This window comes from Anas platyrhynchos, chromosome 14 (genome assembly GCF_047663525.1).
Source record: "Anas platyrhynchos isolate ZD024472 breed Pekin duck chromosome 14, IASCAAS_PekinDuck_T2T, whole genome shotgun sequence".
Classification (NCBI taxonomy): domain Eukaryota; kingdom Metazoa; phylum Chordata; class Aves; order Anseriformes; family Anatidae; genus Anas; species Anas platyrhynchos.
In genome coordinates, this window is record NC_092600.1 from 10,794,633 (window position 1) to 10,916,528 (window position 121,896).

At 43.9% G+C, this 121,896-nt stretch overlaps 5 protein-coding genes and 1 long non-coding RNA gene across 11 annotated transcripts; 1 reads left to right on the forward strand and 5 right to left on the reverse strand.

Annotated features, from left to right (window-relative positions):
- Positions 1-12,554: 12,554 nt before the first annotated feature.
- On the reverse strand, positions 12,555-17,675 carry BNIP1 (BCL2 interacting protein 1). The gene is made up of 6 exons (XM_027468293.3): positions 17,541-17,675; positions 17,320-17,412; positions 17,051-17,142; positions 16,485-16,586; positions 15,678-15,796; positions 12,555-13,577 (listed from the first exon to the last, which is right to left on the reverse strand). The coding sequence occupies exons 1-6, from the start codon at positions 17,622-17,624 to the stop codon at positions 13,381-13,383; spliced, it is 687 nt and encodes a 228-aa protein (XP_027324094.1). The 5' UTR covers positions 17,625-17,675; the 3' UTR covers positions 12,555-13,380.
- Positions 17,676-17,726: 51 nt separating this feature from the next.
- Positions 17,727-27,267, forward strand: LOC119718356 (uncharacterized). Its single transcript, XR_005269372.2, has 3 exons — positions 17,727-17,877; positions 17,968-18,117; positions 26,769-27,267. It is a non-coding gene; the product is annotated as an uncharacterized lncRNA (long non-coding RNA).
- Positions 23,169-41,852, reverse strand: CREBRF (CREB3 regulatory factor). 5 transcript variants are annotated; one of them, XM_027468288.3, is made up of 11 exons: positions 41,696-41,830; positions 39,696-39,813; positions 38,774-38,970; positions 34,571-34,748; positions 33,403-33,528; positions 31,702-32,779; positions 27,265-27,459; positions 25,320-25,509; positions 24,811-24,884; positions 24,551-24,673; positions 23,169-24,309 (listed from the first exon to the last, which is right to left on the reverse strand). In XM_027468288.3, the coding sequence occupies exons 4-11, from the start codon at positions 34,577-34,579 to the stop codon at positions 24,194-24,196; spliced, it is 1,911 nt and encodes a 636-aa protein (XP_027324089.1). In that variant the 5' UTR covers positions 34,580-34,748; positions 38,774-38,970; positions 39,696-39,813; positions 41,696-41,830; the 3' UTR covers positions 23,169-24,193. The 5 variants fall into 5 exon arrangements, 4 of the variants coding, with proteins under 4 accessions (XP_027324089.1, XP_038042449.1, XP_027324088.1 ...); XM_038186521.2 differs by lacking the exon at positions 38,774-38,970; XR_011803368.1 differs by lacking the exons at positions 38,774-38,970; positions 39,696-39,813 and having other exon boundaries at positions 24,767-24,884; positions 41,696-41,852.
- Positions 41,853-43,456: 1,604 nt separating this feature from the next.
- ATP6V0E1 (ATPase H+ transporting V0 subunit e1) lies at positions 43,457-52,916 on the reverse strand. Its single transcript, XM_027468295.3, has 4 exons — positions 52,746-52,916; positions 51,205-51,252; positions 46,736-46,863; positions 43,457-43,958 (listed from the first exon to the last, which is right to left on the reverse strand). The coding sequence occupies exons 1-3, from the start codon at positions 52,847-52,849 to the stop codon at positions 46,770-46,772; spliced, it is 246 nt and encodes an 81-aa protein (XP_027324096.1). The 5' UTR covers positions 52,850-52,916; the 3' UTR covers positions 43,457-43,958; positions 46,736-46,769.
- A 670-nt stretch (positions 52,917-53,586) lies between these two features.
- On the reverse strand, positions 53,587-57,976 carry RPL26L1 (ribosomal protein L26 like 1). The gene is made up of 4 exons (XM_027468292.3): positions 57,819-57,976; positions 56,805-56,977; positions 55,971-56,111; positions 53,587-53,758 (listed from the first exon to the last, which is right to left on the reverse strand). Exons 2-4 carry the CDS (start codon positions 56,970-56,972, stop codon positions 53,630-53,632), a joined length of 438 nt encoding a protein of 145 aa, XP_027324093.1. The 5' UTR covers positions 56,973-56,977; positions 57,819-57,976; the 3' UTR covers positions 53,587-53,629.
- Positions 57,977-60,524: 2,548 nt separating this feature from the next.
- ERGIC1 (endoplasmic reticulum-golgi intermediate compartment 1) lies at positions 60,525-119,311 on the reverse strand. 2 transcript variants are annotated; one of them, XM_027468291.3, is made up of 10 exons: positions 119,155-119,311; positions 96,652-96,713; positions 90,288-90,360; positions 79,958-80,052; positions 79,206-79,330; positions 76,436-76,540; positions 72,374-72,434; positions 71,238-71,338; positions 68,385-68,507; positions 60,525-62,628 (listed from the first exon to the last, which is right to left on the reverse strand). In XM_027468291.3, the coding sequence occupies exons 1-10, from the start codon at positions 119,172-119,174 to the stop codon at positions 62,521-62,523; spliced, it is 873 nt and encodes a 290-aa protein (XP_027324092.1). In that variant the 5' UTR covers positions 119,175-119,311; the 3' UTR covers positions 60,525-62,520. The 2 variants fall into 2 exon arrangements, with proteins under 2 accessions (XP_027324092.1, XP_071879439.1); XM_072023338.1 differs by lacking the exon at positions 96,652-96,713 and adding an exon at positions 117,771-117,918 and having other exon boundaries at positions 119,155-119,305.
- Positions 119,312-121,896: the final 2,585 nt, after the last annotated feature.

Here is a 121,896-nt window from a genome sequence, read left to right on the forward strand (position 1 = left end):
CACAGAAAAGCCACAGAGTTGTAGTGACACAAGATGTTCTTCTGGTGAGGGTCAATACCATTACGCTCAACTTGTCTCAGGTAGAAAGGCAACTAAGGGGTAAATCCATTAAAATCTCAGCATATAATCAAAATAGAAAAGAAGTTTATTTTGCTAAGAATCAGATGATTATTTGCTCCCAGTAGTTAAACTCACCCTTACTACGAATGCAAAATTAACGTATTTAAAGATTCTTTCTTCTGCAGGAAAGCCAAGCTGGCCCTCCAAGATTTGTCCTGAAAGGCAGAGAGCCTGACTAACTGCAGAGCAGAAGGAAATGCCTCCTATCTCCTCCTCCCCCTGCCTCCCAGATGGCCATTCCTTTCATTTGCTGGGCAGGTTCCTTCCCCACGCACAGCTGTTCCCAACTGCAGCCAAAAATCAAGACGTTGGCACTCATTAGCTCTACTCAGTCCTTTCATCCCGAAGTCAACGGGACACACTTAAAGAGCATAAATGACAGGAGTCGAGTTTAGGCTGAGGTACAGGTGGCTGGGACTGGAGAGGCCATTCAAGCAATTAGTTCCCCACTTACAGTCTTTTTTTTTTTTTCCCTCTGGTGAAATACCATTTAGGAGAAATAAATTTTGCAGATTATTGTGTGTCAGTTGAAGAGCGTCACCCTCTACAAATGTCTTGAGGCCATTCCTGTTGTATCAAGCAGGATACCAGCACGACACCCACCTTCCGAGGGAAAATAAAACTATTTAGAGGAGATCCAGAATCAGTTAAGAAAACAGCGTGGGCTACAGGAATTTTATATTATTTTTGCTTAAGAAAGGAACCAATAACTTCAGAATTTTTGAGTCACGGATGTGTTGTGGAAAACTTTTGGGGATAAAGCATAACCACTCTGAAAATAGTTTTGCAGTCATTAGCTGTTCTGCAGGGTGCTCCTTATTTGTTTCCTGTGTAGTATGCACTTCTTGCAGTCTTTTTTTTTTTTTTTTTTTTTAAGGTAAGCTCAAACGAAATTGGGAAGACCCTATTTAAATTCTAGCCACAGAATCTCGCAGGGGTCATCTAACCTCACATACAGTGCTGCAAACAGCAGCAGATGGCTCAGGTGAGGAACGAGGTCCTCCATTGCCTACTGAACACAGGCAGCCTGAAAAGGCACGGAGAGAAATCCCTGCTTCGCAGCAGGGATTAGCTCGCATGCTAAATGGATGGAAAAATGGATGGGGGCGAGCGGAGGGAAGCCTCGCAGAAAGAGGAACTGACTTTTCAAAGAGAGAAAACCCTTTCTGGTGACCTGAGCTAAAGATAGGATGCGTACAACCAGCAGCTTTTTAAAGCAGCACATCCCATCTTATCAGCAAGAGCCCTAGAAGGGGAAATAGCTTTCACCAAACGCAGAGTTTTACAGAGCTCTTCCTCCAGCCACCGGTCAGCTCTAACAGTGCCACAGGAAAACACACCTGCGAGCACACACAGGGCTCAGAGCTGGCTTTCCCCAGGTTACAGGATGCCCCGCAGAGCCAGCGTCTCGCCAAGCCCCACCAAGGGGCTGGCTGCACCCCACAAGCCCAGAGGAGCCCTCCCTGAAGGCTCCCCCATGGCTGTGCCCGGGTACCACAGACCCACAAATCCTTTATCATTTTGACTTCTGACCTTGAGACGGGTGTGTGGCTGCCCTGCCACCATCATCGCTTCCATCCAGCTCCCAGCAATGGGGATGCTTAAAAAAAAGAAAAAGGGCATTGTGGTGATAGATTTGTCAAGACCAAGGGTCAAGTTTATGTTGATCTACAGGTGTCAGAAGGGTACTGATCCAGTGATTAAGGTCCCTGAGGGGTCACCATAAATCCTCAGGGGGATGAGAATACCACATAACTTATTTGCAGATGTTGCAGACGTAACCAGATAAGGCAGAGCAACTGCCCAGCAAGCACTCCCAGACACAGCCAGAGCAACAGGTGATGCCAAAATGTCTGTTTCCTGTAAGCCTCGGTGGCCAAACATATAAAAAGGTGAAAACATCAACCCATTCAGAATAAGGGCATTTGTTTCAGCTTAAATTAGTATATCTTTGGCTTACACAAGATGAAAGACTCTGTAAACACAGTCCTTGGTCACATTACTTCCCTAGCAGTCCTGGGTTATGCCCAATTCAAGAAATACTTTTGGGAACGTAATTACTTCGCAGATGGAAAAGCTGTTACACGACATGCGGCAGATACCGGATAATAATTTCCTGCTCCTCATTTCCAGCTCCGCAGTGCAGGCCGATGCTAAAGTTTTCCAAAGCCTTTGACACCAAGCGGGGTGTGATCACAAGCCCTGCAGCCAAGGAGCAGGCAAGCTTTTCCAGCGGCGGTGGCTCGGTATTTCTGCAGCTCAAGCATCCAAGGCCGGCAGTTCCCGCAGAGCTCGATGCTCAGGCCCTTTATCACGGCTCCTCTCCCTGTGGCCATCAGAGCAGGTTCTAATTTTAAAAAGCAGCGATATGGCCCCGCTGCAGTCCCGCAGAAATACCCAGCGGCTAACTGTAATGCAAGCGTGCACGAGCCATTATGCAGTTGCAGAGCTGCACTGAACAGAATGCAGAAAGTGAGCTCCCCAACTTGAAGCTCAAAGGGTTTTTTTTGCCAATTTTATTTTTAGAATAGTGCTGGGATTAATGTATCAGATAAATAATTGGGATTAACTGAAGTAATTTTAATAAAAACAAGTCAGTAACTAAAAACCAAGCTTTACCTAACTCTGCTCCTTCAGAAGAATAGCCTTTAACATAACAAAATCAATACATTTTCCCTTGTGATATATTCCAAAGGAAATTAGAAATATATAGGAATTAAGAAATCTCATTGGGATAGAAGAAACTCAGTTTAACTTAAAATAGTTTTGAGCACCGAACTGCACACTAGTTTTTCATAAATTCTACATAGGAAAATTGGAAGTTATATTCCAGTAGAGCAAAAAAGCTTTTTATGAGAATAATAAGACATATATTTGGGTGCAGCACATCTCAGTTAAAACATGCTGCTGTCGCCACCAAAGCCCAAAGATTTATCATTTTGGAAATGCCTGTAGCATCTGCCTTGTAGTTTATTGTGCTTCTGAGTGACTGTCAGCACTGAAAGCAGAACACCTCGCTGGGTCCAAACGGGGGCTTTCCTCTGGTGGAGCAGGGCAGAGGCTCACACAACACAAGCAGGCAGCTCGCTCACATACCCAGTGGGTGCACAATGACATATTGCTGAATAGTGCCCCAAAATGTCTAGGAGCACATACAGCAGCAAGTATCACAGCTGGTTTCTCCCTGCCTGAAGCCAGAGAGTTTCAAAACCGCCCTTAACTCTGTTATATTGAGCTTCAGCTCTATTATATTGAAATTCAACCTCATGGAATTGGTCTTCGCTTTGTGCCGAGGAGGCGCAGCTGGAAGGTGAGTGCTGAGGCGGTGCAGGGCTCAGCAGAACTTTATTTCACAGTGCGACCTAGTGGCTTCTGGGATGAACGATCACCGAGTCAGGAGGAGCCCTTGGTGCAGCAGCTCAGTACGAGGCAAACCCAGACCCGTGTAAATGCAAACCTACCTCCACACCTGCCTGAGCAGAGCAGGAGCTAGCTATTGACACTGCAGGAGAGGGAAAAAAAGAGAGAGAGGGGAGAGCTGCCTAAGATCACTAACCCAAGCACTTCCAATTGGATATTTGTATATAAATTCACATCAGCAATCCACACTCCAGCAGCTGCATCCGATGCCAGGCAGGTAGCCCCTTTATTCAACAATTCCAATTTTTCCTTCCTTGCTGCTGCTGGAGATTAGCATGGGAAAACTGAGCTAGTGCCACTGGAGGCCTTTCAGAGACTGTCCCTCCCTTTTTCACCCTCTCTCAGTATCAAGATGTCAACACCAGGCTCTGATGAGGCTTTCAGACAAGCCTCTTTGTGCTTCCCCACATTTCCTGCCAGCACAGGGACACTCTGGAAACAGCCACCCAGCCTTCTCCCCATCAGAAACCTTTCCAACCTTTTTTCAAACCTCCCTCTGCTCCAGAACAGGTCAGCAACTGCCACCACTGCCTTTTGCACAGCACAGCACCGCCTCGTTCCTTCATCTGCATCCATCCGTCTTCTTTCCTTGGGGGGCCCTTGCTGCAGGAGCCACACCATTGCCCCATGTTCATGCAGAGAGCAATGAGCAGTGCCCAGGTGCTACACCAGTACAAGGAGATGTTAAAACTCATCAGGGTAGACAGGGAGCCAAGTCTGGCAACATTCGGTGGGAGAAGTCAAACCCTGGTATGAGACAGCCACCAGACACGATGGTTTTCCCATATTTAGAAAGGGGAAAAGGATCCCGGCCTCCCCGGGCAATGCCTCCTGATCGCCAGATGAAAGGAGTCGTGTAAGTACTAAGTAGTATTAATAGTCAGAGGCGCAGTACGTATATATGGGACTAATAGAGTCAAACAAAACTTCAGTGATTTCCAATAGCAACATTTGTATAATGCCATCGACACTCAGCTGCTGATAAGTGGGACACACTTAAGGAATTTTAATAAGCCTTTGAAAAGGTTTAACTGATGTGAATTAAGCCCCGAGATAATTTAGACACAGGGCTATCATTCTCCAGTTAAAAATAATTGATCGTGAATTGAAACACCCCATCTAATGCCCTAGTGTACAAAGGCAAAGAAAATGTTATTTGTCAGCAGCAGCACCTGGGGCTGATGAGCACATTTCTGGAGCAAGCTGCAGCGAGGCGGAGGTGTGCACGGGCTGCAAGAGATACAGAGCAGCTCCACTTACCTGGGGGAGCTTTTTCATTCACTGGGTCGTGGGCAAGGTACTTCATAACGTTTGGATATGTTAATTAACAATAAGGGTCTGGTTTCTACTCCAACACTAAATCCCGTGCCTTATGCATCATAGGTCAGTGTGGAAAGGGCTGTTAACGTCAGCTTCAATCCCCCAAAATAGCTCTGCCAAAGCAAAGACTTAAAGTTTATAAATAAACACAGGAGGGTTGGGGGTTTTTTGCCCCCTTCCCGAAAGGAGCAGTCTATATTTACTGTTTGTTATTTTAGGTATTATACGCTGCTGCCATTTTCTCTCTTAAAGCTCACTAACATTTGCAGGCTCCTCTAACAGCAGTAATTCAATGTGCTTTTCACAAGGCAGTAACACCAGAAGCTCTCGTTGCGGTATGTAAACCTGAATATCCACATACATCTTCACAGAAATTAATCGACTTGCAGTAACAACCAGAAGTGAATCCCCATTTGCTGTCTTTCATTGCGAATATTCTCCTATTGCCTACAAAGCTATTTAGAGTTCGGTCTGTGGGAGATCAGGAGCTAACTCTGGGTCAACGTCTGCTATTTAGCAATAGCAGATACCAGTACAAAGACAAAAACTTAAAAAAAAATAAAAATCATCACATAAAGAAATCCCTTCCCCTCCTTTTTTGGCTGGTTCTGAAGAAGCAGACCGCCTACTAGCACAAAGCAGCCGCTACCTGAGAGCTGGGAGTCGCTGGCACCAAACTACGCGCATTGAGCTCCCTGCATTTGTGCTTCAGCTATTTGCAAATACACTCTGACACTTAAACTAACGTGAGCAACATTATGATCTTTAGCAACCCACACAATATTATATCCAAATGATAAGAGGCAAAGGAAGAATGCTTTGTCGAACACGGCTCAGAAATGGACTCATTTGTTTAATCCCAAACACACAGCATTGTATCGGAGCACAGACTCAGCTGAAGGGAAGGCTCCCTTCTCTTGGATGCATTAAGCATTTGCTATTATCAGCCACGGGATAGGAGGCCAACTGGATCAATAGCCTTACTCAATATAGAAAATCTTATCTCCCTTTCAGACTAGCTAGCAATAATGTCAGCACCTAGATGCCACTGACAGAGTTATCTCAGATCAGCAGCAGCACCAACTGCCGGGGAGTTGGGTGACACCTCCGAAAAGCCAATAATCCAAACAGAAATTTTTTCCTTGCTGTCCTTTTTGAAGATAAAGGGAAACCAATCCACCTCTCCGCTCTTGGCGTTTATCAGGACTACAAACCAACACCCTGCAGGGGCCGCGGGTTTCAGTTTCAGATCTGTGTTCCCGTTGGGATGAGGCAGAGCGAGGACCTGGCGGGCACAGCCAGAGCAGACCCCTGCAGGGGTCAGGTCCGAAAGCGTCCCTGCACGCGATACGTAGCTGGCCCGCTGTTGAAAAGAAGCAAGCAAAAAGCTTTCATGTCGTTCTATATATATGTGGTTCTATCTATAGGGCCTGGTGTGCGCTGATCCCCGCGGAGACGTTCTCCCTGCCTGCCCTTTGGGCGCTTATCGCGGGAGCGGAGGGACGCACGCAGCATTATCACCAGGCCAGGCTCAGAGCAGCCGAGTGGCATTTTCCTTTCATGCAGAAACCGACACCAAACGCAGGGCAAAGCGGCTCGTGGGACGGCGGCACAGCCCGCGACCCTGCCTGGCAGCCTCGGAGCAGGGAGATAAGCGGGACGTGCGTGGCAGCTCCGCCGCTGCGGCAGGAGACAAAGGTCGGCAGCGATAGCATCTCATCGGTCTCACGCTGCCCGTTTAAAAATAAAATGACTTAAAAATTTCAATGACTTTGCAAGGCTGCAGAAGCCTCGCGATTCACCCAGCGCTGTGGCATCCAATACTCATCGTTTCGTGAGAAGTGAGACCGGTATTTATTGCACCTCTTCTTCGCAATACTACCTGAAGTCTGTGCTGGAAGCGTGCCATTCCCCTCGGCTGCCAGTTGCATGAAACCCACTTACATGCAGCACCAGAACTGACATGTTAAGGAAGGAGCCTGTCAAGAGCTGCAGCATCACTGAACTTGTACTAGAGGCGTAGGAATACGCATCCTTTAAAAACCTCAGTAAGTCACCTAACAAGAAGAAATAGATCAGAAAAACTGGTCACCTCTGATGATAAAGAGAAATAATTAGCTTTATTAAAGCTTGTATTTCTTTCTTTCTTCTTTTTTTTTTTTTTTTAAAAAAAGAAATTGTGAGCAAAAAAAAGCACATAAATCCAAGACTTCCTACCTATCCAGGTGGGATAGCAATGGCTACAACATCCCACGGAAACACTCCAAGCTAAGTGAAACTGGACTAAGAAATCTTTCTAAAAACTAGGTCCTTACAGATGTGCCCTTATTAATCAGTGTGTCTGCAGGTTTAGCTTTACTCAGAACAGAAGGAGGAAAGCAGACGTTTGTTACTCAGACCCTCGCTACCCCTTTAGATAGCAGTGAAGTGACGCACGAGCCCCTGGATGCACTCATTCAACCAAAAACCTGACGGCACAGCGGGACCAATGCAGAGAAAGACGGAGCAAGAGCTGGTTCTGCACCTCCCAGCTGCAATTAGTCCACGAGTCGAAGACACTCACAGTGTGAAACGCAACTGGAAAGATGACAGCGCTCCAGATACTGCAGTATAACTGGAAAGGAGCATGAGAAGTCTGTCTTCACTACCTGTGAGCATTTTAGGTTCAGTTAACTTTCCTGTTTCTCTATAGATCATGACAAATCCTACAGCCATCAAGTCTAAGCAAGATTACATTGTCATCAACTAATCCCATTATTCCTTAAAAAGTATGCCTACAAATGTACATGATTGAGAAGTGCTTGGTGATACCATTAACAGTGGCATTAGAAAGGTGAACGTTACACTAAAATTCAAAACACAACACAGGTTCTTTCCACCTCTTCAGCTGAACTTGTTTTTCAGCTACTGTAAAAAATACCCTACGTCAAGGTACAAATAAGGATGGAACGTGGGCTGAAAGAGCTGTGACTCTTCAGCCTGGAAAACAGAGGGGTCAGGGAGACCTTATCAACATATATGAATATCTGAAGGAAGGGTGCGTAGAGGACAGAGCCCAGTGCCAGGACAAGAGGCCAGGGGCACAGACTAGAACACAAGAGGATCCATCAGAACACGAGGAAGCACTTCTTTACCGTGCAGGTGACTGAGCACTGGAGCAGTTTGCCCAGAGAACTTGTGGGGTCTCCCTCCTTGGAGGGCTTCAAAAGCCACATGGACACGGCCCTGGGCAGTGACTCCTCCACTGGAGGTGCATCCAGACATCACCTCCAGAGGCACTTCCAACCTCTGCTGCCCTGTGACCCTCAAACACAGATAACCAGGGAAACTGGTCAACACCAGAGCAAACTTCCAGCCCTACAAAATGCATTGCGTTTTGGAGCTTTGGTCATGTCAGCAGCTGGAAGAAACCCATTGAAGATACCTGGCACTGGCACCACGGGGCATCAGGAGCAGCCACGCTGCTTTGGTAGAGCTGGGTGCCTTCGGCAGGCTGCACCTGCTGCTGGTTTGGGGAACTGTCACCCACCTGGAGGGGCAGCACACAACAAACGCTCCGGCACCAATTACACGAAGGGCTTGGCACACTCTGCAGCAATACAGAATCCAAAAAGGCACCACATCTCATTGAAATATCTCACTTTTGGTGGGATCACACCGTTACAAACACATTTGGATAATTCCCCCCCCCCTTCAAAAGAAGGGCGCAGCATATTTGCAGACAAGCACGCACATGCCCCCTGGATATTCTCAGCCCCCAGAGATTCCAGCCTGGCTCGCTCTGGACCACTTGGCATGCGATAGCAGCCGCACGCATTTGGCAGAGACATTTTTAGAAACTTCCAAGCTATGAATTCACCCTTCCATTTCGGTAAAGCCAGTTATGTGGAAAGCATTTCAAAAGGAGAAGTTCAAATACGCGCTTAGTTTTGCCTCAATTCTTAGAAGGCAGAAAAAAATTACATACTTCTTTTTTTTTTCTCCCCACAGAGAATTATCCTGCAGTATTCCTGTATTTGCTGACACCATGACCAACGTCAAAGAATTACAAATCAAGCAAGTCTTTACAGCACAATTACACAGTGTGTTAGGACTATTCCCATTTCTCTCCCTCAGGTTCATGTTGAACTGCAGCCACTGCCTGTGCAGCAACCACCTCATTTATTATTCGTTAAATTCTGTAAATAAGCATATATGTATGTGTGTCAAGACTGAGCATCAACTCCCATTCCTCTTCCCCTTTTCCACAGATGTTCAGAAATCACAACCTTATCTCAGTCGGTTGGACCCCACAGACAAGAACTGAAGCGGACTTCCACAAACCAGCAATTTTTTTTAAGTAAAGAATTTACAAATCCACCAAACCACCTGAATTGCCCCCACCCTCATCCCTAAGAGCTCCAGCACCACCACAAGACACCAACATCCTTCAAATGGCTTCTGCCAGGGCTGGGCTGGAGGCTGCACAGGTACTTAATGAGGAGCTCATTAACTCAAAGCTCTTTGATTGCTGCCAGCTGCCTGTCCCAGCCCCCAAACTCCAGGGCAGGGAGATTTCAGTACTTCTTAAAGCTCACAGCAGTTATATACTCTTTGTTTTAAGGGGCAGTAGTCTTTGAAGGAACAAGCTTTTAAAGTGGAATTGTTTCTCAGCAATGGATCCTGCTACCAGCTTACAGCCACCACATTTATTTAGTTATTCCACCACTGGTATCTGCTGCCTGGGATCAAATACACATGGTATTTTGCAAAGAAAGTGCCATCCTTTGGCACAGCCCCAAACTCTCTTCTTTTCCTACTCCAAAGCTCCCCAAACACCTTTTGTCTCGGGAGTCTTGGAGCTCCTGCTCTCAGCACAGCTCTGACCCATGCTCCCCGAATGATATCCAAGCCAAAACACGTGGTAGGAAGGGGAATTGTCTTCTCAGCACCCCAGTGGCTCTGCTGCACTCCTCAGGGCAAACTCACAGGGTGTGACATGCCTTAGGAAACACTACTTACTTTCAAATAAACTGCTGTGATGCCAGCTTTTACCCTTCACAACACAACCTCAGACACGCAACAGCAGCAGAACCTTGAGACCTACCACCCTGGGCAATTCTTCCCATTCAGGAGATGGCCACCAAGCCCACCCAGAAGGCAGAAGATACAAACAAAACCCCTCTCCAGAGACAGGGGAACCAGACAAACCTAATTTTCCACAGTTACAGGACAAATATTGCAAATATGAGACAACAAAAGCCAGGAACAATCACCTCCTCTCCCCCCAGTACTGCTCCTGCTCAGTTATTCAAAAAGCTTAGATGTAGGCACGTACCTTGAGGGCAGGAGGGAGGTCTGGAGGGCAGGAGCAAGCCAGATGCCACGCTGCAGCATGCAGGGCTGATGTCTGAGCCCACCCCTCAGCTGGGGGCAATATGGGCTGATTTCAGCATCCTGCCAAGCCCTGGAGAGCTCCAGCACCCAACCACCAAGCAGACAGGTCCATTAAGGCACCTTAAATCACCTTGGGGTGGTTGGCCCCACCTGCTGGAGATGGTGCTTCATCAGATCACCTGTCTTACCCCAAAGAGGAAACAGCATTCATCTCACTACCTCCACTGATTATTTATTGCAGTCTGTGGCCTGTTAGGAGGCTGGATGCTTTCTGCCTTCCCATGGAGGGAAATGGTTCAAGTACCAAGTGCTGTCAAATGGCCCCATGGGTTCTAGGCAAAGTTTCTACTCCTCCTTTCTCCCAAAAGGTCCAGTTGCCTTTGATCTTTTTTTCCTTTTTTTTTTTTCTTTCTTATTTTGCTTGTCTCCAAGGGCTGTAAATTTGAAGTCTGTTTATACAGAGAAGGTAGTTATGTATACAAAAGGGCTAGAATTTTTTTTTTAATGAAATCCGGATGTGACAGAGAACAAATGTCACACAGAAGATCCTTAACAGTTATTTTTTGCTCTCAGTGCATGCCAGCGGGTCAAGGTCTGAGAGCTACAATTTCAGTATCACTGCAAAAACAGAGCAAATGACGTTTGGTAATACGTCCATTTCCCCTCACTCCGCTACTTTACAATGCCCATACATAAAGATCACCTCTTTGAAACAAAATGTACTGAAACTCGCAGTACCGTGAGAAGGCTGCTTGGTTTTTAAGGCTTGTGTCTGTTCTGAGGGGAACACGTAGCGAAGATAAACCAAGTGAAACTTCCTGCAGACGGTCGCACTGCATCGCTGCTTACAGCACAGCTCTATCATCTGCTTAGCGTCCCAGTATCTCAGAGATTAGCAGCAACCTATTTTTGTATTGTGTCCACACGAGGGAGGAAATACTGAGGCAGCTAGTGTCTGACCACCTGCAGGTGCTGCGTTTCAGAAAGACAAGAGTGGTTTGCTCAGGGAAAAAATAAAGCACTGCTGCAGTCAGCCTAGAAGAAAATCATCTAGAAAGGAGAAACCTGCCTGCTCTGCGTGAAACAGCACTGGTCCAGAAAATAGGAACTGCTGCACAGCAACTTATTTGAGATGTATTTGTAAACTAAATAATCTGCATGCTTTAAATATTATTTGGATTTAGACTTTCCAAGACTGGGGGGACAGAGGTCCATGCTCTGCACACAGACATCAGTGCACAGACACTTCTACGCATCAGTGCGGAGGGGGACAGGTTAAGAATGTTCTAACCTGCTGCTGGAGGCACTACACATACGCTGAACAGCCAGCCAGAGGAAACATTCTTTGTTGTGACCCCAATCCATGGACTGCACAGTGCTTTCCTTAGTTAGAAGTCTGCTCCTTTAAAGACTTGTTCCAAAGCAAGGCTTTTATTTATTATTAAGAAGTCCAAACGTGTGGATTTTCTGTAACGCGTCTTTTCTTAAACAAAGTAATTCCCCTCTTAGTTAAAACTGGAACATGCACAGTTTCAACTTACTTCAATCTTTGTGTAATTCTGCATCTCAGGAGAAGCTAGTAGGAAGGTGCACTGAAATATGATGAGCACACAGAATGGATGTGGCTTTTTTTCATATTATCTAGCCTGGGAATTACAGGACTGCCAGAGCAAGAAAACGCTCACGACAGATACGCAGCACTGCCCTCTGTGGGATGGATCAGTCCTAGTGGAAAGGCTTCCAAATTCCTGTTACTGCACCAAGAAGAAAGGCTCAAGTATTTTAACTCTTCAAACAGAGGCTTTTATCGTTTATGCACATAGTCACATAATCACCACTGCCACTGTCCTGTACAGGGGTTTGGATTATCATGGTCTACCGCTACTCACTTATTTAACTAAGCTTGTAGCAGCTGCCGTTGGAAAGGTAAATTGTGCCCACTAAAAACATCTAGAAAACAACTATCACTGTGATAAGATAATCCACTAGTCACCTGTTCTCTCTAAACTTTGAGGACCTCATGCAGAATTTCTTAAGATACACGTAGCACTGCCTTTTAAAAAAGTTTACTTCCATCAGTGAAATTAAGACAGTATTTAACCATTCTGTGAGAACTTCCTAAACAGAACATCAACTTTACCAGTCAGCTCTGAAGAAGCGATGAAACAATTTCATTAGGGGAAGGTGACACCACTTTGAAGAACATTGCAGTGCATTTCTGGTACTTCAATGTGATGTGAAGAGTGTGGCATGTTGGTACCTACATTATTAAAGCAAATCAACTCCCGTTATGAGAGCACAAGAGATGGGAAAGGCAGTCATTGTAAAAGATTTTACTAACAAAGACCAACTGTATGAATAAGAAACATGTTCAAATGTAGAACTTGTCACTATTTTGCAAATATAAAATTTTATGTGGAATTCCATAAAGTAAAGCAAAAAAAAAGTATTTTGATTTCAACAGATTGACTGTACAAATCTCAAACACTGCATGAGTTAATCATAACAAACGAGACTTCCATTTTTCTTTGGTGAGAGTCCTTTGATGCCAGAAGAACAGAGCAAATGTGCTACTTTCTTGCAAAAAAACATTCCAGAAGCACCTACTACTGCAAGCATTAAGCAGAATTTTTACATTGAAAGTTATTCAGGCTCTTTCAGTCCATTAGACTTTGTTTTTAAACAAAACCCAGTTTATATAGATACAATAAATAGTTTATTAACGGAATGTATGTGACTTTCTCTCTTCGATCTTTCCTCTTATTCTCAGCACTTCGCACACAGATATCAACGCAGCTTCCAGTTCAAGCCAAAGACAAAAGTTAATTTCATGGCAAAATGAAGAGAGGATAAAAGATAAGACTGGCACCTCTGAGTGCCTAGTTCCTCAAGTGTTTGTCTGCTTCCCCAAACCTACAGGCAGATTGGTGTTTCTTCTCTCCACACTTTGATCTAACCGCTTCTTCCCAATTTGTCTTCATTTAAGCTCTTCTTAGTCAGGTTGTGTACTCCATGGGGACAGTATGAAGTCATGCCTGCTCTAACACTCTTGCAGCTATTGCAATATCCCTTTTATAATAAGCCTAACATTATTTTGACACCCCTTTCTGATCTTTCATAATAGTTCAGTTTAGCTTTGGAATTTTACAAGAAGGGGAAGAGTCTTTTTTTCAAAATATAAAGCACAGTGGCCAGGAATAAGGCAAGGGCAAGAAAGATTAGCAGCTTGTCTGTCAGTTCCCTGCGATTGTACTTTGTTATTAGCTTTCTCCCCAACTGAATTGTCCCAGACATGGACTTAAATTCTTCATTTGCTTCCAGGATGGTTCGTGAAGAATTGGCTGCAATGAACAAAAAAGAAAAAGATTCAGCTGGTTGCGCTTCAAAAACACCTGACAACGGATGTAAGCATGCAATACGGGTAGTGACTGTGAGATCCTCCTGGGTCAGACTTATGGCTAAGACAAAAGCAGGCTGTGTTCTTGCAGAATTTTTTACAACTAAATAGTCTCAATGTGATAAGGAAAAATGGAAAGCAAAATAAAAGTACTGAATGACTTAAAGGCCCTACGTCCCATTACTGAATTCTTTAATTTTTAGGTTAACAGATCAAATCTAGTTTTATGAACAAAGTCAGTTCTACCTGAGAGCTCTCTGAAGTAGAGTGAAGTAAGAATGGCGCTAGAACTACCAATTTAAGAGAGAACACCATCACTATCAGCATCAGTTCTAGCAGCAGCAGGAGTCATGTCATTATTTGAATATATCCAATGGACAACTGAAACTGTTCCCCGAAGTCACAGCTGTGTATCATTATGATTCAGATGGGGCTAGAGAGAGTGCAAAAGCAGCATGGAACAGCATGAGCTCCTTAATTCTTCTCTTCAAACAATTAAAAATTTGTTTTATGGTTACCATTTTTGACAAACACAATTCTTTTTGACAAATGAATTCTTGTTGTTTTTCTTCTACTCAAAAAGACAACATCAACTACAGAAAAAGCATATTAATAAACCTCAATTAAAGACAGAATTTGAGAATATGCCAAAACTGAAAGATGGAACATTGATCGTTTTCAGCTTCATTTTCCCTGTGAAAACCGCCAATCAAACAACCAAATCCCTGAGACCCACCAGTCTTCCTTCTTTCAAATTATTAATGGACAGAAAGCAAATGCCCTGGAGTCTCCTTCTTCCAGTACAGGATGCATACTTTGTACTACAGTGAACGCTGGTATATCACTCTGTACTGATCTGAGTGATTAAAGAAAGTACTCTAAATGTGTTGTCTGGTTCACAAAAGCAAGCATAGTGGAAGTACTTCTGCAATACTTTGCAAATCATTTTGTTCCATCTTAAGGAAGTATTCTGATCTAAGTGAAAAAAGAAAACCTGTTGCTTTCCATTACTGAGGACAAAGCAGAGCTTCCTAGCTGCATATATTCACCATGTACTAGGATAAGACTTGCCCAGAAAAAAAAGGAAATTCTAACTGCCAATTCAAAATTTGCAGCTGGGTTTTGTAAATGACCTTTTATAGCTTTTCCCTTGATGAACTCCAAGTGTTGTTCAGTCAGAAACAGGGTGACAAAGTGTCTGCCAAACTGTCTTTTTAATGGGAGAAGAAACATGCTACTTTTGCATGAACAAACTGTGCCCAGCTGCCATCCTCGGATGGGGATAGAAAGGCCCCGAAGGAGGGCAAAAGTTGCATTATTTATCCTAGTCATTAAACTGTACTCTCTTCTGCACAAAAGCACAGCTAGTAAGAGGCCCAGGCAATGCAGATCCAACTTCTAAATGGTTCATGAATCACCAATTTTGACAGGTCACTTGATTTATTGTCTTAGGAGTCTAAGCCAAAGAACAGAGTGAAATCTTGGTTTCACAGTCCCTGATGCACTGCTGACAGAGCAAGTGACCTTGGGTTCAAGTCACTCGATCGCCTCATCTCTTAGTCATCCCAGCTGGAAAAGGGATGAAAACAGTCTTCTTACTCATACCAAGTTTCCTCTAAGTATGGACTTGTACCTATGCTTTTATTTTCTCTGTTACCAAATGTATGTCAGGACAGTAGCACAGAGTAACACCAAACACACTTTCAACACTGTGTGAGCGCACACTGCTTTTACAACTGCTTTTATATGAAACTAGAACAAGAGCTCCTCATCCTATCCCCTACTCCTTGTTTATTCACACTCATGAAACAAAAACTCCAGCAAACAGCTTCATGCAATGTACGTTAGTATTTTCTGTTTACGCTCAAATGTTAGAGGAGTTCTGTCTGTCTTTACTTATCATCACAGCAAGTTCTCCTACAGCACTACAGATGCAACCACTGTGCTCCACATCACGACAGTTTACCACCCCTCATCCTGACAGAACCAGTGAAAGGACCATCAGTCATCCAACCCCCACCCATTCACCCCGTTACATCTGTACCTAGGGTCTGCACAGTCTCCTCGCTCTGCTGGACTTGCTGTGACATCATCCTGCTAATGCCCATCAGACTCTCCGTGATGTTACTTGCACTCTCTGCCAAACTTTCCTTCGTAGTCTTCCTGAAAAAAGAAGAGAAAAAAAAACACTAAAGCATGAAGGGATAAAATTGTGTCTTTGGGTACTGCAAGAAAGTACGGCTGTACTTTGTGTACAAAAGACGCAAACAGGTTTTACTGCATAAGAACTAGAGATTATCTTCACTAAACCACCACAGAAAAATTGCAAAATATTAAAGCCATGAGCCAAAATAACTGTGGCTCAGTCTCACACAGGCCTACGTTTTACCAGTTATTCATCCATGATGGTACAACTTCAAGAGGTGGCATGGAATCACTGATACAAACTACCACTTCATTATCCTAGGTATTGCATTTGCTGCTTCATGATACCAAGTAAGAAAATTTCTCAGTACACTATTTATAGAAGCTTATATCAAGTTTTACATGTGGAAACAGCTTGCACAATGATCTGTTACACGTTTATCGCCTCGATTGGAATATAAAGGATTGTCAGGAAAACTGTGAAGTCTACCACAACCCCTTCTCTGATTTGAGATGCCAACACCTTGAAATTATCACAATTCTTAACAGTTTAAACCTCCACAGAAAACAGCCACCCTCCTTAAAAGAAAAGTTATGTTCAAGATGCAACCAAATAACTTCGAAATATTACATCATTTCCACTTATACTAGTGAATACAGCATATGCTGTTTAAGTTTCACATCATTCAAGTGGACACCTTAATACCTTTGTCTCAAGGAGTCTCTTCCCTGCAGCAGTTGATCTTTCTCAGCATTGTCAATAGCAATTTTGCAAGCCAGGTTTGCCTTTCTCCAAGCCGCCTGGTTGCTGAAATCACAAGAGCACAAAGTTGTGGTATGATGGTAGCACCCTGCAGGCTGAAACAATTTTCACAGTCATCTTAACTGAGCATATGATATGTATGATACGTACACAGGCTTTCTCTGTATCATACCATAGAATAACAATACACAGTTCTTTCATTTCTTCTTCTAAGTGTATCATTTATGGAGCAAAGGGAAGAATACTGGGCTAGGAGTCAAAAAATACTCTTAAGCCACCTGCTTACAGGTTCAGCTGTTCAAAGGAAGAGTGTCTGGCCAGAAAACCAGAACAGGAGAGACAGAGGAGAAGTGAGCCCTATCTTTTTTGTCCCTGATCCACTCTTGATCTTGGGCAAAACAGCACCACGCCACTGGCTGTGTTTGCAAACCAGGATCTGAAATTCCGTGTGGAAATCAGGTACCTGAAGGCACAGGGGACCCATAAATAGCATCAGCCACCCAGCCTACCTGAGCATTTGCTTCTTGTGGTTTTCCACCTCCTGCAGCAAGGCCTGTTTCTCGGACTCTTTATCTTGCTCCCTCGCCATCTGCTCCAGCTCCTTGGGCAGAAAAAGACGAAAACTCAGCCCAACCGCTGCCACCTGCAGCCTGGACCCCCCCTCACACGCACACACACCCCTCCCCTCCGCGAGGGGGCGAATTAGCAGCCATTAATTCGGGGAATTAACACCCTCACGGCCTCAAGCCCTCCCTCAGCTCATCCCCTCCAGCCTCACCTGGATGCGGCCCCGGAGGTGCCGGAATTTCTCCTTCACGGCCGCGTTGAGCTCCGTGAGGGCGCTCAGCGGCCCCGGGCAGTCCCGGATATCCTGAAAAACAACAGCCCGGTCAGCGGGGGCCAGCCTGAGGAGACCGAGGGCGCCCTCGCAGCCGGGCGGGGAGAGAGAGGGGGAGAACCGCGGCCTCGGTGGGGTGAGGGAGCCCCGGGCGGCGCTACCTGCACGGCCGCCTTGATCTCCAGGTCGAACCTGACGATCTCCTGGTGGCAGACCCGCACCGGCACGCAGGCGGCCGCCGCCATCTTGCGAGCAGAGGCCCCAGCGCCCGCGCCTCCAGCGCCGCCTGCGGGCGCCGCTGAGGGCACGACCCGGCCGCCGAGCTCCCCCTGAGGCAGCCGGCGGGGCTGTGGGGGCTCCCCCGGCCCCGGCCGAGCCCCTGAGGAAGCGAGGAGGCGTCCTGAGGGTGGATGAGGGGAAGGCGGCTCGGCCCTAAAGCGGCTGCTGCCGGGGGAAGCGATGCTCGCTGGGTTTGGGGTGTGGGGCTGGAGCTGTAAGGTCTGTGAGGGGCAGGGGCTGGGGTCACAGAACTGTGTCCCTGAACGAAACGGGAGGCAGCGCGGTGACCCTTTTGCTTCTTTTCTACAGGCTGCTGTTGGTCTTCCCCCCCCGCCTGCAGAGGATGCTGTGAAAGAAAGATTTGGACACAGCGAGCTGCTGGTGGAAGATGAGACCACCTTGAAGGGCATTCTGGAATGGCAGGGAAGCACCGTGTGGGAGCGCTGACAGGAGAGCAAGGTACCTTGTATGATCCCTCCCAAAGAAATGCTGTCAGTGCTGGGGTACCCAAGGCATGTCCTCCATCACGTTACTGTACCTGTTCTACCAAGGGAGGCCTTCAAGGCTATGCTAAGTGTTAAGCCAGCGTTTTTCATGAGGAAACCCAAATCAAGAATCACAGTAACTCTTAAGAAAAGTTGTGCCCCATACCACAGTGCTGGGAGAGAGCACACACCATTCGCTATCACTCCACACACACACAATGATTTGAGACAGTATTTCCTCCACAATTTTTATTTTAAATTACAAAGGATGTTGCATACATTGATGAATTTGTATCTGAATAGAAGTGCTAGGGATCAAGGGTGACAGAGTAAACAAAGTCAATAGTTTAATTGTGCCTCTTTTCAAAGAAAAGAAAAAGAAAAACTGCACAACTATTAACCAACATTAAACATTGCAACTCTTAACAAATCATGCTTTTAACAAGGTAAATTTTTCTCTAACAGAGACAAGACTTTCATTAAGTTTTTCTGAGCTCCAGTTGGAAGTAGATTATAGAGTATCTAGGCAGAACAGGATGCCATGTTTTGCTTAAAATGCTTTTTTTTTTTCCTGTCAATCACCTACATCCCCATGTGCCATCAGCCTTAGAATTCACCAAACCACAAATACTGAACAATGACAAGTTTCACGTCAACATTTTGGAAGGATAGAAGATTCAGATAAGAATGTATGAATACCCATTATTGTAAGAAAATGGGTAAAATTAAATACTACTACTAGGTTCTGTTCTTAATCAAAAGAGTTTAATAGGGTGGAGTGTGCCAAATTCAATCCAGTTTTCCTTACTGTAGCTAGATAACTCATTCAAGTTCAACATTCAGATACATAACAAATATTCTTTAAAAAAAATATTCTGAAAAACAACTCAGAACACTGATGTTATCTAAAATGACTAGAATTTTATTTTATTTATGAAAAACGTGTGGCTTAAAATAGCTCTCCTTCCACATTTAGCTCCACTACTCATTAGAAAGACAAGGAATGCATAGTCAGTATTTGTTCTTGTGGAAGTTCATGAATGTCTAAGAGGCTGAGGATTGTAATTCAGTGTGCACACGCACCTTCTTATCATGCTAAAAGCATTGAGGGAAAAACATGGCATATTGAGAAATGTAAATTGTATGAAGACAAAGATATTTTTGTACACTGCAAAGAAGTTAGAGCCTAAAAGTGCCATCTGTCATTAATGATATTTAAGAATCCCAATTTGTATTGGGATATATTAAAGAGTGGTGTTTTCTCAACATACTAATGCCCTTAATACAGTTACAAGAAGAATAGTCATTGAAGCAGCAACTGTTTGAAATGTACTTCACACGATCCCTGGGGTAAACATAAACTTCAGCTCTGCGCAAGGCTGTGTCAATAAGCCAAGATGCCAGCCACGTCTAGCAGCACACTTAACTAGGTGATTCCAACTGAAGCCTCCAACTTAAAAATAAAACATCATCATGATTAGACGCATTATTGAAATTCAGGTCTCAAGGCCAATACAGATCCTAACATTCACGGTACATAATTGGGTTATGCCTCAACAGAATTTCAGGAAGACTAGCAAGCAAGTTTGAGGAACAGAATTGCATTTGCTATTTCTGTTAAAGGCAACTTATATACAACCCTTTGAAATTCTCCTGACAAAGCCTTCTAGAGCTTTAAAAAATAGCTATGTTTAAATGATTTATGTCAAAGAAAAGCACACTCATTCTTTACAGTTTGTGAAGAAGCTGTTTTATTAATGAAGGCAAATACCAGATAAATACTGGGGGGGAGGGATGGGATCTTTTTCAGATAAAATAAAAAATGACACCACTGTATTTCAGAAGCGTCTGGTTGCTTTTAGGTTAGTTAAAAGACCCTTCATCCATTTGAGATGTGTGTTTTGTTTTTTTTTTAAAACTTTTTCCTAGCCTTCTTTTCTAAGTACGGAAAAAGTCTACCATCTAAAAAGGATTAGGAACTGAACACAGCTGAGCCTGACTCTCACATCAACTTTGCAGCAATGCAACTTCATTAAATCACAATGATTTCAACTGGTATGGTAAGAAAATCCAGCCAGTCCACACCTAAACACAGTTTTAGTAATAAGTCTCTCTCATCCAAGAAAAGAACTCACCAAATATCAGTAAATGTGTTCAATAAACCCTAAAAGAAAGTGTTAGCAAAAAGGGGTTTAGGGCTAAAAATGCCCTTCGTGAGCACCCCCACATTTTGCAAGGCCATTCAAAAACTGTTCTTCCATATAAATAGAAAATGACTGCTATTGAGAGAAACTAAAATAGATCTATCCAAACTCTTCTTTTATAGTTTTGATTCACTTTAGGAAGGGTTAGGTTTGAAGTGTTCAGGGGGAATGAAAAACATTTAGTTCTAGATGTACAAGTAAGGCACAATATAAAGCCACATCATAATCTGTAATGAAGGAAGTAGGAAAGGACAAGAATCATACATGGTACAGTAGAACAAGCAGTCCATCAATTCAAGAAGTGTGGCACCTAGTTCAGACCGACGAGATTTTAACAAGAGCAGTTATAACAGCATGCTTTTAATATGGAAACAAATTCTAGAGAATCCAGTGTATCAGAAAAAGGAAGAGCTTTTGTTTGTCTTAAATCAAAAGTATGTAATTGTTTTTGGATATAGGATTAAAAGTGAATATTCACAATGCCTACACTCAAAAACAAACAAAAAGAACCCAGGACTTCATTAAGATCCACATACCATGTATGAACACTGAAAATCTTTAGAAAATGTCCTTCTCTAAAGATCACCCAAAAATGCATGCCACAATTGCCAAAAAACAGAACATGTACATTTGTTGTTTTTTATACCCTTATAAGATTTTTTTTTTGTGATAAGTATACACTAAATGTATATATTTTAATGACACTAGAGGAAGCAGATTGTTACTGGCATTAAAGTACAACCATTTCTAGACGGTTTAAATGCCACAGAGTCCCCTGGTTAAAATGTAAAGCTGCACAGCTTGCCTATGTCACCTTTATGATAAAGTTAAACCAGCAAAAGGTCTTATCTTTACTCTACATTTTACTGCCAGGTTTTATTTATATCAAGTATCGCTGCAGCATTCTGACCAGCCCAGAGTTAGCAGCAAGTGGCAGGAATCATATAAAACGCTTTTTTTTTTTTTTCCTTTTTAAACAAAGTGCTTTTCTAAGATATACATACATATAAATAGGTACAAAATAAAGTGTCAACATTAAAAAGCTCAACTATTCAAAAGCTTTAACTTAAAATAATACATAGAAAACACTGAAATGCAAAGGTATGGAATTCACTAAAGATTCAAAGTCTACTTTGAAATGCTAGACCAAAATCATATTCTGGTTTTCAGACAAAAATTAAGAGCTATAAAGTTATATTTGCCCAGTATTTCTGAGCAGTAAAAAAGGGACTTTTTAATACCTTGTCAGTTTAATTTGTCATAAAAAGTTTTTACCTGATTGCAAGACTGCTCTCTTAATATTTAGAACTGCTGCCTTGTCTACACAGTTTTGATATAGCATAAAGGACCTCTCTTATCTGAGCAGTGTGTTAACACCATTCATCAGAGAGAAGCAACAGTATTTAAATCTTTGTACAGACATGGCCTTAACTTCACAAGAGACATTCTTTGTTGAGGTTTAATGGGCAGTATGCATCTCTGGAATAACTGTAACATTGGCAATGCTTATAATAAGAATGCATCTGACCCACTGTGTAAAGCAGCAGCCAACTCTCACCTCGCCCTAACAGCAACAACAAAAACACCTGAAACAAAAACACCCAAAGTCCACTCAGTTTGTGCAAATCTTAAGTGGATTTACAAAGTTTTGCCTAATTGCCCTGGGTATTTGTTCAGTCTTGTGAAGGAAAATCTTTCTGTACAGCTCAGTAGTGGTATTTTGGCCTCCTCCCTTTTGAGTCTTCTGAAGTACTTAGATACAAAGTAAGCTGTGTGCATGCTCATAAGTATGTGGCAGGATTGCCACCTTCATCTGCAACTCTTACTGCACTATTACCAATTCAGACTTTTTTTTTTTAATATAGTAGAAGCTTTGATATAAAAATAACCTACGTATAAACAGAAAGGAATCACAGTACAAACAAACTTAGACAAACTAGAAATGAAGTGGAGAAATTCCCCAAAGGGAGCGGGGAGAAAGCCTTCATGAACTTTTGCATTTTTTTTCAGCAGCTACATTTGAAAATATTTGGTATTTCTATTTTCAGTAAACAGTGTTTTGTCATCTTTAAATAGGGAGAGAAAGAAGAGGGAGGAAAAGGGGGTCCATGAAACCAGAGAATGATCTTGCCTTGAGATAAAGGACTTTCATCAAGGGCTAAAGCTTTTAATCTGTACGTTAACACTGACTACAAAGCCAACTCTTATTAGCAGAAGAGCAAATAAGAACTGTGTTAATATTCCCCAATCATAGAAACTACTGAATTAACAAGAATAAGTCACGTATAAGTTTGAAGAAGCTAGTTTCGAAATACCTGTACAAAAATATAAAAGTCTATAAATTTTTTTTTGTTTTGTTTTGTTTGAAGCCTGTGTTGATCCTTGGAAACATCACATGCATAATAATACATAAACTGGAAAAGTGGCAACTAAGGAATTAGGTATTTGTAGCTCTTTTTTCTCTTTACATATATACACATTACAATAAAAATAATTTTATTTTGGTTGTTTGTTGGAAGTATACTACAACAAGCTAAATATTTTTTTTAAATTCTCAAAGTTGAAAACTATTTTACCAATAGCTTACTAAAATCCAAATATATTAAAATCTCCTACAGTAAGTGCAGAGAAAAAAGATTTAAAGACTCCGAGACGGCCACCAAGTTATCTACCATGGAAGCGAACTACAAGAACAGCAAAATAATATTGTTATATATGAATGCTCCTTCTGTAGATAATTGGACCCAAACAAAAAAATTCACAGTTCAGTAAGATCCCTAACCCTGACCTTTAATTTTTTTTCTTTTTTTTTTTTCATTTGTTTTTGTTTTTTTTTTTTTTTTTTACATTCAGTACAGTATCATATAAGCTGTGCAAAACTTTACTTAGACTGGCAGTTCGCCATATCAGTTGCATTTGTCTTTGGTACAAAAATAAACAATCGCATTAATGTGCAAGTATTTGTTTTCTTCCGGCCAAAGTACCGAAATTGAGTTTCTAGAGCCATCTTTTATACAATACATAGACTCTGTGGCATATATCTACATTTTCAACATATTCCTATATACATTCAAAAATTTTAAGAGCTGGAACAAATACATTAAAACCTATAATCTCACCATCTGTACAGCTTCTTTTCTCCCCTCAGGGTTTTCTTCATACAAAACTTTACCAGCTTATACTGATAGCTCTCCCCCCAAAATACAAGGCACAAAGAATATACTTTTTTCTCTTGCTTGCACAGACATTTAAATACTATATTAAGCTTAGAAAATTAAAGTCTTATATGGCACACTAGCTCTAAAGCCATGTGTGCTATGTACAAGTTAATGGTTGCAAAGAAACCTTACTGTTTTTTGAAGAACAAAGAAAACCCAATTATTCCAAAACAAACAAACAAATTTAAAAAAGAACAAAAAAGAACCAAAAAAAACCTCCTAAAGTGACAGCTTTACCAAAAAAATGCTTCCTCTTATTTTGCTTGGAGCATAAACCTGCCACAATGTCTGGCATATGCTAAAAATTTTTACTAGCAAAAACATGTTTTTGCTTCTAAAATAAAAGTGATAAATCTGGTCCTAGATAACTCAATTTTAAAAAGAATCCTCAAGTCTGTATTTAATCTTAAAGCAGCTTTAGAACTATCTAGTTTATGCTCCAAAAATGCTATTAAGCATTTTATATCATGCTCTGATTTGTTTACTACATTGTTATTTAAAAACAATGGAACCTAATTGTAAGTGTTTACATAATGCTAAACTGACATGCAGACCAGAATGCAATTTACAATGAAATACTTGACAACACAGGAAGAATCTGACCGATGAGAACAGGTGAAATCATGTCTTAAACTTTTGACATTGGTATTCGTAACCCTACAAGGCCACCCGTTGGGTCTCCTTCTGCAGTCTTCTCTAACACTTGATTCACAAATTCTGATGTTTGTCCAGCTACAGGCAGTCCTAAAAACAGAGGGTAGGAAAACGCACTGTAAGGTTAAGATTAATTGCACATATTTGCACGTTCCTGTAAGTAACAAAGGCAAAGAACATTTTGTTTAGTAACCAAGCAAAAGGCTTAGTTACAGCTGTAATTACGAAATGCTTCTTTCTTTTCTCTATGCCACAAGTTGTTTGCAATCTAACAGACTGCAGATGACATATCTCTTCACATACATGCAAATACATTACATTTACTGCTTACCAAGTGTATCTTTAATGAGTACATTCAATCTCTGTTCCATGTTGACTCCTCTATCATCTTTAGGCACCTGCACTCGATTAACAATTTCTTGCTTAATGGAGTTGATCACAAACAGTAAATTATCTGCAAAGAAAAAAATGGGATTAGATTTACACCACATTCCCCCCAGCACAAAAGAGATGTTCATTTGTCCACACACAGTTAACACAAACTTGCCTTAAGAACACAAGAAAAACTAACATGTGAAGAGTTGTATTTACCATATTCTGTGTTGAGACCCCAGAGTTTTACTTTATTGGCTTCATACTGGGCTTTCTTCTTTAGTCTACAAGCCCTATAGTAAGAAGAGTGGAAGAATTAGAACATTTTAACAAATGTTCCGGAATACTAAGAGCATCTGTTTCAGTTAGCCACACCAACTTATCAACCAGTGCTTCCAGAGCTTTGACAAACGAGATCACGTATCTACTCACTCACCTCCACTGAAAGCACACTACTGCCTCTATTTGCTTACATTTCACATTTGCGAGACTGTAACGACCATTTGCATTGCAGCTAAGACAACTTCCAGTGGAAGTATATCATTATCTAGTAGGGACTAGGCAAACTGCATCTCCATAGAGCCAGTTGTCGTGCTTTCTGATTAACAGTTAAAAAAACCCATTAACAGGGACTGCCACAGTGAAGCAGGATCTCAAGACAAAAATTAGTCTTGGACAGCTCTAGTAACGCAAATGTACTCATCCAAGTAGTGCGAGCGAGTATATACCTGGAAGCCAGTTTGTTCTTTTCTTTTCTTGACCTTGGTCTGGCAGTTAAGGGAAGTTCACTGACTGGCGTCAGGTCACTGATCACCTTATTCAGTTTCCTCAGTTCATTACCGATCTGTAGAAGTTTTTTGGGATTGGGAGTCAGGTCTTCCACATCAGTCCTCCGTGACTTCTTTGCTGCATATTTTCCTGTTTTGAATATGCAGAAAATTGGGTTGGGAAGTGACACAATATGTACACAAACCTGTGAAAAAACATTCTTAAATATGTATTATTTTTGGTGCAGTTTAAGTTCCTTTGTTTGTCACAAGAGAATGGTCTGGCATCATGTGATTTCTGTGGCCTTTCACAATAGAAAGAGCATTTCCAGACAAACCGCTCTGTACAATTCATATTATATCCAGATCAGATAAGAGCAAATACTGCTGGCTGGGCTAGTAATGTATTAGATGTGATGGACAGTACGCACATAACTGTGCTGAAAAACATACATCACAAGTTCAAACACAGTCATTTCGCCCCAGCTGCAACTTGCTAACTCATCTGTGCAGCCAGCATATTCTCTCGGGACACTCAAGCTGGTTAAATTCCTAAATAATCTTATTCTGAAAGCTCTGTGTTAAGAAAGATTTGAGAGGCCTGGTACCAGCATGATCTTCATTGATATCAAGTTTAAATAACCCACAAAGTTCAGCTGATCCTTTTTTTGATGTATTTGAAGCTATTTAAGGGCTACTTTTATGGTGGAAATGCACATTCAAGACAAAATCCTTATTCCTCGAGATTTTCTACATGTCTTAAATGTCAATTATTACTGATACTTACATGAAAATGTTAATAAAACTGAAAACCTGCTCCAGAAATATTGATCAGGGAGATGATAATTTATCTGAGGTGGCAGATGACCTTGGTACATGTGTAATACAAAAATCCTGCATGTGTCGTATTCTGTAGTTTCTGGATGTTAACTAGCATTTGATCCTATAAATCCCTTGCATATACAACTCACTGACTTAAAGGGCATTTGCTCCCACCAGAGCCTAGTAAGAATGAATCCTCAAGTTAATTAATGGATTTACCTATAAGTAAAGTAGAAAAATCTTTATTTAACAGAAGGTAAACTGCAATGTTAAAGATAATTTTCAGTTGTAAGGGAATATTCATGTTACAGCCAGAGAAACTGGTTTAATTTTGTTCCTTCAAAACCACAACCAAATGGAACAGCCTACCAAAGAGGTCCTGTGACAAGAGAACAAACATTATTGCTACATGTGGTTTGATCTCAGTGGTGTTAGTCATGTTTAACATACAGCAAGTTAGTAATCAAAAAGTCACGGGAATGAAAGACACAGTTATTGGACCAATCAGTCTAAGTTTCTGAAAGGGTATTTTAAAGAAATAGTTCATTCCCAGAAAAGTAACTGCTTCACTGTGTTGCATTTACACAGGTGGGAGAGACACTTAAGGAAGAGCAGAAAGACACAGTTACACCTTATCACCTGCCTGACCTTTAGTTCACATTGCAGTTAACGTGAACTTTGCATCGCAGACCACTTGCTGCTTACTTGAACACAAGCAAGACTGATACTGTCCAACAGCTCCAAGGAGCAGGTATCAGTCACGAGCCCTACCCATGCTGTTTACAGCATCACACTGAGAAAATTCTGAGCTCTCGGGGTTTCCACTGAAAGCTATTGGAAGTTACAATTCCCAATTCATCCGCCTTCCTCTGGAAGAAACCACACTGAAAGTTACTACTGTACGTTCACTGTGCCGTCCTTGGACACAGCACAGAACTCTGCTAATTAAGCAACAGACTTGCAGTGTTTTAAGGATTTATTTCCATGGCCAAAATGCAGCTCTCTGCCATTTCGCATATGGGAATTTGGCTATTGACAGTGTCAGTGTGAAAGCCATTCACTTGTACGAGGACTCTATCCTTACCATGATGGAGACCATTCTTCTGATACATGTTACTTGGTAACGTATCTCGATTCCACTCGGATGGCCTCAGCATCCTTTCTTGCTGCGACGGTGTTAGCTGCTCACTGTACTCCCAGAAGTATCTTCGCTTGCCTCTTTTTCGAGAGGATATTGCAGTCATTTCTTTTAAATCCTCCACAGAATCATTTTCATACCCTAAAATAACGCATTGCATTGTTTATATAATGTTTACAAGACTATTTCTAGCCTTTTAACTGCAGGCTGAACGTTCAAGGTAAGCACAAAAAGAGCGACAATGGCTTGTTTCACGTTATCTAATCTACTTGGTTTTCAACCTCAACAACTACTGGGCATTTGCTTTAAATCCAAGGACAGACACTGAGCTAGTGATGGTGCTGAATAGAGACAAATTATTTATGCATTGAAAGCTCCTTTTGGCTCTTTGACCCCTTAAGCTCTATTGCTCTTCTCCCCCACGATCTCACTACTGTAGAGTATGGACAACAGCTGTTGGAGAGCATCCCTCCACTTTTACAGCGTCCTCCAGTAGTTTGCATGAACATAATCCTAACTCTCCTCCACATTTTAATTAGTCTTCAATCAAAAAACATAGAGAAGTAGATGATAAAAATAAAGATGGATTAGCAAAAGCCTAATAAATAAAGCAAAACTATTGCTCTACCTTGAGTTTAAGTACCCTTGGGAAATAAATCAAACCATCCATCTCTATTAGACTGCAGGAATGAGGATCTGTTACTAGGACAATGACCCAAAGTCTGTTCAAAAAAAACATCTAAATTGAAAGGGTTTGGACACAAGCTGTTCAATCTCTTCTCCACCTCTTCAGTAAAATGAAGAGAAATTATCCGCAGTAAAGCTACAGAATATTTTAGAGGTGTATTACAATGCATTTGATATGGCAAACTGTTCTTCAAGTACATGGCAACTATAATGACACTACCCACATTGCATAAATGTTTAGACTGTAACTATGTAAACACAAAATACAATTTTTAAAAGTCTACTAATGCTTTAGGAAATAAATGCAACTTGTACTAAGGTAAAAAAAAAAATGCTGCATCACCTTTTGTACTGAAGTGCTATATAACACTTCATATTTAATTAAAAAAGTAGATTTCAAAACACCTTATACACCAACGAAGCTTAAAGAAAACCCAACCACTGCCTGGACTGTAAGCTCAATAAGCCTTGGGCCAATGTGCTTGAGTTCTGCATCATCTGGTAATGACAGCACAAAGAACGCCTTCTTTATTTTAAAACAGTCCATTCAATTAATCTGTTTTCACTTGAAAAAGCATTTGAAAGACAAAAAACAAACTTTCTTGCTTTGTCTGACTCTCACCTCATAACCCAACATACGTATAAAAGTTAGCTACATGGAAGGATGATACCAGCTCTAAAGTTCTGTTTCTAATCATGCCATCAACTCGTTTACTTTGATTCTCTGGTTTATTAAAAGGACAGTATTTTAAAAGGAAAAATCAAATGAAGCATGCTTTGAAGAACATGTTTTTTCTTATATAGACAAAGTGATTATGGCAAATTACATTAAATCTAGTTTCAAATACCAGAGATATTTTAAATTCCCTTTGACCCAAATGCTGTTTGACATAAGTATCAAAATACTTTTTTAAGAAAATGCACCTTACTTTCCACTTTAACATCACATAAGCTACATAACTCATTTTACAGCCAGGTATAAATTCAGCCTATCTTCATGATAACACAGAATTAAGCCAACCAATGAAAACAAATCTCTTCAATAGCTGATGTGTACAAATGTAAAACAAGGTTAAAAACAAGACTTCCTGTTTGCTTATTTAAACAATAATTAAGTTGGCAATTTAAATTATGTTGACTTAATGCATCCTGCCTTGCAAGTCTAACATTGGCCTGCCATCATTTTAGAGCTACATAGAATAGTCTAGTGCACAATGTCCTAACGTAGTCTGCAACATACAGCAATGCAGATGTATGTAGCTTTCCTGCATTGTATCAAACTTCACTGAATTCTCCTCCTAGCAAGCATCATACAGCAATCTCACTTTCTTCATCGAGCTTCTAAAAAAATCTGTAAAAGTTCTTGCATTGACTTTTCAAGTCCCTAGCAAGTCATTCCTAACAATCTTTGCTCACATCCCATACTAATTTAGGGTTAAATTTACAAGAGTTAGACTAAGAAAGATAGAGAACAGCACAGACATGGCTTCTGCATTTTACCAGATTAAAAGCAAAAATAACCCAACCAAAACAAAACCAAAAACACCCTTCTCTGAAACCACTTAATCATAATGATTTCTGTAAAACCACTTATGGAGCCCTTTTCCTCCAGCTGACAGTACAGGTGCTCAAACAGGCAGTGCAACTGTAAACAACCTCTGTTGCTACACGCACTTTTCCCTTTAGTTCTCTCTTCTCCGGTACTAATGAAAACTGAATCAATTTTTGCATCTTTCCTTTCTCGAATGTCTTCACTGCTTGATAGCAAAGCAGTCATTCATAAATATTTCTAGTAATGGGATAGATAAAATACACTAGAAATGGCAAAATATATATATATTAAGTGCTAGAACAGATCTGGGCTCCTAATTCCCCTAATAGTTAAGCTTCATAGGGGACCAAAAATGCTAAATCTGTATTCTGATTACAATAAAAGCATTGGTGAAAGCCAGTCACATTTTCAATTATGTTCCCAAGTCCCTGAAGAACACTATAACTAAGTACTTCCTCAGAGAACACTGACTCCAATGCTCTAAGAAAGCATATCACACATTCCCAAAATACATGTGAAGAAGAATAAACAAAGGCAAACTGTATGTAAAGTACGCACATCAGAGGGTCAGCAAATACAAAGTTTTTGTCCTATCTTCACTTCTTTATGAAGAGATTTTGGTTTCATAGAAACTCTGGAAGGTTAAGTCTTCCAGAGCTATGCTCATTTAGAAGCCTTTTCCATAGAATTTACCTTTACTGTAAAGTTTTTTTTGGAAAAAAAAAAAAAGGCAACACAAAGTATGAGTGACAGAACTAAAATACCTAGAGACAGTATCTCTTTATATATTAAAAAATATGTGCTGATACTATTTTTTAATATCACAATATCACTGTACTGGAGGTTGAATGTCTTCATTGACTTGTAGCAGGTTTGTAGAAGCCAATTTCCTCAGTTCCTACACTGCACCATACAGTTACATTTAGAAGGTGAGAGTTTGTCAGCAAAATCTGAACAAACAACCCGCAGTTAATGTAATTCCACCAACTGAAATCCCAGCATTTTAATACAACATCTCTTTTTCAAGATTACCAGGCTTTCTGTGCCACATGCCTCTGTGGGCTGCAAAGCACTGTGTAGTACAGCAGTCATTACAGAGCTGTAATAGCTACTGAAAGCCTCGGCAAGTAAAGGGAGTTCAATTCAGAAGAAGGGAGGAAGCGATTTTAAAATGCTAATACAAATGTGTTATGTACCTGAAAAAGTAACATAAAGGGCACAGTGCTTAACAAGTTTAATTCCAGCTCAGGAAATCTACTTAGAAAATAATTTAATCTCAGAGCGCAGTATGACAAACAACAGCAGGTTTCAGAGAAGCTGCTGTTTTTAAAAGGGGAGAATTTCAGCTGGTTTTCTTCTCCCCCAAAGTTACATACTGCCAAATGTCTGAACATCTTAATTCTTATACTCTACTACAAAGCATTCATAAACTGGGCATACTATATATAATACTTCCTACAATTAACCTAATACTTGGTTACAGTCCTGTCCCTGTAGATTTTCTTTTGACAGAATCTCACCACTCTGTTACCTTCTGGATGAAGGTTGGTTCTTATTTTTGTTGTTAACGCTCCGTTTGTACTTGCAGACTCACTAAGCATTACTGTTGAAAGCCACCAAGAAATAGTTCTATTAGTTTCAGTGGTAGGTATTATGTGGATTCTGTGGAAAAATATACCTACAGTAGCACTTAAGTAATTATGAAACGCATTCGCTTGGGCTACAATTTCATACCAGCTATCAAGAGGTACAACTCTGGATAAATTCAGAGCACAGCCTACTGAAGCCCTAGAAAGCTCTGCACATCCTGTCATTCATTAATCCACAAAATGGGAGATATCAATTGCATCTAGTTGCTCTATGACCTTAGGCTACAAACTTGCTTTCCTCTATTGTCTATTACCACTTCTGAAGTATGACCACCATTTATCCCTTTTTTATCCCCCCAAAACAGGGAAAACACAGTCCTTGTACAGTTTTCATGAATTACATTTTGAATAGTGCTTAAAAAATCCGGGATGAATGCTCAGAATTTAAGCCCAGTGTTGTTCACCTGTAATTAGAAAGCATTCAAAAACATTCTTTCTCTCCTGGCAGACAAATCCATTAACCATAACGTTAATAAGCCCCAACATTGCTGGTACCTGGTTCTGAGAAAGTATCGCTGATGTCATCATCTTTATCATCCTCATAATCTTCTTCCTCATCATCGTTTTCAGAGAGCTCATGCTCACTGCCGAATCCTTCATCGTGGTCCTCATCTTCAATATCTTCCTCATCATCCTCATCTTCATCAGGGTCTCCTTTGGCTGACTGCTCACCCAGACTGTCCGTTACAAAAAGAGAATAGTTGTGCTCTTCTTTCTTCTGTGAAGAATCCGACACTGATGTGCTGGCAGAAATACTGCTCTCCCCCACAATAAGTCCTGCGGTTTCCTGGGGTGGACTGAGGAGCAGTTCTTGAGTCTCTTTAAAAGGCAAAACAGGAGGTGTACTGTGACTGTGTGGGGACTCTTTCCTTTCTTGTCGCTTTGCTACGGCACCACAGTAACAGGTGTTTTCCTTTGCTGCATCTGCATGTGTTTGGCTCACCACTGGTCTGCTCTGCGGTAAAGGATTGATCTTTACTTTTGCCTTTTTAACATAGTCTTTACATTCAACATGAATGTTCACCTTTTCATTACTGTACACATTGGTCTTCACCATGATTTGTGTACTGGAAGCAGGCTGAGTCGCAGGTTTGCTTGCCTTCTGAACACAGTCCGATAGAGGTGCCTCAGCCTGAACGTTCTTGGAGGAACAGACCGGGGCCGCTGCTCTACTTGCAATTTTTTTGCCAGGTAACAGAGGATTTAAAGGGTTTTGTTTTACACTAAAGAGCGAATCAGGGTAATAGAGCGAATCTGAAACAGGTTGGGAGTCCTCACTGTTAAGCTGAGCCAGAGTCGGTGTTTTACTTATCACCTCTTCATCTTGGTATGGGCTTGAAAAGTCATCAAGGCCCAGATAATCCACCTCTTTTGTTCCCCAGATGTCACAGCTGGTTAGTTTAGTGTACTTAGTTAAGTCTTCACAGTACGTGTCCCACTGCTCCCACTTGGAGGTGAGAGCAACTTCTTTGTCCAGGATGTCCGTAAAAGACTCGAAGTTCTCAAGGTCTTTGCAGTCCTCCATTGAAAGCAGGTTGTCTCTGGAGCTTTGATGGTAGTCCATTTCTCTGTCCTGTGCATTGTAAGACAAGTTAAAATGGAGTTTAAAAAAAAAAAAAAAAAAAAGGTATCAAATCATATCTGTCATCTACTTAAATATATATGGTGAATCACAGTTAATGTGTTCTAGTTTCCATTAACATAGGTCAAACCTTAATTAACGGAATGTGCTGAAGTTTACCAGTCCCTGGAAAACTTCCTTCTAAGCCGAGCAGTTAACTGAACTACCTTTCTCCTTTGATGCAGGAAAAAATCATGAATGCTACTGTAAACAGCTCATGAGTCAACTTGTATTTTGCTTCCCTTGCATTCACAGCTTGGGTGAAGTAGCACAGAGCTGCTCTTGCAGAAAAGATGGTTTGTAAGGAAGAGTCTCAAGCACAAAGACGTAAACACCAACACAGCTCCATTTGAGACGTGTATATCAAGCCTCTCCTGATGGCCAGCTGTAAAACGAGCGTCTACTGAAGAAGCATTACATTTGCTGGCCAAGCAGCTAGGCCCTTCCCTAGGCAGCGCCAAGCGGTAACGAATAATCCTACAGCGTTCTTGAACAAATACACCTTTATTACTACATGAACTCAGGGTGTTAGTCAAGGAGCAGGACGCATGCACACACACAGAAAGATGACCTACCAGTTCATACATGAAGTCTGGATCTGAACTGCTTGCCAAGAGATCTGTGCTCATCAGAGTCTGCTCTGAAAACACATGGCTCCGAAAGGCATCCCCAAAAGGAGGGTCCATTCCACTCACACTGGGCTACAACAAAATTGATACTGAATATTGAAGCATGCTATAAAAAAGCAGATTCTTTACTTCAGTAAAACATAGGGGTGCTGTCGTTTCATCCAAGTCTCTGAACTTGTGTTATACTTGCATCTGGAAGGTTTTACCTACACAAATAACTACATCACTGCTCAGAGTGAGAGAATGCTTTCAGAGCAGCTAACAACATGCAGCTCTTAATCAAAGGACACATTTGTATTCACTATATGGCTGCAAGAGCATTGCTCATTCATTCTATTTGGTTGGTTTGAAATTCTCACGTGTTTGCCAAGTTTAGGGATACATTAGGCATTTGTAGAAGAGGAGAGTGAGTTGCTGGCAAGATCTGGGAATATCAACAGGACTACATGCCTGCAGGGCCTTCACCCTAATACACACCATTTTGGACCAAAGCAGCGTTGGCTGTTTTTAGAACCATTGGAACTTGTTAAACTTCTACCAGAGATTGTAACAATAGCAAAAAATATTATAACAAAATCAAGAGCGTTCTCTCTCAAGAATAAAGCAGAACTTTGAAAAAAAAAAAAAACACATTACGCAGGATGACTAGGCATGCAGGCAAAAGGCAGCACAGCCTTCTGCAACATTTAATGCCAGACCTCTATTTCTCAACTAGACAAACTCGCCTTGAGGGTTGGGAAGAAAGAAACACTACACTGCTGAAAGTCACTCAGTGTGCTGATGTGTGAATCACTGCAGTAATAAAAGGCTGCTCTCCAGGCATTCACCCTCATCAAGCAGACTCTGCTGATTCTTGCCGTGTGAACAAATACAGCACCAAGAGCAGAAACACAGCTCCCACCATAGATACCACCAGGACCCTAAAAACATAAACTCTTCTGAATTCTTTCCGCTGATTCAAGTCTACCAGGACCCTGAAAATATATCCCATTTAGTCTCTTCTACATTCCTCCTGCTGATACCAGACAAATTTGCTCTTACATTTTTCTATTTTTTAAACAAGGAAGCAAAATTATTTGCAGAAGCAAATACAATTGTAACATTTCAGACTTACCTGAGGCATTTCCAAGCCCAGATTACCCAAATCCAATTCCAAACTTCTTGTTTTATTCACTTTTAGGTTCCTTTCCAGCTTTACTTCAGTCTCAGTGAGTTTACACAATCCATGCAATTAATTTTTTCCTTAGGATAACTTCAATTCACCCTTATGGAGCTCTTCTGTTTGTAGATCTCTGTGTAGAATAAACACCAAGGAGGTAAGTATTCTGTCACCAAAACCAACAGTGCTTAAAAAACAGCCAAAGTGAACTAAAATGAAAATTTCTCCCTGAAAAGTGATTATTGCTCGTGCTAGAATGTGCAGCAATTTTCTTCCCCTGCCATTTTTCACCAGATGAAAAGCGGTTGATGCTACAGAACAGAGCTCCTGTGAAAACCTTTTTTGGCTGAGTTACATTTTGTTGCCTTTTTTCCTCACTACCTAAACTGTGCGCTCTACAGCCATATGAAAAGAAAAGCCTGCCTAATTGGAAAAATAACTAGCATACCGCTGGGCACACGAAAAGAAAAAACCTTTATGACTAATATAACAGAGCCAATGAATTCTAAAAATGTTTCAAACGTCTCAAAATACTAGTTTCAGAATAGACAGTAACGCTGCTTTGGGAATATCTCCTCCTTGTCTTAGGAGTTCAATCCATGCAGCTTCAGATAAGATTACATCAATCACTCATATAGCAACATCTAGTGGTAGAGGGATTGCAGCAGGTACGCTCACTGTCCGAAAAGTATAGGAAGGGAAGACACAGACTTGCCCAACAGAATTCCTAAGTAACAGGAATTAAAAAAAAAAAAAAAGTAAAAAAAAATATATATATAAAAAATAAGATTAAAAAAATCCGTGCTATCAGATGTTAGTATCTAATGTAACTGCCTTCACTGAGGCTGCTTTCTTATTGTCTAGCTTTCCCAGGACATCCCTACCCATATACAAAATGCTTCTTTTAGAAGAAAATGCTGTTAGAGAGGCACAGTCCGAAACCCGGACCATCACACCATTTTTCAGCATTATCAGTGAAAACACAGTTGTTTTTCTGACCAGAATTCTTCACTCGGCATTGCTCTAAGTCAGTTTGGTGCAATCTGCTCCGAGTGTTTATTCTCTTGCTTTGAAAAGCACCCAGCAAAGTAGAAGTGTTCTCCTACACTCAGGAACCTCCTCCCACCAGCACATGACAGCAGATTATTCCTGCTTCCAGATACTACCTCAGCTGTTCTGTTAAGTTTCGCATATATATCATCAAACTGAGGTAAAAACAGACATTGTTCAAAAAATTCTTCAGTCATCAAAACATGCTGCTTTTCAAACCTCAGCTGGAGTATAAAGAGGAAAACAAAAGCTGCAAGTCCAGTCCTGCACAAATCACAGTTCCCAATAAAACCACGCTACTGCTGCCAAGCCCAGCCGTTCCCTTCTAGGGTCCTGCGGCAAGTAAGAGCCAGCGCCTTCTGAGAAAGCTTTCCTTCCGCTCTAAAACTTCCAGGGAACTCCTTTTACTTATCTGAAAGTGACATTTAAAGGCTAAGTTTGTGTCCCAGGGCAACGTGCTAAACAACCCGTCTTCCTTCACACAGGGAAGGCGACACAGCAACAGAGCCGGTCCTTCCTACGCTGATAACTTTGGCATGGATGACAAATTAACTTTTTGGCCTTGCCTAATGCTTTAGAAAGGGCCTACTTAAAACAAAAAACAAAACAAATAAGCAATGTTCACACGCAGTGGAAGAGGTGAGAAAGATACCATCTTTAGTATCCGTCTACACATTAGTGCTGTCTTTCTTTCTCTATAGTTGCAGAAATAATGCCTTTTTCTCTGGAATATCAGATTAATACTTTCTGGTGTCGGCAGCAGGACGCCACCCACAACAGCTGCATTCACATGGAAGTTCTGCCACTGCATGATATAAAGGGGAACGGAAGGAGAAGCTTGCTTCTTCTCTACCAGGGAATCTTTATGTTTCTGTCAGAACGCACAGAATCATAGAATGTCCTGAGTCGGAAGCGGAGCACAAGGATCAAGTCCAACTCGTGGCTGCACACAGAACCACCCCAAAATCAGACCCCAGTCAAACACTCATACAGAAACTTAGATGTAAACCCTGAACTGCCTGCAAAGGAAACTTTGTAGACTTCAGCTGAAGCCCAGTTTTTACAAAATGTATCATCGCGGACAGCCTCAGCTCAAGGCTGAGTTTGAACAGACCAGCACAGCCGTGGCACTACCTGAAAGGAATACAGACTGCAATGAAGCGCGAGATCCGTGGCAAAGCTCAAGAACGGCAATATAAGAATTACTGAAAATAGACACAGCAGGAATTTCTACTTTAGGACAACTTCCATTAACGCCTCACATTAACCTCTCCCACACGCAGGGATCCACATGTGAAATCCCACGGCTGCCTCACAGCGGCTTAACCGCAGGTGGAATACGGTGCCCGGGGCGCTGGGCAGGGTGCCGCCGCTCCTCCTGGCAGCGGCCTGCAGTGAAATCAGATCACGGTGATTAAGGAACCAGCTCCTGAGCTGGGTCCGTGGCTGTGGACTGAGTCACATCGGCACGGAGCTGCAGCCCTGCTCCTGAGAAAGGCTGGCTCGCCAACTTGGGTGAGACATCTGAGAGCAGCTACGTTCATTGAACGCTGAAGAATTTGGGGTACATATATATATCTACGGCATGCATACACACACTGTTCATGTTTGGATGAAAGTAACCAAAAACTGTGTTACAGAGTTAACAATTCCTTAATCTAAAGCCAAATCCTAACAAAAACCCTCTGCATGTTTACTCACTTATTGAAAACGCGCATCAATAATAGTTTAATAGCGGTCCCAAGGCACCCGGGAAGCCTGAACTTCAAACACCCTAATGGCAGGCTCGTTACAGGACATTACTGATGGAGCAGGGCATCTGAACTGGCAGATAGCAGGACCTGAACTCAAAACACGCAGCATTAAGGAGACAGATGGCACTTCCCATGCGTGTGCCATTTGCCAGATGCGTAAAAACCCTTCTGCAACAATACCTCACCTCCAAAGAAGCCCCTGTGAGAGAAAAACCTCCTCTGCCAGCTTACAGCCTGACAAGTCTGAAAGTCTTCCCCAGCCACCTGTACGAATCATTTGTGCTGCAGCTCTAACTGAATTCGCTATTTCTGTCTGAATTCAGATGTATTTTATACAACTCCAAAAGCACGCGGAGCACGGCTGTAGCACTTCATGGACTGCACAGTGCCCATTATCACAGCAGCCAAACGCTCCCGCAGGCACGTCAGGTGCACAATTACACTTCCCATGGCGGTGACTGTGTCGTACAGCACGGCTTGTCAAAGTCACAGTTCTGATGCAAACAGTAATAATGAAAGCATGTCAGGAGAGCCTGTCAACACCGAGCCTCCAAAGCCAGGGTAAAACATTCAAAAAGCCACACTTGTTTCCAGAGAAGGCACAAGAGCGATGCCACATGCTTTAAAAGAACCTTTCTGTGCTGCGCGCTGGTTGCTGTATCCGAGTGTTTTATAAAGCAGTACAGTTAGAGGTGCAATAAGTACTCCTACGCTTCTCTTAATTTTTTTTCCTTCCAGGGTTTGTGCCAATTTGTTTCCTATTACAGAACATACTCTGTTCAGTGCAGTCTTCAGGCACAGAACATATTTTTCTTAGTTTTGTTTCTCAGTGTAACATTCTCGTTTTTTTTTTTCTTCCTTCTACATCAATCTTCAATTGTTAACCAGACTTAAAAACAAAACAAAAAAACAACCTTTTACTTTTCTCCCCCAACATGAAGTCACTCAAGTTTTCTTTTCTTGCTTTTGTCTATTTATTTATTTAGTAGCGGTTGAGCGAAGACAGTCCTGTAAAAGGTCTTCCTCTGCTTCTACCCACTATAGCATCGTTCCCCTGCTCACCCAACGAAGTTCCTCTACCTTCTCAGTGAGGTTTTTGCGTCAAGACGTCAGCAGAAGCATCTCAGACATTATACGTTTTGCCTTCTCTGTCCTGGAGAAGGAACACAGCTGCCTACAACATCCAGATCCTAGGTCTGACGGAGTGCTGCCATTTAAAAGCACTGAAGACACAAAGATTGTTTCACTTCTTTTAAGCCTCTTCCCTTCAGGAGACAGAAACTGCTACTTCGCTGTCGTCGTTCCCTTTCCTCTACTGACCTTCCCTATAATTTTATTCTTCAATCCTACTTACTCAGAGCAGACGTCAAGATCTGGAAGCGATACAGCGAAGACAACCTCTGGGCTCCAATCACGCATGCAGCACCCCAGGCAAAAGAGGGGATAAAACTCCAAAAAGAACCCAGTGGCATTATTTCCCTCTGAACTGCTATTCCCTTTTACATCAGCTCCCAGTAGCTAACTTCGGAGGGGTATTCCACAACAGCAGGGCTGCAGAAGTAAATAAGCAGATGCAAATAACTGATCACTATACAAAAAGCAGAAAAGTGATTTAAAAACCAAAACCAACTGCACAGCATCTGCATGTTTTACAGCAACTGCACCCAGAATACTATTTTCCTGTTAGAACCATTAGCTTTTCTGTACATTCTGAGACTTTATTATTAGGTAAGGACTGAGACTTTATTATTATTTCACTGCCAAGAGCAGGAAATGTAGCATGTTAAACTTATTAGAACTATGCTAACATACTTCAATTCATTAAAAAAAAAAAAACTTTTAACAGTTAAAATATTAATTGTATTAAATTACCACTGTAGAGTTAGGAGAGTTATTTGCACAAGAGAACTTGCAGTAAGACTAACATTCAACTTTTTATTATTTTTTTTTAGTTTTTATTGCTAGAAATCTCCCCTGAAAAAGGGTGCCATCAAAGCCGTGACAGAAAACAAAAGCAATACTAGACAACAGTTTAAATTACAATCTCCAGAAACATTTTACATCCCTACACGATGGCTGTTTCTATGTATTTTTTTCTGACAGTGCAAAGTCTGAAGAAAAAAAATATATTTCTCCAGTGCCCAGAAAAAAATATCTTAGGATGAAGTGAATGGTACAACCTAGTCTACTTCTACTTCATACTGTAAAATTATGTTTTGTTAGAAAAGGGTTATCAGCACGGCACATTTCAAAGGCAGCCAAGAAGAGGAGCCTACCGTCCATCGACTGCTGAACTCGTAAGTGAAGGTAAGTCAGAAAAAAGTCAGAAACGCCACCAGTCCAAACAGTCAAAAACCAGCGGAAGAGTTCAAAAGCAGCACGGGGTTATTTTTTCTAATAATAATAAAAAAGTGAAAGTATTACAGTAGGGTATAAATCTAAACGTCAGTTTTCCAGAAATCTTCCAGCTTGATTTTCAAAGCAATGCCAACTTTCAAGCGCTTCTTAAGAAGTGCCAAATACCCTTACTAAACTTGTATTTCAAAACATAATTTAGTTAGATTTCACAAGCCACGTAACACAGACGTGCAAGTCGCCTGAATCTAAATCTGCATTCATTTACTTAGACCACCCTGCATCAGGCTATTAGTCAGACAGAAACTTTTTCCTATTCCCCATTAATTCCTATTAATTGTGAAGGGACTTCAAAGCAGTCGTGCACTGAAAGTTTGGGTATTTTTTCTTGGAACATTCATTACTTAGAACAATACGGCAAAGATGCTCAGTGGCCTGATGGCTCTGCTGCAGGTTTCTCTCCACAAACACACAACTATTTTTTTGCCCAGGTCAACACACGGCCACAAAGCTGGTGGCTGTGAGCTGTCCGTGTTATTTATGCCTGTCAGAAGTCCCACCGCTGAGCACTGACAGCTCTGTAAGAAATCTCTCCTGCTCGAGGTACCCCCGAGCTCTTTTCCCCGCAGCAGCCCGACTCCTCGCCGAACCCGCCACCCCCGACAACTGCCTCAGCTCCTGAGCACCTGCCCCTCTGCCACTCTGCATGTAAACACACGCGATTATAATTAACTTTCCCCACACGGATGCGAAGAAGCCACTTGGCTGGGCGACTTCAGGCCAAAAGCTAACAGCCTAATGCCAAAAACACTGAAAATTCTTTAAAAACTCCGTCAGACCGGGGCTGTCTGGCGGGGGCAGCCCCGTCCCCGCCGCCCCCACCACACCTCCCCGCCAACATGGCCGCCCCGCCGGGCAGCCCCGAGCGCAGCCTAGCCCTGCCGCCACCGCCCCGCCCCGCCCCCCGCGCCCGCTCATTGGTTCACATCTCCTCGCCGCGCGCTCCCATTGGCCGCCTCGCACGTCGCTCAGCCGCCCAGCGGCTCTTTCAAGCTTGGCTGAGGCGACATGTAAACAAACCCCCTTCCGCCGCGCCGCGGGGCAGCGCCCCCGGCCCGCACCGGGCCCCGCGCCCCGGCCCCCCCCAGGCCCGGCGTGCAGCGAGCCGGGGGCTCCCCCTGCCCTGTGGGGGCCGCCCCCCGTCCTGCGGCCCTCCCGGGGGCTGGGGACGGCCGGCACGCACCCACCCACCGCTCCCCCCGGCGATGCTCCGTCCCCGCGGGCTGCCACCGGCCGCCGGTGCAGCCCCGCGGCCCGCCCGGGCGGCTCCGCGCAGCCCCGGGGGCGAGTAGAGGGGGCCCGGCCCCCGCTGTGGGTTAGAGCCGGAGCCTCCCGGCTGCAACAGGTGGGAAGCGGGGAGCTGGAGAGGAGGCAGCGCGGCGGGGCGGCGGCGTCCCGGAGCACGAGTGCGGCCGGCGGCACCCCGGGGAGGGGCCCCCTCACAAGGAGCCCGGAGCCGTCCCGCGGCTCCCTCAGCCCGCACGGCCCCAGGCTGCTCCTGCCAGCCTGCAGGGGCTCCCCGGCAGCCCGCAGCCCGACCCCGGCCCGTGGGGACGCGGGCAGCCCCCCGCAGCCCGGAGCAGCGGCACAGCCACACCCCCCCGGCTGTGCAGCCAGCGGGCGGCGGGGCTGCTGCGGCTCCGCTCCCAGCCGCTTGGCGAGCCCCAGCCCCCGCTGCCCGCACCCCCCTCACGGCCTCCTCCTCCTCCTCCTCACCCTCCCCACAGGGGTCTCCCCCCCCCCCACACCTCCACCTCCCCGGGGCTCAGCCAGGCAACCGTGGCCGCCCCCCCCCCCGCCCCGGGGCTGGGTGAGGCCGAGTCCCGGCGCCTCCGTTCCCTCCCCGCGGCCCAGCACTCACCGGGCGGCCGGGGCTCAGCAGGGGGCGCCGCCCCGCGGGCTGCGGGCCGGACCCTCCATGCGGCTGCGGGTTTGTTTTGTTTATGTCCCTTCCTGACGGGTTCCCGGAAATCGCGTGACTCGCCCCCCTCACGTGAGGAGGGCGGGAAGGAGAGGGAGGGGGGGAGGAGCCGCCCGCCCGCCCCTCGGCCAATAGGGTGCCGCCCCTCCGGGCACGTGACAGGGGAGAGGCGCGCGGGGGGGTATTTAAGGGAGGGTGGCGGGCTGGCAGCGGGCAGAGGGAGGTGGGAGGGTCGTGGGGGTGGGTTATGCTCTGCTCGTCCTCCTGTCGGGTTTGGGAAACGTTCCCCAGGAAAGGTTTCGTGTCAGAGGGGACGATGCAAGAGCCCCGCTCGGCTCTGGGCGCAATTTCACACTTACAGCATTCGGCTGTGCCTCTCCTCGGCACTGCCTTGAGTTTGTGCTACTGCTACAGCCTACAGGTGGTCAGCCTCAGTTACTCACAAAACATGAAATTACTAAATAAAAGAGGCCCACCCATTCTTATCATGCCACATGTGAAGAACTTTTGATTGTTTTCTTCACTTCTTGCAACTCACTCATCCATGTTAATACCATTGCTCCCCACCATACCCCACAGCACCTACAGCTGGAAACACAAATAATGCCTTTTTTTCCCCACACACACATGTTGTTGGTAACACAGCTCTGGAAACAAGGGGCCAGCCACCCACCCTGGTAACTCATTATTCTCAGCACAGGAAAGCTGACCTCCATGAAGAGCAGCTCCCTGTCCAGATACTTGCATTTCCCACACAATACTGACAAAACCAGTTAAAAGCACGCAAAATGACACTAACACTTTCTCAACAGGCTGTCAGCTTATGACTCGAAGTCTTCAAGACTTCACTTTCTTTAACCCTCTTTTTATTTCTTAAACTTCTGAAAATTATCAAAATCCCTCAGGAGATCAGAGCATTTCGCAGCAGATCCAGGCTATCTATTTCAAGCACTAACAAGCTTCTCTCATACATATTTTAACTTTCTGCATCCTCTCCTGTTGTCACAAACCAAGAAACTGTCACAGGCTTTGATACCCGAGTTGTTTGTTAAACACAGCGACTGAATCTCTCTTCTAATTTCCTGCAGTCACACATACACAGTCTTCAGCAGTGTTAATTTCAGGCACACAGGTAGTAGGCAGTCACAAGGCAGACAACAGGTCGCACAACATTCACAAAACAGAGGCAAAACATTCTCTTTTATCTTCTTGAATCACGCTACTAGCTGGTATCTGTTTCAAAGAAAATATTAAGCATTCAGATAGAGGGAAATTTCTTTATCTGAAAAGCATCTAAATATAAAATCAAGAATGGCTTGTTTGTCCGGGCTTTGAATTGAAATTGAATTCTTTGCATGAAATTCACCACCAGCAAAATATGCCATGTGAACTGTTTTATTGCTCCTGTAGCTTCAGCAGTGAGAGCTTGGAACCTAAAATAGAAAGCTTTTTTTAAAAAAAAACAGTAAATACTAATATATACTGATACCACTGAATATTAAATACGATGGGCAGATCGAGATATTTTAAACTGCTACATATTCAAAATATTCAACGTCTTGAAGCATTTCTCATCCCCTCCCTATGTTATATCAATAGATCTTATCCTCCCCTCCCAAGTACATCGTTAGTCCTCAGCTGAACTCTGGCAAACTAGCATCTGATTAAAACCACAGAAGAGTTAAACATGGCACAATAGCATTTTGTATAAAGCAAAGGATTAGTTTTATTTCCAAGTACGAGAAATTTAAGGCTCAATTTCCCCAAAACATAACTCACTTAAAAGAAAAAAAGGCAATCAACATGTGGCAGCATTATTTCTCTTCTCCTCAGTTTCATTGCACACTTTTTTCCAAGTGCAGTCAAACAGAACAGAGGCGAACAGCACAGACGACAAACCTCTAGCTAGTGTTCCTACAGAGTAAAGTGAACAGGGAAGCTATGTCTCTGTAAGAAACATCAGAAATTTTAATCACACCTGAAGGTAACAGATAAAAATGTACAGTACTGAAGAGGAGTTAGAAATTGTATTAGGCACACTCTTAAACGGTATAGTAGGAAAAAAATAGAGGGCTTTTAACAAGCCATTTAAAGCACAATACAAGTATTAAGGCATTAATGCAGGCTTGGTATCCAACCAGCTACGTTAAGGGCATCTTTGGATCTGTGGAGTTTTTTCATCTGCAGGAAATCTCTTCTTTACCTGCAAAGCAAGAGGCAATTTAATTACTCCTTTCCATGGAGGTGATTTACTAATTGAAGACCATGTTGTTGAGTTAACCACAACTATTTCCATTCCACAAACGCACCAAAAAGTTGTTAAGAACTGTAGGTAATTCATCTTTATGGAGTTAAAAGAACAATCTCTATTTCCTTGCTTTCCTTACAATTTAATATCCAAAGTTACGGCAGGTAGTTTTAGTTATATTATGAGCTCGTGGAACAATTATGCTACTCTTAGAAAGTTTCAAATAATTCTGCTGTAGCAGCATCCAGCCATCAAGATGACAGACCTTGTGCAAAGGCAGTTCATGGTCTGAGAATACACACTGGAGAGACAAATGTAAGGACAACAGCAGGCGTTGCATCACACAGCTTAAAAGGAAAGAGGCTGCAGCCCTTATTTACCACAGCTGAAGAAGTTTGCATATCCTTACATACTGCTCTCCAAGCCATTAGCTTGATTATAGTCAGCCATCTGATGCATCACTTAAATTAGAGGGATACTGACCACAGAGAAAGACCAAACTTCTGTAATTTGGCATAGATCAATCAAGTCAGCATCCATAGAGGCATTACTAGAATGCAGTAAGCCTTCTGCATGCGTTTTCAGCCTGTTCCACTGGTAAAGTTGAACAGGTTTGCTTACACTACCTTCATTTAAAAACAAAACAAAAAACAACAGTCTCTCTGCTCTGGGAGTTAGTATTTCATTTTCTTTTAACTCCTCACACTCTGTCCATACTAATCCATCCCCACCTCAGTTGAAACAGAGGCTAAAGAGAGAAAGGACTATATTGCATGCACCTTGAACACTGCAAAGGCACATCTTAGCCAAAAACAACTGATCAAAAAATAAACAGTAGCTGTATTTATGGAATTCTTTGCAAGGTCAGAGAGAGGGACCCCAACTCTTTCACATAGAACCTAATTCACAGCTCCAGTCTGGTGAGAAACTCATCTGGAGCCCCTAAGTGCACAGAAGTGACAGGCAGGACACCACAGCCTGCCCACAGCAGCCACCTCCCTGCAGCCAGACTCACCCAGCTCTGCAGGGGTAACTGGAACAAGACCATGAAGAACTGTGAGTACTGCAGTAGCACATTCCTACTACTGAAAGGCAAGAATGAACGTGGTATCTAACCATGGTATTTGAGGATTATTTTTTGCTTCTACTTCTTCTTTAAGCACGCTTTTCCCTCAAGGACTAGAATTTTCATTTTATTTCAAAAATTAAATCAATGTAATCACATGCATCAAAGGTTAAAACAAACTACTTCACGTAGCAGCAATGTGTGCACTACATACAATGTAAATTCTCCATTAGTAAGTTTAGAACCCCTCACATAATCTCTCTGTCCATTCCAGAACGCATTAGTTCCCTCTCCTCCTCAGTACAACTTTGAAGTGATAAGAGGAAAACGGAGATAAGCCCAGATTCTTGTAGCAGACGCCTAGACTACAAGTGTCATACCTCATCTCCAGTTGGTCTTTGCTGGTAGCAACACACAGTCCATGTATCAGCCAGGAGTGAGCCCAGTTTTTAAATCCAAGGCATCTATTTCTCCAGATAACTACACTTCAGGTCTCCGTTTTTGCTAACTATTTCTGTGTTACCACCACACAAGAGCAGTGAAAACACACCCAGGACATTCAGCTTGCCCGAGCTACCTAATCACAGGCCTCTGCTTGAAGCAGGGCCAAGTCTACCTTTATTGCTTGCTGCTTAGAAGAGAAGACACAGGCAAATCCACATGCCAGTGTCTGACACTACCCCAGTTCGGATGAGTCCTACTTTGAAGCAGCGGAGCTTTGCTTCAGGGTGAATGTTCAGGATGCTTTACAGCCGGCATTTAACTGAACTATAACATCCACTGCCATTTGTCTGCTGCTGCTGGACTTCTGTAAACAGAAGTTAAAGTAATAAGAGCAAAGGAGCAGGCAATTAAAGCAGTAAGAGGAAAAAACAAAAAACAGGTAAAAACCCTAAGGGCGTTCGACTACTTTGTGTTATCAGCATAAAAACGAAGATCATGGGTAAATCCTTCTGCAGCAAAACCTTCATTTGAACCTTCAATTCTAAACGTTGCCCTTTCAGAGGTACCTGAAGTCACCGTGCTACTTTTAATGCAAAACTGTGTATTTTTGCTGGTCATGTCAGAAGGCACGCCTCACAACTGTGACAGTGCAATCACCACCAGGCTGAGCTACAACTCGGCACAGCCAGGCTGGCATTGAAATAAAAGCCATCTGCAAGGTAGGTGCTGGTGGTGCACATCGACAGGAGGTGAAGAGCCCCTGGGCCTGCAGCTCCCTCTCAGGCTTCCCAGATGAATGGAGGCAACTGGACGCTGCCTTGGAAACCCGGACGGTTCTTGGATAAAATGGTGGTGGGCTGGGAGAAGGGCTCAAGAGTTGTAAAAGATTAGGAAATCCACCCATGCTGGTTGTTAATGGAGAAGCACTTCCCTCCTAACCACGTTTTTTCAGTCGGATGAAGAAATGCGGCGTTCTCCCTATAAATACCTGCGTGCTGAACACACGTGACCGGGTGGCAGAGGCTGTCCAATGATTCAGCCCAAGCCTTTCACAGTGTCTGGCCAAGATTAACACCCAATATTTGTTTTGTTGCTGTCCCTGGAAAAATCAGTATCTCCTGCAAAACAGTTAATGATGCCGAACCTGCTGCTTACGCTGCTGTTCAATTTCTCCTGAATCATTTAACATACCACACACACTAATAGATGTGAACATACTCACCTGGTCAATAAATTGCAGCAGTGGGCAGCCGTCCTTAAGGCCAGTGATATTTGAGGTACCAGATTGTTTCATTGCTTAACTGCGGCCCAAAGAGAGGGTTGAGTTGAGCCAGAATCGCAATCAGCCAACTGCAAGACAACCCCCCAACCCAAAACAGAGAACATCAGCCACATTACAGGACTTATTACACAGGGAAGGCTTGGCCAAAGCACAGGCACTATCAGAGGAGACAAGACAATATTCAGCAAGGGCTCGAATCAGCTCAAAACCTTGCTCAAGCTCACAGTGCCTGGATACCAGCAATGAAGACCTGGGATCAAATTGTCCCAGCTGAAACAAGTTTGTCCTCCTCCATCTGAAGCAGCACAAAACCACCGACAGCACTCTCGCGTAGTTTCTCTTTGGCAGGAAATATATGACAGTCAGATAAACGTGGGTTCAGAACATAGAAACATAAAAAAGTCAGCCCTTTTCTTGGTGCCTTTGAAGCATCCTTTAAATAACCAAAAATAAATAAATAGGTGAATACAACCAAGCTCAGAGAAACCCACTCTCCCTCATCTGCTGTTATTTTCCAGGTACAGCAGCCTGCCCTTGCAAGCCTGGCATAATTTCCATCAGTGCTTGAGCAAAAGTTGATTAAACCTGGCACAGACGTCAAAGAAACAGGGACCTGAAGCAAAATTGTAGACAAACCCCCCAGAACATAAAATAAATCAGGTAATCAATCAGCACAACAACATCCTCATCAGGCACAGCCATCTTGTCATCGCAGCACTCCCGAACCGACGCTGCAGAAGCCACAGCCACCGCCCAGAACAAGAGGAATGCAGTTTGTGGAAAATATCCAGGAAAGCTAAACAGAAATAAATATTCCGCTGCTACAAGACACATTTGCTTTGTAAATATTACAAGGTTCAGAGAGAGCCATGGATGCTTCCATGGATTTAAGTCTCCGTTAAATGCTAACTGTATAAACACGGTTAGCGAACACACTGGTTCATCTATCTGCTATTTCCAGAACGCTTTGTAAGGAGGAGAAAAAGCAGAGCAGCTTTGTAATGGGAGCTGCCACAAATGGATCAGAGTGCTCAGGCAGTCATGGAAAATTCCACACAAACCTGGATGCTTTGGCCAGCAAACGAAGTGCAGGTCGGCTGTAAGAAGGCTACAGCAGCCACGGGCAAAAGGCGTTGGCCAGACTTAAAGACAACGCATCAGTAATACTCTTAAACATTACAAATATTTATTTTCTGTGTTGCTTTCGGTTTTGTGCAAATTAGGGCTCCAATTAAAACGAAGCACCGAGCTTGCAGCAGTCTATCAGCCACACAAGCCTTGAAATACCCAACAGAGACCACAAAGCAACCAAAACATCAGCAAGACACCAACAAGACGAGCCAACAGCCACTAGGTTGACTTGCTTCTGGCCTTGCTAACTGAAGTGATAACAACGTATTTTGGAGCCCTATTAATCATTAAACTTACTTATGATAAAAGCAAATTAGTTCTTAAAAATTGCACAGAATTCACTCTGAACGGTTCATTTTCAGAGAGAAAAGCTAGAAAAAGGGGTGCCAGAGCACCGTACCATCTGCCTTTAATACCCCGGACTACCAGCAGTGGGAGGAGGACAGAACACCGACAGCCTGAAGGACACGCTTCTCCTCGCGCCGTGCGGCAGGGAGGGACGCTGTGCACCACCACCTCCCCTCGCTGCTGCCTGAGCTCAGACCAGCACGGCTGTGCGCTAAACGAGCTGGGAGCACGTTCTGAGTATTGACATCCCCCCTGTGTCACCAGGCTTTCAGCAGAAGCTGTGCACTTTTCTAAAGCTGTTTGTTGGGACCACGCTGGATGCCTGGCTCCGAGCACGGCGGCATTACAGGTCTGTAGCGTGTTCCTCCTCCCTGCACGGCTAGGGCCTCATCATTTACAGCTCTGAGCTCTGTGGCTCCCCTGCGTTCAACACAGGGCTTGAAAAAGCTTTTCCTGTGTCTCGCCAAGTGACAATCTATCGTGACAACGCAGAACAAAACGCGGCATTCAGAGCAAGACAAAGCAAGCCCCTGTGCCCAACGTGCAGCGTGCTGGAGCTGCTAAAATCAGGTATGGCGTTCGAGCCACCCACGGGTCCTCAAATCCTGCCGGATAGCAGCTACAACAGCTAGTGCTAATTACCCAGCTCATACAAGGAAACCAAAGTCCCCTTATGTTCTTCCAGAAAGATTTTTAAAAGGTCTTCCTATCCTAACTGCCATCTGTCTGTGCTGCATGTTACAAATTAAGGTCCCCTTATCTCCGTTTAAATGTCAAATTGGGCAGCCGTATTTTAATCCTTTTAGGATCAGTACCAGATAATATTATTTTTCAAACATCCTGTCCTCTGCTAGTAGAATATCACAGTACTGCTTCAGGAGCTGCTTTGTAAACTGCAGAAGAGATTTAGGCTCTTTAGACAAAACGGTGCAACCTGGAATTTCTGCAGCAGTAACCCCCCACACTTTACCTTTTATTTTTATCAGATTGTATGTTCTCCTTTAAAAGGTGGCTGGATACAAAACCTGTACACAAATTACACACACGCAACAAATTCTGCACAGAACAAGCACATTAACACCACATGATCAATGTGGTTACTTGAATTGATCACTGTTAAATCGAAACACAGAAGAAATACATTTAAGTTGAAATGTGACCGACTCAAACTTGGTTAAATTCAGTCTGATTCAAATCAATTTGTCAATCAACTGGTGTTTAATAATAACAGGAAATTTATTTTTTTCCCCTCTCCATTTCAACTGGAAAGGAAAGATCGAGAACACAAGAGTAGCTGCAGTGGAGTTTCAAACCACCCTATGAAGAAGTAGATGAACAGTACCAGCCCCCTGCTAAGGACACACAAAGACCTGAGACAAGAAGTTATTTCAGCCCCTAACGCTGTATCTGATGAAGAATCCTCAGAAACCATTCTTTGGCCTTTCAGCAAGACTGGAACATTCCATACAGAATTCATGACAACACAATGACTGTGCGATGAGGCAAGTTCTGTCCTGGAACATCGGGTGCAAAATCTGCTTTTTGTTCCATCTTGGCAAGCAGAAACTACACAAACTTACGTGCTTAACTACTGATGGCTTAGAACACAGTAAGATTTCCTTCTTTCTTTTTCTTCTTTTTTTCAAGGTGCAATTGGAGAAAGCCAAAGGAAACACGGAACACGAGTTACAGCCCACAAGGTTAAGAATGAAGACAGAGGCACCCACTCACTGGGCATGCAAAAGCAGATTGTAAATCACGTTAATGACATCAGCTTTGTAATAGATCTGCTTCAGTACAAAAAACACTAGACCTACAATGAAAGACCACTGAAAATTTGAAGTGCTCAAAACACTAAGTCAAATTTAGGAAGCTCTGTGACAAATACATTCCAGATCATAATTGGGAGGATTTTGTGGATGCCACGTGGCCTTGACTTCAAGGAAACTGTCCTTCCTCAAAGAGCAATGACAAAACCAGCAAATTCTGAACTTGAACTGGAAGACTAGGACATGATTTCTGTTAAAATGCAGTATAGGAAGGAATTCAAAGGAACTAAATTTAAATAAAAAACAAACAAACAAAAAAGCATCCCCCCAATCAGAATCTTACCATAATCTGAACCCCATTTTGACACCTTTGCCAAAATAAGCATCCAGTTGCCCATTCTTATCTGAGCATTTGGGACCTAGCATGAGGTTAGGTTGCTAAAGAATTGGTGCACAGGGTAGGGAGCCTTCACGGCCTGCATAAAACCTGAATATCACATTACAAAAGTAAATTAAATGTGCATAAGCCTGTGCAGTAGGCAACCCAACAAGGCCTCTCCTGAAACGTGGCAACACTGATAACGTGGATTTTGGCTGCCAGTTCTTAGGAATGAGTAGAGATGCATTTCTCTAAATATGTTAAACTCCTCACAGTATGTAAATAATACCTAAATACTCAGCAAAGTATAAATACTATTCAAGTAGTACTTGAAATTACTCAAGTAATCGTTTTATTACTAGTTATCCTGAAAGATCTAATTACTTTCACCAGTCTAATCTCCATACTAAGTTCTTTCCAAGTACCTTTCAAAGTCACTTCTGCACATAGCTTTCCTGACACACCGTCATTAAACTTGTGAATGAATAATCCAGTGACCTGGAAAGGAGCAACATCAAGTCACTGCACTGCAGTACTCAACAGTACTTGCCACAGGGCAATGACACAGAACAAGAGGAATTCTGGTTTATTTTAATGCACTTTCCACCACCAGGAAAACATTTTCTTCTCCATGTTGAAGGCCTTTGGGATCAAGAATTCTAAGGGCTGTCGAGGAACATCATGTATCCAGGCCTCTGTGAGTCATTTGCTCGAGTTTCCTCCCAGATTTCTTACAAGAGAAATGTACCTTGATTAAGAGGCAAGACAGTATTTATACTTACAACAGGTAGCAGCAAACAGCACAGGTCACCAGCATCGTGTTGATAACACTGCAAAAAGAACGAGACACAGCTGATTAAGAGTCATGTTGTGACTGACCACAAGATACATAGGAAAAAAAAAACAAGTTCAGCTGTGATCATATGCAACATGACTCAACGTTAACGTTCTACTGCTTCCAGCTGAGCACACTGCAGAGGCTAAAACTGCACAAAAGAACTGACACTGGGCAAACAGAAGCATGCAGCAATATTTAGCTGGAGTAAAATCCAGCACAGGGAGTGTCCTTGCTCCATTACACACGCTGCCATGTGCACCAGCAAGTTATCCAACTTCTGAAGCTGGATTTTCTAATACCACAGGAAAATGTTTTCTTCATGTTCAAAACTTTGCTTACAGAATTCTTCCCTGTCAAAGAGATTTCAATTATTTATCATCGATGTAGATTTTTTTGTACACAGAACAACTACAAGTGGCCTTGAGATTTTATCTGCAGAATCAGTTTGCTTTCTTACTGAAAGTAAGAAAATAGTGACAAATGACAGTTAAGCTAAGAAGTAAAAGCCAGCCTACCCTTAGAAATGGCAGTAGTAAGTCTACAGAAATGGTTTTAAAGCAAGAGGATAGGAAATAAGTTTACACTGAACTTAGTAGCAAAGTGGGGGAGGTTGTTGGTTTGTTTTAGTTTCCTTTTGCATACGCCCAAAGTGAGTAACAAGAACCCGTGCTAGGTGAGCATCTTCCAAGACTTTTGTGACATGGATAACATTCAATAGGTGTGTATAAAAATGTATAAATAAGAATAACCCATCAGTACACATTCATCCCATCAACCTTCAGACAAGGGCTACAGAACCAGCACAGCCTGCACAGAGCTCCAGGCGCCCCTCCTTCCCACATGGTCCCAGGCAGGAGCCATCGCTTGGAAGTTTTAACTAGCACAATGTGAATTCCTAACCCTGTTAAACTCTGCACTGGCTTCCTTGGTTAGAAGACGAAGAGGCCAATTCAAACACAGCCTTTGATTGGTGGTTTTTAAACGAAGAAAGAAACGAAACGAGATGAGAAGTTAGCGGGCTATGCAGTGTCAGCATAGAACCAAAGACAGGAGCAGTATTAAACGATAAGATTGAGGAAGAAGAACAGCAGCGGCCTGTAACTGTTTGTTAAAGGGTAAGATCGAGGAAGCAGCACAGCCCTGCAACACCCACATTTGCCGGAGCCGAGGCCGAGGCAGGGCTGCCGGCCGGTGCCCGCTCCCCACAGCCAGCAGCTCCCCTTCCGCACCCCTCCCGGGGACACCCGAGGCCAGCGAGGCCCCGGGGCACGAACCCAGCTCAAAACCAGGGCTGGGGAAGGAATTACGGGCAGCGTCCCCGGGGCAGAAGCGAAGGCAGCGCCGGGAGCCCGGCCCCGGGAGCCGCTCCCTCAGGGAGCCCCCTCACCTCAGGGAGCCCCCTCACAGCGCAGCGAGGCCCGGCCCGGCCGCGGCTCACGGGGACGCCTCAGGGGGGAGCCTCGGGGTTTGTCCCCGGTCACTCACCCGCGGTTGGGCCCCTTGGGGACGAGCCAGGGCAGGAGGGCGCCGACCACCCCCCAGAAGGCGGTGACGGCCGCGATGGGCACGGCCAGCCCGCTGTACGCCATGGCCGCCGCCGCCGCCGCCTCAGCCGGCCTCAAGCACGGCCGCCGCGGGGCCGCCTCCTCCCCGCACCAGGGGCCAATCGGAGGGCGCCACGTCACGCGGGGGCGCGCACGGGAGGGGCTGCGGGGCGCGTGCCCGCGGGACGGGAAGCACCCAAGGGTGCTGGGGGGGGGGCAGGGCCGAGCGCGGCGCTGGGGGCACCCAAGGGAGAGGCTGCGGCACTGCCCGGCACATGCAGTGGTCACAAGGTGCCCTGGGAAGCCCTCAATGGCCCCACCTGCTGTCAAATTCCATAGATAGCAGCAAAAACGTTAAATGAAGGGGATTGCGGAAAAAGGCTCACAGCCAGAAACAGGTTGATTCAAGTGGCCGGTAACATGTTCAATGTGTGTGGCACACAGAATTAACGTCTTCATTTAAAACTGTGGGCTTCTCTAAGCGAATGTCAGAGATCAGTGGAAAAAAGTTTACCCGGCACTAGATGTGTTACTGGATTGTACCTGTCCTGCACCACTCCTCCCGGCTTTGGCTGAAACACACCTCTACAGGGAAAAGGTCAATGGTTTCTTAAAAGCAAAAAAGATTTAGAAAACTTGTAGGTTACTGGGCTTTTGATATAGCCACCATTAAGCACTAAACTTGTAAGTATTACTTAAAGCATTAACTTTAAGCATTAAGTATTTCAACGCTGAGCGGACACTGTATCAAAACTTGCTAACGCAGAAGACACAACACCAGGTTTAGTTTTAGCAGTTCTTTAATGGTGTCAAATAGAAAACAATCTACTCTTGCATCTTTTCGATTGTTTCTTCCTTGTATTTGCCTTTCTCCTTGCCAACCTGGCGAGATTTTGCTTTACGCTCCAAGATCTTCTTGCGATCTTTGTCCAGCTTTAGCCTTGTGATCACCACCTAGGGAAAAGACAAAGAATTCAGCGTCCTCAGCATGAAGTACAGCAGCCTGACAGCACAGAGCTAACACAGCGTGGCCTGGGCCCATCACCTCCAGCACACTACCAAAGCACAGTTTATTACCACACATTCTTTAAGTCGGTTTGAGTAGAACTGAGGTACTGAGCTGCCCACGTATTCCACAACGCTGCAGTGTATTGATTTCTCCAGGTGCATTCAAGCAATCAAAATATATGGACTGTGGCTTGGATGCATGGCCACATTTGAGCTAACTGAAGAGCGGCCAAATTTCGACCCAGCTACAGAATGAAATCATTACTTTGAAGTAAACCCAATTTCCATCATTTCATTGGAACGCTGTCTGTTACACCAGGCACTGCTCAAACACGATGGACACTGCATTAGCATACAGCTGACTCTCCTTCCCACCACCACAAAGGAAAGCAATGGATCCTGAGGATGTGAGGAAAACAGCCTCAAGCTGTGCCAGAGGAGGCTTAGGTTGGCTAATGGGATGAATTTTGGTGCTGGAAGGGTGGTCAGGGCTGGACCAGGCTGCCAGGGAGGTGGTGGAGTTGCCGTTCCTGGCGGCATTTTAGAGAGGTGTGAACGTGACGCTTTGGGACATGGTTTAGTGCTCGACTCCGGTGGATGGTTGGACTTCATGAGGCTTTTCCAACCTAAATGATTCTATTAATTTCTCCATGTTTTAAACAATGCTACCTGCATTTTGGAACACTAGAAAACCATGCAGCTGCTGGCTGCTGTTGTGTCATTGCTATACTGCCTGGAGTAACCAAACATCTGGCGTTACTGGAGGGAACAATGAAGTCCACGCATCACTGACTCGTACATGGAGAACGCTTTCAAGAACACAATCTGCTACTGACCAGTTGTAAAATGGACAGGAATCATCAAGTATTACTACCATGGACACATAAAAGATAATCTGCCCAATCCATCCGCTACCAGATCCTTAGCGACATTTTGTAACAATGCAGATGAAAACCCAAGGGCTGATTTTCAGCCCCTGGACAGCTTCAGTTCTTTTTCTGCCCCCAGAACTGGCAAAGAAATAAATACTTTGATATTATTGAAAGGAACTCTTTAAAAATACAATTGACATAATCAAATCCTAGAAATTGATATAGGCTGCAGGACAGCTAAAAGCTCTTGGTTAGTTCCCCTGTGCAGTCCGGGCTCAATCATCCCTTTACATAAAAAAAAGGGCGGGCAAGACACCACTGACCCATCCCACTGCCAGTTTGCAACCAAGCATTCCCCTGTTCCCATGCATTAGCAACTAGAACCTATACAAAGCTTTCCCAAGGTCCAAATCGCAGTTAAGGAGAACTTTCACAGAACCACAGGACCAGCACAAACCTCAATTTCTTCCACTGCTATTTATCAGGGAAGTAATACCCAGCTGTAGGTACACTGCTTCCATCAGTGTCACCTTGTACCTCAAATGTTAGTACTGCACACAGGTCATTAGGCTGTTTTGCAACCATTCTGCTCTGCCTCTCCCATACATACCAACCTTTCAGACCAGAAAACCTGCTACAACTGGATTTCCTCCACCAGCACTTCAATACGCATGCCCACATGGCAGGCTTGAAGCAGACTCATTTCATCTGCTTCAAACTAGGTTTCCGTCTAGTTGTTCTGTTTAATAGGAAATGTTTTGCTATTATGACCTGAACAGGCTTTGCCTGGTTTTTGCTAACTCTAAACACTGTAAAATACTTCAGGCTAAAACTGGATTCAGGCAAAATCAGTGCATAGCAGTTGCAAGAACAAATCACAGTTCTGAGCATCTAACCAAACATTTCCAGCACTTCCTTAGTGCAGTGCCAGACAGCAACAATGAAGGGTTGTTCTACACGATCCATTCCCAAAATGATCATTAAAAAAAGTAAAACTATTTGTGCTTTAAAAATGCCAAGCTCTTCCAAAAAGCATTTCAGGAACCCTCTGAAGTCTGTAGCAACTTCTCCACCAAATAAGCCTCAGAAACATCTGAGAGCTCCTGGTTCCAACCACTACTTCCCTGCTACTATGACACTGTAGCTTTTCTTTGGTTATTAACACCCATCCCAATCAATCTCAGCCTGTTATTCACGTGTCGTAACAAGGTTCTACTTATGCAAGTAGCAGATTTTTGATTTGCCAGCAAGGCCTCTTTGTGCACCACCAATGTCACTTTACGCACCTTGCTAGGATGGATTCCCACGTGCACAGTCGTGCCATTGGCCTTCTCACGCTGCACACGTTCGATGTAGATGACGTATTTCTTCCTGTACACCTGGACCACCTTGCCGATCTGCTGCCCTTTGTAATGCCCCCGGACAACCTACAAGAGAACATAGAAAACATGTTCCCAAAACTTACAAAATACCCCTGTAATAATTACTAGGCCGTAACAAACAGTGTCATTACCCCAGTAGAAAACCAGAACTGCACGGGTTGAGCCCCCAACTCTACTCATGCCAGAAAGCTATCAGTTACTGGATTCAGGTGATCACTAACACGGTAAATACCATGGATCAAAACCTTCCTTTTCCCTCATTTTGCCTGCAGTAAGACCTAATCAAGTAACTTCCAATCTTTTCAACCAGAACAGTCAACCTCAACAGTTTTACATCTTCACTTTTCCTCTATCATGGCATTTTAAAATAAAAAGGCCACCAACTTCATTCATTTCTGAACTGATCCTGCCCATAGCACAGGTAGCAAACAGCCTACAAAAATGAAATAATCATTTTTTTGCTTTATTGTTTAAAGTCTTTAATCAAGAGTGATCATCAATGCATGCAACTAAATGACACATGTGAACAACGCATATAATTCTACTGCCAGATTTATGTTCCTCTTATCTTCCTTCTCACTGGTGTGACCTTAAGAAATACTCAACAGGCCAAATCTATGATTACATTAACTTGTATTATTTTTACAAGACTCATGGCAACGCTGTAGCATCGATTTGAATTTGGCATGGAAAAATAATGAATGAACTTCAAGCATGACAGCACAGCCTGAAAGATACCTGGACTTCATCGTCCTTTCTGATGGGCATCGAGCGGACGTTGTATTTCTGCCGCAACTCCTTGGAGAGCGGGGAGGACATTATTTTTCTTCGGATGTGAGAAGGTGCATTGAAGTGCCGTTTGCGGTTCTTGCTGCGGTCTGAGGTCACAAATGGATTGAACTTCATTTTGGCTGCAGGAAGAACAACAGAACCTTGAGAGACTTATTACTCAAACCCATTCCTGTTATTGCCTGCCTATGTTAAGCACGCTAAAAGTTAAAAATGCAGTTGAGCTGTTTTTACTCCCACTCCAAATTTGTACAGCTTTACAATATGGATTTTAAACAAGGTTTAAGGCTCTTCCATAATTGACAATGACACTATGCATTGTCAAATGTGCTCTGTGTGTGCATGAGACCGTTCTTTCTAATCCAGAGCTAAGTGTACTCAGAGTGTGGGACATCTGATGGAGCAACCTTAGTTTTGCACCAATGTAAACATCTGCTTTATTTATGAAGTGTGCATACATTTCAGACTTGCACAGATAGAATATTTGTAAAGCTTAGAGAATGCAATATTAGTGCAGTGCAATGTTAGACTTTGCAGCACGTAACAGATTTGCTAAACGAAGTGCATTTGGCCATCCCTAAGCCTCAATAACCACGCCTAACGCTGTCTGCCCGGGCACAGCTATGCCCTGCCTGACAGCCTGGCCCCGGGCGCTTCTGCTTGCCCACGCCAAGCCTCCCCGCGCTGCTAACCAGAAGATCGCAGCCTTCCACTGCGTTAGGCCATTAAATCTACGAGGTCTGCGCGGAGCCTGCCCCCCCCCCTATCCCCGCGCGCCGCCCGGTGCCGGTGCCGGGCCCCGCCTGAGCGGACAGCCCCGGCTGCGGGCCGGAGCGGCCCCTCCGGGCCCAGCGGCGCCCGATCCCGTCAGCAGGGCCCGATCCCGGCCCCAGATCGCCCCCAGGCGCGGCCGATGCCGGCGGATGGCGGCCGATGCTCGCAGCCCGCCCGCGGAGCCCTCACCCCGCTGCTGCCGCCGCGCCGCTCGGCCGGAAAGAGAAGGAGGCGCTTCCGCTTCCGGCAAGAGGCCGCGGGGTTCGCGCGAGAGCTCGCGAGGGGAGCGGGCGCCAGCAGCGCCCCCTGGCGGCCGGAGGCCAGCGGTGGAGGCGCTGAGGGAGGGGGCGTGGCCAGGCGGGAAGGGGCGTGGCCAAGCGGGCGGCCCTCCCCCGCCCCTCCCGGGCCCCCTCAGGACTCCCCTGAGGCGCCGAGGCCCGGCCCCAGCCCCCCTCAGGGGGACACTCATTTTTTACCCCCCCCCACAACTTCATTTTTTAGGAAATTATTCCCAATTGCTTCATTCTGGTAGAAATGAAGCGTCTCCCCTCAGAGCTGGAGAGTTGATTTCCAAAAGGGGGGCGCAAGGGGGTCCCGTCCCTCAGGCAGGGGGTGCAGGGCAGGAGCGAGGCAGGAGCAGCCCCCCAATTAAAAATAACTAATTACCGAACGTGGTGCGGACACACTGCGCCCATGCTCAGTCTGGCGTAACCCTGCGCAATTCAATCTTCCCTAATTACCTCAGTGTGATTTCCAAATACTGCGTGAAGCAAGACGAGACGGAAATTAAAAGGTGGGGGGTCAAAACCGGGGTTATTTTACACACCAACTCACCAAGGAAACAAAGCCAAAACCAGCGAGTTCCAAGCACAATCCACGCACCTCATTTAAAGAAAAAAAGGCAAAAAAAACCAACCCCAACCTGAGGTTAGGACACTTGGTACCATGCAAAGCCGAGCACTGAACGTCCAGCCCTGACTCAGGGCTGATTACAAAAGAGCCCCCGTTAACCCCGGCAGTGACCGCGTTGTGCCATAACGCTTAGCTCATTGGAGCAATAACCAAAAACAAACACACAAAAAAAGCCCTTTCAGATTGATTTTGCAATGGCAGTGCAACAAGAAAGCAATCAAAACACGAGAGATTTATTTGTAATTGTAGAACTAAAAAGCCTAGGATTTTATTAACATCAGGTTGCAAATTAAAAGGGAAAGGCGAGAACTCCTGAATAAACTCCACTGTAAAAATGCAAGACTTGTGCTTTAAACATTGCCGTACCGCGTTACAGGACTACAACCCCCGCCCCTCTCCCCCTTCTTCCAAGGACACCTCATCGCCGTATCCCAGCTGGAACTTCAAAGGGCTGTTCTAAAGCAGATACTCATTGCAGTCATTTTCAGCCCCAAAAGTTTGTGTATCACACAACCAGAAAGCAACTTTAAATGAGAAATAGTCAGAAAATTAACTATAAACATTGCCATCTACACTGCAGGTTTCACTTTTTACAGAGCAGTAGTTAAATGCAGATACTTGGTACATCAAACATTCATAAATGCATCTCAATTTTTTTCTTCTCATCCAATTTCCATTTTCTTAAAAAAAAAACCTAAAACTTTAGCAGTCCACACAGTTCTTGAACATGCCAAAGCACAGCTTCACAGCTTCCCCTCGAGCTGAAATTCCGACTCCACCACCGCAAACATCCCGTGCTGCAGGTTCTCATTGTACGATGAAGCGCAGCTTCGAAGAGGTTTATTTAAACCAGAATATACACAAGTGCTAAATATTTTACTTCCTACAGGGATGTCGTTCTTGGAGAACCACAAATACTTCCGTCAAAATACTGATTTGAAAGAGCAAAGTCAAGATGAATGAACACCTAAAATCAACAGCTTTCCTTCCACTATGGCTTGAGATTATTGTTGCTTGCATTGATGTTTCAAAGCATCGTTTTATCTCTAGAAAATGTCTGAGAATAGAAGTGAAATCTAGTGACACATGTATGCACGGGGCAGGACTGCTACGACAGTAACCACCGCGCTTTCACAGTTGGAGAGAAGAGCAAATCCTTCTGTAAATACATGATGCAGCAACATTACCTGATCCAAGCCAGCCATGCCTAAAGGACAAGCGTGCCACAATGTACGGCAGACCCTGAAGTCAGCCTTGGCTTGGTAGTGCTCAAAGGCTTAGACCTGGCTTAGAGAACTAAGGTGCAGACTGCTTCTTCAGCAGAGCTTTGCCAGAACTTTATTAGAATTCGGTTTCCACATTTAGGAAAAAAAAATAAAGTGATTTATTACATTATTGCAGTGGACATTTTGGCAGAGAAAGCAAGCACACTGAAGTATGCATCTGTTATTTCCAAAAAAAGTGAAACATTTTCACTGATCTGGTTTAAAGAACTGGCCTGGACTGCACAGAAGGCAGCGTTTTATTCAGATAGATGAGGGGGGGGGAAGGAGAAGGGCAGAAATTACCCACCGGGGGCAGGAGACACGCAGGAATCTGCAACCAACTTTTCTAGTTTGTGTTGAAGAAATTATAAAAGGGAAGAAACTTCAGAAAACTGACAGCGCAATCCACCGTGCTGCAGGGATCTTCTCTTGCATCACTCAGAAGGATGCCCTGCTAAGACATTAACATTGCGTCCCTGAAATCCATCAAGTTCGCATGCTGTAAGCAAAGATCCAACAAATTCAAGAGCAAAACTAGGATTTTTTTTTTGCTTTAAGTTTCAGTTGATGACAGTGGATCAGAGGAAAGAAATCCTTCAGGCAGCAGGAGAAGGAATTGCAATGGAAAAACCCCAGGCTTCCACCAGGCAGCCGCCGCCACCTAGTGGGTACCGCTCGTGGACAGACGGACACGCGCACCGAAATGAAGACAAGCATCTCGTTTTCAAGTTGATTTTTGTAAATGGAAAAAAATGTATAAAATCTATCCATACATTAACAGATACAGGAAATTACACAGTCCAGTTTACACCTAAAGGAACAGCAATCAGTCCATAATAAGAACAAGGAAAAGTTCCAATGCTGTAACTGGTCAGGAATCACTACAGGGCAGAAAATGGGCCAGGGTAGGGAGGGGGGGTTGTTGGCCTTTTTATTCTTAGGGGGGTGTGGGCATGTACGTATGTGTGCAGATAAAACTGGCTACCTTCCCTACTTCCAAAAGAATGAGACAATTTCAACAGACATGTATTAGGAATACTTTTGAAATGTATTTGACTCTAGCATTAACACTGAATATTCAAAGATTCATATTATTACAACAAAATGTTTGGATACTTTGGCCTCCAGGAAAGGCAATGGACAGCAGATATTATCCAAGAGAAATCCTGCACCCGTCTTAGAATTTATACCATTGATTGAGTTAAGGATTTTAAATTTTTATGATTTTTTGTCTATCCTGGAACACTTAAAATCTGTGTATCCTCGGCTCAGACACTCACAAAGCATGCAGAGACTGTTACTACTCAAGGAACATTTAGGAGGCTATGCAGAATGCACTGGTGGGCATTGGTCTCATTTTTAGTGAACTCATGTCTACCGTTGCATACAAGCCACGCTTGGCAGTAGCTTCCCCCTCACACCTCCATTTCCTGGAGGTCTCAGAAGACGAGGCTTGAATGAACGGGCATGGAAGTTCAGGTACCGTTTTAAGGAATAGAAGAAAATTGCTAGCAGGGGCCGGGTTGTGGGAACGCCTGCCCTGCTGTCGGTGTACCTGTGGGCAAACAGTGTCAGTCTAGGGCTCAGGAAAGATGCCTGATTGGATTTTAAAGAAACAGGTAGGCACCTTGAACCGTGAAGAGACAGACTTCCCGTGTTTTCCAGGTGTATTCAATATACACACACAAAGCAAGACAGTAAGCTGTGCTCATCCACCCAGAAGACTGCATCATTTTTCTGGACACATAGAATGGACAACCCCTTTTCAAAATAACAACAACAGTAATAATAATAATAATAATAATATTAAAGCAGAATTGCAGAGTCCAGACTGCTGGGTGGTCTGTGTTTAAAGAAACAAACACAGAAGAAAGAAAAAAAGCTAATGCTGTAAAGACAACTATTCCCTTTCCAAGCAAAGGCCACATAAAACTGTGTTGCTCAGTTTGGTTTTTACTTCATGCCACCTGTAAACACAAGACTGGATATTCAGTTTCTGGGAAGAAATTAAACCACTTTTACATCCAGAGTAAAAGAAAGGCCCTTCCTCTGCCTGGATCACAGATCATCCAGGAAAAAGTAGCTGGGGGAAAGCTTCCTTTTCACATTTGCTCATTTCATTAGAAAGGTCATATCTGAGCAAAAGAGCTTTCCATAAAAGCCCAAGACATTTCTTGATGTTATTTCTGCCCTCTGTCTCTAAAGCTTGCTACAGGAACTAACACTTTCCATTCCTCACCAACAGATACATCACCTTTTTGGCACCACGGGTGGAATTTCTTCCTAATGTATAACTTTGCGTTATATAAAAGTCGATTGTCTAATCATGCAAATCCAACAAAATCCCCAAAGTGCCAAAAGACAGCTTAACTCTTTGTAATCTACTACCTAGTTTGTACACTGCCATCAGAACCTCCCACAGACGACACTGTTCTCCTTACTTAGATCTGACAGTACATTTCATATATAGCATTTCAACCTGTTTCTGGGGGGAGAGAATCAAAATCTAAGCCCTGATTCCATTGATTTTATTTTTTTTTTCTTCTCAGAGCTCTGAAATGCATGGAAATTTCTTTGATTTGTTGAAGAGGTCTTCAATGAACAGCCTCATTAGAGAAAAACTTACTGATTCAATCAAATAGAAAATAAAGACAAAAACAGGTAGTGGTAGGTTTCTCAATCTTTGACCCTGTCCTTGGAGACGAGTTTCACTGCTACTGCATCTTCCCCAGCTGGATCTTCTTCCAGGCTTCTGATGCTGTGAAAATGCAGGAGTCAAGGATCCCAGCTACAGTAAACGTTCCCCCAATGATGGCACATATCTGAAACGCACAAAAGAGGAAATAAACATGAGTGAGGAGGCAAACATTTACGCAGCTTGAAGCTGAGAGGAAAGATATTGCCTACTGCTAGGGTATCTTCTGGAAGCATGGTAAGAACTGAGTAACAGCGCAGTAATTACAAGACAATCATTCAGGAAAATTGTTCTCTGTAGTGGAATAATTTAGTCTTATCCAGAATCATCACAGCTTGAGCCAGTCATAAAACCCAGCTCCTAGGAGTACAGCACAAACGCTGTTCTTTTCCAGGCTGAACTCCACCTAACAAAGCTTTCTAGAAGCTCTGTGTTGCTCACATCTTCCTACTGCTGTTTTCTATTATAAATATCACGGCCTTGTAGTCTTTTCCCTATTTCACAAGATACAGCATTTGCAAACAGGCAAAAGACACTTAAATAGCATGTTAAAGGATAGTGACTAACAGAAAAAAGTAGCTACCAGTGACACCTACAGCTAAGTCTGTCTAACACTTTCCATTACAAGGGCTGCTTACAAAAGCTCTGCCAACTTAACCGCTTGTGAGCCAAGGTTTTCCATACAAGAAGTCTCGGGTAGAATTACATAAACATACAATCATTTTCAAGAACAGATGTAGGGAAAAGTTTAATCTTCTGATAAGCGTAACAGCCTAAAGCGGTTCTCAAAGGTTAGAAAAACACAGCAGTATTCTGAAATGTCAAACTAAAGGCAACTTGGCATGGAGCACCCAAAATCAGGGGGCACCAGTTGCAGGCACTGCACCACATCGCTTCAACTCATTTATCTATGAAGTGGGGACAAGGCCAAAATTGCCTCCCAGGGAAACCACGAAGGAAAACGCCTTTGAAGTGTCCAATACCACGACAACAGCTGTCTCAGAGTCCTTGTGGAAGCACACAGCCTGAGGCTGGGTTAACACAGACCACCCGAGAGCAACACGGCGGTAGGCAGGCGAACACCGCACGATGGGAAGGAACGGTGCTCCCGGGGTGCCACCCCACCACACACCGAGCTGGGCTGGGTTCACATGGAAAGTGTGATGCACAGTAACGTAACCTAATGACATTTAACAGCTAAGTTCTAATTACACAGGACCTGGCATTTCCTAACGCCCGCATTTTTTGACTTTGTAACTGTGATGCTCTTTTAATTCGGGCTTTTGCATGTAATTCATTGGGTAGGATTAGGTGGCTCTGAGAAGGAGAGACAGTGGGTCAGCGAGGATGGGACACGACGCAGGGCTTATCTCCTGAGAAGGACCTGCCTAGGAAAAGAGGAGCTGGCTGTGAGCGAGAAAAGCAGGGCTTCAGGGAAATGCAATGCAACTAACGCAGAGGGGAAGCGGAGCCACACTGACCTACTGTGTCCCAAAAACCAATAAATCCCATGGGCAGAGTTACAGACAAAAGAGCAACGTAAGAGCAGCAGCATTGGGTTCGGCATGGAGTTCACAACGGCAACAGAACAAACAGGTCGTTAATGACGAGGGAAGGCAGAGAGAAATACATCACTTATTTAGACACATATTTATAACCAGGGTATTTGTGTGCAGTCAGCTCAGTGAGACGTGGAGAAGCAGCAGGGACAGCAAGGCAAGGTAAACATGGCTTTTTGAGGGACGGCTGGCATTCCAGAAGATAAGGGCTTCAGAAACCAGAGCAGCAGCCTGAGGCAAAGTTAGTGATTTTAGGGAACAAGGCCAGCTCCTGCCCTCTGTGTCCCCCAAATCCCCACAGCCTGACACAGGGTGATTTTTCAGGGAAAATGACAGCAATGGCGTTGGGTTAGTTCAGTTCAGAGCAGCTCAGCTGACGGGAGATTTTACTCTGCCAACAGCAAAACCGTCCAACACGAAGATTTTGCATCATATGGTAGGAAAATGTGACTTCAGTGCAGCAGCGCAAGGTGGGGGGGAAGAGAAAAAAATATATATTCATCTGCACTGCTCCGTGCTGCTGAGCGTTTATGACTCACACACACCTGGCACTCGCTTGGAGCCTGCCTCCAAGCACGCACACAGTGCCCTGCTTTGTTGCGACAAAAAAAGGCAGCGCCGGGGTTGGTCTCTAGGTCAGCACGGAAGCTGCACCACCACACTCCTGGATCATCGCTGCTCTCATACGTACGGAGCTCTGTTCCTTTGCAGCGCTGAAGGAAGGCAGGCATCGTGCCCTTATTCATATTTAATGGGGTTTTATGCTGCGAATGATTTGTGCTTGGCCCCAGGAGTTTGACTCAGGTCTAAGCATTAAAGGAGGAAGGAAAAGGAATACAGAAATGTAGTCATTACAGAAGTGAGAGACCATGCAACATGGGACGTACAAGAGGCTTTTAACAGCATACGATTATCGGATAGTTGCTGGGATGCAGGCTAAGTCTAAAGCAGAACACCAACAGATATGCAAGAGGCGAGGATGCAAGCAAGACGACAGAAAGGCAAAGGTCAGACGTGACTGTGGACCTCTGGCAGGTCTTAAATCTGGGGGTGATTTAAAGGACAAAGGAGACCAGTAGGAGCACCACACAATTCCTGATACAGTAAGCTGCAGAATTCCACCCAGAGGCTTCTGGCTGACCTGCAGCACATCTTGTAAAACTACACTATCTTGGCTCTACAAAAATCCATGGGACTGAGTCTGTGCTACCTGTTGGCAACAAGTCCCACAGCAGAAATAATTCTCCCTGAAACCCATATCTTCCCATTACTTCCAGCTTAATTCTTTTCACACCTAGCAGGCTGACTAGTCCTGTCATATCAGGAAAAAAAATAGACTGTTTTTTCTTTTCTTGGATTTTGAACGCTTCACCAGAAATTTGGCTTGTTTTCTGCCTGCTGTCCTCTTCCAGTCCCTAGACTGACCTTACGATAAAACGCTTCTGTCAGCTTGGCCACTTGCAAGAGAACTCATGAATTTTCAGCAGTGAAACTTTCCCCTCTGCACCACAACCTCAACCACAAGGCTATGAATGGCTTCTCTTTACTGGGATGTATCTTGATTTTACACTGTATGATTTAACGGGCAAAAACTACTGTGTGTAACACTGTGCTAGGTGTGTGGTTAACCCCAGGATCCATGGCAAATTCACAATGTGGCAACAGTGGCAGCACCAATTTACAAGCAATTCAAAACCCTCCTTAGTACTGAATTTTCTGAAGTGTGACACGTAAAGTAAAATCTACCATAAACCAATGCCTTTTGTCCTACCCAGGAGGCATCTCTAGCATGGTACAGAAAATTAGGATAATTCTGAGTACCACAAAAGCCAAGGAACAGGCATGAGTTTGAGTGCTGAAATACACAGTGCAGCGGTTCAGCTGGGAATACAGAGGGCCAGCGACCAATGCTAGGCATGTCACCCTTAGCAGCACTGAAATTTTTGGGAGGCAAGTGCAATACCAACAAAGAGCATCAGATAACCTTCCCAACAGCAGAATGAAATTCCTTGGGCTCTCTGCTGAGCAGCCAATACCCTTCTCACCTGATCACTCCACATGGGATCGTCTCTTTCCAGCGTATCTGTCCCTCCAATATCAACACTGCTTACCCTGACACACCATGCTACAACTCCAACCCTGCTGAAGTTTCTTTCAAACCCTAAAGATCCTCTCACCTCCCCGGCACACACTTATTTTGCTAGAAGTCACACGGGTGCCTTAGGAAGCAATCTGCTCGATAAAAGGTGTCACAACACCCACCCCAGAGCCCCTCTTGTCATTTTAAAATTAAGCAGCTGCTGCTCAGAAAAAGCTGACGCGTTTGCACAGCCCCATTCAGGAACGACTCCAGATGCCCCAGCACAATGGGCCAGATGCCTGGGCCAGGTAGGTGCAGCCTCAGTCCGGTGGTGATGATCATGAACCGGTCTCCAAAGCAACTGTGATGCAAAATGCCACGCAGGAAATACAGGATGGGGCTGGAGCAGCGGAAAGGACAACAGAGCAGACTGTGTCATCAAAACAGGGCAAAGAAACCTAGGACAAAAGGTGTGCTAATCCTCTGCAGCCCTGCTCCCCTCCAACCTTTCCGGTGACACCTGGAATGCTCTAACACCCAAGCCAAGTCAGAGCTGCCCTAGCGTAAAACTTTCCTAGCCTAAACGGATGCGAGAGCAGATCGTCTGCACTAGGGCCAGATGGGTCGTGCTGATAGCCACGGCACAGCACCTGTAACAGGATCAGCTGCCTTTCAGTCAGCCCCGTCTGAAAAGGGTCTGGAAAACCTGCGTCTGACACGCTGCGTAACAGCTCCTGCAGATGCCATTGCCACCCGCATGACTCCACAGGAAGGATGTTAAATTGGCACAGCCCCAAGTGAGCTGCTTCAGACTACAGCCAATTAAGACTGAAGTAGGCAAAAATCAATTCTAAATCTCTTCTTCAGCAATCTAGCAGCCAGAAAGCACCTAACTGTACAGACAGAATGGGGCAAAGCTCTAAGTGGGCGATCCCAAATCCAAAAGGTCATCATGGCAATCAGAAAGGAAAGCCTCTCCTCTGATCTCCTGGTGTGAGCTCTGAAGCACAGCATCACATTCAACAAAGATGCTATTTATATGCATACAGGGGCATATCAGCAGTAAATCAATACTAGCAACAGACTTGACAAAGAATAGTGCCAGCCATCAGTGATTTCTAAACATTGTTTCCTGTTAAAAACACCTCCACACTTCCACCCCCACCAAGAAGCTTAAGTAACCTACAAGAGCATAGTGCTAGGGAAAGAAATACATGTAGAGGCAGTGTGATATGTCAAGTAATAAAATACTGATGTTTGACCTTTTTTAGGATTATCTTTGGAAGCCAGACATACATGCTAAGACGAGAAGGTCTTAAACCATGACTTTTAGGTTTTGCTTCAAGCCCCTCTGTCTCGGTATGTGTGTATCCTGAAGATCACACACATCTCCGATGCTAAGTGAAAAGAATTTGGTGTTTATCAGAAACTGCAAAATCAAAATCCTTAAGTGCAACATAGCCACACTGTTTATGTTAACTTCCAATTAAAATATTCAAACAGTTTAAAAATCAAAATCCGAGGTCTTCATTCCAGACAATTTATCAACTACTTCACGTTGCATCATGCCTCACTGGCACAAAGGGACTGCGGTTTACATTTTAAGCCAACTCCCTCAAGACATTTTTTAAAGTTCTGGAAGATCTTGAAATAACTCTTAGCCTAACTAGCAGTTTGGACAGTACAGCTTTGTTACAGATGCTGAGATCAGTACTGCAGGATGCTATCTGGATAGATCAAAACACAGCTGGTCAGGAAAACACCTCTGGAATTTGATAATGCTGCTCTTCTCCACTTCTGCCCAGGAGCAGAATTGTGGAGCTAGCATACCCATTTAAACCAAGCAGCTATACTGAATAAAACTGCCTTGTCTTCTCTCCAAGTTAGACCTCATCATCAGAGAGGTCTTACTAAAGCCTGCTTTACTGCACGCCACATTAGTTTTAGTTCCAAGTTTCTGACATGCTGCAATCATGCTCATCCTGCCTAGATAGAGTTTGGCATTTCTGTAATAGGGTAATTTTCTTCCTTCTTGTGCCTAACTATTAAATCAAGTTGTCAGAGTATAGGACTTACCAGTTACCTCACTTACACTTCAGTACAAGAGTGGTGATGCACTGCTTTATTTCAATTATGTCATAACGCTCTGAAGCAGAAACTCAATTTTTTCTGGGAATGTAAGGCTCGGAAAAGAAATGGAAGGCAGGCAGGAAAAAGGAGAATCAGAGATTTAGAGTAACTCACCGATGTTATAAACCTGTACAAAGGCTGTCGCCTCTCTGTGTATTTCACTGTGATGGGGCTCAAATCGTAGCGAAACCAGATAGCTGGGATAATGCGGCCAGTGTGACTGTAGGCTACATACTCCTAGAAGAGAAAGTGGGGAAAAATGTCACAAAGTGTGAGCAGTCTCATTCCATGTACAGCATCTGCAATAAAACAGCACCTGTGGATCTGGTCCTTAACTGTCTGTTCTGTACTAATGATCAGACAAAGAAGTAAATAGCTAATGCTAGTATGATATTTCTTCCCCTATCCTTTTCAAAGAGGAAAATAATTTCTTCATAGTGTGATTATGATATAGATGGGCACAGAGTGATGATGTTATGCTCACCTTCATTCGAAGTTACAGAAATAAGCAGAAAGACGGTCACTGATTAGCCTAGCTTAGATCTGCTCTAGGAGTCTCTAAATGGTTGCAGATGAAGTTTTTGTACTGTCAACATGTAAATTATATGCTGGGACATTCATCAAACAAACAGAACTTAGTTTGCAAGAACCTGAAAATCCCTGCTTGCCTATGCACTCAGAATAGCAAGCGGCAATTCCTGTCTGTGAGGCCCCCTTCATGGGGACCAACAACGCGAATGCTTTGCTCACTACTCAGTATGAGCCATGTAGAGCCCTTAGAGCAGCTCTTTTAAAGACCCATTTAGTGGGTTTAAAAATCATGCTGAAAGCTGGAATGAAGCTGTATACAGAAAAATATTGGCAAAGATTACAAAAATATTTCAAGCTGGTTCAAGAGACCCATCTTTAGATTTCCATTGATAATCTCCTTTAATCCATTTAATTAAGAAGAGGCACAGTGCTATGGATCAGCCACAGGACAACGCCCTGGTAAGGCATAGTGCACAACGCCAATGTAGAACAGATACTAACATCAACTAAGTATCAAGTGTTACATCTTTCTGAGCTAATATTTTGTCTGTGCTCTCAGTGGAAACATCTATCAAGTTTCAAGCAGCAGGACACTGATCTCAACTGACAAGCGAAACCAAAGAAAAATCTGCTAGGAACTCAGGTCAGAGCCATCAGCATTTGCATGGCACACACCGCCTCTTTACCCAGCTGCTCTTCCCTTCTTTTATCCCTGTGACATGCCTGCCAACTCAGATGACCTTTTCAGTCTCAGTTCTCCATGCAGAGGCAAAGACAAGCTCGTATACTTTGGAAAGAGGAAGAAATGACAAGCAATATGACACCCATGAGCATGATACAAAAAAGACAACTACTTTTCCCTCTGAGATCAGAGGGAAACAATGAGCCAGCATCAATCTCTTACCAATCTCTTTCATTGGTCTCACATAACTCCCAAATTTTGCTCTATTTAGGTTGGGTTTTTCTGTTTGTTTGTTTATTTCCCCTCCATGAATGACAAGAAAAGTAAAATGGTGCTGAAATGTCAGGATATTTTCAGGACTCTTATTTGCAGACATTTTCTGCAGCATATGTTGAGAGTGACTACCTGGAGAAGTGAGGAAAAAGGATCTAGCAGCTAAAACTTTCCTCATCTCATCACACTATCCTACCTATGCCAGACTATTCCAATGGCTTCCAATTCCTTTTTCCCACTAATGAGAATGGCAGTCAAAGACTAAAAACAGTGATATGAAAATTTTTATTTTTAATGAGAAGAAAATGCAGAGGCAGTGCTGTTTCTCTGCTCTTCAGTTTTGACAGAACTGACTTCATTTCGTCCTTCCTCTCCTGTTTTCTCCACCAGCAATTCTACCTTAATGAGTCAGTCTTGGCTGAACTTGCAACCATGTTCACAGAAGTGTCAAAAGCTCCTGCTGTCTGTTTTCCAAATTACTTTCAGAGCTTGTGTCACAAGAGTCTTATCAGAACAGCAGTGGTGACATAAAGCAGAAAGAAGACATTGTTATCTGAATAGAGAGAGACATCCAAATCATTGGGACAAGCAAACCCCAAAATCACTAGACAGAAACACTAATCTGAGAACTAGCCCATGAAAGTGCGTGTTTGAATCTCAGTTATGACACAGTAGCAGTCATTAGCTATTAGAAACAGATTCTGGACTTTCACTTAGCACCTGGGTGGCAAATTATTTTAAACTGAATGAGGAATTTTACCTTAATAATTAAATATATTTTTTAAAGAAGAAAGTTCAATAAATGTTATTATTAAAATGTAAATATCTACACATTTATTGTAAATTCATTCAAGAATTATAAAGTTACAGTAACTATCATAATCCAGTATAATAAAGTAGATAACGTGAACTAGTCGAGCTTTGCATATTTGCTGCTGTAGATTCAATGGCTGAGTATCAGAAATCGACATTTGTAAAATGCTGAAAATTCTGGTACAATTCTTTTCTGCTAATTCAGAGGGTGTTATCTCCTTCATTTCAGTTTATTTAGCTACTTTTATACTGGCTGTTTTCTGAGTTAATAAAAAAAATACCAGAATTGAAAAATTAAAGAAAGCCCAAGAATTCCTGTCTCTCCTTTGGACACACACTTAAAATGCAATGTAATAGGAGAGATCTACTACTTATAAAATCCTGAAGAACAAAAAAATAAGAAATTAGTCTCCTCCCTGGTCAGCTCAACTAACTGACTGAATTTCATAAGCTAACTAGTAAACCAGAACCAGGAGCAACAAAAGCCCTACTCTGAAGAGCTTCAGTTCCTCCTTCTCCCAGCAGAGGCTACTGCTCACCTACAAACAAATGTACATGGCTGTAGAGCAGAGGAGCAAGAGGGACGAGGAATGATGACTGAAGATCCTCCATGCATCCACTGGGCTGCAATGAGGAGCTTCTCTGAGAACTACCTGCTGCTTCTTTACCTTATTTGCTACAGTATATTGGTACGAGTATCGCTGCTTGCCGCTCATGTCTTCATACACCGTTGGGACTATCTTCAGTATGTAATCATGAGAGGCTAGAGCTGCAGTCAGAAAAGGAAAGGAAAGTATAAATTAGCATTCAGAGAACAGAATCACAGCCTGCGTAACATTTCAAAGTAAATATGGGAAATCAACTAAAACAAGTATGATTACAGAAAAGGTATCTCCTTCCTCATTACCTTCCAAGTTTGGATCACTTGAAACTTCCTAGCTGTTTGCAGTTAAAAATGATTAACACCATGAAAAGCTGTCCTGGTTAAATCAAGAAGTAGCTAAGGTTAGAGCTCAGATGCTTTTGACAGAAAGTGCTGAGGCACAACCTGTGTGCCTATTTCTTTTGTGCACCCATCTCTACTCCTTTCTCTTCTTCCTTCTCCTACAGCTGCTTAACAGTTACTCGTTTTACATTATTTTAATGGCTTGGGCCATTTTTTGTGTCTTTTGTAACAGTTATAACATATAATTTAAATTGTTTTTATTCAAGATCCTTTGGTCAAATGTAACACAAAGGCATTTGACTCTTGGAGGAAAAAAAAGAGCTATCTTCATGAGTGGCCATAGAAATTTTGTTCCAAGAAATGGGCAAAACTGATACCCTACAGGAACATAAAGAATTGAATGAGAAAAACTAAGCTGAATTGTAGCGTACGTTAGAAATTTATTTCTGTGGTGTTGGTAATGAAGAAGGGCAATGAAAAACAACTTATCCTTCCATCCACTGGGTAGAACTTACGGTGTTAACTTGCAATACAACAAGGAAAAGCCTTAGTGGTGATGGCAGCAGCAAAGGGGAGCTACAGGAGTATAATGTGGATAAAAAAATCATGATCTAATTCTACAGCAGATGGTCATACAGCAGAGGGCAATGTCCAGAGTGCAGAAGGACTGCAAAGGACCTTTTGGATGACAAGTTATCTACAGTACTGGTGAAAATGGAAATGTCTGTCAGAAATGTCTGGATCATTTTGGTTAAAGCAGCAAATTAAAGACTTCTGGATACACCAGTGTTGCATGAATGGCCCTGTTTTCCCTCCTGCAAAGAGTGGCTAAGACCTGTAATCACCAAGAATACATACGGTTTGAGCTGAGTTTGTCTGCTCCCTCCAAGGCATTGAATGCTCCATGAATGTTCTGGACCTGGAAAGCACAAGGACAGATGAAAAAGCTATGCTCTAACTTGTTACTCTTGACCTTTGCTTCCCTATCCTACCCTGTAACAAGATCAGCCTGATTCAACCTCTCTAAAAACAAAGCCCCAACCCAGTACAAGATGACTTGAAATATCTCTCAGTGACCATCAGCACAAGGGTTGGTTCCAAGGAAAAAAGTTGATTTCACAATGTCTTACAAGATGAAACTCCAAAGCCACTCCAAAGGTAAAGGAATTGCAGTTGGAAGAGGCCAATTGTGAAATAGCATAGTGAGATATTTCTTAAGAGCTTTGCATAGCTAACTGAAATTCACCTATCAGGCTGAAGGGAAATAAATGGAAGTCAGATTCAGGATAAACTCCGGAGTCCTCCTGCAAAGGTACCTTATGTCAGAGCAGCTGGGTTTGTACGGTTTTAATTCATTAGCCCAGCCCTCACACCATGCACACTATGCCCTTGGAGCTGGGAAGGACACATGCCAGCACTGCCATCCATTCAGCTTTTCCTACAGCTGGTCCCAGGCACGCAAGTATCGCTTTGCCCAGAATAACAGGATTTCCACCCCATACCTTCCACATACTATGATCATCTGGAATCTAACGTCCACCACCAGAATAATCAATTTGTGAACTCTAGACAAGGGAAACCCCACAGAACAGTTGTAGAATCGATGTTGCATCATTCACATAATGTACAGTAAGCTATACAGAAGGAACAAATAACTGCAACCCAGAAATTCCTGACCTTTACTCAGACAGCAGGGAAGAGAAGTTAGGAAGAAGTATTTGGTCATGTGTGAGTTTTACCTCACTAGCAGGACAACATAAAAGAATTTCCTTCCCAGACCCTCACAGTCAGCATGTGGATCAATTTTTCTGATACTAATGGCTGTTTCCCTGTTCTGAATGCTACAGAGTAGATGATGATTTGGAGGAAGAAGCAACTGCACTAGTTTCTCTACTCAGAAAGGAAACTAAAGACACAAAATCATCAGCAAATTCAACTAGCAAGGTGCTGGTAACAAACATGGAGTGAAAGGAACAGCAGAACCTCCTACGGTGCTTTTCACTCTGCTGGGATTCCAAATATTTTACACAACAGCAACTATTTCTGAACTACACCTGCACCTACACGTTCTTTCTTATTTATTATACATGGACAATGTCTAAAAAAGCTTTCAAAGACAGAGAAGCCACCAGCTTGGGCTATGGCATTGTGTACCATGCCCAATGCTGCTGAGAAGTAAGCTGCTTACTGTATACCCGGGCCAGAGATTTTAAGGTCCATTTAAACCACTCTAACAGAAATATTTAAGTCGCTATTCAGCAAACAACTGCATCTATCCTGTGAAGTACCTGTATGTTTGGACTTATGTTCTTGTCCTTGGTTCCCCAGCTTCCACACTGTCTGATCTGCTGTTTCTCTAAAGGAGTTTGCAGAGCTTCAAAGTACAGCACTTCCACACAAAGTCACCAGACATCTCCACAAGCTCCTGTTTCTGTGTCATCAGGCCCTTTGCTGCGCTTGCTTCTCCTGCCTTCGCAGCATGGATGGCACCTGTAACTCCCAGCCTGATGTTTTACCGTGATTTCCCTTATGGAATATTCTGGACTCCCAGTGCTGTACTTGCTGTCCGTAGACTGCTAATTAATCTCTGCTCTGCAAAGTGCACAGGTGTGTTCCTTGGGGGAACATACTTGTTTGTACCTTGTTAAATACCTGGAGGGACTTCAAGAAGCAATAAGATTTTGGCCACAGTAACAGAATTGTTTTGCAACAGAGAATTTAAGCAAGCCTGTTTAGCCGGACATTCTCAGGACTACACTGCAGTGCACTAAGGCCAAACCTCGTGCTTGGAGCAGTGGTACTGAAAGCAAAGGGGGCTATTCAGTTGTTTGTTAGTGCCAACACTTGATCCTCACCCAAGATGGACCTCCAGAAAAAAAGATGCTTGCCAGGGCTCTGAGCACCCCAGGCTTTAGCCTCTATAAGTGCATTCAAAGACATACATATAACTTGACTAATCAGGCAAAGTCCAACAGCAAGTTAAAATAACTTCCAACCTTGTGACTACCATGGGAAGACAACACCTCTTGTGAAAACTACTATTTTTCAACACAAAGGTCCGGAACCCAACACAATTTTACAATTTACAACATATAATCTCCTACTTTCCACATCTGTTTCTTTACTTGATTACCCATCATGCAACAAGCTAAACAGTTTGCTTTTTGGTATTGTTTGCATTAGAAAAAAATCAACAAGAAGCCTGCCACTATTGTACATGAACTAACATAGAAGAACCGATGCTCATTCAATGCCAGATAAGATTTAAATCTCTGTTTCAAACAGATATTTTATTTTTTTTCTGGAGAATGCAGCATGTACCTTAGTGACAGAGCTGGCAACAACCTACAAAGAACTAAGGCCCAGAACATGACACATGTGAATCAGACAAGCTCCTCAGCCCCCTTTAAGTACTTCGAGTGTATATTATATCAAAGCAGGTGGAAGACAAACCAAAAAAAAATATTTAAAGATGCATCTACATAGCTTTAAAGCTCTCCATACTTGCTGGCTCTCCACACTGCTTGCTGAGTCTTGATAGCACCTGTTTGGTGAACACAGACTTCTTTAATTTGTGCTGTTAAACTCATGTTTGCCTACAGGATCGGCAGCACCTACATGCTCCATTCTTGTGTATGGGGATGATGAGTAGTTATTTTGAGCTTTGAAAAGACTAATCGGAACTTGTCCAAATCATGAGCCAACTGCAGATCTGCTAAACAGGTTTCTCACCACCAGCACAGAAGACACTCACTCCTTTGCCCCCAACTGCCCAGGCTTCTCGTCTCATTGATGCTGATTCACATCAATAAGAATTGATGCTACATCATGAATTCAGCTACGCTGCTCAAAGACTCCATGATAAAACAATGGGAACACTACCTTATAGCACCGATTTCCCACGCAAACTGCAGAACTCCCTATTAGCACTTACCTAATATTTTTCATAATCTCAGTGTGCTTTACAGACATTAAGCCAAGCTTATTTATATGCTAATATTGCAGCGTTCCCACACAAGATATTTCCTAAAAGAAGCCGGGAGCAGAGTCAGAAGACTACAAAGCAACGCTTAGACTTGTTAGCATGAAAAAGGGTTTTGGAAGTGGGTGTACAAGAAGCAGACTAATGAGACGTCTGTGCTGAGGAAAGAAGATTACAGAGAGACTACAGGTAAGCAATGTTTAGGGTGAGTCGCAAACTGGGTGTGCACATATATAACTCCCACCTATGATGCTAGCTCCTTGGAAGTAGGCTAGAGAAGCACTGTAATCTGTCCTTGAGAAATCAGGAATTATTACATAACTTGCAACACCTGGTGAAACTCTATCCACAGGGCAAGTGCACGCGTTCAGCTTCTTCCCAGCAGGGAACTGGCAATTCTAAGTCTAACTTGTGTTTCACAGAACAAATTTGACTAATAGGTGTCTGCTATAGAAGTCTGGTGATGTGAATTAAAAAGAACTTGCTTGGTGCCACAGTAAATACAGAAGAGAGCACACATCTTCCCTCAGTATACTTGCTCACTGCTCCTCTGCAAAGAGGGTCAAGACATGCTTGCTAAATTAATACTAAAAACAGTACTGCATGGTATTTTACAGAAATGCTCCCAGCAGGAACACAGCCCCAGTTTTCAAAAGGCACCTTCAGTTTCAGATGAAAATATCTACAACTGAAAACTCTGAGACTGAACATTGCTCTTTCCTGAAGTGGTGGCATGCAAACACTTGTGAACTGTTCTGGACCGAGTGTGTATTGCATGGATCCATGGGATGTGCTTGCTTATTACCCAGGCAGTTCATTCTTTTGTTCCCCCCACACTGTACACGTCCCCTCCATAAAACCGAACAGTTCAATACCCAACTTACTCTGTTTGCATTCAGTCCCCTAGAGAAAGGAAATTTTCAGGGAAGCAAACTCACTTGTAACTTGTCCCCAAATGAGAGCTTGTGGATGATGTGAGTCATGTCAGGATTCTGAGGCTGCGCACTGGCACTGTGCGTCGACACATGAAAGTTACCAGGGACCTAAAATTAGTCAAGACAAGGAAGACAGGATTTCACATTTTATCCCTCAAGGCATTGCTAGGCTCTGTGATATGAAGCTGAAATGCCTGGATCCATTCAGCCTGGCAGGCTGTATCTACTTTGCAGCGGACAACTTCTGGCACGTCAGAGAAAGGCTCTGAAATATCTTTCTGCACATGATCAGCACCACAATGTTTTATACAGAGCAGAGATCTGTTACATCTCAGGAATCAGGCATCTTCTCATTGCTACTGCTGCTGACTAGGAGGTGATGAGTAGATCGCTCCCAACTTTAGGGATTCCTAACACTTAAGGCTATGTTTTTCTTTCCCATTAAAATAAGATTCACGTCTCTGACAGGCAACAAACAATTGCTTAACATTTTACTCCCACATCTCACATTTGTAAATGGGCCCACTGTCGCAGAACAACCTAAGAAAGCTGTGCATACTTTCTTACTGTAGTACCGGTCATGGAAAAAATCATATTTGAGAAGATTGGTAGTTTTCTTCTGATATAAAACTCGTTCTTACCCACAAGAACTTTGGGGCACCCTATATAAATTGTGCCAGGTCTTCAGCTTACAGCCCTGGCAAGTAGCTGGCTTCTAGACACTGGTTCTACCAATACAGAATTTGCTATATATAGTTTTTTTTTAATTGAGGGAAATACAAAGCTCTGAAAAACACAGATTTCACCTAAGGTCTCCGTTTCAATACAGGAAACGAGCACGGGTGTCATTCTGACTGGATCACTCTAGCATGCACAAACTTTTCAGGTCACTAGACCCACACTATGAAGTCTTTCAGCAACTTCAGCTAAATCACTGTTAGAGAGCATGCAAGAAATTTTTCCTAGGGAGAAAAGGCTGGGAAATTCAATGGGTTTCATTTGCAAACCCTTTGGCAAAGCTGGGAATCAATCTGACAGTGCCTCAGACAACAGCAGGATGACAGCTATACAGCAAGGGCCCGCTGTGCTTACTGCAGAGACTTCACCATCAGGGCCAAGGGAGGCCACATGCTGGTTACATGTGCTTTCAGGAAAGCTAAACTAAATGACTTGAGGAACACCAGTGCACTCCTGAGAACACTTTCAGGCGTGGACATAAGCTGTGTCATCCACAGGCTTGGTAAACAGGGTGGCAGAGTCTGCAGTAAGAATTACACACAATCATCTCACTGTTACCTTGTCCTTCCCCTCCAGGTTTGATGCCCTGCCATGTACTGCCATGTGTCCTGGCTCTAATCAAGCCACCAGCTGCTCCTATAACTAACTTACATAAGCTCTTTAAAAAGAGGAGTGTCTTTGTTATGCATGCGTATGGCCCCACAGAATAATGCCCAACTGCAACACTCGGTCACGTTTCAAAGCAGGTCTGTGTCCCACTCTAGATACCAGCTCACACAGAAACCCCTAAAACCTCTGCTAAGGGTCTGAAGACTTTCCCCTCAGACACGAGAGCCTCAGGTTTTCAGAGACAGGAGCCCTGGGTGAGGCCCCCTCCCTCTAGTCCCAGGCACTACGTGGGACAAGGTGATTAGTGGCTTTGCACAAACGAAGCAGAGAAGGGTGCTCCTCAAGCCCTCATACAGCAACTCCCTGTTGACTTGCTTTGCTGCGCAGAAATCACAACATACACTGCACAAATCCCAAAGTGTTTTAGCTCTGTGCTTCTGGGATTAACAGAACAAGAACTACCTTTCAAGAAACCCTTTCCCAGTTTTGTGGACTACCAGCTGCCAGCAGTTTTGGTGGCTTAGAGGTCAGGAAAGAAACGTCTTTTTTTTTTCTTTTTTTTAAGTCCCTAATCCTTTCCATGCCACAGAATCAGTAAGAGGTTCTGCCTGTTATTTTTAGATGCGATTTAACATGACCTGGGAGGAGAAGGAAGTAGGATTTTGTAGCCTGTGGTACATGAGGAGGCGTGAATAAAGGGTGTGCCCTTCTTAAGACATCAGTGGGCCCCACCACTGCCTCCCCCACCCCATCTAGTCATCTCTAGCATTACATAGCAAGATTATTCAATTCTGAACACACCCAGCCCAGAGAGGAGCCTCCTCCAGGCCTGGATTTTCATTCTTTGAGGCAGAAGCAAAGCATTCCTACAAAGCATGCGCACAGGCCTCATGCATGTATTCCAAACATCTCAGCACGGAGCCGTTTCTGTTATGTTGGCATCCTCTAGCAGGAACATTCCTGTCATTCTGCAGCTCTAGGAACAAAAGAGCACTAGGATAAAGACACTGCCAAAGACCTCTGCATAGTGAGTCACATTTTGGAGGTGCAAAAAATCGTGACGAGTCAACACAGAAGCCATTCGGCATTCGCAGGGAGTTCATACATCCCCTAGACACCAGGCTGCTGCACTGAAAGAGAGCACTGGCCGCAACACAGAGCCACTCTGCTGTTAAGGAATGCTATCTGGATTACCTGCTTTGGAGAGTAAGTCTGATCTAACATGTCCTCTGTGGCTCTAACTACACAGCCTCCTCTCCCCATATTGTTCTGCAGCACCAAGAGCATCAACCTCACCTACTGATTAGGGGCATGAACGTAATCCCTGCAGGAGAGACACGAACACAGATTTTCACGAGCTTTTTACAAATAGATCTTCCTAGCATTTCCCCAGCCAGCCCAAACTCACCCATTGTCACATACTCACCTTGTTGATGCTGAAATGTCCCTCAAACCTGCAGCCATCCCCATTATTGAGAGGTATCCTCATCGAGTTGTCAATATGACCCACTTCATGCCTTCCCATTTCATCCTGGATGTCTAGTCCAACTACTGCATGGGTGGGAGGGGAGGAAACAAAAATCAAAATCTAAGAAATAACAGAAAAGGTTGCATAGGAAAAGCGTGCACTGCTCTTACCGGGAAAAATTACAGATCTTTTTACTTGACACATGACTAAACTGTGCATCATCTGTCAAATACTGCTATACCAGAATGAAGTTTGTAACCACACTCTTCAGACTGCTTATTTGACATAAATATATCTCCTATGACCTGCCAGGCAACTTCAATCTCAATTACAGAATCAGAAAAACTTCAGGTAGAAAAGGCAGGTGATCTGTGAAAAGGTAATAAATGGCTGGTGCGCTCAGAGTTACAAATGAAACTTGGGAGGTTTCTGGCTTCCAGACACTAAAAGGTCACTATAAAAAAGGAAACAAGACTTAGAAAGAAGCCAGCAAGGGGGATCAGCCACTGACATGGGCTGCAGAGAGCACAGGGTCCAAGAAAACAGGTGGCCTGGCCTGGAACACAAAGCTGTTGAATATTGGCAAAGGCTGCAGTGACTTGATCTCCATCCACCCTATTACAGAAGAAGGGTCACTGTACTAACTCAAGCCTAGTCCAAGTAGTACTTAAAATACAACAAAAAATGTGTAATTGAAAGAGGGTACTCACATTCACAATTCAGGTTTGGTAAACTGATGTTCAGAGTCACTTCTATTTTGCCTCCACTGTCTTTGTCTGGGTCATCCACGTACAGCTCATTAACTCTAGAGGACAGAAGACACAGGTGGGTTCAATCACAGCTACTTTTCACAGAAGGGAAAAAAAAATTAAACTCAACAACCAGCTTTGCATGGAAAGGGAAAAAGGACATTCTGAGGCACAGGATTTGACTGCATGACAGCCTGAATTACAAGACAGAGCAGGAAGAGCCCTCCATAACTGCACGGGGACAAATCCCTTTAATTTTCCTTATCGCTTGACAAATGCAGCATATGGCGGCTTTAGGCAACTACTCCCTTGTCCCAACAGAAAAACTGCTCTGATGTACGCTTCCTTCCTGCCCCTTCCCTAACCTGGGCTTCCATGACTGACACAAAACAAGAACCTAATGCTGAAGAGATGGCAGGAGGTCTGATAGCCCTCTGCACACCTGGGACGTTACTCCTTTTAAGAAAGAAGGAAGCATGCGCTTTTCCACTTATTTCATAAGTAGTTTTAGAGAAAGGCTGCTCTCAACTACCACACAGGAAAGCTTATTTGTGTAACTAATTGCCATTTGTTATTGCCACCCAGGTGACACAGCAGTGGCAGGAGAAGGCAGCACGGCAGGCCAGTGGGCATGAGAGTCCCTCTGTGTCATGAACCATGCCAGGCAAGAAAGCTGCCTGCGTTCCTTCCTTTTTCTTCACTTCCCATCACTGGTACTCCATTTTTGCATGCCAAGGTCTCCTCTTACACTTTTCCCCTTGTACCTCTCTCCTTAATGTTTCATTTCAATCTGTGAGCCATAATCAAAAGGAATGACTGAAATTGAGGAGAAAAGGATTCAAGCCAGGAAACAGATGGAAGGAAACATCCTGGGCAGCAGGATCTAACACACTACGCAACAGTCTCCCAACAAGTAATGATGTGCCAGCACTGTGGGTGCTATGAAACAGATTTCACAGAAGACAAAATAGAGATACAGTAAAAAAGAATACAAGAGTATAAATATTTATTGTTGGCACATGCAATCCATCTGAGATAAAATATAAACCAAAAGAACCAACACAAGCACAAACAAATGAGCTAAAATGTCCTTGAAACCCAATCCAGCAAAACACACCACACTGACCCAAGAAGATGCCGAGGGTACCTAACAGCTCTTTCTCTCTCAAGTCCGACACTGTTCAGCTTCATCATGTGAGAAGATTTGACAATTTATCTTCCAGCAGGACAGATAATAAAGCTACTGGAACTTACGTTTAGGCAAGGTGCATAAAATAAACTACCTTCGCTACGAAGCGCTCTGTTTTATTTTTATTTAATGCTCAAAGTGCACGAAACCCTTTGACAAGCCCTTGCCAAAGAATACATATGCTAATAGACAAAGCAGACTAAGGGCAGCTAACAAGACAGAATCAAAGTGATTTTGTTCAGGTGATACATCTCTGGTCCATAATGAACTGTTTGCCCTGTGGATTCAGAAGAAACAAGTCTTCAGACTGAGAAACACACAGCTGCCAATTTTTTCTGAGGTAATTACTCACGGGTCAGTGGGGTTTACAGACACTCATTTAAAACCAGCACAGCATTTGTCTTCAGCTTCGCAGCCCTACCTTTCTCTGTTTTTAATTGGCTTGACAAGTTGCTTGCAATCATTACTCAACGTATTTTTCAAGTGATTAACAAAAATGACACAGAGGGAGAGGCAAGATTGCTCATCAGCGACCTAGTTAGAGGCTTCTTGGCTGAGCCTTCTCCTTCCAGGTGGAATGCACTAAATCTACGTGTTCATTACTGGCAGATTGGGTAGTGATCAGGATTAAGTCATATGTCCAAATACGGCGGTGAGGAGCACTCCAGCCAGGAGAGGCGTTAGTTCCCCCAAGCAATGCACCTTTCTGCATTCTCCCATCCAGATCCCAGTCACCAGCCGGCCTCTTTCGTAACCACACCTGGCTTCTCCCCAGCTCTCTGCTGTCCAAGATGGGTCTGTGCCCAGCCAGCATCGCAGGCAACCCGATGTCAGTGGCAAAAAGGAGCATCCACACCAGGGCCAGCAGAGAAGCACGTGAGGTTTGGCACCTGAGCTGATAAATCCCAGATCCTTGGAGAAAAATCCTAGGAAGGTCAATGTTTGTAGTTGCTGATTTCCAATTCTGAGCAAGCTAGAAGATGTGCAGCCAGGTGTGCTGCGTGAAGCAACGCCTGTAGGCCTTTCAGTGATACGTGAGCAAGAAGCGGTTGCTGGTAGAAGTCAATGGATACACTGCCCACACAGGGCCTTTACGTGTAAAAGAAGCTTTTACATTTGAAGGCAAAGCAGTGAGGTCACCTGGTTGCAGACTGGATCACTGAGGCAAAGAGAAATAGGTCAGCCTGCCCACGTCACGCCGCCCATCAGTCGCAGAGATAAAGGGAACCGGCGTCCCGTCCTAGCTCCGGTCACTGGACCGATGGCTCCCAGCCTGTCTCTTGGGCAAGGCTCACGGCCACTTCCTCCTCCTCCTCTTCACCTGGTAGTCCCCTGCTCCTCCTATCCATGAGGAATTTCACAGCCCTGTCTATCACCGTGTAGACATCTGGCAGCTTGTAACAATCTCCTCGCTTCCCCTCCCTCGGGCCTGCAGCGCTGCCTCTGGTGGGGCACCCTGCCTGCTGGATGCTGCTGCCTCCTCCCAGCTCGTTAGGAGGGCCTGTGCTAATAAACCCAGCAAGGTTTCTTAGCAGGGGCTCCAAACTGCACCCCTCACACTGATCTGCTGTTACTGAGGTGCATCTCACCAAGGAGAACCTTGGGCACGGTGAGAACATACCACAGGCCAAGCTTTCCAGGGCAAACCTCTTTCAACAAACTGGAAATCTCACTCTCAAAACACTTTCTGGAAATCTCACATGTAAAGCAGACTTCCAGGGTCAAGGCTGCTCCTTCCAGACCTCCCCCAAAAATCTGGATGGAGTTAGCAGAGAACTGGCACTCACATCTCAGCTGCCATCCTCCTCCTCCTCAAGGCAAAAAAAAACAAAAACAAATTGCACACAGCCTTATTTCATTGGACAGCTCTGGGATGTTGGGGAAGGCAGTATTTGCCACCTCTAGCAACTCCCCCTGAAGGGATAACGTCTCCAGAAGAAGAAAAGTTGGCTGTAATTTATACCTGTCTCTTCTGGAATGTAATATGTCCCAGGATCAGAGCAACTGTGCCTAACAGTGAATAGGGGACGGTCAGAAGGGAAATAAAATCTGAGGTCGGGCAGGATGCCGTAAACACAGCTGCTTCTATAGCTCTTTAGAGAGGCAGCATACAGGGCTGTATTGTGACTCCAGAGGTGGCACATACCTCCTCCAAAGACCCCAAGCAAGTAGGAATTGGTGTTTTCCTGGCTGATGTTAAGGTCTGTTTGAATAAAAGTGGTATAATAAAGGAGAGGCGAGATGCAGAGCTATGAAAGTATAACGAGGGCAATAGCAAATGTAGGAGGTTTACCTCTCCCTCCCCAGGGCCTCCCATCACTGCTTCAAGGAAATAGAGGAAAGTTTCTCTGCGCAGCAGGGGCTATGAGCTACACAGAAAGAATCTGCTTCACTTCTAGAAAGAGCCACTTTGAAATACTTTGCATTCCTAAGCAATGCTGCTGGTGATAGATGTTCATCCCGTTTGCTTATAAATTTGTAGCATTACACAGAAACAGTCATCTAGGATTGCAGATTGTGCAAGCGGCACAAGAGACAGAATGAAAGGGGGGAAGAGCAGCAAGAGGGCTCAGCATTTCTGTAAGATTTTATCCAAAGACGGCCAGACTTGTTCTCCAAGCTCTGGCACTTAGATTTATGATACAACAGCTTTGTTTCCCCAGAAACAAAACTTCCCCAATAACTTACTTCTATCCAGCAACCCTGGCTACCCTCATTAGACACTTGAGCACTTCCACAGCTGAAGAGCCTGCGGCCCTTTGAAGACAAGAGGAGACACGAGGAGACACAAGGCATCAGCCTTTCAGGGCTTCATGCTCTGCCTTGGGTGCTCTCTAAGGACATCGTCCTTGTCCTCTGTCGTCCTTGGCTTAGCATTTGCTTCAAATAGCAACTTTTTTTTCCCTCCCTCTTTCAGAGAGGAAAAAACAAGCACTCTCCTCCCCAGTTATCTCCCATACAGACAAAAAATACAACCACTTACTCCAGCAAGCTGCATTTTACCTTCTCCTCTAAATCCCAGGAGGCATTCCCCACACTCCAGCCCAAAGCTTCTCTCAAAAGACTTTCTTAGGCAAACTCTCCAAGCCCTCTTGCTATTTCATCTCATCATCACAGCCGTCCTAAGCCTAGAGTCCTGAGCTATCTCCTTCTCGTTTGTGCCAAACAAGAGATGACCCAACACAGGACAAACAAACCATCGTGTTCTCAATTTGTGGGAAGAAAAAATAAGCAAATCTGCAAATTCTCTGCTGTGTAATAAATTGTGTACATCTATTGCTCTGCCATTAGTAAGCTTCCTTCTTACGCTCTGAATCTCAATCGATTTGTCATTTAGAAGGTCTTCGTCCCACATTAGGTCTTTGCTCAGTGTGTTTTCTGTGCTTCACAGTGTCCTACAAAGGAAGGAATTACAGTTCTCCAGGAGGCAGGAAGAAGAAGGGTTCAAAAGACGTCAATGTAGATTTGAATCAGAAATTGCAAATGACATCACGACAGCACCTTCCGCTTCCTGCTAACCCATACACGTACATTAGGACAAATGGCATAACGACACTTCACAAATATATAGCACCTTATATTAGGTAATCTCCAAGGTACTACGCAAACATTAATTAAGCTTCTTAACACCCCTGAGAGGTAGGCAGCTAAGCATTACGTCCTTCTACAGAAAACTATCTCAAGGTCAGACCGTGGAGAGAGCAAGTCTGCAGCTCCCATTCCCCTCCGACTACCAGGCCATATTTCACCTGCTGGTCTAGCTTGCTCCAGCATTTCGTCTGCCTCAACTGGATGTGTTGGAGGAGTTGGAGTTGTATCTCCAACCGGTGTCTGGGGCCCGGAGTTGTAGCGCTGTGCTCCTGGTGCATGCAGCACATGTTCCGAGGCTACGGTTTCCTGCAGCAGAAATGCTTATTGCACCTGCTGCTTACAACAGGTACCGCCTGACCCTGCAAGTCATGGTGAGAAATCGTCACGGGCCAAGAGCCACAAGACACGTTTCAAATACTTTGGAGAGCTAAGGGACAGAAAAGCTCTCGAGGTAGGTATGATAACAATTGTGCTTCACTGCAGGATCAGTCTCAGACATGCAAATGAATCCAGTGTGAACAAGCAATCACATGGCTTTTTGCTTCCTCTCATATTTGGGGTACCCAAAAGCCTGCACGAACAGTTGAGTTGTGCTGCCTGGCCCCGGCACAGGAGCTGGGCTGTGTGATATTCAGCCAAAGTATTTTTCATAATGATTAAAGCAAGCAGGTGCCCCCAGTGAGTGCCACAGTCACCACAGTCACCTTAAATGAACAAGGGATTTGGACATTGCTGATGATTTATGCTTGTATAGAAAGGCAGTATTTTTATTACAGATATCCTTGCTTACATAATTAATTGCCTTGTGGGGGGACACAGCCTTCCAAGCAACAAACTCATCACTTCAGCTTGTTCAGTGTCATTACTTCAATTAAAACAAACAAACAAAAATTAAATAAATAAATAAATAAAACACCACCCACACACCACCACCACTACCAGAAAAGGTCTTCTGCTTTCTACAGTGTGTTGTGGCAGAGGAATTGTTGTTGAGCAGAAACACTCATACCACAAATACCACATTCATACCCTCCTACCCCTTAACCCTGGCTGCCAATGCAAGGTAGTCTAGATTAGTTAATTACATCTTTCCTTCTTAATAATGGAATACTTGGAAAACTCTTATTGATCCTGCAGAACATAATTCATGACCTAATTACGGCCATAAAACTCCAGGATTATCATCTTGCCGGCTATTAACTTCTCGAACTGATCTGGGTTAATTAGAAAAGAGAGGTGATTTCTACGTTCTTGATTTGCAGCATGACAGCAAGATGAATGAGGAAGGCCGTTAAAGGTATGCCAAGCAATTTCTACCCTTCAATCTACTCTCAACCTGTCAATCCTGCCCAGGAAATACCGGACACAGTTAACACTTTGGCTTTATGTCTGCAGCCATTTGAGTCATTTGCTCAGTGGGACAAATGTGTTTGGTACTGCCAGTTTTGCAGATGTTCAAATGTGGGACAAGGACCTCCTTTTCTTTATCTGTCTTTTACAGAATTAAGGAATTTGATCTAAGGTCTTGTTTTGGACCGTTCTGAAGTCTTCAGTCACTCCCAGTATGGGTCGAAAATAAAAATCATGACTATCTTTGATTTCCAGAGTTAAACTCAACCCCTCCTTAAGGGCAATGATAGCTTGTGGTTGAGTAAAGAAATAAAAATCTCCTCCCTCACCAGAACTTCGCTGTGCTTTTCCTGAAGAGGATCTAGTCCCACCTAAGAACCAAGCTTTGGTTTCCTTCGTGGCTGCTCAGAGGACTGCCTGCTAGGGTCATGCAGTGGATCCTTAACACGAGCAGCTAGGACGTTTCTAGCCTGCTCAGGGCTCATCTACACAGGAAGCCAGTAAGCAGCAAAATAGGATGTGCAGTTATAGTGCGTTACCTATGCCACATTAACTTCCTGCATGTCCTCTGTAACGTGTACAGCATCTTAATTCAGCTTCCTAGCTGAAGCAAGCTCCCCGCCAGGGACGCAATCTGAACGCTCATTAGAAATGCCCACACGCTGAGCTGTGACGTAACCACCGTGATGCACGCTGGTTTCCTCACATTGGCAATCTGTTTGGGTTCAGTGTTATGACTGTTATCCTCAAGATGAAGGTGTGATTTCTTGGCTTTCTGCCACCCAGACAAGTCTTTAGTAGTCGAGACTGTAAGCACTAAGACAACGGGCTGGTCAAGGAAAAACAGATTGGGAGTTGGGCAAGAGTGACCAAACAGACTTCTAGTAATAGCAGGAATTTTAAGTTGCTACAGTCACATGAATGTAGAAGGAAGTCCAACAGTGGGGAGAAACTAGCAAGTATCAGGGCTTAGTGTGGTGCAGAGCTGATCTTACTTTCTCATGGTACAGTGAACATGAGCTCAGCAAACCACACCAACCTCCTGCTTCAGATCCATATACCAAAAAAAGCCATTGGTAAGAGCCAGACAGTTAATCCTCTGGGTACCACTGCTGTTGAGGTTGCTGCTGACTTGCCCTCAAGCAGGCTGTCAGTGCACACACGCCGCACACAATTACTGGCTGTAATAGGGCTGCGAGGCAAGTGCGAGTCCATATCAGCAAACCTGGTACTTCTCTGAGGCTGTAAGGCACCAGGCCAAGTGCTCTCAGTTTCACCTTGCTATCAAAAATGTGCAGCTATCCCCATGCAATCTGGCTCTGTAAAGCACGTGACTGCTTTAAGGGAAATGTTACACAAGAGGAGAAAGACTGATACAGCTGGCACTAGCAAAGCAGGAAAGCTCACCTCATGCTAGTGCACACACTGGTTAATCATTCAAATCCTGGCTGACCTAGGAAGTTTCAAGATGGGAGGGATATGTGTTGCAAGAGATATAACAGATATAAAAAAGAAACTTGATGTAAAAGAAACTTGAAACCTGCAATAAACGGTGATGGGAATTGAACTGTTTGCACAAAAGGCATCTCCTGCATCTTCAATAGTATTTGATTTGTGGGCAAACAAGGCTCAAAAATATTTCTGAGCTAGCATCTCCCTTGTTACCTACCACCACCCAGTTTATAATGGTGGTACAGAGTTCTCACACTGTTCCAGACCACATAATAGCTCCACACTTCTGCACCCATGTTCCAAACCATGAGACTATACTGCCTCACAACATAGTGCCAGTAATGCACTAGAGGAAAAAAAAAGGTTAGCAACATCTTCGTACACTTTTAAGGCATGGATTTCCCAGAAGAGAAAGCAATGAGTAAGAAATGGAAAAAGAAAAGTGTACTTCTGCTTTAGAGTTACTGAACTGGGAAGCACTTTGCTGCATGACATTCTGAAGTATTTCCGCTGTTACAGGGGGAGCCTATTCACAACTGCTGTGGCTGATCTTTCCCAGCAAGAGATTTTGCTGACCTATAACTCATCGAAAGGAGGTTTGCATATTCAGTGAGCTGTTGTGTTGGTCTGCCCATGACGAAGCAGTTTTCCTGCATTCATTTGTCTCAGTCTCTTCCATGACATCCCCTCTAAAATGTTACTGTTTTATTGCTTGTAGACACCTCCTCCCTCTTCCCAGTTCCTGCTGGGAAAGACAGTTACCAACTCTCTGAGGTTTTAACAAGAATCCTGTCAGCTGAGCGTTCAGGAACTTAGAGCACTTCTAACATCTTTGTGGAAAATGCATCATCTTGTTCAGAAAGTCACAAGGTGAAACAAGCACGAAGAGGCGTCAGAGAATTATACAACTTTGCTGTTCAAAAAAGAAATCTGTAGTCAGGAAACTATCACTACCTAATGGCACAGACGCTCAATTTGATCAAAATCAGGTAAATATTACTCATTCCTCCGATAAAACATTAGCTAAAAAAAAAATTAAGAAAATGAGATCTAAAAGGATAGCAAGATAAGTACTATTTTACTTGAAGCAATTTGTCTTGCTTTTCTCTATTTTTTATAAACAAGAAAACCAAGAAAATTTAGCTCCTGAGAGAAGTGGTTTGATAGGGTGACCCTAGTATTTCATAAGCAAATGCATGGAACTGAATTCAAAGAAACTTTCAAGGACTAAGGGACATGATCTCTGAAGCAATTGAGCAATAGGCATAAAAAATAGCTAGAGCTAGATTACAGTACTGTCTTAACATTGAACATTACTCAAGGTTAAAGTTATTCTTGAAGTTAAACTCCTGACCCAAGTCAGAGACACATAAAAACACTGAAAAATTACATGGTCATCACAAGCAACACAAAGCATGGTCAGTGAAGCTATGGCACACAAGTTCAGTGGCCTTCAGAGCTTTTGTGCTCACAGTGACATGTGTGTCTATCAACCCGTACACAAGTCTGACAGAAGTTCCACCCTTCCTAACTCTCCAGGAAAACCGCATCACAGTCCAGTGAGCTCACTGCCACATCAGCAGGATGATGGAGAATGTTTCCTAGAACCCCGAAGGTACTTAGGTAAATAGTTACTAAGAAAAGTTAACTTCAAGACAGGAGGAACATAAGAACAGGAAAAAAAATGCATTTAACTAAAATATTTATTCTATGAGCAATTTTTAAAAGCAGAAATAAATTTCTATTTTGCTCAGAGCAGGTCCCAAAGAGGTCACTTAGGGACAACTCTTCAGACAAAAAACCTGTTAACTAAGTTTTCAAATAAGGCTTAAGAGGTACAAAGAAAGAAGATAAAACTCATTGCATGAGTAAAGCTACCTAAATGTATTAGACATCCAGTTCTACCTGACATAGGAAAAATGCTATTATTAACACTAAACTAGTAAGCATTCCTATTTTATGCAATTCCTTTTCCCCAAAAGCATCTCTGAAGACATCCAGTGAAGACTGGCAGATTGGGGTACCCATTCTACCCACAGGGAAGTGAGGGGAAAAGAGAATAACTTGTCTGAGATCAGTCTTGTTGCCTTATCAGCAACAAGACCCAACAGTCTCGGAGCACAGACCACAAGGTTTCAACCAGTTGGCACCACGCATTTAAACAGGAGGCACCAGTGAAAAAAAAAAGACACTATTTTTCCAGAATCACTTTGAATCAGTAGAGAAAAGCACGTAGTCAGGAGGAGAGCAGAAACAAATCCCAGATGAGGACAAGAAATCAAGAACTTAAGGAGAAAAAGGGAATGTCAGCTGACTGGCATTGATCTTAGTGCTCACAGTGCCTTACACCTATCATCAGAGGACTGAAAGGGGATGAAAGCCTTTTATGGGATCTGTGGTCACATCAAAAATATCCACCTTGCTCAACAGAAAAATCTAGTATGCAACTGATAAATGATCAAGCAAGTCTGGAACAATTTTCTCTAACAAAATTATTTTAGAATCAAGTTTGCCCAGTCTACCTTAGTAAATCTGAAAGCTGGATGAGCATCTGAGAATTTTAACTCAACCTAAAGGAATCCTAAACTATTAGCCAACTAACTGGGCCAGTGAAATTACTGGCATATTTTTCCAATATAACAGAGTAAAGCTGTAAAGAATCATCTATAAAAATACATTCCAACAAAGGAAAACATGATTTTTACTTACATTTCAGTGGCTATGAATCCGGTCAGCTCAGACAGGAAGAGAAACAGTATGAAGAGACAGCAGCAGACAGAGACTGGAAAAGAGGAGAGTAGAGGAAAAGGTTAATTTCATATCTCTAATAAAGACACAAACTGTTTTCACGCAGGCAGATTATTCCCCCTGTATATATGCCACCCAGACATACTTGAGAACTAACACTCTCCTGAGACAATGACTGAGATGAGGCCATCAGAGCAGTGACTTCCATGGCATACCAACACCCAACATCCTGCTGTGTATCTTAGCCCTAGTCAGCTATGCAGTATTTCATGAATTAGGAGACATTTCAGTTCTTTGTCAATTCCTAAGGCTATCTGTAAGTCATCTTGCAGCCTCCCTCCACTAACCACTAGATTGAGTCGGTACAGCAGAGTCACTGCTATAATGGGCTCATCTAAATAACGCCTGATACTTCTCTAATTTCTCCATTTGGCAACAAATTGACTCTAGAAAATAAAAATTCCTAATAAAGTAAATGCTAAGTACCTGGACACAAGGTTCATATCATTTCTAAGACAGCCAACCTACAGTTAAAAGAAGGGAACCAAAAGTTACTGGTTTATTACTGGTTTATTACTGGTTACTCTTCATCAGAAAACTGTTCAAAGCATTGCAGGGTGCCCTTCATCCAGCAGTGATGGGCAGTGTCCTACACAGCAGAGGCTGGGAGGAAGGACAGCTGGAAATCTTACTGAGTAGGGATGACTGGAGCAGACAGGGATGTGTCAATTCAAAGAGACAGGGTTGCAGCGTGCATTTACATTCAATCAAATATCCAAGTTCACCGTGAATCACTACGCAAAAGAGTGAAGAGGGCAATGGCATGCTATTCCAGGATTGTGACAGCAGGCATACAGTCTGGTTCACCCCTCAGTCCCAGCACAGTAACGATGACCAAGCACTCTTTGGACAAGACCATTTTACCATAGCCACTAATTAAGGTTGAGAAATAAATAAGAAAAAAAACGGGTTCCTCAACTTTATTCCACATGACCTATACAGCCCGAAAACCCATTCCGTTGGAAGGTTCAAGCCACAACTGGCCAGGGAGCAATTTTAACCAAACTGCCTCGGTGGAGAATGTGAGAGGCATGGGAAGGAAAGAGGAGGTACTCAGGGTGAATGCTGAGACAGACGCCTGAGTGACCCAGAGCCTTGTGCCTCGTTCATCACATTAGTCAGCCGATGGTTCTGAGGAAGGAGAAGTGCACTGCTTCCCCTTCCTCGTCCGTCACTCCAAGGGTGGGTTCATTTACTGACCCTTTCAGAAGTGCAACAGATTAAAAGAGACGCCCAAAAAATTCATTAGGTAGGATGAAGATGAGGAGAAAAGGAAAAAAAAAAAAAAGACCAGTAGGAAAATGGGAAGTAAGAGGGAATATTCATAGGAAAAGAAAACCCTCAGATGGTCACACATTTCCTGGCTGTGAAGGCACAGAAAAGCACTGCTGTAACCCAGCTGAGCCGCTGGCACACTGCATCATGCAGCATGGGGGTGGAGGAAGGTCTACTTAAAGCACAGCAGCAAATTCTTCTGAGAACATCTACTCCTACGTAAGAGCACAAAAAAGCAACCAGTCAGACACAGGACTAGTTGATCCAGTGTTTCGTACCATTAATCACCCAACAGCAGACACAGAGGATCTCTGATCTTTGGCAGAAAGCAGGGGAGAACATTATGAGGGAGACAACTCTTTCTTCTTTAACTGCTTCCCGTATTCCCCTCTGCCCTGCTATCATCCTGCGAGGGCTTTCCACAGCAGCAGCTCTGCTCTCCATCACTTCTGCACAGCCTGGTACTGCTATTATAAATTCCTTGCCAGAGCGTTCTTTCTCTTCCAACTTTTCACTTTCTTTTCTGCCATTTCCATCATCAAACTCCCTTCTTCTGTCCTGGTATAGAAAGCACCATCTCCCTCAAGCTCACTTTCCAATTCAACTCTTCCAGTGAAGACTTGTTATGATACTTACCAAATACAGCACAATAAAATTATAGGAACCTGTATTTAAGTCCCATAAGAATACCCCAAAACACCTGTCAGGGACTTTCAAAGGCTTTCTATACTTTTTACAGTCTCTGAACTGCACAGTCAGTTTTCAACCTTAAAAAAGAGCTTACAGATAGTGGACATGACAGGGGTCTACGAAGTCATGAGCAGCCTGGAGGAGGTGAATGGGAACAACCACTCGCAGTCCCTTCTAGTACAAGAACGGGATGGAAGGTGGCATTTTAAAACAAGAGGGAGAAGGTTTTCCTCTACATGACACCTAAGTAAGTTCTGAAACTTCTTGACAATGGACATTGTGGACACTAGAAAAAGTCTGCAAGACTTCCAAAAAGAATCTTCAGAGCAGGGGGGTGTCTGGCATGAGACTTTTGTGAAAGTTTTTTGTTGAACTGTCTCTTGTGCCAAAGTTTTTCACACAGAACACACATTCCTGTCCTTCGTGTGGAACTGCAGGCACACACAACATTCCCAGTGTAACAATCTACACACTCTGTGCTTCAGCTATTTATTCCATAGTGAAGGACTTCACTTGCTTCCATGTAATGCACAGTTCCTGCCATCCACAATTGGACAACTGTATTACATTTGGAAATGTAGATTAAAAACTGAGATCAGACAAAACAATAAAATTTAATGCATAAAGCTTAACTTAACTGCAAGAGTGCTGTGGTGTTCCCACAGAGCTTGAAAGACCATCTAAGACAGGTTTCTTAAAATTTTAGTATGATAACACGATCAATATATCAAAGGTTGTTGGCATTAGGCACACAGGAACACACTGCTGTTGGTTGTTTAGAAACCCCAAAAGGATAGGAAGCTCTCCCAAGCATTTTTTCCTACTCTGTTTTCTAGAACCTAGCCCTTTTGTACAAATCCCCTTCTGATATACGCTCCATTGAGGTACATTCCTGACTCTTCCTCCCCACCCTGCAAGAAATGAAAGAAATGCAAACTGTTTAACACAGCACGCAGACTGAGAATGTGAACCCATGTCTATATTAAGGCATAAAATTAATAGTATTTATTGTACAATGAAGCAAACTGCTACGAAGTGCAAGGATTGGGTCTCGTTACGGATGCCATGTGAATCATAACTTTGATATTTCCTGATGTGTATTTAAAACTCCAGCCTCCATACAGCATGGAGTATTTCTGGATAACATTACCATGTGTGCATACAACACGTGCACGCAAACTATGCGTCCACACTGCCTGTTGAACAGAAGGATCGCTACAGCAGCTGAGTTGCAAGCCCCTCTCTTAAGAAGTCACACTGCTGCTGTCCAGCTGCCAGATGGCACGTGCCACTGCTGCCTACATACCCTAACATGGCCAATCTGTCACCGTGTCATTCAGGTCTGTTAGAACGGCCGTGTGCTGGCATCACACACACACTGCGCAGGGGTGGGAAGGATCGCGAAGACTGGCACAAGCACCTGGTGGAAGAGGGACAGCAATAGCACGGCTGAGCGGCACACAGACTACAACGTGGTCTGAAAGAAGAGATCTGTATTGAGAAAAAGGGGATGCCTAACTACCGCGTGCGTTTCGGAGAAGTCCGGGGCAGAGGGCGTGTTGTTCTGTGCAAAACCCACTCCACTGAACCACAGGGGATGTTTCTTGTTTCCTTAGTTCCTACCAGTTTTTAGAAGCCAGAAGGGTTTCTACACAGATCTGAAACACCTTATGTGCAGCGTCCACTGTAACTTTTGAAATTACAAAAACCTACATAACAGAAAGACTCTCAATAACCTGCCAGTTGGCTTCTGAACTTGCCTGTGTTCGACACTGTTACAGTGTTTTGGTGGAGAAGAGCAGATACTTATTCTGAGCTGCGTCTTTCCAACAGGAGCTGGCCACTTCATCCATGGTGGGTGGAGGCAGTGTCGGTACTTACATCTCTTTTCCGCTGTAATTTGATCTATTCCTTCTTCCCTGATAAACATCAAGCTTCTTACAGACCAAAAGCAACTGGAGGAATCCTGCAGAAAAGCCATTCTCATTCCAGAAAGCCTTCAAAGCTTTCAGCACCAGAACTGATACTGAGCTGAAGTCTCAAGAGCAATCACGTGAAAAGGGCTTAGGTCAATAGTCAGCTACTGCAGTTTGGATCTGCGCTGTAAACTTTGGAAGACTTAAAGAAAGACAAAATACAGATGCTGCCATAGCCATTTCAGATTTACTACACCCTACCAGATTTTCTATGAGGAAGCACCTTCCCCTGCCTAAAGCCCCTATTATTCTTACCATCTGAATTCCCTGAAGCATTTATCACAAAATCATGAGACCTTCCCAGACTTCAAACTGGCATGGCAATGGGCCGGTCTCATTCATGGCCTCCTACAACACTCAAGATTACTGGATTTCAAATTACAAGTCACAGGCTTGGTCAGACAGAAAGCCCATTAGGAAAGCTGCAGCCAGGATCCTCATATGCAAAGCCACTACAGGTTGTTGGCTGCCTGTGTGGTTCAAAAGCTTCTATCAACCTGTCTGCAAACACTGACAAAAAGAAGGAGAACCAGTTAGAGAAGAAAATCAAAGCCTGAGAAGCTGCAAATAACAATAGAAAGAAATAAGTCAGCTAATAATTTTAAGTAAGAGTCACAGCCTCCAAGCCTTCCCACAACACACTTATCACTTGAGCTGTTTACTGCAGATCTGAAAGCCTAACACTGTTGGATGGCCTTTGATGGGTTTTTTGTTTCTAAAACATTCTCTTTTGCAGGTGATTCATAACAAGACAAAGTCTCAAAGGGAAACCAGTTACAGTGTGGGAACTCTGCGTTTCCAAAACAGAAGAGAAGGCAGGATCACTAAGCAAGTTCAAAGTGTTCTTGAAAGAACACTAAATCTCATACGCCTCTAAATTACTAAACAATTTTATTCAAGCTTTGTTCACAGTCTCAGCAAACCTAGGACGGAGTCAACATTCAAGTAATTCAGTGGTCAGGAGAACAGGGAGGACAAGGACTCCATGAAAGTAAATATTTACAGTACGGTGCTATCTTCACAGAAGCACAGAATAGTTGAGGCTGGCAGGGACCTCTGGAGATCATCCCATCCAACACCCCGGTGTTGCTTGGGGCTGGATCTGGTTGTTTTGAGTATCTCCAAGGTTGGAGACTCCACACCACTCTGGGCAACCTATTTTAGTGTTCAGCCACCCTCACAGCAAGGAGCGAGGAGTTTCTCCAGCTCACAAAATGCTTTGCTTTGTGCCCCATTGATTCACTGCTATTGACTCAGTTCTATTTGATGCCTGTTGTCATCAAGGGATATGACATCACTCACGTCAGCCGTGACATACAGGGCTACTGACCCATCTACAAGAATGGATGAATGGATCACAGCTCTGTGATCAAAGGAAGTCACTGTTCAATGGAACAGGAAAGCTGCAATAGGCGCCTAATTACAGACTTGGCAGGATCAACCTGATCAATGTTTACCTCTGCACAGTGCACTCACTGGATATAATTGTGTGAAATTGCATTACTCAGCCTACAGCCTACCTTGGGAGAAGGAAGGAAGGAAAAGAGGCCCAAGGCAAGAGATTTATATCAGCTGAAGTCTATGTATTGATACATGGGAGTGAGAGTGGATCACTATCGGTGGCTTCTGACAAAGTAACTTTTCTCCTTTAAAAGCATGAGAAATAATGGCAAAGAAAGATCTCTGCTCATTATTCCTATCTAAAACATCAAATGAATCCCCTTAGGATGTCAGAAATATCCATTTTTCAAACCATCCTCACTGTTGGCCACTGTATGTTGCCATCAGCCCCGCTCTTATGGATCCAGAATTCAAACCTGGATTCCCCGTTTGTAGCAGCTTGATTCCTCGTGTCTCTTCAGCGAGCAAAAACTTGAGCTCAGTAACTGTGAACACAACTGTTACTGGCTGTTTTTCACACTAAGAGGATGCCTATCACAGAAAGGCAAAAAAAAAAGCCATCGTTCACTCCCCCAGTGTTTGGAGCAGACTCATAGCTTCTGTTCCTGGGAAGATTAGCAGAAAGCTTCACTAGCTACTTCAGTAGCTAGCAGAGTAGGTATTTCAGCATTAGCTTTTAGGAGCTGCCTTTCATAACAATATATCTTCACTACTTTTTGTTACCGAAATTCCAAATCCATGCAAACTACCCCGTCATTTTGGGCAACCTTACAGATTGGGTAAAATGAGCTGTCTCAGCAACAAAGGATAGCATTTCCAGTGTTTAATATCCCTTTAAAAATATCTTTAAAGACACAGAAGCCAAAAGATCTTTAATTTTAGATCAGGGGTATGCAAGGACAGCAAAATGAAGTGCTACTTACTAATAGCCCCTGTGTAGGTTGGCTGTGTAAGGTCTTTTGGCACCTTCCTGTAGATGTCAAACCTGAAAAAGGAAAAGTAACAGCCATAAAACAGGTGGAATATTTCAATACATTTCATGTCCCCACAGGGATGAACGATGCTGAACGTTTTTCCATCCAGCTTTCCAACAGCATTTTTTCAGTCTGCAGACGGATGTGAAAAGGAAAAACAAAACAAAAAAAAAGAGTGCTTTTTCTTCTGTACAATTATGTAACTGCTCTGCTTTTTGGCTCCAGTTTCCAGAGCACTTCCCTCCACCTCCCTCTGCTTTGCTGTCATGGATCTTTGCAATCTGAGCTGCTACAGGTGCCAGGGAAGAAGTCACGCTGGACAAGTTTACAGACCACCGTAAAAGGAAGACGATACTCTACAGACTCCTGAATATAATAAAGGCCTCACAAAAAATACAGGGAGAGACAACCTACATTGCACTTCGTGCTTTGTATCCCACGGTAGCCAAAGACTGCCAATACCAAAGCCAGAAATCAAGGTGTTGAGGCAAGAAACCTACCCTTGGACATTGGATACACAGAAGTTCAGTTAACCCAAGAAGTCTGCTACTCCCCCAGCAAAATCCAACTTAATATTAGACAGTTGTTTTGATTCAGTCATACCTTTTAATATCCATATGGCTCAACTTTGCTATTTTAAACTCTCCGTGGTTAAACTTTCACTGCCCTTATGATGTTAGCTGTATTATTTCCTACCACCTTGTGTTGCTGCATGTCCAGCCGCAATGCAGCGCTGACATCAGTTTTTCCACCACTCAATAAAAATTAATTAATGCATTAAAAACACACACACCCTAAAGAAGGAAGTGACTGGTTCTCCCCCAGAATAGACTTTTTTGGATACGCCATTAGCAAGTGAGATTTGATGCTTTTTCCAGTCCTGAACAAGCATGAGAGATGCTGGCTTCCAAATTTCTGCTCTATCCAGCACCAAGATGAAACAGCCCCATGTTGATTCAGTGCTTCCTACTACGCCAAATTTTATATTCAGAGCTCCAAAACTACATCAGCCTTCTTTCCTTTACTCTGTATCTAATTAAATCATGGGTACAACGGGTGAACAAAACAGCATTTGTCACACACAGGATTGGGACGCTATTGCTGTGCTTGCCCAGGAGTCGAAGCTGGAGGAAGAACGGGTAGGCCAAGGAAGGAGAGCTGCTTATTATGGTAGCTCGCCTGTGCAATTCAAGTCCTGAACATGCTCACCCATCCTATTTACCTAGAAAATAGGAAGAGTACATCCCTGAAGGGTCTCGTGAGGATGAGCTCAGTATCTGCAGCACATCCAGGCCCCGTGCTGCCATGGCCACACCAGCACAGAGCGAGATGAAGCCAGCACACTTGCCGACAGCACACAGCTCTTGCTCATGAGATAAAATTGACAGAGCACGCTGCACAGGATAGGCACGGAACTGTATGTTTTTATGACTCCGCTCCCTGCCATCCCCTAGATGGATCAGTAACATTCCTGAACCAAAGAGGCCATTTATGGATCTCCAGCTGCCCCGAGAACATCTGGAAAGAGCTGTTTACATTCCTTCCCCGTGCACCACAGCAACAGCAGCAGCGGATGATAAAGCAGCCCGGAGCAGCTGCTGACATCACGGTCTCACGGGCAGAGGAAGTAGGTGATCTTTCCTCCTTGCAGCCCATTAAATGCTGAAAGCTGGCGTCCTCTCGCTACAGTCACAATAATGGAGCACCGGGGAGAAAAAGCTGAGAAAGAAAGAGCACGTAAAAAAAAAAAAAAAAGAGCTGTTTGGTGAGTGAGCAATTAGAAATAGGAAATAGCTGTACAGCGGATTCAGTAAAAACAGCAGTATGGGGATACTATAAAAGGAAGTTTTTTTCTTACAATCAGAAATATTTACGAGTTTTGAAAGGATGACCTATCACAGGTTTAAAAAAAGCAACCTAGCTTTTAAATAACTCAGTGGAAAGCCGATGTCACAGCATGGCTCTCTCCTCTGTCATTTTAATCACATAAGTAACAACCAAAACACACAAATCAAGTTTTACGTGGCGAAAGTATGCTAGGAATAGGCTACACTAGAGAAAGCTGATGATCAGCGTCTGCCAGCCACATTCATCTCCTGGCTTTAAGTGCTTAAAAGGCAGTTCACCGTCTCAGCGTGCTCTTCTGCTTCCCATCTCTTCAGCTACGTTATGTTCCCTCTCTCCTTCTCATGCCACAACTAAGAAAAGCTTTAAGCAAATCTCCGGATCTGATTTGCCTAGAGTTTTGACAACTTCTAGGTCTATCCTTAGAGGCTCAAGCCTCTCTGTAAGGACAGTATGGCATATGTGCAGCATTTGTCTCACGAGGCCCTTAAAGCACTTCAAGGATCATTTAATATACGAGAACAGGGAACAGACACAGCTAACGAGGCACGAACATTGGGCTAACAACTTCCCGGCCTTCAATTTACAGTCTAGAGGCTCATACAGAGTACAGAACAACCCAGGAGGACTGCATAAATGGGTACGTTTCAGAGAATTAACATGTTTCTAGAAAAGAACAGACACTAAGGACCCACACTGAACCAAGAGTGGACAAGATCTCCAGGAGAGGCCACGAGAGCAGACTGGGTGGCAAGGAGGAAGGAGAGCTCAGCCGAGATCTTACAGAGGGGTGCAGGAGCTTGAAGGATGATGTCCAGAGCCGGACTCAAGCAGCAGAAGAGAAGGCCAACAGGGGAGGTGTGTTTAAGCCTGGAAAAGGATGCTGAAGTGGTCAGAACAATTAACAGGAAGGGAATGGAAAGAGACAGGTTTGGAATTAGAGACAAACACTACTGGCTCGCATTGCTCACTGACCCATGATACTACTAAGTCCAAGAGACCAGCAGATCAGAAGAAAAAGAATCACACAAACAGAATCACACAGAATTTCTAGGTTGGAAGAGACCTCAAGATCATCGAGTCCAACCTCTAACCTAACATGAACAGTCCCCACTAAACCATATCCCTAAGCTCTACATCTAAACGTCTTTTGAAGACTTCCAGGGATGGTGACTCCACCACCTCCCTGGGCAGCCTGTTCCAGTGCCTAACAACCCTTTCAGTAAAGAAATTCTTCCTAACATCTAACCTAAAACTCCCCTGGCGCAACTTTAGCCCATTCCCCCTCGTCCTGTCACCAGGCACGTGGGAGAACAGGCCAACCCCCACCTCACTACAGCCTCCTTTAAGGTATCTGTAGAGAGCGATAAGGTCGCCCCTGAGCCTCCTCTTCTCCAGGCTGAACAAGCCCAGCTCCTTCAGCCGCTCCTCGTAGGACTTGTTCTCCAGGCCCCTCACCAGCTTCGTCACCCTTCTTTGGACCCGCTCAAGCACCTCGATGTCCTTCTTGTAGCGAGGGGCCCAAAACTGAACACAGTACTCGAGGTGCGGCCTCACCAGAGCCGAGTACAGGGGGACGATCACCTCCCTAGCCCTGCTGGTCACAGTGTTTCTGATACAAGCCAGGATGCCGTTGGCCTTCTTGGCCACCTGAGCACACTGCTGGCTCATATTCAGCCGACTGTCCACCATCACTCCCAGGTCCTTCCCTGCCTGGCAGCTCTCCAACCACTCATGTCCCAGCCTGTAGCTCTGCTTGGGGTTATTGCGCCCCAGGTGCAGGACCCGGCACTTGGCCTTGTTGAACTTCATGCAATTGACCTCAGCCCATCGGTGCAGCCTATCCAGATCCTCCTGCAGAGCCTTCCTACCCTCGAGCAGATCGACACACGCACCTAGCTTGGTGTCATCTGCAAACTTACTGAGGGTGCACTCAATGCCCTCGTCCAGATCATTGATGAAGATATTAAAGAGGACCGGCCCCAGCACCGAGCCCTGGGGGACGCCACTAGTGACTGGCCTCCAACTGGACTTGACTCCATTCACAACTCTTTGGGCCCGGCTATCCAGCCAGTTTCTAACCCAACGAAGCGTGCGCCAGTCCAAGCCAAGAGCAGCCAGTTTCTTGAGGAGAATGCTGTGGGAGACGGTGTCAAAAGCCTTGCTGAAGTCAAGGTAGACCACATCCACAGCCTTTCCCTCGTCCACCCAGCGCGTCACTTTGTCAAGGACTGGATGTATGCAAGTATCCTGACAGAATATTCATCTGCTTTGAAAAGACGTGCTCTGGGTTCAGAGGGTTTATGGTTTGGTAACTGAAAAATACTCTGCAGGTACCAGGTATCTTCACATAAAGCATATGGCACTGGCCACAGCTTGAGGAAGTGTAACCCAGTCTGATCCAGGAAGATTGAGGCAGCAGCTGGGTTTGCACATTTAGAGAAGAAAGGGGAAAACAAAAAGGAGAGCAAGACGTTGGACGTTGAAAAGAATGATGGAGATGCTGGCCTGGTCAGGGAAAAAAAGGTACCTTCAATTAACTCTAATTTAAACTCACAGTTAAAAGGAGATTAAAAATTGCACAAGATTCAATGACAGCTGGAAAAGCATGCTTGTGGGACAGCAGAGAGATGAGATCCCAGAAATAACCAAAACAAGACTTCATTAATTAGAAATCATTTTAGCAAATAAATAAATCAAGCAAACTTCTTAATTTTGTGAAGTTGGGAAGAGTTACTGTAACAGGAGAGCCTATGCCCCAAGAAATCAGGCATGTGTGAAAGCAACAGCTCCTATCAGAACTAAGGTTTAAAAATCTGATTAACTTGTATGCTTCACTCAAAGTCCTCTCCTTTTGCCACTGGCTTCTTGCCTCTGTCACAGAGTTCAAAGCAATTCCAGGGGATCACTTACACTGTCCTGGGAAGAGGAAAGAATGAGGATTAGCCATCACAGATGATTTGTAACCTAGGAGGGAGGAGGCCTGCAGTTGGATGCATGGAAAAGGGGAACAGGTTTTACTTGCCCTCAGGTCAGATGTTCCTGCAAGCACCTGCAGTAAAAATTCCAGAAAGCCTCAAGGTTCCTGAAGCATTGGTCACTTGGAGGAGTATTTATACCCTGGGAACAGACAGGAACCTTGTGCCCTCTATGTTGCAAAAGCTGCCTTATGGATTTCTGATACCAGCACGTTAAAAGCAGCGGAAGGTATTACTAACGCCGGAGGAAGACGCGATGTTCGGAAAAGTTCTACCAGACAGCTCACGATGCAGCGAGACACACTGTACTACGCTGTGAATACCCACTTTGGTATTCCTAAACAATCACGAGAAACCAGGGCGTAGATTTACAGCATGTTCATCACCTCTCAGTAACGGCGAAGGGAACTCAGCCGGCAGCATCGTGTAGTTTACCCCGCTCTCACAAAGGGATGCATCACTTTACGCTTCCAAAGCGTGCACACGGACAGTTTCCACAGGAGGGACAGCAGGTTATTTATATCGAGCTTTTGGCAGCTTTCTTCCTTTGCTCAGATAGGCGAGACTTGTAAGGCAAAATAACATCCTACAACTGACACGGTTGTAGGATGGAAACAACAAACTTTTCGCTAGGAAAGCTTCTCCTCCAGGTCACACAGAGCCTCATAAAGGCAGAGCTGGACCTCGCAGTACCAGAATACAAGGCTAAAGATAGCACTGGGCTGTCATCAGTATAACAAAGGAATTTCCTGACACATCCAGTGTATCTATTGTCTTGTGTTTCAATGGACAGCATGGTTACAAACAAAGAAACTAAAAAGGGCTGGTGGTAATGTCAGAGTTCCACTGGAACCAACATCGATGATTAACGTCAGGGAACACTACAATACTTTTTTCCCCTCTCCAAAGCTGGAAGGACAAAACCAGAAACTTTCTCACCTCCCTGGCAGGAATGTCAATGAACTGGTCAAGCAGCATGTTTAACAATGATCCTCGAGCAGCTCTTCTTTAGGAAGCTCAAACAGAATCCACAAACCTTAAGATGATTAAAGGAGATCCGAGGCAGAGCTCAGGCTGTCTGACGGACAGGTGTGCAATAGTCCTCTCCGAAACATGGACGTGACATGTCTGGTCTCACCTTCCCGCAGTTGCACAAGTGGATAGCCAGGTAAAATTGCAGACAGGCGTACCTCGATGGACCCAAGAAATAGATGGCACATGCAAAGTGCCAGCAAGCATCAGATGAACTTCAGGCTGTATCTAGACTAACATGGGCTGTTGCTATTCAAGCATTTTTTCTTAGAAGTATATGCTCTTCCTGTTCAGTTTTCAGGGTCTCCTAGGGCCACAGAGAGCATCAAAACATTTAACAAGCCCCAGGCAGATGCAGAAGCACTTGTCTGAATGGGACAGCCACGAGCAATTACGTCCAGAGCCAGCTCAGCAAAGGCGCTGGTCGGTCAAACCAACAGAATGAAGCAAGTCGACATCCCCAGCCCCGGGGTGGTTCCTGACTTTCCTTTCAAATCCATCTGATTGACAGAGCAAGATGGGTGACAGAGAGGGCAGAGGATGCCTACCCGAACATTAATTTTTCTTCTAGAGTGGATACTCAAAATGTCTGCCTGGAGAAGAGGGATGAGCTCACTCCTGCAGCAGGAGCTCCTACAGGTTGGGCTTCCTGCCAAGGCGTGCTTTGCATGCACCTGAACAGTTTCAAGTCTGGATCTGAAATATTTCAGGAAATTAAGCAATAAATACTTTACTCTGTTCAAGATTACCACCTCCCTGAATAGAAAAATCCCATCTGTTATATTTGGAGTCTGAAAGAAGCTTCAGTAAAACACTAGAGTAACATCTCTGTAAGATGCTGTTATCTTTTTTGGGAGCAGGAAGTAAAAAAAATTGAGGCAATACAAAAAAAAAAAAAAAAAAACAATACTTGTAAGTACAACTCAATGGTTCACATTGCACTTGGTCACAGAACAGAATCTGGGCACTCCAAGTCAGCAGCAGATTAATTTTCCTCCCTCGCCACTTCTCAGGTGATTCAGAAATTTAGCTTTAATGCTTGCAGACAGAGGAAAAACATTTTTATGCTTTATGCAGAGTTTATTTCTCGCCAGAATAAAAACAGATATTTAAACATCAGTCTTCTTTTTGAAGCATATTGGCTCTATCACAGGTAGGTCTGCAGCACGCACTGAAGAGGGAAGGTGTCTAGAGGACACGATCATACATTACAGGAAATTACATTTCTGATGTCAAAAACAATTAAAAAAATGATATAAGGTCTGACATTCCACCTCTAGCTGGTCAACAGTGGCGTAAATACATCATGTCATCTTGTCTTAGCAGCAAGGGTCCGTGGCTGTGATTCACACAGAAGAATGTGGGTGTTTAAACAATGCTCGGTTCCTCCACCTCCCACATTAACCAGCATCTCTTTTTCAGCAGATACTGCATTTGAAGTTGAGGCCACTAATTTCTGGTGCCATTACTCACTCTCAATAGCTGGTCCAGGGCACAGTGAAAAACTACCTTGATTTTACTATGCATCAGTAGCTTCGATGTCTGTTTGAAAAAAAAGACGATATGGTACTATTGAACCAATTTGCTTCATTAACTAGTAACTCTACTTGAAGTGACCTGCCATGTACCACACATCTAAAAGCAGAAAGGTAACCTCACTATTAAGTTAACCAAACAATCAAAGATTCAAAGATTGGGGGATTGGACTAGATGATCTTTCAAGGCCCCTTCCAGTCCCGAACATTCTGTGATTCTACAGCAGGTATGACTAAACTAGACAAAGAAGGGGCTAGTGAGTACAGATAGAGAAAATTAACTCTGAAAATAGTATAAAGATCCTCGTTTTACTACAATAAGAAGTCTGAAGAACTGCAGAGCCCGAGTTTATATTCCAGCATGCTGCATGTTGGAGGCCCACTGCTAAACAGGTGTCACAGTTTTGGCTGGGATAGAGTTAATTTTCTTTGTAAAGGCTCATATTTTTTGGATTTCAGTTTTTTCTGTTTTGGATTTCTGATGAAAACAGCAGTGATAACACACTAATGTTTCAGTTATTGCAGAGCAGTGCTTACACAGAGCCGGGGAATTTTCAGCTCCTCGTGCTCCTCCCCAGCAAGGAGACAGGGGTGCACAAGGAGCTGGGAGGGGACAGAGCTGGGACAGCTGGCCCAGACTGGCCAAAGATAGAACCGGAGTAAAGCAGAAGGAAGGGGGGATGTTTGGAGTGACGTTTGCCTTCCCAAGAACCCATTATGCATGCTGAGCCCTGCTTTCCTGGGAGTGGCTGCACACCTGCCTGATGGTGGGACGTGGTGAATGGATTCCTTGTTTTGCTTCGCTTGTGTAAGCGGCTTTTGCTTTACCTCACCCCGTGAGTTCTGTCACTTTTACCTTTCCACTTCTGTCCCCTATCCTACCTGGGGAAAGAGAATGAGCAGCTAGGTGATGCCCAGCTGCCTGTCAGGGTATAGCACAACAAGAAGGACTCATTCAGTGTGAGCAGGGAGCATCAAAATCCATCAGATACAACAACATCTCCCAAATAAAGGGTGTGGGGGAGATCTCCTTAAGGTTTTTAAGATACAAGGAGAAAAAAAAAAAAGGTTAAAAAGAGCCCACTAGTGAAGCCTTGCAGCCTGAAGTGTCCCAAGGGGTTTTTAGGGTCAATAAGAACTCCATTCTCAATTGGTTCCTTCTTGGCCATAAACATCACTGCTTGGAGAAACAGAGGGGCTGCAGGCTGAAAAAGAGAAAGGCAGGACATCTGTGACACACATTGACAGGATTTTTGTCCTGAAGTGAAGTAGAACAAGATTAGGTTGGTATTTGAAGAACTATTTCACACAAGAAATGTTCCCTTGCCACTACACAGGGGAATACAGATTTGTCAGAGTTTTCAAAACTCGTTTCCCCTTGTCCTTCTGCCCACGTGCTGGTAATGCCCTTACCCAATTCAACATCAAGTAGCACAGCTCCTACGAACAGGAGATATCTCCAAGTGCAATACCACTGCTGTTTTTTTTTCCTATTTGTCAAGTCCTTCTTGCAAACCAAAGAGAAGTGAATCAGTGTGGCTGCAGGCCTCAAGTAAAAGCGATCCAAGAAGGCCTGATGTCAGTGTTTCTCCACACACACGCCAATTCCTGACTAACACAACAAAGCTTGCCTGTTCCTCACACAGTCCATTCATTACGTACTCCCCAGCAAACGGAGTTACAACGTGGAAGAGACAACTTCTACCGTTACACACTGTACTTGCATTCAAGAAATACAGAGAGAGGTATCTCATGCAGATTACACACTCACAAACTCATAAAAAAAAAGTTTTTCCTCAAAAGATAAGGCACTCTATTTGTTGATCCTACGACCTTTTTCCAGATGGGTAGGACAACTGCCACACGGGGAATTTCTAGGAACACGCTAGGAACATCACTTGGAACAACCACTGCAGACTGCGCTTCATGAAATCTACCTACACCATGGGAGGGCCTCAAGGAGCCAAATCCACCCCAGCATCCACTTCATCCTCAGTAGCAGGCATCCCGAGGCAGCTCCACCTGGTATCAGGTTAGAAAACATCGAGTATCTTTTCTTGGTAAGCAGCTACACATCCTACATCTAAATTTAGACATTCTAAATAAATTCATTTCTAGGCCACAGCCTTCTGAATTACACTATGCTCTTTAATTACTTCACGCAGACATCAGCGAATTCAGCCAACTCACATTTTTATTCAGATGCCATAGCAGAGACAAATCATCCTTAACTCTTAGAAGGATTAACTCCCCCTGGAGACAGGGACATAACCTTGGGATTCGTCACTCTCCGCATGCTTTTATTCCCCCTCTTGCTGCTTACCTATCTGCCTTCTCAAACACTTCTGTTTTATCGGCGCGGTACAGGCATATGATTCAGAGCACGGAGACGCTTGGTTCAGTCACCTTCATTCTGCTCCTCACAGGAGCTCTAAGCCTGATGCACAAAGACACACAGCCAGCTCTTCCCACAAGATCTGTGCGGCCGCGTCTATTTTTAAGTTTGTCATTTCACGACAGAAGAGCTGCATTAGCAGTTCAGGAAACCAAGGCAGGTGTGAAGCGAGGAGAGGAGAATGAGCAACCTCGACCCCGCTCCAGGAGCCACGTTTAAGTGCACACAGGATGAGCTGGAACAGCAGCCCCCAGGAGTTTTCAAGCAGCCCGCAGCAAAGCTGACTGCACAACTTGCCTTCCTCTCATTACTGCTGCTCCCACCTCTGGGAGAAGCATCCCTGGAGACGGGAAGAGTTCACGGACTATGATTCACTCGCTACCTGCTGCTATTAAGGCTCTTACCAGGGATACCACTTACAGCTTAGAACCCTGCAATATGCTTTGCACGAAATGATTTATCATTTATGAGGAGGACACGGGATGCAGGAAGAAACTCAGTCATTATAAATGTAAGTTGGATTAAGTCCTTCTGACATTCAAAGACAACTGTGCGCAACCAGAGCCTATTCTCTCTCCCCAGGAAAATGTTAGTGGAGGTTGGCATTGCGAAGGGGAGCTTAGAATTTAGTCACCATGTTTGTCTCAGAAGCCTCTTCCTGCACCACCACCATCAGGGTAGCTTGGAGGCAGAAGGAAAAAATAGCAATACAGAGGCCACGCTGGATGCCTTCTCTGTGCATTCACAGAATCAAAACAAAGCTACAAACACGCTGTTGTCAGAGCAAGATCATTCAGGCTAGAGACTAATGGCAGAAGGGAAACACCCTTCTTTCAGTCCCCAGTGGCATTTCTAGAGAAACCTTCCCACCAAAGGCATGCTGTTTGGTGTCAAGGCGCATTTGTATCTGTGTGATATGTGGCTGCTTGGGCAAGGAGATGTCCGTTACCTAACCAAAGCCTACGAACCAGGTGTACAGATCACCTAAGTGAAAACCTACCTCTCCAGCAGCTCGAGATGCCGTGGGGTCTGTGCTCACCGATGTATTAGAAGTCTCACAAAGCAACTTGGTGCTGGATTACAGAAAGTACCCACCAAAACATCCAGTAACTGGCAACCCCCATCCATCTCCTGATATTCAACAACACAAGTAGGAAGGAAAACAGACTCTCAGGCTGTAGCCACTAGATGGAGAAGGGAAGAAATCGCTGCCCCAGAACATGACACCTCAGCGCTTCTTTAATGGAGACAGAAAGACAGAAAGATGACAGACAGACAGAAACTAGGAAGGCATTCAGAATACTCCAGGGCTACCAGAAGAATAAAAAAGAAGAAAAGATTTTTAACCAAAACAACAACAACAAAAAAATCACTCAGCTAAGAGTGATTCAAAAAAAAAAAAAAAAAAGCTGTTTAACAGGCAGCAACCATTTCTCCATTTCCTTGGGTCACTGCTCTCAAATAATGGCTTTGGGACAATTCATCCCTGCTTGTCAATAAAGCTGCTTTAACAGCTTTTGAACACCAGGCAGTAAGAGCAGGCAGGCAATGCCAGCAGAACAACACAAGCTGCCAGGCATTCAACCCTGGCTTGCTAGCTTTTAACCTCTTCAGAGGCCATTTAACTGCAAATAAAAACAAGCAGGCTAATACATACGCCTTTACTCCACCAAACACAGGCAGGTCCCCCGAACACGGAGCGTACCTTTCCGGCTTTGTTCTTTCCTACGAAGCACATCGCACAGAAAGATCCTTAAAAGCACAGCTGTTACTTTTGTATAATGAACAAATCCAAAAACACCAATTTAGTTTTCAATGCGACTGTTCAGGCTGAGTGAAATGTCAAGGTAGAACAAACAGCACAGCCAGGCAGGTTTGCACACATAATGCTCTTTTGATTAACGAAAAAAAAATCTACTTAAAAATAAAATCCCAGTCATCCACTTGAAGCTGGGGAGGGACGGGGACTGCTACCATTCACCGTTGTTAAAACCATACCTGCAACTACTGTGACCATGACCAGAGAGAAAAAGATTATTCCCTTTACTTGTTAAATCGATTTTATTCAACAGCATAACAGCAGGCTGACTCCGAGGATATGCGAGGTGGCCTTAAGGACCAATTACCCTGTTCCAAGCACCTAATGACAGAATGTCTGAAATAATCACAATAGCAAAGAAGATGGCCCCAAAGAACTGCGAGTACCTGGGACAATGGTGATAAAGGAACGAGCGGGGAAGACTCCCCTCTGCCTACTGACCCAGATAGGGCTCAGACGTCATTAGGCTGGCGTGGGCGAGAGGACAGGGACGAGCAGACGGCTGGACAGGTGACACAGCACAGCTCAGCGATCGTTGCGGGCAGGATTGTGCACCTCGGGTGTCTGAGAGCTGCGACACAAAAAAGTCAGACCTGGCCTGCCCAGCAGTTTGGAGCGAATCACTATGTTGGGAAAGCATGAGCGGCGAGTAGCTGTCATTTCTGATAGAGCTAGGGAACCTAAATGCCACAGAGAAGGAACCCACCTGATGTGTTATATTCCCTCCTAAATAACGTCAGAATGAAGAGGGTCCAATTCCTCTCAGAAACGTGTGAAAGAACATGGAAATCAAATTACAAGGTTTAGGAAGCAGAATTTCTGTCAGAACTAAATTGCTTGGTTGATTTTATTTCAGTTTTAATTGGGAAAGCTTCTCTTGAAGCACATCTTTCTTACCTGACTCTAAAAAAAAGCAGTGACTTCCAGCTGCCTAGGCTTTTCAGCTCCTTACTGCCTTCACTGTAGCTGTTTGTTCTGGACATAAATCCAGAATTTTATTCTACAGATCTGTCAAACAAAGAATTTATACATACCAGTAAATCCACCCTGGAACAGTCAATAGGAAATTGACAGATGCCTTATCCTAACACCTTCTTCTACACATATATAGGAAGCATTAATTTTTCAGTTTTTAGGGGGAAATATTAGTTCAAGAGTTCTTTCCAAAATCCTTCCTTTAGCTCATGGCTGCTTTCCTGCCCATCCAAAGGCAAGCGCCTCCTCTGACGACTCTGCAGGCACACTCAGCTCTTACCCAATCCAGCACAGATAAAAAGAACCAACCCTGCCAGCAGAGTAGGTGAGATCTATCACCCTGGTTTATAGACCAAGAAGAACAATGGCAGGAAGTCAGCAGCAGGGGAAGAAAATAGGAACTGCTGACTCCGAACGCTTCGTTTTGAGATTGATAATTCTTTGTTTAAATGAAATTTCTGTGTTTCCTGTCTGACGGCAGATGAGAACATAATGTGCAGAGAGCGGCTCAGGACAGCTTCTGGCACAGCGACAGGCTGGGATCACGGATGGGATGCAGCAGTGGGAGCCAACAGACCTGAACTCTATCCTGCTCCCGGCACTGACTCACGGCGTAATTTCTCCTCCGGCCAATTAAGTCTTTCTTCTTTAGCTTCTTCATTTTGCAGAGAGGCACCTGGAGACATCTGCCCGCTTTTCATCAAGCACGTTGAAATCTACAGACTAAAAACTCTGCAAAAGCATGAAGTATGACTGATCAAAATCCCAATTTCTTTGAAAGCCTCCAGAAGGAAACCTCCAGGAAGATGTTTTTATGAAAACAAACTGTGATGTGCACCGTATGAGCCGAGCCTTGGTTCAGTGACAGGGTTGTGCCTAGAGTGCACGTTTATGAACAACCTTGCTTAGGAACGGTTTCCTCAACTGGGACCCAAAAAAAAAAAAAAAAGATCCTGTTAATGTAAGTGTTTACACATGGAAAGTAAACATGTAATATACGGCTATCAAAGTCGGGCCCTGAATGTGAGTTCAAGATGCAAATAAAGATTCAAAGCAGGACTAATAAATTGATACTTGTAAATACCAAGCTGTTATTAACACATTTAATAAGATTAACACCTGCGTAACAGCAGATAACATACAAACATCATTAAGTAATCAGCTAGTCCTCATTTACACACAATGAAGTATTAACACCAATACTGCACAAGTTGAGCTTTAACGAACAAACTCTCAAGGCTTCAAAACCGTGTTGGAAACTGCTTAATCCTGAGCTATTTTGAGCCAATTCTGGGACGCAAAGGACTAGACAAGGAGGTGGAGGAGCTAATACAGATTTAACCATCTTATCTATACTGCAAGCAAGCAAAGTCTGGAATTCTCAAATTTTGCACGACTTACATTTCATCCCAACATCACATCACGCCATTTTTAAAGCATAATCCTCCAGCAATTTTCCTTTTTTTTTTTTTTTTTTTTTTGACCTGCTGACTCTCCACACTCATAGGCCAAGGAGTGAAATGCAGGAACAGGTTTCCTTGCCAGCCAGCTCCTCCCTCTTAATTCTAGTTCCAAGAACATAATGAAACTACCAGAGGAAGTTTCTGAAACAAGGAGGAGTACTGAGAATGAGAAAACAAGGTTAGCCACGAGGACTGTCATTCATTATATAATTCAGCCTTTGGGTAATTGGACATTTAGGGAAAGGGGCCGAGAGAAGCTCGGGAGTATGCTCGGCGGCCGCTTCTGCAGCGTTATGTCATCTGGGCTTCTAGCTACTTGGCAGGTATGGGATTTGTATAGGAAAGAATTTGAACAGAAAAATAGCAAAACCACTTATTTCTAGGACAACAGACTATGAACCCTCACAACACTTGCAAAAAGAAGGCACGAAATGCTTAGATTCCGCTACTGTTTGAACTGAAGGAGCTATTTCTCCTGGTTCCTCCCTTCTGCCAGCCTCCCTCACTCCACTGTGCTGCCCTGCACAATGTATTTTTGTCTACCATCTGCTAAATTTTGTGCTCTTATTCATTCAGCATGTGTAAGGAGCTTGGTCTTTATGGCCCAGGAACACGTAGCAATCGCTACCACTGAACTACCCCAATTGTGTAAACTATTTCAGATGTCACCAAAGAATGGAAGAGAGGAAGCAGTACAACACGATTTTTTTTCCAAAATAAAACATTAGGCTCAAGCATATTTCAAAGATAATTATGAAGAGGAATGTACTTATAATTTCAGATACTCAATGGTGGAGTTCTGCCAGCAAGCATTTTATTTCCTCTTAGGCAGTGAGGCAGGTGTCAAAATGAAGGATGAAAGAGAAATGTATTTTTAATAAAGTGAGCAAACTATGCTCTGCTTCATCAAAACAGGGGAAAAGAGTCACGAAATAAAAATGTTCAAGTAAGGGGACTGGCATTTAAAGGGACCCAGCCCTGCACTAGACTGAAAGTAAAAGATCATACTTCTGTGTGGTACCACCGTATCCTGGAGATCTGAGAGAATGGAGGAAGAGAGAACAGGATAAAACATACATAGCTGCTCCCCAAATTAATTAAATTGCTGCCATCCTTAAAAAAAAAAAAAAAAGAAAAAAAAAAAAGTAAGATATCTTCCCACATTTTCTAGAAATCACCAAACTTAAAGACTTTGTTTCTGCCCAGTACTGCTGAGCACCTTAAAACACGATGTAAAATGAATGTAGCATCAGACCCTTGTACCTTTCCTTTGTGCTAAACCTTCTGAAAGGTTTAAGCCCCAGATGCCCTAGGACACCTCACAAATCGGCGATTTGGACCGTGCACCTCTATGTTCCCCAAAACTGCACAAAGAAAACAAATAACCTCTGCCAAAAAAAAGTAGAGGACACTAAAAAAAAGGGAAGAATAATTCCAGCTTCATAAGGCTTCCCCCAAAAGCAAAAAGGCTGGTCTACACTGCTGCATGACAGAATTTTTTTCTGGATCAGCAGGGAATTCCTGACGTGACCAGTTCAGGTTCTCCTACTTAAATCCCAATCTAAAAGAATTCCTGTCCATGCCTCCCCAACTCAGTGCTGTTTTTCAGCTGCACATAACTGCACTCCCTACAAGCAAGTACAGCTCAGCAGTATCACCTGGCTTCCCCGTGCAGCTCCTGGCTTTGACTCGGTTTTCATGCAGCCCCCACATCGATCCCACCCCCTACAGAAACCTGGCTGACACAGACCCCAGCCAGAGCCACAGCTTGCAGCTGGGACCGGGTTTCCCAGCGCTTGTTGGTCGAGATATCACCTGCCACAACCCAGCAGCCAGACTGAGGTGCCCGTTCAGTTTGTTCACGTTTGATTTAGCAACATGGAATCAATCGATGAGGTTCTGGGACAGCATCTTTATCTGATATCACGAAGTTATACTTACATTACTGGCTGCACTGGTATTTTAGTGGAGATGGACAGCAATTCACAACGTGAGTGATCTGCCTTAGGACATGACTATTCAATAAATACCAACCAACCATGACTGCCTGAAAGCCTGTTACCAGTTCTACATTAACACAGCATTTCAAAGCCTCCTGTATTAAAAGCCACTGTGTTTCTACCTTCTCTGGATTAAACTATGTACACCAAAATTTGGAATATCCTTAAAAAAAGTGAAGCAAAACAAGAAACATCCAAACACACACGGTTCAAATGCAGCCAACTGCACTGTCCATCTGTCCGCAGTCCTTACTGGTACGTGTCTGCCATGAGCACTACTGAAATACTCAAATATTTCAGTATAAGAAGATTTTGTAGATCGCGACAAGATTGTTGTTAATAGTTTTTTTGGCAGAATAAGTTTTCCATCCCAGGGGCAGCTGGCTTGGTGCAGGAATACCTAGACAACACTTCAGAGCTTGTGCTTGGATAGAAGACAAAAAAAACAGATGACTTCTTCTTTGGTTGCAAGACTATTCTTTTCTCGGCACCTCCGCTGTTTGAATTACATACCTAAAAAAACACACATGCACTCTTCAAAATACAAGCTGTACAACTTGTGCAGCTTCTCTCACTCCACGGGATTGCTTCAACTCTGTTTACTGTGTGATTCAGTCATTTTTACAGCAATGAACTATGATGCCATGAAGAAAGCATCTGTGTCATCAACGAATGAACAAAGCAGGACAGTTAAAGTTCAGAAGGAACAATTCAAAACTTTCCTACAAAGCCAGACTTTAACGCTCCTGTACTTACTCAGCTGGAGTAGGTAACTTCTCATATTTTAAGACAAGGATTAAGGAAACTTGGGAAGCAATATTTACACACATGCACTGTATACTCAGTTATTGGTGGCATAAACATCAACAGGCTCTGTCTGTACAACTCCTTGTGCCCATCCGACTGCAGAATAATTTTTCAGGTGCTCTCAAAGGGCTATTGTTGAAACAAAGTTAGTCACGCTGCTGCCTGGCACCACCACCAACCCTGGCCATTACGTAAAGCAGCAGCAATAGCCCTGGGAAGGCTTGTTTACCAGCACGTTGCACAACGCCGAGAGGAGCACGCTTGCCAGGCATGGTTAAGTTCACTACGAAAATATGCTTGTAGAGTTAGCAGGTGGGCTGAAACGGTCAGCTGGCGTTTCAGAGGCTAAAGACAAAAGTGTGGGTCTCTGCAAAGTGGAAAGAGGCAGACATCTAACCGACACAGCATGGTGTTATGCCACGAGTTGGAAATGTACTTTAGGAAGTCAGCTACCAAGTAAATCCCATAGAGGATTTAAGATCTTGAACAGAGTTATACAAGAGGCAAAAAGTTTAGGGCTGCGGAAAGGAGCATGACCACAGACAACGCAGTACAGGGCCCATGCAAACCTTGTTGTTACACCACTGCTGCATGCACAAGGCATCTAACCAGGAGAAACCATCCCAGCTGGCCTCAGATGCTCATTCTCCTTTCTTATCCTCCCCACGCTGTTTCAGCCAAGAGCAGGTGATACCTGCTGCTATCACCACTGCACACACTCCGCGGGACAGACACCGCGAGCTCATTTGTAAAGTTCACTGAGTAATTTTGCCAAAGGAACCACTATGTATTTATGTGGCTTGTTAAACAATGTGCTGAGAGAGAGCAAACAGGTGGATGGAGTGCTGCAGTCTGTTGGGAAACTGAACCGCCTCAGACTTCACAAAGAGACTGCAAATTAAAGCTCCTGAACAAATATGTACATTTCCAGCAGCATCTGATACTCGTTAGGCAGTGCCAAAATGTCATTTAGTCATTATTGTTGCTTTACAACTGGAAAATGTTCAAACACAAGCTGAACAGCTCCCCAAAAATCTAAGCCAAATCTTTCTGTAACCCCTCAGATTTGAAGCTGTGACCCCCACAAACCCGTCAAACAGTATGATTAGGAGAGCTTTGCTCCTTCTTTCCTTAAGCCTGAAGACTAAAAGCAAGCGATTTTCCTTCAGCTTGCAAGTGAATGGGAAATCGTTGTCCAAGGGGCTGCTTAGTTCAGAAAAAGATTTTTCTCTTTAGCCTCCAAATCGCCGACAATCCGCCGGTTTGATCTCACTGATCTGGTGGGGAACCGAAGGTGGACAAACAGACCTCCCTGCTGCTGCTGTATCGCCAATTTCGCAACCGTGCCAGGTCAGCTGTCTCGAGCATCAGTCTGCCTATTAGCCATCACACCTTGCAGGTCGAAATTAAAAACATTCATAAACATACTGCCTCTCCTGAAAGCAATCACGTCGAAAGTGTGTCAGCTTCTGTTAAGACTGGACAACTTGATTTAAAAGAAGACTAAGCGGAAACAAAGCCAAGACCTTCCTGTGTCCCAAAACAACAAATATATATATATATATATTTATAAATACATATATATATTTTAGATTTGAATCAGAATACCCATGCAGAATGGATCAATTATTACTATTCTTGCAAAAAACGGCAGACTGGGGCCCCATTGTACAGTGCAGAGGGAGTAAGAGTCTTTGCCACAAAGAACTTCCACTCCGAGTTAGCGCTTAAATCAAAATCCTTTCTAAGCCTGGTTCCTTTCCCATGACCCCCAAAATCCAGGTACAACATACTGGTGAACAACAGTACTTCAGTTAGGTTGTTAAGCCATAATGGGAAAAAAAACAAAACAAGAAAAACCCTAATCAAAACATCATGATGATTCGTAGTGGGAAATAAATTTTGAACTGTTCAATTGAATATAACAATGAGGATTCACAGATATTTGCTGCTCTATGCCCATGAAACAGTGGTCAGAACATAACTGAGAATTTCCTGCAATTAGAACAAAAACTTGCTTTCAGAATGGTCTATTTTAGTTCCTCCTGGTCCAATCAGTTATGGTTACCAAAATAGTTCCGAAGTTTCAGAAGGTGCTACAAAGCCATCAGGAACCTTCATGCAAATAGGCAGGTGCCAAAAAAAGCCACCAGGTTCAAGAGCCACGTTTCTCTATGCCACGTCCACTTCCAGTGTGCAGGAGTCACTTCATTTTTACTTCTGTAATTCCCAGCACCAGTTCCAGCACTGCTGTGCACCACCGAAGCTAAGCCTCTCTGCTAAGTGGATCACACAACATGTGAGAAACCTGGCCTGCGATCACCATTCAAGATGACCCAGGCTTTATAGTTTAATCTCATTATGATTTTTACATCTAGAGAAGCTGCAGAAACACAGGTGACACCGAGTCTTAAAGGCTTGAGGGGGAAGCACCCTTTCTGCTCCAGCTGCATACCTCCAAATCCTCAAATTGGTATGAAGCTGCTCTGCCGACACAAGTTCTAACACACAGGGGGAAATGCAACAAGCAAAAACCTCTTTTGCTCTCTCAGCCAAATATGTTCTAAAAATTAAGAAGGAACCGGGCATTCCAGAAATACAAACTGATTTAGTAGTTCTGCAGGAGGGCTGGTGTCTCGTGACAGGCACTGAACAGACCTGTACCGAAGCCTCCAGTCTGGAAAATAAAAGCTTGGTTCCTTACTAAATCACAGCAGGACTGTAGAGATTAGTGAACATGAAATGCTTTGAAAAAGTGAAAAGCATTAGGCAAGTACTAAGGATTACTAACAGCCTAAAGTTACTTGGGACAGAATTAATTATTTATTCACTTGAAATTACTTTGCTGTAAAAGATATTCTTTTATTTATGACTTAAATGTACTTTTTATCAGCAAAGAGTATCATTGATAAGCCAAGAACACAGAAGTCTTACAGAAAAAGTACAGAACAAGCAACAAAAACTATTTCCGCATCTGATACCATCCAATATGCCTCAGCCCCTGAACCTGGTAGATAACTTCCAAGAAACTGGTTTAAGCACTTTGGGTTCTTCAATCTGGACAAATTTGAACCTAGAGTCTAGGAGATACAAAAGATTTAGTCAAATGGCTGGAAATGTTTTGATTTTTACTTGAAGAATAGAGATTTCTTTGGTGAAACCTGTGGCTTCCAGAAAATAACAATACCTTTCCACCTGAACCTCTAAATTTTGGACTCTAAAAGATATGTAAGGGCATTTTAAAAACATTTTTTAAATGATCCAACCCTCTAATTATACAAAAGGGTAACACACTTTAAAGTATTTAAGTATTATTTTAAGGTGCCAGGCTGTACCTTGCCAAGGGAACATCCAATTGAAATCTCTGAAAGAAAATCCTCGCATTTTACGTGACAAAAAACCTCTTCACCTCTTCATTGAGAAACGTTACAGGTGGTAACTTTCTTTCTCTAAGAATATTGTGCTGTGTGTTATGTCATTGTCAGGAAGCAACTGTAAGTTCTTTAATGCATGCATCATTCTTTACCTACGACAGTAAAATTTTCCAACCTCAACAGATTTTGTTCCACTGGCAGCACAATGAACAAAAACCACATCAGCTAAAAAGACTGTCTCTAACCTTTGAAAAAATTTTGTTCCTTATCTTTGTTCATGTTGCTAAAACAGGAAAGCAGTTTGTTGCACATGACAACAGCCTCTCTGTACAATAAAATACAGTTCTTGGCTATACCAGCTGCAGCCTTTTGAAGTCTCATCTCTGCAGAAAAGATGAACCTCAGTACGCTTACATCATACCAGCAGGTGCTTTGAAATGCCTACTTCGAATCCTCCAACCTGGTGACATAGAACTTACTTGGGATTGTGAATCTTTAGAATGCAGTTTTGAACTGATGCCTCTATGTTTTTATAACTCAATAATCCAACCTCTGAAACTCAGCTTTTATACCACTTTGTACCACTCTGAAGTTTAGCACTAGTGCTTCCTCATAAGGTGATTACTCGTTATGAGCCTGTTTCCCACATGTGCATTTTGAGACCCAACAAAAATTACATTTTTAAGACATCAGAAATAACACTTTCTGTATCTGCTATTATAAAGTGACAGCCACAACCCAGGATTCCTCATTGTTCGTGTATTCTACAAGTCTGAAAACAGACGGCAACAGGACTTGCAGCTGGCAGAATGTCTCCAAAGCCGAGAAGAAATTTTTCTACCAACTTTTAGACAAAAGCAGAAACAGGGCTCTGGGACCCGGATCCCACATGATCCAGCAGATGCTGTTTCCAGCGTCAGCAAGTTTTCATTCAGAAGCAACTGCCTCCATGTTCAATAGTGCCTCACGGATCACATACAAGATCATGTTAGCCTGTATAAATGAGAGGCCTGATTTAGAATTACAGCAAAAACACAGAACACAGCTTTTGTTTGGGAGAACTAAAAAACAACACCCTATCGCTGTTTTCTCCAGCCACCTCACAGGGTTGGTTTTGGATGGCTCATGATGGTTTAACATGTGAAGCACCAAGAAGCACCTGACACCTCTCAATTCCCCCAACCTTACGTATTCTTATTGCAATCCTAACGTTCTGATGAAACCTAGGTGAGACTTATCTGAGCAGTTTGCACGTAGTGTGTACAAATCTGTGCAGTTTGCATGTAGTGTGCATGAAGTGTGTACAAATCTGTGCACTCCACGTCCAATGTGTATGAATCTTTGCACTTTGCACGTAGTGTGCATGAAGTGTGTACAAATCTTTGCACTCTGCATGCAAAGTGCATCAGTCTGTGCAGTTTGCATGCAGTGTGTACAAATCTGTGCACTTTGCACGTGGCGTGTATGAGGTGTGTACAAATCCGTGCACTCTGCACGCAATGTGTACAAATCCGTGCGCTCTGCATGCAATGTGTACAAATCTGTGCACTGTGCATGCAATGTGTACAAATCTGTGCACTCTGCACGCAATGTGTACAAATCCGTGCACTCTGCACGCAATGTGTACAAATCTGTGCACTGTGCATGCAATGTGTACAAATCCGTGCACTCTGCACGCAATGTGTACAAATCTTTGCATGCAATGTGTACAAATCCTTGCACTTTGCATGCAACGTGCATGGATTTGGACAGCTCTTAGGGTCTGGCGGGGGTCAGGCGGGAAACGAATGGTTTCTCCTCCGGCTCCACCGTAACCCAAGGAGTCTCTGGGCATTCAGCAGCTCCTACCAGGAGGGCTCCAGCCCCGGGGCCCTGCAGGAGGAGCCCCCCCGGGGCCGAGGCGCTGCCTGCGGCCGTGCAGCCCCCGCCGCTCCACCCCCGGCCCCCGGGGGCGCCCGAAACTCCGCACGCCCCGCTCCCCTTTGCACAACGCCATTATATAAGGCTAATTACCGCCCGCCTGCCTTTCCCACGTCCCTTCCCAGCCCTACTTCTCGCCTCCCTGCCGCTCCTCCCTACCCCGGGACGAGCCGCTCGGCTTCACCCACCCGGGGGAGGCCTCGGGGCCGGGCGGGGAGAAGAGGAGGAGGAGGAGGAGGAGGCGGCGGCTCCATCCCCATCCCTATCCTTATCCCCATGCCCTGCTCCGCCCGGCCGGGCCGTGCTCACCTCCTGAAGTCAAAGGGCATGGTGCTGGTGGAGGGCGCCGGGCTCAGCTGCGGGCCCCCGGCCCCGGCTCTCGCCCCGCTGCCGCCGGCTGCAAGGCCCAGGAAGTGCCGGCCCCGCCGCCGCGCTGCACCAACCCATTGGGCGGCCCGGCCCGGCCGTCGTTTCCGCCGCCGGGTTAACGGGCACCGAGGGGGAGACGGCCCCGGTTGTGCCCACCGGGTCCGGAGGAAGCCGCCCCGATGGGCTGGAGGAGCCCCGGGGTCTGGCAGTGCCCCGCAGCCCTGAGGCAGCCCCCGCCATGGCGCCCCGCAGGCACCCCGGGGCTGTGAGGGGTGCTCATGGCTCCCTCAGCGCCTCCCCAGGTCCTCTCAGCGGCTGTAGCACCCCGATGAACACCCTGGGGAGCCCAAAACCTTTGGGAACCCAAAACCCTTGGGATCCGCACCCTTGGGATCTGCTGCCCCACAGCCACACAGCCCCTGTCCTGCAGGGAGTTGATCTCCCGGCTCTCCCCTCCCTGGCTTTCCACAGGCACCATCTGTGTTTGCGAGAGGTCACCGGCTCCTCAGCAGTCCTCAAAAAAATTAAATATATACATATAGATGTAAAGATCCAAATCACGGCCTGCCCTGGATGATCCAGTGGGAACGGCCAGGCACGTGGGTCGCAGCGTGGCGGCTCACATGGGTGCGGTGTTGTGGGTTTTGTCAGGCATCTCTCGTGCTTTCGGCATCGCAGTAATGACAGCTTATGTTTGGGGACAGAGGAAAGCTGCAGTGATAGACAGGGAGATGTGTCAGGGTTCAAAGTGACCGTAAAAGACGGAGGAGCACCCTGGCATCACTGCTGCACCTGCTGACACGCGCTGGGTGAACTCTTTTGGTGCCAGCACAGCTCTTTGCTTTCTCTTGAATATCTTTCTGCAGTTTTGTAGGAGGCCAAAGGCTTAAAGTACGAAAAAGCTCCCTATTCCGCAGGCAAGACATTTCCCCATCGCCAGCGTCTCTCTGATCTGCTGTCCTGCCATGTTGCCTGAAGCACTGATGCTTTTGTCTGGCTTCATCCCTGCTGGGTTTAATGCAATGCACATCGCTACTGCCACACTGCTCCGTGTACCAGCCTGCGCCACAGGTTGTTTCCTAATGTCTCCAGCTAATAGCATCAGCCAGGGACTTTTTGCTGCAGATAAACTGTGACCATGACTGCAATTGGGAGTGGTATCACTCACATACTCTGAATGTTCAATTACAGTGCAGGAACAGAACACAACTACTTTTGTCTTCTCATTCTAAAAGCAGAAATTGCAGCAGTCTAAATATGCTTTCTGCTAAATACAGCTTTTCTTCTTGGTTCTGCAGCTTGCTTTCTCTTTCCCATGCTAACATCATCTCCATGCTTAGAGATTCACATCTTTCCTCTCTTCCCTTTCACCCAGAAACCCGACCCATACTTGGAAAAAAAAAAAATTCCAGATTGAAACAAGGAGAGGAAAACTACCTAAGAGTCAGAGCTGTTAATCAATGCCAATCAATGCCATAGGCTTTCAAAAGAAGAGAGAATAATTCTTGCTGGGAGTATTTAAAACTAAAGTGGAGGAATCCCAGGGATGAGATAACAAGGCACAATCCCTCAGAAGCCCCCAGGGAACAGATAAAAATACCTAATTGTTTTTTTGATCTCAGACATCTAAATGATCCGAACTGCATTGTGCAAGCATATTCAGCAGATTGCAAACTGATCGGCCACGAAATCCTGCTGCACTTTGCATTGTGCTCCAAAATTGAACAACACGCTGAAATTAATGAGACAGTTCTCATCTCTCATGAGGTCAAACAGATTACGTAGGCATAGCCAGCGGGTACTATCTGTAGTGGAAAAAAAAAAAAAAAAAAGCAACACACAACAAAACAGTGCCTATCAAGTTCTAGTTACACAACCAAGTGCTAGTCTGGGCTCCTGGCAAGGCCCGGATATCATTAACTATTATTAACCATCTGGTGCAAAGACAAACTCTGTCAGGAGCCAAGATAGCGCTGAAGTGGTTACAGAAGCACTTAACTTGTACGGTAGAGAAATCTGGAGGTGGCCTTGAATGTTTTTGTTCCGCAAGTAGTAAGAGCTCACATTGGGAAGATTTTATTTGCAACTAAAGGGTCAAACTCTGAAGGAACTAATGGACTCAGAGCAGCGCCAGGACAGCTTTCCAATTTGATCCAGTTCACTTACATCCTTGCCAAGGGAAGAAGAAGTTAATGCTCTGAGATAAGACCCTCGTCACAATATTGTTTAATTACATAAGGCTTCTAGTGAGACTGAGATAAGCACTGGAATTTGTCCTTAGTCCAGCTGGGTGCGGCTGCTTAGATCATGTTGTGTATTAGAATGGGAACTGAAAGCCCGGATTTATTTGAGGTGCTTGTCATATCATTAGAACTGGAATAAGTAAACCGATACTGACAACTGATTTAAAAGTTAACTATATATATTTTTTCATGTAAGTAATAAGGTAATATTTTCCTGATAACAGTAGCCTTAAAACTATCAATCATTTCTCTTTAAATAGCATTAATAGCATTGAGCCAAACTAATACTCTGAAATCAGTAAGTAAAAATTTTGAGAACTCTTTCACTAATGAAGAAACTGAAGCAGAGGGATGAATTGACTCACCTAAGACTACAGAGTAAGGTCACCTTCACCTCTAAAATTAGCAAACAAATCCCCTCATTTCTAATTCTGTGTTG

Coding starts and splice junctions, on each gene's coding strand:
- BNIP1 (XM_027468293.3), bottom strand. CDS start 17,624: ATGGCGGCGGCCGCCTGCGTGCCGGTGCGGGTCTGCCACCAGGAGATC. Junction 15,797..16,484: donor AGAGACTCCTTGAGACAAAG/GTATTAAGGTGT, acceptor TTCTTTTTTCAG/GAAGACTACGAAGGAAAGTT. Junction 13,578..15,677: donor GGAGACTGTGCAGACCCTAG/GTACAGATGTAA, acceptor TGTTCATTGCAG/CCAATTCTTCACGAACCATC.
- CREBRF (XM_027468287.3), bottom strand. Junction 25,510..27,264: donor GAAGAATGGTCTCCATCATG/GTAAGGATAGAG, acceptor TATTCAAAACAG/GAAAATATGCAGCAAAGAAG. Junction 24,674..24,810: donor GGGTCTCAACACAGAATATG/GTAAATACAACT, acceptor TTTTCTTTGCAG/ATAATTTACTGTTTGTGATC.
- ATP6V0E1 (XM_027468295.3), bottom strand. CDS start 52,849: ATGGCGTACAGCGGGCTGGCCGTGCCCATCGCGGCCGTCACCGCCTTC. Junction 51,253..52,745: donor CCCAAGGGGCCCAACCGCGG/GTGAGTGACCGG, acceptor TTCTTTTTGCAG/TGTTATCAACACGATGCTGG. Junction 46,864..51,204: donor GCTGTTTGCTGCTACCTGTT/GTAAGTATAAAT, acceptor GTTGTCTTGCAG/TTGGCTGATTGCGATTCTGG.
- RPL26L1 (XM_027468292.3), bottom strand. CDS start 56,972: ATGAAGTTCAATCCATTTGTGACCTCAGACCGCAGCAAGAACCGCAAA. Junction 56,112..56,804: donor GAAAGGACGATGAAGTCCAG/GTATCTTTCAGG, acceptor GTTCTCTTGTAG/GTTGTCCGGGGGCATTACAA. Junction 53,759..55,970: donor TGGGAATCCATCCTAGCAAG/GTGCGTAAAGTG, acceptor TCTTTTCCCTAG/GTGGTGATCACAAGGCTAAA.
- ERGIC1 (XM_027468291.3), bottom strand. CDS start 119,174: ATGCCCTTTGACTTCAGGAG. Junction 68,508..71,237: donor AATATACTGTAGCAAATAAG/GTAAAGAAGCAG, acceptor TTTCTCTTCTAG/GAGTATGTAGCCTACAGTCA. Junction 62,629..68,384: donor TGTACAGGTTTATAACATCG/GTGAGTTACTCT, acceptor TGTGCGTTTCAG/ATATGTGCCATCATTGGGGG.